The 144,179-nt window shown below is 36.4% G+C and overlaps 6 protein-coding genes across 19 annotated transcripts in view; 4 read left to right on the forward strand and 2 right to left on the reverse strand.

Moving 5' to 3' along the window:
* Window positions 1-9,501: 9,501 nt before the first annotated feature.
* olfml1 (olfactomedin-like 1) lies at window positions 9,502-14,268 on the forward strand. Its single transcript, XM_048159669.1, has 3 exons — window positions 9,502-10,174; window positions 11,742-12,027; window positions 13,081-14,268. Exons 1-3 carry the CDS (start codon window positions 10,064-10,066, stop codon window positions 13,854-13,856), a joined length of 1,173 nt encoding a protein of 390 aa, XP_048015626.1. The 5' UTR covers window positions 9,502-10,063; the 3' UTR covers window positions 13,857-14,268.
* Window positions 14,269-15,569: 1,301 nt separating this feature from the next.
* On the forward strand, window positions 15,570-94,834 carry ppfibp2b (PPFIA binding protein 2b). Of its 13 annotated transcripts, XM_048159656.1 has the most exons (31): window positions 15,570-15,720; window positions 34,539-34,646; window positions 40,459-40,664; window positions 57,061-57,147; window positions 58,154-58,267; window positions 63,596-63,733; window positions 70,142-70,345; window positions 71,257-71,349; window positions 74,170-74,281; window positions 74,807-74,839; window positions 77,700-77,761; window positions 77,886-77,961; window positions 78,095-78,207; window positions 78,428-78,495; window positions 78,721-78,795; window positions 80,500-80,560; window positions 80,788-80,823; window positions 81,157-81,298; window positions 81,743-81,775; window positions 84,592-84,727; window positions 84,863-84,985; window positions 85,066-85,216; window positions 85,621-85,732; window positions 85,950-86,038; window positions 86,132-86,254; window positions 86,358-86,483; window positions 89,521-89,709; window positions 91,104-91,286; window positions 92,393-92,458; window positions 94,345-94,416; window positions 94,693-94,834. In XM_048159656.1, exons 2-31 carry the CDS (start codon window positions 34,583-34,585, stop codon window positions 94,714-94,716), a joined length of 3,111 nt encoding a protein of 1,036 aa, XP_048015613.1. In that variant the 5' UTR covers window positions 15,570-15,720; window positions 34,539-34,582; the 3' UTR covers window positions 94,717-94,834. The 13 variants fall into 13 exon arrangements, with proteins under 13 accessions (XP_048015613.1, XP_048015614.1, XP_048015617.1 ...); XM_048159657.1 differs by lacking the exon at window positions 81,743-81,775; XM_048159660.1 differs by lacking the exon at window positions 80,788-80,823.
* On the forward strand, window positions 94,732-95,863 carry rep15 (RAB15 effector protein). The gene has a single exon (XM_048159671.1). The coding sequence runs from the start codon at window positions 94,732-94,734 to the stop codon at window positions 95,476-95,478; it is 747 nt and encodes a 248-aa protein (XP_048015628.1). The 3' UTR covers window positions 95,479-95,863.
* Window positions 95,864-96,443: 580 nt separating this feature from the next.
* Window positions 96,444-103,127, reverse strand: LOC125247837 (NADH-cytochrome b5 reductase 2). The gene is made up of 9 exons (XM_048159348.1): window positions 102,975-103,127; window positions 101,103-101,261; window positions 100,746-100,818; window positions 100,532-100,638; window positions 100,320-100,449; window positions 100,086-100,169; window positions 99,880-99,965; window positions 97,049-97,148; window positions 96,444-96,960 (listed from the first exon to the last, which is right to left on the reverse strand). The coding sequence occupies exons 1-9, from the start codon at window positions 102,987-102,989 to the stop codon at window positions 96,788-96,790; spliced, it is 927 nt and encodes a 308-aa protein (XP_048015305.1). The 5' UTR covers window positions 102,990-103,127; the 3' UTR covers window positions 96,444-96,787.
* Window positions 103,128-106,989: 3,862 nt separating this feature from the next.
* Window positions 106,990-121,002, reverse strand: LOC125247009 (ovochymase-2-like). Its single transcript, XM_048158174.1, has 18 exons — window positions 120,978-121,002; window positions 120,218-120,332; window positions 119,433-119,570; window positions 119,169-119,341; window positions 118,973-119,068; window positions 118,716-118,867; window positions 118,352-118,547; window positions 118,017-118,131; window positions 117,551-117,684; window positions 117,304-117,447; window positions 112,517-112,647; window positions 112,030-112,123; window positions 111,286-111,417; window positions 110,744-110,884; window positions 110,402-110,585; window positions 109,787-109,841; window positions 107,500-107,744; window positions 106,990-107,411 (listed from the first exon to the last, which is right to left on the reverse strand). The coding sequence occupies exons 1-18, from the start codon at window positions 121,000-121,002 to the stop codon at window positions 107,111-107,113; spliced, it is 2,571 nt and encodes an 856-aa protein (XP_048014131.1). The 3' UTR covers window positions 106,990-107,110.
* Window positions 121,003-122,944: 1,942 nt separating this feature from the next.
* Window positions 122,945-144,179, forward strand: part of far1 (fatty acyl CoA reductase 1) — a 25,636-nt gene continuing 4,401 nt past the window's right edge. Inside the window, exons 1-11 of one of the 2 annotated variants that reach the window (XM_048157724.1) lie at window positions 122,945-123,157; window positions 129,766-129,986; window positions 133,457-133,632; window positions 134,280-134,459; window positions 134,599-134,776; window positions 134,869-134,913; window positions 135,017-135,144; window positions 135,266-135,333; window positions 139,388-139,559; window positions 142,604-142,733; window positions 142,922-143,049. In XM_048157724.1, the coding sequence (XP_048013681.1) occupies window positions 129,798-129,986; window positions 133,457-133,632; window positions 134,280-134,459; window positions 134,599-134,776; window positions 134,869-134,913; window positions 135,017-135,144; window positions 135,266-135,333; window positions 139,388-139,559; window positions 142,604-142,733; window positions 142,922-143,049 (1,394 nt within the window). In that variant the 5' untranslated portion in view covers window positions 122,945-123,157; window positions 129,766-129,797. Of the gene's footprint in view, window positions 123,158-129,765; window positions 129,987-133,456; window positions 133,633-134,279; window positions 134,460-134,598; window positions 134,777-134,868; window positions 134,914-135,016; window positions 135,145-135,265; window positions 135,334-138,994; window positions 139,167-139,387; window positions 139,560-142,603; window positions 142,734-142,921; window positions 143,050-144,179 lie in introns of both variants that reach the window. The other variant, XM_048157723.1, reaches the window with a different exon arrangement.

Raw genomic sequence — 144,179 nt, forward strand, 5'->3', positions numbered from 1 at the left:
ATTTACAGCTTGGAAACCATAGCAATGTTCTGGCTTCTCTTGTGTTTGGTATCCGTTATCGTGACATTAAAGTGACAAAACACTCATTATTTTAAGCAATTTAACTAAACACAGTCACAGTTACACAGTCGACGGAGGCGTCGTGTTTTGTTTATGCTTGTACAGCCAGTTTCACACAGAGCGCGCTCTTTGTGTGTTGCCATGGTTACTCATTATAAGCGTATTTGGGCTTGTAGTTTAAGCTCGTCTCATAAAGCGAATGGGTTTATTGAGTTATTAAAGTGAGCAGACATTAATTGCGATATTTTGGTCTTATTTTAAGCATAAAGCATTTGAATTTATTTAGGTTTATTATGGGCTTATTCTTGTTCGCTGATTTTTCTAGCAAGATCTGGCAACTCGAATGAGAAAAGGCTCGTGCTTTCCCTGTGATTGACCGCACATACAGAAGAGAGACACATCTACGGTGAAGATTAAAAAACGTCATTAACAACTAGGTGTTGAGTTCGGTGCATAGAATTTCTGTAAATGCGGTTGTCACTACCTGTATTTTTCGGGAGTTAATACGGCTGTAGAATGAGGTTGACACCCTCGTATTTTACTGAACTGTGTGTGTACAGAACGCGATTAAACACTAAAAGGTGAACTGACAACCGAATTTAGCTGCAGTGTGTACGTGGCCATTGTGAGGCGTTTTGATCGTGGTAAATTTCTTAGGCTATATAAAAATAAAAGCCACTTGTTTTGATATTTTGTTAAATATTGCAAACACTTTTATATTTCTGGCTAAAGTTTCCAAATACTATTTGGAGGCATTGTGTAGAATGATTACCATGTTTATTCACCATGGTATTACTGTTCAAAAGTTTGGGGTCAGTAAGGTTTTTTGTTGTTGTTGTTTTTGAAAGAAGAAAAATACAGTAAAAACAGTGAGAAATTATTACAATTTAAAATAACTTTTTTTATAATAATTTACAACATAATTTATTCCTGTGATGACAAAACAGAATTTTCAGCATTATTCTTCAGTGTCACATGATCCTAATATGATTCTAATATGCTGATTTGGTGCTCAATAAACATTTCTTATTATTATTAAAGTTTTTTTCTGCTTAATATTTTTGTTAAAAAAAATTTCTTTGATTAATATAAAGTTCAAAAAGCAGCATTTATTTGAAATAGAAATCTTTTGTAAATTTATAAATGAAAAAAAAAAATTAAACTCTAAAACAGTAGAATATGTGATATGGTTTCAAGGTACTTTAAAATACCATGGTAAATGAAAAAAAAGTGTTACTTTTAGTGAATACCTGAGAACACCACAGCAAGAACTTAGGTGAGACAATCACATATAATCAACACAAGCATTAATCACACACTGAGAAAAGTTTTCGCTGAGGTGATTCACCCTGTTCTTATCCTCTGTTGCTAAGTGGTAAATCGGTTAAATTAGCATCTATAATAAACCAATGAACTATACCGAACAATATTGAGTGGGAGAGAAACATTCATATTTTCTGATTATTCTCCACCTACACACCTGTTCAAATACAATTTGGGGAGTCATTCTATATTTGCTTTCATCAGCTATTGGTTGCATTAACAGCAGTGTTATGTAACGCCAGTGTGAGTAACTAATGACTTTTCTTGAGAAGCAACATCTGTCACAGGATCTGGAGGTTTATGAAGATGTAAATGTGACCATTAAATGATGTATTACACCTATCAAATCATTTTTGCTTCATATATTCCTGTTGTGTGATTTGACCTGTCTGTTAGATGTTCAATTAAACGGGTTTAAATGCCAAAGGAGATCTGTAGAAATAGTTGTACTTGGCTTAATCTTCCTAAAATCATCTTCTTAATACCCTGTTCAGTTTTGTCTGATCATCTTAACAGCCTGTTATCTTCATAGGGCTTTTTGAGCTTAAAGGTAGGGTAGGCAATTTCTGAGAGGCTAGCAATAGCAAGCTAGCTTTGAAAGCATAAGATCCCACCCTCCCTTCAGAGCATCTCCAAAGCCACTCCTCCTCTAAAACACATGAACGCACACAACCAAAACAGAGTCTGCAAAGTGTCAAGAGACAGCATTAAATGTCTCAAAGCACATAACATTACAATAATAATGAATGTATACAATATAAAGAGCACTGACCTGTACCACCTGACTGCTGCATCACATGTTGCCATCCTGTTGTTTTGGTTCAGGAGGAACTGTAAAAGGTGGCTGCTGTTTGTTTGTGCCGTTCGGTAACTCTCTAGGGCTTTTCACACTTGAAATAGTTAACCCTGGGTCATTTTAAACCCCAGGTAAATGGAATCCTGGGTTATCTTGCTTCACGTTTCACACTGCTCATAATTTACCCAGGGTTAACAATTAATCATAAGCTGACGTTTCACATTGTACATTCCTAAACCCTGGGTTAACATTCTTATTTGCCTATTTGCGGTGTCAGTGTCATTGTCATTGATTGGATAAACGCAGCATGCGACCCGTTTACATAGGCTAGCTCTAGCATTGCTAATCCTTGTATTGCCGACTGTACTGTTGAGTTTATACTGAATGGACATATCTGATTATAAAGGTAAGAATGAAAGGTTTTCTAAATCAGATTATAGGTTAGACAGACATATGTTGTGTGCTCATATGGCACACTAGTTAATCCGTTTTGCAATTGAAACATCAATGACATCAGGTGCATGTTACTGTGGTCCACTGGAAGTATTATTGATGGTTCATTTAGCCAAGAAAAACCAAGTGCAGAGCAGTTTTGTGGCTACAAGCTTATTTTGATGCAGCATATACACCATGACACCCTTAACTACAGGCCTTTGAGGGGGTTTTTCTCCATCATCCTCATTTTAATCCTCAGAAGCTATATCTCCTCTCTCATTACAGTTCAAAGTTGAATTGCAGCCCATGTGGGCCTCCAGCCTTAAATGGAAGCCAATTAGATGAGCAGCATGATGGTTACATGTCTGATTTGCAGCCCATGGGATTCAGGAAAATTAGGGTTTCACAGTTAGCATGCATCACTTATTTGAAAAGCCCTGTGAATGATTGATCATCCATCTAGATTAATCATCAGGGGGATTCCATGCTCTCACAATTACCCAATAACAGTTTGTTTTTGGCTACTAAGCGCACACTTCATACGCAGAACAATTAAGGCTCCATCCTACGGCTATATCGCTGTCCAAACAATATGGTACACATAATTACATAATAAATATTTATGCATGTTAATATACTTTAATGCACATATTAAACCACAGATAATCAGCTAATGTTGTGCTGAGAACATTTCCTATAAAAATGCCTTGAAATTTGATATAGGAGCATGTATTAAATGACTTAATATGTTTTAGATAGTTTTGAGAATTACTAATACACAGCTGAACCCTAATAGGATATAATTACAATTCATTCTTTAGCATCTTTAACATCAAGTGCAATGTTTATACTGGTGGTTTTCAATTTGTGGACCGTGACTCAAAAAATGGGTCTCAGATTTGTTCCAATGTTTAAAACAATGCTAAATGCAAGCAATAAATTGCAACTAGCCATATAATCATCCATAGTTAGGACAGAGAAGTGAATAGGCTTATGAACCTTTAAATGCAGTAAGGGAAAAACTTCAAATATTTTGTTGAAAGTGATAGGGTGGCTCAGATCAAACTCTGGTAGAAGTTGCATGATCTGCAAGCAAATCTGTGCAAGGTAAAAGTAAATATGATACAGATATTTGTTTACTTATATGCGAGAAATACTTGCAAATGGGCCATTGACAAATACAATTTTTTAAAAGAGTAAACATAATGAAGATATAATTAATTTTGAAGTTTTATTAAGTGTTAACAATTAAGTGTAAACAATGTTTTTATAATCAACTAACACTGCTTTTGTCATTTTTTTACAAGATGGACAAAATTTGTCACCAAATGACACTTTTGGTTATACTGAATGATGATATTTTCAGATATTAACAGACTGATATCTTGCTAGCTAGCAAAAGAACAATCAAAGCGGTTGTAGCGAAATGACTTGATGTTTCGGGACATGCGTATGAGCAAGTGAAAACATGAATTTTTCAAATAGTTAAGAGAGAGTTACTTTGCTCCACAACTATGTGGTCCTTTGGAGACGTCTGAATGATGTCACATCCTGTCACATGATATTGGCCGCATGACTTGATCCAAAATGGTCCCTTTATATTGGTTACTCCGAATGACATCAATGAAATTCATCTTTCCGGACATTCTTTCTCATAACAAAGCAACGATTTCTACACATAATTGCAATACCATTTTGCACTATGTTGATATTTGATGCCAGAATAAAAAATCTATACATTTATTACATTTTAAGATATTTTAATCACAAATGAAATGGCTGTATTGCCTTTGGACGGTTAAACCGAATTAACTTTTGACACCTCAAAGTTTTTAAAATACCTTTATATGTAGCAAAATATAATTAAAACCTTTTGGATTCAATAAAAGAGTTCAAGTTATACTACCTTACATACTTTGGATGTCATATCTTTGTTTTTTGTTATTATTAAGATCTTTGGACAAAAAAAAAAAAAAAAATGACCCGTCACGTCATTGACCCAAATACTAAAAGTGTTGAGTTGCATCCTGATGTGCAATGTAAAATCTGGATCCTAACCTGAACTTAAAGGTCCCGTTCTTCGTGATCCCATGTTTCAAACTTTAGTTAGTGTGTAATGTTGTTGTTAGAGTATAAATAAAATCTGTAAAATTTTAAAGCTCAAAGTTCAATGCCAAGCGAGATATTTTATTTAACAGAAGTCGCCTACATCGAACGGCCAGTTTGGACTACATCCCTCTACTTCCTTCTTTAATGACGTCACTAAAACAGTTTTTTGACTAACCTCCGCCCACAGGAATACACAAGAGTTGCGTTTGTAGAGTGTGTTTGTCGCCATGTCGTCGAAACGCTGTTATTTTCATCCCGCAGTCCAATCACCGGGTCTGATTCCGGCTCAAATTGATAGGGTAAAATTAAAGACATGTTTACAATAACACTGAGCGCGTGCATCTCCACGTTATGGTAAGAGGCGTGACCTTTCCGGGCAAGATGCGCTCAGAGCTGTCGAATCACAACACAGGAACCGCTGGCACAATCAGAACTCGTTACGTATTTCTGAAGGAGGGACTTCATAGAACAAGGAAGTCATCAGCCCGTTTTTATGACAGTGGAAACAGCGTATACAGATAAGTAAATTATGTGAAAAATACTGTGTTTTTTTACACGCGAAACATGAACACATGTTATATTGCACACTATAAACACAATCAAAGCTTCAAAAAAACCACGAAAAACGGGACCTTTAATGTTAAAATGCAAGGGAAGACCTTATCAAACAATTAAAATAACAAGATAATGTTGATTAATAAGATTATGGCAGAATTTGCACAAGTAGCGTGAGTGTGTGTTCTGTTTTTTCCTCTTGTCAGAATCCTGTAATAAGGGTGTCACTATATCTGTCAAATCAATCTGCATAACATGGATCAGGTTTCAGCAAAATCACCAAAGCACTTAAAATATATGATGGTGCATAATATATCAGCATGGGAATGTCACCAGATGTCAGGATGATCCAACTCAACTCATATACTGTACTATTCTCAGATATTTGGGATCCAAAAGTCATAAACCACTAGAAAAAAATGTCATCAAAGTTTCTACATTTACATCAATGTCTTTAAAAATTCCTCAAACTAACTGTTTATTTTCGGATTTTGATTGTGGTTTGAGGCTTTAGGACCCCAATGTATTTTCCCCCAACATGTGTACACAACACACATGTTAGGAGACAGCATGAATATTCAAATCATTGTATACATTAAAAGGGAATAAATAGACTGCTTGAGTCCCAAGGTGGAAGACAAGAAGTTTCAATGGTGATTAATTTTCTTCTGTGCAAGTTCAGAGGAAAGACTTTCAGGTCTCGGTTCTCAACGCATGTTTAATAAATGCTGCAAGGCTAGTGCAATCACCAAAACAAAGATTTCAACAACTAGTCAAAGAAAACCTCAAACAGAAGACATTAGTGACAAGGTCAGTAAATATAAACAACTCTTGTTTCAGACAAAGCAAATAGTTAAATGAGTCATAACAGTAGCCTAATCTTAAAGCAACTGGGTGAATCATTTAACAATTGTGCCACATAATGTGTAAGACTTCAAAGTTATGTTTATAATAGCATGTTCAGTGTCAGCAGGGCAATAGCCATGTGTCCAGAAATCTAAATGACTCTAACATGGGTTTTATCATTTCAAATATCAAAGAATTGCTCTGATAACATTCCCAGGAGGCAGTAAGGCAATAAAGGCTGAATATAACCAGTCCAAGAATAGAGCCTTGAGGGATCCCTAATGTTATAGTTGTTCCGGCTAAGCAATAACCCTTGATTGAACCAAAGAATATCCAGTGCCTGGTTTCTCCTCAAAGTAGACAGGACCCCATCCCTGTGTAACTTCCTTTGAAAATCCAGACATACAGTATCCGTTCACTCAGAACTCTTAATACAATCTTATGCTTGATTTTTTTTATAGATGTTTATTGTTTTATTTGGTAATCAATGTTTAATGTGAAGTAGGTAATTGCAAAGCAACACTATGACTGTTTTCGAACAGGTTTCAGAACACTCAACTAATATGAGTGTTCTTGACTGTGATTGGTCGGAGAGTCAGGTTGTCCCGCCCCCAAACTCAGGCCATTGGACTAGCACTCTGGTCAGGATTCTCAAACAAACAGCAATGTTTGTGATAGAGCAAGACACTTTTGGGGAAAATGAACATAGAAATGGATTAATTACAGCTAAGAAGGTATTTTAACATAAAAATGATAAACTTCACCTATAAATTTAAATATGTTGTCCCGTTTATTTAAGTGCAATGCTGATGTCTTCTTTTTCTGTTTTTCTTGGTTTACTGAAATGTAAAAAAAAAAAAAAAAAGTGAATGTGATTAATAACTCTTTAAATTGTCATTTAAAAAGCCTTTAAAGCACCTTATTTCTTACTAATATATGTAGTTTAAACCATAGAAATGCATATGTCGATCGATGCACTGCTCCAGACACTTTGGTGCGCCCGCCATCTTGTAACGGTCAGGGTGTCGTCACTCACATTAAAAATCAATGATGGCACAACATTGCGCAGCTTCTGGTTGTGAAACCGCCGAGATTTAAATTTCAGAAGAAATGGGATAACCTTTTGCAGGTGAGAATGTGTTGGTTTGTTTTATATGTAATGTTTTAATGATTTTACTTTTACCATGGTAACTTTTTAATGTCGTGTCAGCTGACGCCTTCGTCTTGTATTGTTTAGTTTAGCGAAATTATCCGCTGAAGTCTGTTTCATAGATATTCATACATGTGTCTTAGGCTACTCATGGTCTAACTGCGGTTGCAGATGCTGTCAATGGTCTCGAATGTTCATGGGCCGCTCCAATATGGCCGACGTCTTACGTATAGAGGCCCTTTGAAACGGCCTCTAATGAGGTATCTATGCATATCTATGGTTTAAACAGCATATGCAACATTATATCATATAGTATTTTAGTTTTTATATGCAGGCCTACAGTCTTTTTTTAATATCTGTTCCTGCTTAGGATGCAAATCTATCAGGAATCAGCTTTGAAGTTTCTTGACAAACTCATGAATGTGTTGTTGTGTGTAGTTCTAAACAGCTGGGAGCTGGTAGGGATAACCCTAAAAAAGATGAGAGGAAATTATGGAAGTATGTCAGAGGGTTGGCTCAGTTATGGAGACTGTTTGGGGACCATGCATGCCCTCATTTAGTGGTAAAAGGGATGTTTGGGTCTGTCAGATGTGTCCGAACAGATGTACCTTTTCCTTGTGTATAAAAGTTCAACTGTAGTGATAAACACATTCATTTCTACTGTTGACATTAGTTGGAACTCTCCAGAGCAGAGATGGTTATCAGCCAAAAAAAATATTAATATCAGACATACACATTAGCAAGCTTTTATGGGCTTGAGACAGGGACATGAAGTCATGGGATGTTGTTAAACTCATTCAGCCTTGGAAGAGACGCTATGTTCCACTAATGGAGCTTTTGATGAGGGGTTTTGTCTCACTGTGCTGGATTAGAGTTCAGTCACCAGCCACTTAAACATTGCTATTAATGGAAGTACTTTGGGACAAGGTGTGTTGAAATGATTTTTAATAACGGAAATCTTGTAAATAGAAAAATAGCTTTTTTATATATATTTGCAGCATGCTTTTCTTTAGTAAATCAAGTCCTTGGATTTGCAGAGTTGTGATTGAATTAGGCCACAAAAGTTTCCACATCAAATGTTTCTACATGATTTGAGCCTGTCGCTTCCTTTTGCATTGTTTTCTTTGAGAAAAAGCTCAGTTCCCTTGTGACAAACTCATTTTTAACAATTGCCCGAGTTACATTGTCATTTCTGTTGAAATGAAAAAATAATAATAGGCTATGATAAAAAGCTAATTAATGCATCAAATATAGATTTGATCTGATACTCTAGTTAATGCAGAAGGCTTGTTTTGTGATTTATGTTTAAGATGAGACACAATTTTGAATGATGCCATTATATAACAGCCTAAATAATTGACTAGCAGAATTTGGGCCAGTGGTGTCAGGAGCACAAAATCATCTAAACGGAGTTTTCCAAGTGAAAGTGCTGAATATTGGATCATCACTGATAAACCAGAGATGTTGGAAAATGGATATCTTTAATCTATGGAAACACACTTTGTCTCAGCAAACAAAATCAACAATGGACACTTGTGAATCCTGTTCCCAGAGTTTACATTGTTGTTTTGGTATTAAGGCGCCATCTGATGGACAAACAGAATCACTACATTACAGTTTCTCTGGGAGGTGCAACTCTTAAAAATGAAGTTGAAAGAAGAAATTAGCAATTATTTTCTGTTAAATAATGTTTTAGTAATTAGCTATTTTTAGTAATAAAATGGATTTAGTAATTTTAGTTCTTACTAATACACTAAAAATGCTGGGTTAAAAACAACCCAAGTTGGGTTGAAAATGGACAAACCCAGCGATTGGGTTAAATGTTTGCCCAACGTGCTGGGAAGTTTTATTTAACCAAACTATTGTTTAAAAATTACTATATGGCTGGCTTAAAATGAACCCAAAATAGGTTGGAAATTAAAAATCAGACACAATCAGAATTACTAGAGGCATCAATAATAATCAAAAGGTGAACATTTATTAATAAGCAATGTAATAAATGTTTATTGTTGAAATATTACTCATTAAATTTAAATGTTCATTTATTAAACTTATTAATAAATGTTAATTTCCAACATTTTTGGGGGGTTCATTTTAAGCAAGCAATACAGTCATTTTTAAACAATAGTTGAGTTCAATAAAACTACCAAGAAGGTTAGTCAAACATTTAACCCAACCGCTGGGTTTGCCCATTTTCAACCCAACTTGGGTTGTTTTTTTAGAGTGTAGAAATAAAACCAGTCCATAATCAATTTTTAAATAAGTCCAAGGCTCAAACAACTTCTTCCAGGAATAAATAATTTTTTTTCCTCCCACGTCACTTATTTGGCAGGAAAATATCTGTTTGTGGGCCAAAAATGAAGGTTACGATGGCCAGCCAGACTGACTGAAGTTCCCGAAGGTGTCCTGATGTGTTTCCCGTTCTCAAATTACCAACTTAAACTCTTAAAGGGCTAATGGAGAAATTGAAGGGGAGAGGGGCAAGTACATTATACTGTAAATATGCAGTAATTTGAATCGTATGCTCTGCAGATTTGATTTATCGAGTGAAAGCGTGTCAGGACATCTGGAGATTATTACTATTAAAAAAACAGCTTGTGAAGACCTGCCTTTTCAGCATCTTCCTTCGAATACAGTTCCAGAATTTGAATAACAAACAACCAGTTGCTTCTGGAACTCCACCTGGCTCCATTTTAGCAGACTGACATTAGATAAGAGGGGAGTTTTCTTGGTTTTATTATATAATACAAACTAAAGACGAAAAAGACATCAGAGGTGAAATATACATCATGCCTTTGTCATTGATAACTATGCTTCTTTTGCTTGGAACTGCACAAACTCAAAGGACAACTCCTGATTTTATGATGGAGTATTTTCAGAGACAACTTCAGCAGCTGGAGGTAAGACATTTTTCCTAGGATAGCTTATTTTGTGGCCAAATAAGTTTGTTTTAACAGTAACCAATAAAATATTTGAATGTATTGTACATTTTTAAAGCTTACCATCCACTATATATTCAGATATAACTCTATACTGTTATTTTGCTAAGTACGTGCTCCTGGATCTTTTGTTGGTTCTGGAACAAATTTCAACATAACACCAATCTAACCATAAACTAGTCATAAAACCAGAGAAATTTAACAGTTTGATAATACTGATGTTCAGTTCCTGTTAGCCTAACTTTTTCTGTTTCTCTACAATGTGACTGATAATTTACAATGTTGCTCCAAGACTAAAAAGGATGTTGATCCTTGTCCTACTTGGCCAAATCAGGGGGTCAGGGTTTAGCTGGCCAGCTATGTGAGTTAGTCCCTGCTGGTAGATGATATAACTACACCATTATGGAGACAAAAACGATATTTCTCTAAATTAAATTTCAAGTAAACACAATATAGTACTATACTATACTAGTACTATTAAAATAGTAAAAGTTTTACCTTTTTTTTTAATTTTGAGTTTTAAAGGTGCCCTAGATTCAAAAATTGAATTTACCTCGGCATAGTTAAATAACAAGAGTTCAGTACATGGAAATGACATACAGTGAGTCTCAAACTCCATTGTTTCCTCCTTCTTATATAAATCTCATTTGTTTAAAAGACCTCCGAAGAACAGGCGAATTTCAACATAACACCGACTGTTATGTAATAGTCGGGATCATTAATATGTACGCCCCCAATATTTGCATATGCCAGCCCATGTTCCCAACATTATGAAAGGCATTAGACAAGGGCAGAACGTCTAGATGTGAATCAACAGACTAGGTAAGCAAGCAAGGACAATAGCAAAAAATGGCAGATGGAGCAATAATAACTGACATGATTCATGATAACATAATATTTTTAGTGATATTTGTAAATTGTCTTTCTAAATGTTTCGTTAGCATGTTGCTAATGTACTGTTAAATGTGGTTAAAGTTACCATTGTTTCTTACTGTATTCACGGAGACAAGAGCCGTCGCTATTTTCATTTTTAAACACTTGCAGTCTGTATAATGCATAAACATAACTTCATTCTTTATAAATCTCTCCAACAGTGTAGCATTAGCCGTTAGCCACGGAGCACAGCCTCAAACTCATTCAGAATCAATGTAAACATCAAAATAAACACTGTACTTACGCGATTAGACATGCTGCATGATGAACACTTTGTAAAGATCCATTTTGAGGGTTATATTAGCTGTTTGAACTTTTTTTATGTTGTTTAAGGCAAGCGCGAGCTCTTGGGGTGTGGAGCATGAGATTTAAAGGGCCACACACCCTGAATCGGCTCATTTCTAATTATGCCCCAAAATAGGCAGTTAAAAAAATGAATTAAAAAAAATATATTGGGTATTTTGAGCTGAAACTTCACAGACACATTCAGGGGACACCTTAGACTTATATTACATCTTTTTAAAAAAAGTTATAGGGCACCTTTAAAATATTTTGATCAGTCACGTGGTATTTTTCTGTGCATCCATCTGAACAGGGACGAATGATCAAATGCGAGCAGGATGTCCAGCACTTCAGTCAAAGGATGTATGAAATGTCCAAGGAGATACATGGGCAAACGAGCAAATCGAACGTGTTGAAATCAGAGGTCAAAGGTCACATTGATACCCTCGCTATGCGCTTGGACCGAGTGGAGAGAGATGTGGAATACCTGCAGAATAAGATCCCTGACACCGATCAGGTTGACATTGAAGACTCGCTGCTCGAGAACCAGATGAAAGAAGCCAAGCTAAAAAAGACATCTGTAACCCCTAAAGACAAAGGTAAATAAGAAGTTTAGGCATCTATCATTTTGAATTAAGCCCTAAATTTGTATTTTTCAAGACTTTTTTTTGGTGTTAGCATTAGAGCATTACATGTAAACATGCAGATTAAGAAAATGTAGCTTCTTGAGAAAAGCTGTATAAATAAATAAATTGTGTTTAAGCTGTTTAATTTTTTCAAGTCAATAAGACAATGTGCATATATATATATATGTGTGTCCCGAACCGTCACATTACGGTACATACAGTCAGACGACGAATGCTGTCAGTTACAGGCGAATCAACACTCCAATCCAGAAGGAGGTGCGCGGTAATGCAACACTGTTTGCTAACCTCCACAACAGGAAAAAGCGCAGAAGAAAAAGAACAGTTGATCTATTTGATTATGTTTATGTGTAATCTGTCAAGAGTTTCAACCATGAAAAGATGTCAACAAGACAGCTTGAGAATAATATCTCACATAGCATTACATTTACCTCAGGCAAGTCATTTGGTGTCCACAGCATTTTATTTCACTAGAGAAATGAACTCCAGAGGGGAGCAATTCACTAAATATATGCACTATATTTGCTTATTATGTTTCATTATTTATATATATATATATATATTGTGCATTCCTATAAAAAAAATATGGTAAATAAAGGATGTAATCTACATTACTATATACAGCATAAATATAATAAATATACACTCGAAAAACTGCTGGGTTAAATATGGACAAAACCAGGGATTGGGTTGTTTTCACCCAGTTTTGGATTTATTTTTTTTAGCCAGCAATATAATAATATAGTAAAAGGCATGTTTTTGCTCACCCCCAAATAGGAGCAAATTTGTGGGGTATTTTAAGCTGAAACTTGACCAGACCAGAGACTTCTATTACATCATGTGAAAGAGGGCATAATAGGTGTCTTTTAACCCAACCTGCTGGGTTTGTCCATATTTTACCCAGCTTGGGTTGTTTTTAACCCAGCATTTTTTAGAGTGTATATAATTTTAATAATTTATATAGCTACAGATGCATAAAGTTGATTTTTTTTATCTTGATTCTTTCAGACTGCAGTTCGGAGCTTGTGGGTATCAAGTCCCTCAAAATTGTCAAGAAGGCAGGCGACGCCAATGGATCCTGGATGAAGGATCCGACAAAGGGTTCTGCTAAGATTTACTTTTTTAGCGGCACTCGAAACAGTACAATATTAGCATATACTTCTCTAAAGTCTTTCACCGAAGCAAACTCCACCAAAAAGACGGAAGTTATCCGTCTTCCTTTTCCCTGGCATGGAACCGGCCACATAGTCTACAACGGCTTTGTGTACTACCACAATGCAGACACCAACAATGAAATCCTGAAAGTCCACCTCAGCAACCGCACAGTGGCAGATCGGTTGCTGCTTCCTGGAGCTGGTCGAATGCCAGCTTATTCCCTCAGCCCTCACACACTGCTGGATCTCGCCGTAGATGAAATGGGGCTCTGGTCAATCCATGCGGACCCAGACTTTGGCGGCAATTTGGTGATCACCAAGCTGGACCACAGTAGTCTAGCTGTGGAGCACACTTGGGATACCAATTGCAATAGCCGTGATGCAGAAGCAGCTTTCATAATCTGTGGCACCTTGTATGTGGTCTACAACTCCCACTATGGTGGAAGGTCCAGCATCCGATGCTTGTTTGATATCCATGACACCATCGACGCCAGGAGCATCCCTGTGCTCTTCTTCCCCAAACGTTACACCAGCCACTCCGGTTTGCATTTCCACCCCAAGGATAAGCAGCTGTATGCTTGGGATGATGGTTATCAGACCATCTATAAGTTGGATATCAAGAAGATATAAGATAAGGCAGTTCTACATATATAGAATCAAAAGAGCAGTTACAATAAGGTCCTTTTAACCAGCAGTGCTTTTATTCTTCTTCCCAATCACGTCTGATCTTGCTTGTGATTTAATGGAAAGCACTTTGTAGTGCACTTTGTTGTTGTGCCAGACTGCCATTTCCTGAAAAACAAAGGACTCTTTGGCTTCCTAGGTTCTAGGACCGCTAGTATCGTATCTGCACTCTTTCGATGAATTGAGACAATAAAAGATGTGTATCCAACAGCAGTACAGAAATAAATAGCATTATACAATAAGAATATATATCTCTCAAAGAAAATATTTTGTACACAATTTGTTGGCATTTCAAATTCACAGTACTTCTGAGGTGAACGGAGATAAATATTAAAACTATAACATGCACCATACAAAACACAGTTTGTGTATTCATTATTTTTATGACATATTTTGGCAATACAATAATTGATAATTAATATTTAATAATAAGTATTAATTTAATTAATTTGTTCCACATCAGTTCTTGTTGTTGTCGGCCTGTAATTGCCATGGTTGTCCCTATTAGTCCAGAATGTAGTTTCCATCCTTTTTGACCAATTAACTTATATGACTTTTCCAGCTGTTTTTCATTACTTGTTTAAATATTTTTTATAGGATTTTTTTTTTTAATCAATAAATCATGATTTTAACATATTTCCAGGTTTATATTCATGAGTCATATATACTTTGGTCTCTTTAAAATAATTTTTATTTGATTTTTTTTACATTTTTTTTCAAAACATGCCCTGTTTTTTTTGCTTTTTTTATTGCAATTTTTGAACAGTAGACATCAGGGCAGTAACATATTTTACATTATATATACATCAAATGAAATGTTATGATAAAAGAAAAGAAGAGAAAGTAGCAAAAATTCCACATGTACAAACAAGTATAGACATTACAAATTATTCACAGAATATATTTAAGGCTTTAAAATAATTTCGGCTTTTTTCTGCTTTGTTATTTCTTGTTTCTTTTAATGTATACAAGTAGTGACCTATTTCTATTTTAAAATGAGTAAAATTAGTTTTTTTCCCTCCACATTTACATTTGTGGATAAAGAATTTTCCATATAAAATGAGTAAATTCACAATATACCAAATTTTGAAATTACCAGTATTATCATAAAAAAAAAAACATCTTTTACTTTAAGCTGTAATTCAATATTAGTGCTATTTTTCACAAAAAAAGCAAATAACACCAAAATAAATCATAAAATCATAAAAATAAATGTACAATACTCTCTTAAATTTAGTTTTTAGCTTTCAAGCGTGTACCTGCGCAGAAACACGTAATGCGCATGCGCACTTGTAAATGTTTGCTGTGAACTTGAACTGCCTGAACACTAGATGGCGCTGTTATTCTCCCACAGATTTCCAGCACCACCTGAACATGCGGTCTCTAGTAGGAACAGAGCATATTTCAAGACAAAGGCGACACTACAAACAACGTATTGAAATGATTATTTTATGAGTTTATTTCATACTGTAACAAAACACGTACAGCTAAAGAAAACATTTTCCACTCTTGTGCTTCTTAAAATATCACCCCCTCGTTGTCTATACCAGATTAAAATAGTTCCACTATACTTTTCCCGCATTATTATGAGTGTTATTTAAGTCAGAGCCAGTTTTATTATAATATGAAAAAAGTTTCACGATAAGCCCCGCCCCTCACAGCACATGACAGGTGATTGGTCAGATGAAATGTACATCATGCGGGTTTATTATATGGAGCGACGCAGTTCGACGATAACAGAAGAGCGGGACGCCAACTGACAACAAGAGGGTTTAAAATCAGTCGGGATTGAGAATTAATTACAATACAGGTAAGTTGAATTTTATAACATCTTGTCAACATCTCTTTCTTGCCTACAGAACAACTTTTTTGTCATTTTAAGCAGCTTTAAATAGTCTTGTAATGTCAAGCATAATATCAAGAAAGTTTAGGTGCAGTAACATGGCTCCTCGTCATAAATTTAATTTAAATCACATTAATTGATCATTTTTGCCACTGTATTATTATTATTAATGATACTTTTGTGTGTTGTACAACATATAGGATCAGAATTGTCTTCATATTTTGCATAATATGAATATAAAAATTACATTATAATGTAGTGTTTATGTGAAGTTTAATATCTGTTGCAAATAAGTTGGCTGTATGAATACATGAAAACTTGAAATGGGAGTGAATATAATTATTTACATTAATACACCAGTAAGCTGTCATATGATGACCATATCAAGTCTATTATAATGCAAAAAAAATGTATTTAATGAATACATAACTTAGGTCCCATAGTGAATATAATTCACTCCCATTTAAAGTATTCTTGCATTACATTATATAGTAGTACACCAAAATCACTGACCAGAAACTTAAACTCAAACGTGATTGGTCTGTCAAATCCTGAAGGATCTAGGTAGATAACTGGGTCATTCAGTGTAGGATGAACAGTCTCAGATTAGCCATTATCTGACCGCATATTCACAAAATATTCTGCTATTTGTTCGACACTGAAGCCTATTAGAGTTCTTGTCTCTGCCTGTTACCATTCATTGTCCACGTTTGTTTTACTGCCAGTTTTTATTATAGTGCATAAAGCCTCTTCCTTCAGTACTGACCCCAGTGGGCTCAGTGAGCAGCCACACTCTGTGCTGCAATGGAGATTTCACTTGGTAATGACTGTGGGGTTCAACAAAGCTGTCTGTGAAGATCATGTGCTTAGAGAAAAGGATAAAAAGGCTTTTTTATTTGTCCACTTCCCCTGGCTTCTGAAAACAGCACACAATTGTATTGCTCTTTGATGACACTATACCGTAGAATGTTTGCCAAATTAATTTAGAAATTGCTTGTGAATGAACATTTTAGATGTTACAGAACAGTGTTTGTTTAAACGACCATGTTATAATGTGAAGTCTTGAAATAGTGTACCCTTTAACTTCTTTCTCCGTCCCGCTGACCTTTACCTTTCTGTATTCAGAGAAAGAGATTTTGAGATCGGTTAATATCGCTCACATTAACAGTTCTTAGCATCATGGCAGTTTCTTGTTAGAGCAAATTAAAAGCAAGAAGAAGTTGGTTTCTGATTGATTTGTTTTAATTATTTGTGGTGGCAAGGTTGAACACGAGTAAGTGGTTTATGAAAACAGGTGAAGCAGAGCGTTTATATCATTGTTTTTGAAGAGACACTGAGCCCTCAGGCTCTTCTACTGTGTGATTATCCTGCCCTTATTTCCATAGAGGTGCACACACACGTCCTGACTGACCAGTTTTACCACAACCGTTTCATTCCCAGAATGATAATTTGAAAATTGTACTGATTCTCTCACTGATAACAAGTAGTTAAAGACATAGTTCACACAAAAATAAAAAGTCATTATTTACATGTCATTCCAAACCTGTATGACTTTCTTTTCTTCTGCAAAAGAAGATATTTTGAAGGACATTTTGCACGTACAATGAAAGTTATTGGTCACCAAAACAACTCTTGTTGTGTCTTTTCTTTTTTGCATGCAATACAATTCAAATAAAACTGTTTACTGAAGTTTGGTGCAGTATTATACAGGGATTCAATAAATTCTGCAGCGCACACTTTGGCTGCATCCAAAAACTTAGGCAGCTGACTTGTTGCCTCGCTGCCTTATCAGGCAATGACTTTGCGCACAAAGGTACCATGCAAAAATGATTTTGGACAGACTTCTGAGGCAGCGTAATATTTTAATGATCTACAACTAGGGTTGCAAAATTCCGGGAATTTTCAAAGCTGGAAACTTTCCATGGTAATTAACGGGAATATATGGGAATTAACGGGAATTAATGGGAATAAACAGGGAATTTGTAAAATTACAGGTTAGCCTATAACAGGGTACTTAAATGTAGTTGAAAAGAACATCTTGCAGCATAATTTTAGTTAAAACGACCATATTTAATGCAATTTTAGTTGAATTGTTACCCTGACATTCACACAGCACACTGCTTACTGCAGGGCTATTGAGGCCACACCCCCTGCATGCACTGTGCATTCCCCCAGTCCATAACATGCTCATTTGATCAAAAATACAGAAAAAAGCAGTAATATTGTGAAACATAACTACAATTTAAAATAATGGCTTTCTATTTTAATATACATAAAAATATAATTTATTCCTGTGATCAAAGCTGAATTTTCAGCATCATTTCTCCAGTCTTCAGTGTCACATGATCCTTCAGAAACCATTCTAATATGCTGATTTGATGCTCCGTTATCAATGTTGGAAACAGTTGTGCTGCTTAATTCTTTTATAACCTGTGATACTTTTTTTTAGGATTCTTTGATGAATAAAAATTTAAAGAACAGCATTCATTTAAAATATAAATCTTTTGTAACAATATACACTACCGTTAAAAATTAAGGGGTCAGTAATTTTTTTTGTTTTTTTGAAAGAAGTGAACACTTTTATTCAGCAAGGATGTGTGAAATTGTTACATAAAAATGATATTAAAGTGATATTGTTAGAAAATATTTTTATTTGGAATAAATTCTATTCCTTTTAGCTTTTTATTAATAAGTGAATCCTGAAAATAGTATTACAGGTTCCAAAAAATATTCAGCAGCACAACTTTCCAACAATGATAATAACTGATATCAAATCAGCATATTAGAATGATTTCTGAAGGATCATGTGACACTGAAATAAATAACACATAACAATTGTTGCAATAAAAATATATTTATTTTACTAAATTAGAATTAATTGAATGTGAAAAATAAATAACTGTTATTTTATGTTATGACCAAACAAAATGATTATATTTGTTTTTATATGATACTTTTTATGTAAATATTATACATTTATATAAATTTCCCAAAATTTCCAATTAATTCCCATAAATTCCCATAAATTCCTGTTAAGTTTCCAAATTGGTATATTTGCAAAATTCCCCAGGTTAAGTTCCCGTGGAAAGTTTCCGAAAATTTACCGGAAATTTACCGGAAACTTTCCACCCCTTTGCAACCCTATCTACAACAAAATAGAATGAGCTTTGGTGATAACTAAGCGAATATTTAATGACTACAATAGTAATTTCTCACTCGGAAAACGTTGGTCAAAAATGTTCATTTACACACAAACTGACCACCAACCACAACTTTCAGACACCATCTTTATTTTTTAGCTCAACTGTCACAGGATGGAAAGTAATTACTTAAATAATTTAAAAGTATGAACTGCCTTGATATAACTTTAAGAATACATTTCCCATAATTCTTTAGAGAGAGTGCTGTGAGAAAGAGAACTGAGTGAATGATTCAATGGCTGCGTCCGAAAGCTTAAAGGGATAGTTCACCAAAAATTAAAATTCTGTCATTAATTACTCACCCTCATGTCATTCCAAACCTGTAAGACTTTTGTTCATCTTCGGAACACAAATTAAGATCTTTTTGATGAAATCTGAGAGCTTTCTGTCCTTCCATAGAAAGCTATGCAATTGAAACTTTGACGCTTTAAAAAGTTCCTAAAGAGATCGTAAAACTAATCCATATGAATTGAGCAGTTTAGTCCAAATTTTCTGAAGAGACTCGATTGCGTTTTAAAATGAAAATGATCCTCGTCTACACTGGCAATTCCACAGCATTTCAGAAACGATCTCCGTCTACACTACACGACCGAAAACGCATGTAACATGACCGTTCATGCACACTGGGCATGCGCGTACAAGTGTAAACAGTTGCCTCTTGCGCATGTAGGTAGCTGCAGTATTAAAAAATGCAGAGTTTAGCTACACAATAGCTGCTAAAAATTACAACAAAGCCAATAAAGATTGCAGTTCAGTCTCATGTTATTGTTTACACAGTTGTCAAGGATAAGCATATCATTTTAAAAGTCTCCTTTTTGATCCGTTTACACTGAAACGCAACCCCGGTGTTTTCAAGCTAAAACAGGCTCTGCGGCATTTTAGAAAGTCTCTGTTTTCGAGGGTCGAAAAAGCCAGAGTAGTGTAAACGACAAGCATAACCGTAGCAAAAGTTATGCGTTTTAAAACAAAAACTCAATAGTGTAAACAGGGCCTTACATGATGAACATATTTAATTTAGGCTTTTATTCACATTTAAACATTGATCAGCGAATGTTTATATGTAAATAAAAGCCTAAGTTCAATCTGTTTATCATACAAAGCGATCGTGTTTCTTCAGAAAATTGACTAAACCGCTCAATTCATATGGATTAATTTTATGGTCTCTTTGTGAACTTTTTGAGGCCTCAAAGTGGTGGTCGCGTAGCTATCTATGAAGGGACGGAAATCTTTCAGATTTCATCAAAAAGATCTTCATTTGTGTTCTGAAGATGAACGAAAGTCTTACGGGTTTGGAACAACATGAGGGTGAGTCATTAATGACAGAATTTTCATTTTTGGGTGAACTATCCCTTTAAGCTTTCGGACGCAGTCATTGAATCATTCACTCAGTTCTCTTTCTCACAACACTCTCTCTAAAGAATTATGGGAAATGTATTCTTAAAGCTGAACAGCGTTATATCAAGGCAGTTCATACTTTTAAATTATTTAAGTTTAAACTTTCTGTTATTATTATTCAACACTATTATTAAACATTTATAACTATTATATTCTAATTAACTCAGAACAACCCCAATGACTTTTATTGTATGGACATGAGACATTTCTAAAAATATCTTCTTTTGTATTCCACAGAGTAAAGAAAGTCAAACAGGTTGGGAACAACATAAGGGTGAATAAACAATGTCAGAATTTTAATTTTTAAGTAAACATGTCCCACTCAGTGCAACTCAATCCTCAGTGCGCTTTTGTTTTCTGAGGCCTTCGAGGGCTTGTAAAGTTAAATACAGTTTAATGAGCATCTAAATGTGTCCATCACTCACTTCAGCTGTCACACTTTGAGCTATTTACATGAATTCTCTCGGCACTCTTTGATTTAGATGTGTCCATCCACTAGGTTTAGGAATCAATATCCAATTCCCAGTTGCATTTTGCACAAAATACTGGAACCTAGAGGAGGAAACTAACTTGAACGTCTACAGTTGGCATCTGACTTTCCGTGAACCCCGTACTGTGGACTGAGCTGTGGAGATCCCATGCAATATGCATTGGGCAGTATTGATGTCAGGGACCTGTAGGACAGAGGCGTGACGTTTTGCCCCATGAGCAGGGTTTTCCTGTGCCGAGCGGCTCACTGACATTTTCACGGGCCTTGGTACCACAGTCGAATGCACCTGCTCAGGACTGACATTTCTCTTGTTACTGCGGAGGACTGGAGCATTCAACCCAGCTGCCAGAACGCATCCGCTCCGGTGAGTAGAGCTCTGGATCGGCCAGGGGTTGAGCCCGAATCAAATTTACAACCGCCTACACCGAGTCATGAATCATTCGGCGTACAGCAGTCCAAGTGTGTAGCATCAGAGCTGTTTTGATCTCGTGGACATTCTGACGTTAATATGTGTGGAAGTGTTATGTGAAACTTCTTTATTAATGCTATGAAGCTTCCTCTCAGTCTTCCGCTTGTTGATCACGCTACTCCTCCTGTGGTGTAGTCATAAGGCTCTGCAACTCTATCCCTTTGTTATTTGAACCAGGTTTGTTGTGGATGACTTAACGTGTTTGAAAAGTAACCTGTATTGAGAAAGTAGCTTGTGGCAGAGCATAACCACCTTGTACCATCGCGTTGTCTGAAGCCACACAAAGCGTCCAGATCCCACAACAATGAGGCCTTGTGTCAGCTTGCTGCTTTTAAACTGCGCTTCAGGTCACCTTTCTAACATTATAGTGCGTTTAACCCCAAGGTATGCGCGGAGTCCACGCGATATGTCACTCAGTCAGCTGCTTACTGAACACACACGCGCGCACACACATCAGGATGGTTTAATGCAGAGTGCTGAGTGGGGACGGTTAAGCTGTTTGAGGACTGCTGTCTTTGATGTTCTCATATTAAGCTGTGTTGACGTGCTGGGTTTATTGGTCTGACACCTAATGCTGATGCCACTTCCTCCCCCTGCAGTATTTCTGCCCAAGGCCGCTTACAGTATGTGTGGTTTTTTGGTTTTACTGTAAATAGTGGGAATTGCTAACAGCATGGATGGAAAATATGTATATGGAATGGCTTCCAGGCAAATTAATAACAATTAAAAATTATTATTAACATGGTTTAAGGTTTCAAGTAAGGCCATAGTTGGGACAGCGGATTTATTAACATATTATTATTTAATATACAATTATTATTTTTTTTTTTTTAAGATTTAAGATGTAATGGTTTTGAAAGAAGTCTCTTTTCTCACCAGTGCATTTACTTTATAAAAAATACAGTAAAAATAATGATACTGTGAAATATTAAAATTTTAAATAACTATTTTCTATTTTAATATTTTAAAATGTAATTTATTTCAGTGATGCAAAGCTGAATTTTCAGCATCATTACTCCAGTCTTCAGTGTCACATGATCCTTCAGAAATCATTCTAATATGCTGATTTGATGCTCAAGAAACATTTCTTATTATTATATCAATGTTGAAAACTGCCATTTAACAAAAATATATTTAAAACTGAGCTTTTTTTAAAAAAAAAAAATCAAAATAAGTGAGGATAAAGAAGTCTTTCCTCAAACTTATTGCTTACTTATATTATAAAATGGTATTTAAAAATTGCTATACATACATACAACAAATTTAGAGTTAAATAAGTTCCTAAAGTGATACTAGATAGAAGCTTGTCTGGTTAACTAATTAGGTTTAAGGCCCATTTACACCATTTAACTATAATGGTAACTATATTAGCATCCACACTTTCTGTTTTATTTTAGGTTTTATGCATATGGTAGTGTGATCTTTATGAAAAGCTTTTTTAGTTTTTTCTCAAATTAGATACTCTTTCTAAAAAAGCAAGAAATATCGCAATATATCGCCTTTCTTACAGTATTGCAATATATCATATTGGAACCCCTGTATCGTGATACGTATCGTATCGCCAGATTCTTGGCAGTACACTGCCCTAGTATTCAACTTACGAAGAAAGTGTAATGCCTCTCGCATTTCAAAACGCTTACACTACGTCCTGCGCCTTCTGTATTTAACTTACGAAAAAAGTAAAAAAAAACTTTTGTCCGTAAATTGAATGTGGATATTTTACTTTATAACTTGTTAAATATGGATATTTTTCTTACACAAATGCATTGCTTCACTTCAGGCAGCCTTTATTAACCCCCTGGAGCTGTGTGGAGTATGTTTATGATGGATGGATGCACTTTCTTGAGCTTCATACTCGTTGGTCCCGTTCACTGCCATTATAAAGCTTGAATGCGTCAGGATATTTATTAATATAACTCCGATTGTGTTCATCAGAAAGTCATATACACCTAGGATGGCTTGAGGGTGAGTAAATCTTGGGGTAATTTTCATCTTAAAGTGAACTAATCCTTTAAGCATGCGCTGTCGTCTGTCGCTTTAAATGCTTGAGCTCTTTAAAGCAGGATGGATTCTGATTGGCTGTCAGTGTTTTTATCGTACATCAGCTGTAAAAATTCATTCTGAAAGTGATTCCAATGAAATCGTCCCTCTGTGCTATTATATGTATATAGTTGTGATGTGTGGACTCTGCTATTCTTTTATATTTAGAACGATTTTTAGAACTATATCGTTATGATCATTATAGTTATCGTTCTTGGTTTGAATCAAGCCTTTACTAATGATTACTCAGTCTCATTAGTGCATCTGCTCCAAAGTCCAAACAAGTTCATGGTCACAATTTTCCTGTATTTTAGTAAAGGACAACCTTGGATGAGCCTGTTTATCATTAACTGTAACATAGCTAAAAAAAATACAGGGACTTCCCACAGTAGTTTCTGCTACTCTAAACATCCTGGAGTAAATTAAGGAGAACGGTTATTCTAACACCACAGTTTGCTTTTTGGCACCAGACGCTGGGCTCACATTCTCTTTGAATCAAATGATGAATAGCAGTAGGTTGTTAAAACACAATAAGAGAATTAGTTTGCTTGTTTGGTTTCACAATATATCAAAGGGTTTGGGATCCAAAAGGTCTATAGATTCCTGAGTGCTTGCGAGTGATATCTAGAGCAAATACTTAAGTATTGTCAAAACTTGTCACATGTCGAAGTAAAGCAAACAACACTAGACTAATGTGTTTTGCAAGGTGAATCTCTCGAAAACATGTCCAGGTCTCATTTCACCCCAAATCAAAAAGGAAAAGAAATTATATTTTGAATGAAGAAACCAAAGATTAGTTTATTTTATTTTATTTTATTTATATTTGTTTATATATATATATATATATATATATATATATATATATATCAAATAAGTACATATACAGTGTTGGGTGTAATGCATTACTAAGTAATTAATTACTGTAGTTTAATTGCATTTCCCTTGAAAAAGTAAAGTAAGGGATTACTTTAATTCTTTTGTAATTTAATTAGTTACAGATTTCATTGCATTAAATACTGAATAGACTATAGAACAATTTTATTTAAAACTTATTTGACATCAAAATTAAATGTCTAATGATAAAATATATGTTTTTAATTTAACTTTAACTTTTAAAGTTCACCCAGATATGAAAATTACCCCATGATTTACTCACCCTCAAGCCATCCTATGTGTATATGACTTTCTTCTTTCAGACAAATACAGTCTGAGTTATATTAAATAATGTCCTGGCTCTTCCAGGCTTTATAATGGCAGTAAATAGAGGATAAGATTTTGAAGCCCAAAAAAGTGCAACCATTCATCATAAAAGATATCCACACTGCTCTGGGAAGTTTATAAAGGCCTCCGGATCAAAGCGATGTGTTTGTGTAGGAAAAATATCCATATTTAAAATGCACATCGACTTACGCCAAAAGAGTAACCCCTTTAAATACTTTGTTCAGTTTGAGAAAAAAATATATGTACTTAAAGGATTAGTTCACTTTTAAATAAACTTTTCCTGATAATTTACTCACCCCCATGTCATCCAAGATGTCCATGTCTTTCTTTCTTCAGTCGAAAAGAAATTAAAGTTTTTGATGAAAACATTCCAGGATTTTTCTACTTAATTAGACTTCAATGGGCACCAAACTAATTTTGACCTTCAACTGTTTGGTGCCCATTGAAGTCCACTATAAGGAGAAAAATCCTGGAATGTTTTCATCAAAAACTTTAATTTCTTTTTGACTGAAGAAAGAAGGACATGAACATCTTGGATGACATGGGGGTGAGTAAATTATCAGGAAAAGTTTATTTAAAAGTGGACTAATCCTTTAATATTCATCTAAATACATATAAAGTACTGTTATGATGGTTGTAACAAGATCTTTACATTTTCCAACAGATTACTATGGTATTCAGGGTGGTTGCTTACTGACAAAAGTCTAAATAGCCCAGTAAGTTCTGTGATATCCTGGTCTCTAGATATGACTCTTGTCCTTCCTTCAATGTAAGTCTATGGGAGAGTGAAGATAGTTGGGATCAGGTTCTAACACTTTATTAAAAATCAGTTTCCCCTCTCAAAGCCTCCTCATGAATCACCTGTGGTTTGGATGACCTTGCAATCTCTGTGAGAAACAGTGTGAACGGAAATATTCAGATATGCAGTTGTTGGGTTTGGGCGGAAAGAGCCTTTTTTTTTTGTGTGTAACTCAAGGTCCCGCTGTTTAAAGGTTTCGCTGTTTGTGTTGGCTTATCAGGGTTTTGTAAACACAGAGAATCTAAGCAGCCCGGGGACTTGAATACTGTCCGGCATGTGATGTGTGTGATGCCACCGGTCGTTACTGAGATATCAGCATCAGCGTTCAGTCACTGGTGACTCGGTCACACTCTTGAGTATCAGGAACACTGACGGGAGGGGCTTGTATTGGAATGTGTCAACACTGATAGAAGCAACGCTGACTTACTGGTGAGGAACATTTCAGAAGTTGTGTTATTTTCAGCTGAACAAACATTTGAAAGATTTACTTGAGAAACTTGGTAGCAAGATGCATATGCATTTATAGTACTGACTATTTTACAATAAGAACTGTAAAATAATCAGTACTACTTATTTTTGAAATTTTTGATTTTGGTAATACTTTGTCAATTTACAGGGATGTAAAAATGACTTTAGAAAGATGTCAGCATCATTATTTTATTTTTACTCAGAGATTGGTAAGTCTATTAGTAAAATCTGTTGACTTTAACAATCTTTGTTTCATTGTATGCCAACAGTGACTGTTCAAAAATGGCAAAAAAGCACTTCTTGCCTGTAATTCAAGAAGTATTAAAGATATCTTAAAGCAGAACTAAGTAACTTTTTTTACCTTCATAAATAGTTTTCTAAGTCCTTACGATGGTTAATTGACTTGTAGTGGTGTGTTTAAGGCGAGCACTAACCCCCTCTGGCACGTCTCCGCCAAAAAACAGCACTTGCAAGTTGAGCTGCGCCGACCCGACACAATTTCGCCTCATGTTCACGTTCACGCGAGAGTGACAAAACGCTTTACGGTAATTCAAAAACAATGTATATATTATGACATTATAAGTAGGGGTGTAACGATACGCTCAGGTCACGATACGGTACGTATCTCGATACAGAGTTCACGATACGATACGTATCACGATATTTTGAACAAAATGAAACTGAAATTCAAACTCAAAGATTTATTAAAAAAACATGAACAAATTTCAATAATTTTCCTTGTTGTACATACAAGATCACATTCCAATAAAATAAATAAATAAAAATTTTAATAAAAACCTTCTGTATTCAAATTAACAGTTGAATAGGGCTGTCTGTCACTGAAAATAAATGTTAAATTTAACATGAACTTAGAATTATGAATAGGGGCCGTTCACATATCGCGTCTAAAAACGCGTGGAAGGCGCGGCCGCACCGCTTCTCCTTCTTTCCAAAGCGCTTGCGCTCCTGTGGCGTCGGTCGTTGCTATGCAACCATGAACTGAGCTCTCCAAGAGGATCAGGATGTTTCTGCAAAGGATAAATGATTTCTAGCCCTTGCATTAGTTTTACTACGAGATATATTGATGGAGATAAGATATAAAAACCACCATGAACAGCTATGATCAGCTGTTCGGCTGAGCTTTTGATGTTTTGTTACGGAAAGGCCATAGCTGATCGGTTGATTCTTGTCACACGACCTGCGGTGTGCTTGCGGCATTCTGAGAAGTTGAGAATTGCATGCGCGTCGCGACCGCGTTGATCCCATTATGAGCGCGCCTGCCGCCCGGCTACATTTGAAAATAATAACTGACTTGCACGCGGAAAAGACGCAATATGTGAACGGCCCCTAACTTAAAGCAAAGCATCGCAAGCGTCTTTTGCTTTTCTGTGAGCACAGCTGTTGCTGTGCACTGCGGTGAAAAAAAGCCACGATTTTCTCACGCGACCATGCAAGAGACTGACATGAGAAACGTTTAAACCTGCTTGCAAGATTCAATGTGTGCCCGAAACACTTACTGAACTAGAGAGCTGATTGAGACACACCATCTACGATAAATCGTTACACCCCTAATACTTATAGTAATTTAAAAATGTGGTAGCATTGGATCTGGACAGGAAGGATAACTCTGGGAGTTGGAAGGGGTGTGTCGCGATTCTGCCTTCACAATTTCGAAAATTACCCACCTCCATCGAGATTTCTTTACTGTATTGCAAAACTACCGCGCTGGTGAGCGTTGTAGTCGTTGTAGTCCAGAGCTGCGCTTGGAGTATTTACGACAGTGTGATTCACTGAAGGAACCTGTACGGGGAGCTTCGCAAATCTTACTGAGTTCCGCTTTAATATCCTTCAGATTTTGGTTCTTAACAAACTTTCCTTTTGGTATCTTCATTTTAAAGGCCCTCGATGGTTCAATCCCAGAGATATAGAGATCTTAATGTGGCTCTGTGAGTACATTGGTAAATTGTACACATTTTCAAAAACCAAATGTGGATCACTTTGCATACAGCTGATACTTCTCACTGAAAATGGGTAAAATTCAACAATTTGAACATGGAGCTGCTTTGAGATCCCCATATCTATGAGACTGAACTATAAAGACTATATAGAACCAGAATCTAAAAGGATATTAAAATATCTTCAAAAAATTGCTTTTTGCCATTTTTGAACTGTCACTGTTGGCCCTATAATGAAACAAAGATTGCTAAAGTCAACAGATTTTACTAATCTAAGACCTACCAATCTCCGTGTAAAAATAAAATAATGATGCTGCCATCTTTCTCAAGTCATTTTTACACCCCAGTAAATTGGCTCCAAATCTCAGGTGAAAATGGTCATTTTGACCCATCTCTACAAAATAGTGGATTACTCTGTAAATATACATCTGTGACATTTAAAGGTGCCATTAAATTAAAAATTGAATTTACCTCGGCATAGTTGAATAACAAGAGTTCAGTACATGGAAATGACATACAGTGAGTCTCAAACTCCATTGTTTCCTCCTTCTTATATAAATCTCATTTGTTTAAAAGACCTCCGAAGAACAGGCGAATCTCAACATACGTAACACCAACTGTTACATAACAGTCGGGATCATTAATATGTACGCCCCCAATATTTGCATATGCCAGCTCATGTTCAAAGCATTAGACAAGGGCAGCCAGTATTAACGTCTGGATCTGTGCACAGCTGAATCATCAGACTAGGTAAGCAAGCAAGAACAATAGCGAAAAATGGCAGATGGAGTAATAATAACTGACATGATCCATGATATCATGATATTTTTAGTGATATTTGTAAATTGTCTTTCTAAATGTTTTGTTAGCATGTTGCTAATGTAATGTTAAATGTGGTTAAAGTTATCATAGTTTCTTACTGTATTCACTGAGACAAGAGCCGTCGCTATTTTCATTTTTAAACACTTGCAGTCTGTATAATTCATAAACACAACTTCATTCTTTATAAATCTCTCCAACAGTGTGTAATGTTAGCTTTAGCCACGGAGCACTATCAAACTCATTCAGAATCAAATGTAAACACCCAAATAAATACCATACTTATGCAATTAGACATGCTGCATGACGAACACTTTGTAAAGATCCATTTTGAGGGTTATGTTAGCTGTGTAAACTTTGTTTATGCGATGATAGAGTCGAGAGCCCGGGAGGGGGCGGAGAGCGCGAGCAATTAAAGGGGCCGCAGCATGAATCGGCGCATTTCTAATTATGCCTCAAAATAGGCAGTTAAAAAAATGTATAAAAAAAAAATCTATGGGCTATTTTGAGCTGCAACTTCACAGACACATTCAGGGGACACCTTAGACTTATATTACATCTTGTAAAAAAAACGTTCGATGGCACCTTTAATATTTTGGCTTTCATCACTATTTATGTTTGTCTTTCTACAGAAAACATATTAGCAAAATCAAAAGTTTGAGCCAGGGAAGTTTCCGAAATTTGTTTGATTTGACACGGAATTACCCTATTGATTTTATATCTAAAGGTCAGAAGAATTTGAATGAGTTCAACTTCCTCAGGAGTGTTTAATTTCATAAGGTCTTCAGGATTTTTGTGATCCAGTAAAATTCCTAGCATTCCTTTGGAATGATTGAGGAAATGTGATATTAATGAGGTCTTGGAATTAACTTTGTTATTTGCTTCTCATGCTGTTTCTATAATGTGCTTTAACTGTAGTTGTCTGGCGTTGAACCCAGGTGAAACACACCATACAATACATACGGAGAAAATTATACACAGGTGGAGCGTTTGAATGGAGAACTGTCCACAGTGGAGAAATAAAAAGCTAAACCACAGAAGATGTAATGGGAACAGTCTCTTGAAGTGATTCGTCAGGTCGTAATGGTATGAAGCAGATGACACAGGCGAACTACTGTGGTTAACATTATATTTGTCAGACTGATTTAATTGCCTACACTGAAATTGCTGAGTTTGTGGGTCAGATAAGAGCGCCTGAGTCAGGAATCTAAAAATGGTTGTGATTTCTCATGAATGGCTTAGATATTTGTTAGCACAGAAATGCAGATTATTGGACGTGAAACGAGAAAGAGAATGGTAAAACTTGTTTCGAGAGACGTGTTTAATAAACAACACAGGTATATTTCTTTGCCCTACAAACTGTGCCACCTTGTAATAAGTGAAGAGGGATGAAAATGCCTCATCAGTGTGATCAAATAAGAATTTTTTTTAGGGCAGATAGCACATGACAGAAAGCCTACACACCCTTATCTGCTCGAATAACTGGGGTGTGTGCGAAATGCTTGAGGTTGTACTGGATTTTCCATTTTGCTTGTATTAAAAAGCATGCTATCTATTAATGAACAGCACCAGGCTGTGCTCATCTCTTCTTGTCATTTAACTGAAGGCTTATATTTACATTCTTATCAGGGCCGTGATTACAGCGCTGTTGTGTGTTTCAATTACGTTGTTTCAGCAGGGAAAGATCCCACTGCCCCGAATAGAGTCAAGACTTTCTTGTCGTGTGAGGCTAAATTAAGCTACATAATGAACAGCATTGTGGGCCGTGCACCCTTTTAGCACAGTTGCCCTGGACAGTTGCCTTTTGTGACCCTCCACCCGACTGGCATGCGTCTGTGCTGCCCACTTACAAGATTACAAGTAGGTTAAATGTTCTGTTCACAATGTGGCCTGACATTTATAAAATATAATATCTTTTTGTTGCACGACATCCATCTAATGTAATTCATTACGTTTTTGCTCTCTCACTGTATAATTTAATAAACTAGATTTTATATTTTCTGAAAAGTCACTGTTATTATTCAAGAGGAGTGTTCTGAGGTGTCATTGAGGCGTTGCTATGCTGTTGCTAAGGTGTTCTGGGTGGTTACTATGTGGTTGCTGACTAGTCAAAAGAACCCTCCCCCACTTTTTTCACTTGTATTATAATTCTCCATTAAGTCACAATCACATTATGAAATTTGAAGTTACATATTGACATTTAAAATCGCATTGCGAGTTGCACGAATAATCATTAAAAGATCGCGACCTCGATTCAAACACCCACGCAATCTCATACCTAAATGACATCGATTCGCCTGTGTCTATTAAACCTTTGACAAAATTCAAATCTGTATTGTCGCTGCTGCTGAACCAGAGAAAGCAGTTATCATACAGGCTATGAAACAGCTTCACAAACAGTCTTTTCAACCACAAAGTATTTAATTGTTACAAATATTCAGATTATCATAAAAGTAGAAGATAAAAGTTTATATTTCATAATTCATATATAAACACTGATGTTTATGGTAACAAACAAAATAGGGAAAATCACCTTTTGAAAGTGCTTCAAATAACGATTGTTGGCAGCAAATGACTGTTAAAAATTTATTTGTCATTGAATCGTTCATTCAAGGGATTTGTTCAAAAACGCTGGTTCATCTATTAATGAAACAAGTGAAGTATTTATGAGTAAGTCATTGATTCAAACAGATTTTTAACAAATAATTCTTTCAAATTAATTAAACATTTTTAAATAGACAGCAGCAATTAACATTTTGTCAGTAATTTTCTCTAGTAATAGTTGTAGGGCTGGGACAATACATCGATATTTGCGATACAAAGAATCTGGAGCGATTCTGATATTTTCTGAATGTATCGCAATTCTCTCTCGAATCGATTCTGAGATTTGAACAGCAGATGGCATTTCGTGCTTTAGAAACAGCCGTACTCTGCTTGCTTCCGGTTCCTTTACACACACCACTTAAACCTAAACTAATCATTCATAAAGTTTGAAAAGGTTGAAGCGAATTACAAGGGTGTTCGCAGTGGGCTGTGTTTACATTAATCTCGCGTCATAAAGCATTCTGAGCCAAAGTGCAAGTATATTTAACCACTTACATGACTCAGCCGAACACACGAGCACTCTCCAGCTCTCTTCTTCGTGAGCATTTGAGTATGCGGTTAAAAACTAGCCTAGAGTGCCATCTGCTGTTAAAACTAAGCTCAGAATCGATTCAAGAGAGAAAATATCAGAATCAATGTATTGTCCCAGGCCTAGTAAATTATTACATGTTATTTTGTTTGTCTGTTCAGAATCGTGGGAGAATATGTATTTGAAACAAAAAAATTGTGATTCTCAATTTATCCAGAATCGTGCAGCTCTAATTGTGAGGATAAAGTTAAATTTTGTCTAATGCAAATTTTTGCGCTCTTATACAAATAAAATAATTTAATAAACTAAATTTTTATAGTTTCTGAAGAAGCACATGTGAGAGTTGCCAGCGCTACTATGCTAAAGCGTTCTGCTATGCTAATGTTTTTTTTCCTGCTATGCTGTTGCTAAGGTGCTCTGGGTGGTTGCTAGATGGTTTCTAAGGTGTTTCAAGTGGTTACTTTGTGGTAGCGTTTACACTAGTGCGTTTTCGTTTTAAAGCGGCGTTTTAAAATGAATACGATCCTCATCTACACTGGCGTTTCCACAGCATTTCAGAAACGCGTTTTAAAATGTGCAGAGTTTAACTGCACAATGGCTGCTAAAAATGACAACAAAGCAGCGATTGCAGTTCAGTCTATTGTTTACACAGTCGTCAAGGATGCGCAGAGCAAACGTGGGCAGCCACGCCATAGTTTTCAAAAGTTTCCATTTTGGTCCGTTTACACTGAAATGCAACCCCGGCATTTTCAAACTAAAACGGCTATGCAGCGTTTTCAAAAGTCTCTGTTTTTTAATGTTGAAAATGCCTGAGTAGTGTAAATGACAGGCGTAACTGTAGCAAAAGTTATGCGTTTTAAAACAAAAATGCACTAGTGTGAATGGGGCGGGGCCTAAGTCAAAAGAGCCCTCATCGAAGTGTCAATTTATGTTTTTTGAGGTTTTTTTTACTTGTATTATCATTCTTCATAAAGTAATTGTATAAAATTTAAAGGTGCCATCGAATTGAGAATTGAATTTATCTTGGCATAGTTGAATAACAAGAGTTCAGTACATGGAAATGACATACAGTGAGTCTTAAACTCCATTGTTTCCTCCTTCTTATATAAATCTCATTTGTTTAAAAGACTTCCGAAGAACAGGCGAATCTCAACATAACGTAACAGTCGGGATCATTAATATGTACGCCCCCAATATTTGCATATGCCAGCCCATGATCGAGGCATTACACAAGGGCAGGCAGTATTAACGTCTGGATCTGTGCACAGCTGAATCATCAGACTAGGTAAGCAAGCAAGGACAATAGCGAAAAATGGCAGATGGAGCGATAATACCTGACATGATCCATGATAACATGATATTTTTAGTGATATTTGTAAATTGTCTTTCTAAATGTTTCGTTAGCATGTTGCTAATGTACTGTTAAATGTGGTTAAAGTTACCATCGTTTCTTACTGTATTCACGGAGACAAGAGCCGTCACTATTTTCATTTTTAAACACTTGCAGTCTGTATAATTCATAAACACAACTTCATTCTTTATAAATCTCTCCAACAGTGTGTAATGTTAGCTTTAGCCACGGAGCAAAACCTCAAACTCATTCAGAATCAAATGTAAACATCCAAATAAATACCATACTTACGCGATTAGACATGCTGCATGACGAACATTTTGAGGGTTATATTAGCTGTGTGAACTTTGTTTATGCACTGTTTAAGGCAAGCGTGAGCTCCGTGGGCGGGGAGCGTGAGCATTTAAAGGGGCTGCAGCCTAAATCGGCTCATATTTAATGATGCCCCAAAATAGGCAGTTAAAAAAATTAATAAAAAAAAATCTATGGGGTATTTTGAGCTGAAACTTCACAGACACATTCAGGGGACACCTTAGAGTTATATTACATCTTTTAAAAAGACGTTCTACGGCACCTTTAAAGTTACATATTGATTTTTAAAATCAAATTGCGAGATTTGTGAGAAATAAATTTGTAATCATGAGGAAAATAAGTTGTAATTGTGCAATAAAAGTTGCAAGTACAATAAATTCCTTTTTAATTCCTTTTTACTTCTTTTAAGATGTGGTCACATTAGCATGCAGAAAAAAACTTGAATCAAAATCTGCAAAACTTTTGCCTTTGTGCGTAATTCCTGCTTGTGGATTCCTTTTGAAATGACTGGCCAGGCAATGGTAAATGTGTACCGCACCTTTACTCTGAGGCAGAAACGGGCTTTCATAATTTAGAGAGGCTTAAGTGTGCAGGCCTAAATATATGATGTATGAATGTGCGTATTACACATGCCACAAGGCATGACAATAGGGTGAAACTTGACCCTGACAAGCTTAATTATTCTCAAATTTCCCTCCATCACTGAGGTCCCACAGGGAGAAAGTCAACCTGCCTCGGGATACGTCAAAGCAGAGAGTCAGGGGTTAACTCTTGGGAAAATACCAGCTCCTTAATATGGAGACCATTTTATATTAAAGCTTCAGAAAGCAACATAAAGCATTTTCTAAACACAGACTTGTCATAGTGGACAGTATGATTTGTATTTACATGTTGTTGTATACCACATTTGCTCAAGGGAATTTATGTAATGTCAGGTTACTTTGGCATCATCGTACATTACAGTCTTAGACACACCAAGCTGCTACTTGCCGTCAGATGAGATTCATGGTATTGGTTCACACACAAGATTAATTTTTTTTACTCCACCCTCAATTTCGAAATGCACTTTCCCAGCAACTGTAATTGTGACTTTTATTCATAATGTTGCATAATTATATGACACATTTTTGCAGGTCACTGAGAAGCAAACCAGCAGATGCAGTAGACGGCTGGCGCCATGGCCTCAGATGCGAGTCACATGTTAGAAGCAGCCTTGGAACAAATGGATGATATTATTGCTGGTAAGACTTTAATTTTCCTTCAAGCCAATTTGAAATCCTCCTGATGAACTTGTGCAAGGATCACATCCTTCCTTGTGTTTGTAAAATAACCATGAGCTGGTCCACAATTATGTCCATTGCTTCTTTCCAGAATAACAAACAGGATATTTTAAAATAGCTTCTCAAAAAAAAAATGGGTCAGGTAAAGGTAATCTTGCAGTCTGTTTCTGATTGGCTGCTTTTCAGGAAGCGATCAGATAAGGTTCTGCTCCTATACAAGCCTGTTTTTTTCAACATATCTCTTGATCTATGCATGCTAATTGGATTCCCTCAACGCTACATGTGTGAAGCTTTTTGAAAGAATTACATGGTGTTGGATATTTTGAAAGAAAAGTGCTTGTCAAACAAAGGTAAAGCTAAATGAAAAGCCTTGGATAGTAAAATGTATGGCTTAATGATGGGACGGTCAGTTTAATTTATATTATATTTATATTGTATATATATAATTGATATTATATTAATTTATACTTACTATAGATTATATAATAATTATATGATAGTATTTAAAAATACAAAATAAGTAAAAATATAATATAAATATAAAATCTATAATACATATAATATTTTTAATATATAACATTTTTCATTAAATTATTATATCTCAGAATTCTACTAGTATTAATATTTTGATTTAAATGACTTCAAATGAGTTCAACGTTTTTAAAAGTATGTTTTTATTTATTAATATATTTAATGTATTTAAACATATTAATGTATTGATTTTAATAAATGTGTTGTGTTAATTAATTATAATTTATATATAAATATAAAATTAAATTTATATCTAAGTATAAATACTGTATATATATATATATATATATATATATATATATATATATATTAATATTATATATATAACAATTTTGTATATGTATGTATGCTTGTTATTTTACAGTATATTACAGTAATTAATAATAAATTATTATATCTCAAAACTCAACCAACTAGTAATGTTTTTTTATTTGTTAATGTATTTAAAGTTTTTTTTAACATGTATTAATGTATTGATTTTATTAAATATGTTATATGTTAATTATATATATATATATATATATATATATATATATATATATATATATATATATATATTTTTTTTTTTTTTTTTTTTATATTAATGTATTAATTAATGTATATATAAGTATATAAAAATATTTAGTAATAATATGAGTATATCATTTATTTTATTTATTGGTCGGCAACCCTATGGTATGTACAGTAGATTATGGTATATGTTAAAAACATATTGTATCCATATTAACATATTGACTAGTATTGTAGGGTGTGCAACTTTTCAGCACAACATTTTATAACAAAGCAAGTAACTGGCAGTTTTGGAGGGGAAACTCTTACCAGGGTTGGGTAGGGAGAGGATGTGGGGGCTGTGAAGCCCCTCAAGCATTCTCAGCGATTGCCAACACGATTTAACTAATAGAGGATAAATGTTTAATGTGGGCAGTCAACAAATGAAGGCTGGGGGGAGGGAAGGAAAGGAGCATGCAGTTTGCTGTCTGAGTGAGACAACAAGAGGTACAGTGCAGTGGACTCAGCTAGTCTGGACTGTGACAAAATCTGTGATAAACTGTTTATTTCAGTTTCATAACTACCATTAACATTTAGGCAAAACAATGTTGGCTTTTTTACTTTTAATGTGGAATAAAAATAGCAACATGAATAGTGATCTAAAGACCAAGGGCTCCTATTTTTAATTTGCACATCATATTTTTAAATAAATTAATATTTTAATTGGATGATTTTTTTAAATTGAGCTAGGACTCAATAAGGAAATACTACGTTTATTTAAAATACATGCCATTTTTATTGAATTTACAGCTGAAATATCATGAGATATGTGTAATGTAAAATAATACTCTGATATAAGATGTTGGATTGCATACCACACATAGTCTATTAGCTGAGTAGTCCTGCATGTCATGAGTTATAATTGTACAGAATGTGCCAAATATTACAGATGCAGGACTTCAAATAGCACAGGCTTATAAATCAATTGCTTATGAATTTAAATCATTTAAAACCATTAATGTTTAGTAATCAAATGTCATACCATGAGGCTAAACCTGGATCTAGACTTTAAATGAGTGTCTGTCTGTGTGTGTTAAGAATAGGAGAGTGTGATGGGAGTTGACCACAGGCATGTTGCGTCTCTTTAGTTCTGCTGTGTGAACTGACTCATGACAATGAAGGACTGTTGTTATTAAGAGGTCCTCAAGGTTCTTAAAATGCCTCCACCTGCTGGTGACACTTGGAACATCTCTGATCCAACATTTCCTTTTGTGATTAAGATTTTTTTTTTTTTTTTTTTTTTTTCCAAATTATTTCCAATAGCTTTATTTTATTTTATATTTTAGGTGATTTTTATTTATTCCAGATGTTTTTAAATTTTATGTAGTTTTTTTATTTATTTAAGGTGATTTGATTTTAAGTTATTTTATATTTTATTTTATTTTTATTTTAGGTGATTTGTATTTATTTATTTTTTCATTTTAGGTTATTGAATTTTATTTTACTTTTTTATTTTAGGTGATTTTAAATTTATTTTAGGTGATTTTATATTTTATTTAGTTTTATTTTTTATTTAAGGTGATTTGATATTTTATTTTTATTTTAGGTGATTTTTATATTTAGTTTTATTTTGTTTATTTTAGGTGATTGGAATTTATTTTCTTTTTTATTTTAGGTGATTTTATATTTTATTTAGTTTTATTTTTTATTTAAGATGATTTGATATTTTATTTTATTTTAGGTGATTTTTTTATATTTAGTTTTATTTTGTTTATTTTAGGTGATTTTATTTAATTTTATTTTTTATTTAATTTTATTTTTTATTTTATTTATTCTAGGTGATTTTTATATTTTGATTCTTTTTTGATTTTATTTTATATTTCAGGTGATTTTATATTCTATGTATTTTTATTTTTTTATTTGTGATTTGATTTTAAGTAGGGCTGTAACGATATGCGATATGAAACCGAAATCGCGATACGCAGGTCCACGAACCTGTATCGCGATGTGAGAAGGCAGAATCGCGACACACCCCTTCCAACTCCCAGAGTTATCCTTCCTGTCCAGATCCAATGCTACCACATTTTTAAATTACTATAAGAATTAGGGGTGTAACGATTTATCGTAGATGGTGTGTCTCAATCAGCTCTCTAGTTCAGTAAGTGTTTTGGGCACACATTGAATCTTGCAAGCAGGTTTAAACGTTTCTCATGTCAGTCTCTTGCATGGTCGCGTGAGAAAAGTCGTGGCTTTCTTTCACCGCAGTGCACAGCAACAGCTGTGCTCACAGAAAAGCAAAAGACGCTTGCGATGCTTTGCTTTAAGTTAGGGGCCGTTCACATATTGCGTCTTTTCCGTGTGCAAGTCAGTTTTTATTTTCAAATGTAGCCGGGCGGCAGGCGCGCTCATAATGGGATCAACGCGGTCGCGACGCGCATGCAATTCTCAACTTCTCAGAATGCCGCAAGCGCTCCGCAGGTCGTGTGACAAGAATCAACCGATCAGCTATGGCCTTTCCGTAACAAAACATCAAAAGCTCAGCCGAACAGCTGATCATAGCTGTTCATGGTGGTTTTTATATCTTATCTCCATCAATATATCTCGTAGTAAAACTAATGCAAGGGCTAGAAATCATTTATCCTTTGCAGAAACATCCTGATCCTCTTGGAGAGCTCAGTTCATGGTTGCATAGCAACGACCGACGCCACGGGAGCGCAATCGCTTTGGAAAGAAGGAGAAGCGGTGCGGCCGCGCCTTCCACGCGTTTTTAGACGCGATATGTGAACGGCCCCTATTCATAATTCTAAGTTCATGTTAAATTTAACATTTTTTTTCAGTGACAGACAGCCCTATTCAACTGTTAATTTGAATACAGAAGGTTTTTATTAAAATTTTATATTTATTTATTTTATTGAAATGTGATCTTGTATGTACAACAAGGAAAATTATTGAAATTTGTTCATGTTTTTTTAATAAATCTTGTTTGAATTTCAGTTTCATTTTGTTCAAAATATCGTGATACGTATCGTATCGTGAACTCTGTATCGAGATACGTACCGTATCGTGACCTGAGCGTATCGTTACACCCCTAATTTTAAGTGATTTTATATTTTATTTTATTTTAGGTGATTTTCATATTTAGTTTTGTTTAGTTTATTTTAGGTGAATTTATATTTTATTTTATTTTTTTATTTATTTATTATGATTTTATTCTATGTGACATTCATTTTTGTTATTATTTTATTTATTTATTGTATTTTTATTTTATTTATAAATAATTTCCAGTAGCTTTATTTTATTTTATTTTATTTTATTTTATTATTTATTTATTTTATTTTAAGTAGTTTTGGATTTTGCATTATTAAAACCTAAGGGATGTTTGTGAGCATGAGTAGCAGAGCAAGAATAAATATTCCACTCTGTAAATCAATATTCCAGTCTGTTTTAGTCTGTTTATTTGAAAGCATACTTAATTATTAATACTTATTGTAACATCCTTTTTCCTTACTGCAAATCCACGTTTGTTTCATCATTATATATAATTTTATACCATATCTGTTTTATTGATTTGTCCATAATAGGAATAATTCTCAGAATTCTCCTGGTTCGGCACATTTACTGGCACAGCCCCCACCCCTTCATTAAAGCAACCAATGAGGTCATTTCATGCTCTCAGCCAAGCAAAACACTTGCGCCTGAATGCACAAATTACGCATTTATATAAACAGTTATGTACATTATGTCTCGCATTCTTTGCATGCATGCAGAATCTCTTTGAAAGAACAAATGGAAACGATATAAATCTTATGGTAACGGGACCTGATTTTTTCCCACTTAAACTAATGGAAAATTGTGTAATGTGCTGGCAATTGCATAAGATAAAAATTGACACCGAGGTCCTTATCCAGTTGTCAGCTGTGTCTCTCTTTGTTCTGATTGGTGATTCTGGCGTTAAAAATGGAGCGATGCCGTCATACACATTTAAAGTGTTATAGAATCCTGATGGTTTCCAGATGTTCTGGTGCTTCCTGTAAATTTGTTACGTCTCATTCCATAGTATCCAGATGGGGACAGTTGGAACTGTTGTTGTGTGAGTTGATGGAGGCGACACGTGGTTGCAGCGGTGTGGGTGATGGTTAATATGATGTGATGATATATGACATGGCGTGATGCTGCATCTCTCTTTCCCTCTCAAGTCACTTTTTGCCCTACTTGTACCATATATCACATCTTTTTTCACATATACTGCAAAAATTATTTTATGAAATTGTAATTAAAACAAAGATTATTGGAGTACACTTTACAAAATAATACTATTTAGTGTTATTTTAGTTTTATTATAGTTTTATTAATATTTTGAATTAGCTTTTAGTTTCATATTTTTAGTTTTCATGTTAATTTTAGTTTAATTTTTAGTCATTTCTAATAATTCAACTAATAATTTTTGTTTCAGTTAACGATAATAAACCTGATACTATTTCAGTCTTTCTACTTTAAAACGTCATGTTTAATTCAATGTGTTACTTGCTGTTTTTTGTAATTATTTGTGAAATTTACTAGCAATTTCTGAGTGAAAATTGCCTTTTGGCTGCTTTCATAAAAATAAAAGACATGGTAATAAAAGAAAGAAGGAATGGCATTGTAAAATTTGGTGGATTCAAACCTGTATCACCCATATGAGCGTATGAACACTAACCCATGAGTCTAACCTCTTCTATTTATTATTTAGTCTATCTTATGTTTCTGTCGGCAGGTTCCAAGGCTGCGGTGGAGTTCAGTAATGGGCTGTATGACCTGGGCTCTCCTGTGAGCGTCGGGCCCCTGCAAGTACTCCAGCTGGCTGAGGAGCTGCGATTGGCACTGGAGCTGCAGGCCGGGGAGGAGGACCGCAACTCACTGCGCTCCCAGCTGCCCTGCACCACCGCGCAGAGCCTCATGGAGTGGCTGGAGAAAGGATCGGTAAGGCATATGAAAGTTAAAGCCTTTAAAATGAATGTGGATATTATGTTGGAATAGTAATACAAAGTTATGTCGTGAAACTCTAGATGGCACAGGCTTATGGTTCTTAACTCAGTTTGCTTGCAATTACATAATTCTCCCTGCTGTATCAGTAGCCAATGAGCTCGATACTCATTCTACAAATACTTAATCAGCATTTGCTGTAACAGATGCAGTGTGCTTTCAGAAACCCTCCACCTTCCCCAGCTCCACCTGTATAGATCTGCTATGGGTAATTCATGTATACTATTGTACAGCAGCAGCATGTCTTACTTGCTCACAGCAGCGTGTAGTGTATGTATTAGCAGTAGCAAATCCCATCCTTACTCTGCAGCAGCAGCAGGAATAATCATCATCAGCAGCAGCGTAGCAGATGTATTCCACCAAGACCAAATATATCAACACTGTCATACCCATTACTATGCCAAACACTCAGAGAGCTGTCATGACAGAACTTTTATTCAGCAAACTTCAAATCAGTTATACAAATGTAAATAAAAACAAAAATGCACCTATTCTGATTGAGAACAAAGATCAAGGGCTGTCTGGCCCTTCTGGCGTCCCATACCAACATATCTGATCAGCTGATCAGAGATAGTTCTTTATGTATTTGATGATGTCAGCCTCAGCTGATTCTGGATTTGACTGCTGTACAGCACCTGTATGAAGATGGAACAACTTGTATCACTCATTTTAAGACATTATAAACTACAACATTTATTACAAGATTTTCAGCCACCATCACTCATACTAACATACTGTAGCAATCCACAAAATAATTAAAGTACACATGAAATCAAAATTGACCTTATCTACTTTGTTAGTGCATATTACTAGTCTTGTGGTAAACAATTAATCCGTGCAAGTTAATACACAGAAAAAAATTGTTTTTCGTGGTAATCTTTAATCAAAATATGAAAAGTTACTTCCGGTCTGGAATGGCGTTCCTTCTCTGATAACATCAGTTTGACGACTTGGGTTGAAAACGCGTAAACCACTCCTCTGCAACCGTTAGTCTGCTATGAGCGAGAGATGGAGAGGAGGAGCGCTAAAGTATTCAATATTCTGTTTCACTTGGAAATACGTCACAACACTGGAGAAAAGTCGTTTGCAACTTCCGGTTCACGTGGACTTTAAAGCTCTCCAAACAAGCATGGATAACCACCTAGATCAGTGATCCTCACTATTTCTTCCAAGTTAGGCACTCCAGCAGGATAAAGTCAACAAGCAAGTCGCCACAATAAAAAACACGCGCGGAAATACACATCTGCCTAGTACAATATGCAATGCATTTAGCCACTGCCATTCTAATAATACAAAACTGTTAAGGTGTACAAGTTGCTGATAAGTAGATGGGATAAGTAGATTTTCAAAAATGCTGTTGGACATTGTTGATATCCATTCACTGATGTCAAATTGATGTCGGAAAAGAAAACGTCAAATTGAAGTAAAAAAAAATGTACATCAAATTGACGTCAAATTAACGTCAAAAAAATTGACGTCAAATTGACGTCAAAAAATGATGTCAAATTGACGTCAAAAAAATTGACGCCAAATTGACGTTAAAAAAATGTCAAGTTGACTTCAGAAAAATTTGCGTCAAATTGACGTCAAAAAATGATGTCAAATTGACGTCAAAAAAATTGACGCCAAATTGACTTCAGAAAAATTTGCGTCAAATTGACGTCAATTTTTTGATGTCATTTTGACGTCCACACACTGATGTCCAATTGATGTCGAAAAAACCCATCAAATTGACGTCAATGTTTTTGTCAATTTGACGTCCTCACAGTCCAATTGATGTAAAAAATAAAATAAAATAAAAAAAGTCAAATTGACATCAAAAACTTGACATCCAGTTGACGTCCACACACTGATGTCCAATTGCTGTTGAAAAAAATATCAAATTGACGTAAAAAAAAAAAAAAAAAACCAGGTCAAAAATGCAAATCAAACTGACATCAAAAATTTGACATCCATTTGACATCCACACACTGATATTCTTTCGACCACCAAAATAACGACACAAAAGCAATGCAATGAAAGAAAAATACAAAGTTCTGTCATGAAACTCTAAATGGGCAGGCTAATAGGTCCTTAACTCAACTGCTTGTAATCACTATCTTTATCTATAGGACACAGATGATTGGTTCCTGCTGTATTAGTAGCCAATGAGCTTGCATGCTCAGTCTTAAAATACATGAGTAGCATTTGCCTTAGCAGTGGAGCACGCTTTCAGAATCCCTCCACCTTCCCCAGCTCCACCTGTATAGATCTGCTACGGGTAATTCATGTACACTATATTGTACAGCAGCAGCATGTCTTATTTTTCACAGCAGCGTGTCGTGTATGTATTGGCAGTAACAAATCCCGTACTTGCTCTACAGCAACAGCAATAACAGCAACAGCATAGCAGATCTATTCCACTAAGTCTAGTTATTTAAGAACCATGGTCAGTTATCATACAGGTTGATTTAAGCCTTTGTAAGGGGTAATTCACTTAACAAGTGTCCGTCTTCTAACTCAAGTTAGCACATTAATTTTCTGAGCTTTTCTCTTTAGTCTGGTGCCATTCTCAAATTTTCATAGTTTAAGCTTTTTTGGATAGTGTTTTCTTTACATAAATATTTACACAAAGTGCAGTGATACAGATGTTTTTCAGATTAAATTAACATCTTTCAACATTTGTCATGTTTATGAAACAAAACCTTTTTAATGTAAATGTGGTGACATGATTATAAACAGCAAAAGACCCTGCAAGTATACATACAACAGCAGTTCATAGTGACCATGATTTTCAATAGCAAAGGAAAAAAAAGTTTTATGAAAGTCCATATTTAGTATTATTTATATATTTATATTAAAATAAAATATTCTTTATTAAATTAATATTTCTATATCTTTTATTTGTATGTTTTCTATTCTAGTTTAAATGTTAGTAATTTTGTTAAATATTTCTTCATACATTTCTACTTTAATTTATTTCACTTCAGTTTTAGTTTTAGTAATTTTGGTACTTCAACTTCAACTTATTTTTATTTCAGTTTGTTGCCAAGTAAAAATTTCTACATTAAGTTTTCCCATCTAATAATTATATTTTATTTTAACTTAATTTCCCCAAAAATTTTTATTTATTTTGAAACTTTTCTAAAGCATTAACCAAGAGCTCCATACAACCCTTTTCAACCAAAATGAATAATTCAATTATACAGAGAAATATTGTTGATAATAATAAAAAAAATTAAAATACAAAATAGATAAATACATTCAACATAAATGTACACATTTAAAAAATAATCATATCCATATAAAAGAAAAAATACAGCTTGTGCACTATATTCCTCTGCAGTTATTTGATCACTTTGTGTGAAGAGCAAATTGAAATCATTAATGACGTAGATCTTCCCTTTCAATGAGCTGTTCACTTGGGAACCACTGCAACTGAAGTGAACGATCCTTTTAAGTACAGACTTGTGCCTATTACAGGGTCTTTTCTCACGTGTCCCAGAGGCAGTTTCTGGCCCAGAGTTTTCGTGCGTATGCGTGTATGTTGCTTGGATGTTTTTAAAAGAGTTCGGATCCCCTCTGAGACATTGATAGGGCTGAGCTTCCTGCCTCTCTCCCTCTTTCCCTTCATATTCCTCTCTCCTTTCTCTACACTCTTTTGCACTGCTTTAAAATCTATTCAGTCACTTTTAGCTTGGCTTCATCTCCTTTAGGGTAAGTCTTCAACTGACAGCTCATGCAACTAGATTAGTTTGTTGATCTGTAACCTGGCAATGCATGCATACTTGCTTTCTCAGAATAGTGTTTTTCTTGTTTTGCTGATATTTGTTATTGGCAAAAGCAGTCACAAGATTCATTTAGACAGTTATTTGTGTATCCCAATGGAAAATGCTCACACATGATTCTCATCAGCAGCCTGTGGTGATTTCTTGTTCAATAAACATAGAAAATCTCAGATTTTCTGAGATTTTCCAAGTGCATAAGCAACCTATTGGCGGAGCTCGAGGATCAGTCAAGAGTCGTGTTTTTGCAGGGATCTGACCAAGTTGTGGTCACATTTAACAATTTTTCAAAGGCAAAATCCAGTCATTTCAATAGGAATTCACACAATTGGGAATTCTCAAGATTTGCCTACGCAGATTTCGTAATGGTTTCAAGTTGGTCGTGTGGATCCGCCACGCTTACCAACAGAAAGCTGCTTGGTTTGATAGTGCTTCAGAGATTTTCACTGTGCTTCATCAAAGTCCATTTCAAAGAAAGTCTGTTCACTCGGCGGCCATATTTGCAACGCCTCCGGGCAGCTATTTCAGGAAACCAAGAACAAGTCCTATCTACTTAAATGGGGGAATCTTGAAATCTCAAAACCTACTTGCCACACCAACATTTAAATGAAATATTTTAAATCAACTTCAAAATCTGACATGAACTATCCCATAAATGCTGGTTCTTATGCACAAATAGCATTAAAAAAGCTTGTATTTCAGGCTAGACCAGCCAACGCGCATATGCAGTCCTAAGGCCAATTCACAGAGTGCAGACAGATGGCAACAGACATTTTGTCTGTTTTTTATCGGATCAGTGTGTTACCCCTATCAGAGTTGGTTGGCTCTTCATTTCAGCATGTTGAATTAGCATTTGTGGGGTCTTGGAATGTCTGAGAAATTACGTACTGTAATCCGGTGATTTCATGGTGAATTGGCCTATAAGCGCTCGTCTCAGAACACTAACTGTTTAAATAGCAACTGGAGCAGCAGCTTCAGTGATGCAATGACTTTATTCAGAAGGCGGGACTTATTCCACCATATTGCGTGTTGCACTCGCTCCCATTCATAAGTAATATGAGTGCACAGTCTGTGTCTATCTAAAGTCTTTTTAGGCCCTATTTTAACGATCTAATTGCATGGTCTAAAGCGCACAGTGCAAATGCACTTAGATTGTGTCCGAATCCACTTCTGCTTGTTTAAAGATGGGAAAATTGGTCGGTGCACCTGGTGCATTGTCTAAAAGGGTTGTCCCTATTCTCTTAATGAGTCATGGGTGTGTTTTGGGCGTAACGCGCAATAAACCAACCAGAGTCTCATCTCCCATTCCCTTTAAAAGCCAGTTGCGCTCGCGCCATGGCGTATTCGCTATTTACACGGCGGAATTTGCAAGCGGAATAACTGAACGCGTCTATAGTGAGGAAACGGATCTGCTCGTGCAGTAGGTTAAAGCGTGCGAGCAGACCATCTATGGGAAAAGCCTTACCTTTATGCACGCAATAATAATCTTTTACATTGTAATCCTTTTATTTTTAATTTTTGGCATATTTGTGTGCTGCTGCGCTTCCCTGTGTGTATAATAAGCAGAATGAACGCGCGTTGTGCGCCCATATACAGCCATATATTACTAATGTGCTCTCTTAAATAACAAAACAAATATTGCGCCATTGACTTTAGACCAGGTTTCAGTTGGACAATGGTGCAGTCTATTTCAATTGCCTCAAAATAGTAACGCGCCAACAATGCGGCTGAACACAACGCAGACCAGCACACCCATGGGCGCACAAATGAGCGGAAAATGCATTTTCTATTTAAACAACGAGACGCAGGACGTGAAAATGATAACTGCGTCGAGCTGAAACTAGCAAAAAATACTTGCGTCACACCATTTGCTTCATACATCGGTACACTTTTGATTAGTGTTTGGAAAGTTACTTTTAAAAGTAATGCATTACAAATATTGCGTTACTCCCTAAAAAAGTAACTAATTGCGTTACTTAGTTACTTTTTATGGTAAGTAATGCGTTACATTACTTTTGTGTCTCTTATTTGAAAAAGTAACTCATATATTTTGTTGTAAATTTAAAAGTAATGCGTTACTTTACTAGTTACTTGAAAAAAGTAATCTGATTACATAACTCAAGTTACTTGTAATGCGTTACCCCAACACTGCTATTGATGATAGACTGGACCTTTTTACCCACAAACATTTCTCTATAAAACCCAAGTATACTTAGTTTATACAGTATACATGCCTTTCAAAGTATACTCATAGTGTGCGTGAACACAGGTGTCTGACATTTGCACACTAGAAAGATTCATGCTTATCCGGTCTGCACTATTTCTCTCCAAAAGTTATGAGCAATTAAAAAATATCTTGGTTTGTACTTATTTAAACTAGAGTTATGAGTATCTCTTGATCTCTTCACACAAGAACTCGTCAACGTAGGTGTCTATTGTCGTTGCCATCTTCAGTAGTTTGTCTTCTGTCTCAGTTTCTTTTTTCAACTGTGTTGCCACCTTGTGGACAAACTAATTAGTGCAAAAAATATCAAAGCGCATATGCGAGTTGAAAATATCCAGTTGGGTGTTCATTCATTATGTGCATACTGTGCTGATGATGGAATTCACATCAAAAGCACAGTACGCATACCCTAGCACACACATAAAATCGGAAGTACACTTTGGGCTTAAGTCCACGGGGTCCTTCTACAACACAGCAGTCCTCTAAGTGTCTCTAAGAGGGATCAAGTACTCATGCTCCCTAATTACAGCCGGTAAAAACAGTGCAGGAAATGCGATCAAGTCCTGATAGTGAGACGTTCGCATTAGAGGGGCCGCATTACGCTTTGTTCTTACACGCCGTATCTGGCTCATGTTTACATGCACATGATGAGGAATGTTTGTGGCAGCTGCAGAAAAGAGATAAGAGAGGTTGTTCATCTCATAACCTGATCTGAGACCTAAGGTAAAGCGTGTCTGTTTGATAGTATTAAAATATGTCTACTCTTGTTTATGTATGCTTGCGCATGTGTGTCTGGTGTGTCTCCAGCTCCGCAGCTGTCAGGATCAGAGACTTTGCCAGGTGCAGCTGAACTCCTAAAGCTCTGGATAAGTTGTGTGTTACGCTAATAAGACCCAATCGTCCCTGCTTGATCTCAGGGTGGAACTTCTAATAATGCTTGATAGCTGACATAATCGCAGCCTACCTTGCTTAGAAGAATATGTTTTTGTCTTAGAATGGAAAAAGCAATGCAAGAAAACAATGCAAAATACAGTGTTTCTCTACGCAAAATAGTTAAAGTGTCATTTCTTGACTCCAGCTGTATTCATTTAATGTTTTTGTGCATGTTCCTCTGTGCATTAAACTAAACGCCCCATGACGCAAACAGGAAACGCTCTGAGTGAGGCGATGCTAGAAGAGGGTGTAATGGCTAAAACTCAGGGTTGGTGACCTGCCCATAATAAATGTTTCAGCATTTTGTATTATTATTTGAGTGGAAAATATGTTGATATTTAACCATTTACTCACCCTTATGTCGTTCCAAACCTGTATAAATCTGTGGAACACAAAAAGTGAATGTTTGAAGTATATCATGAGCCGCTGTTTTCAGTGGGGCTGTCAAGTTCTAAAATGACAAAAATATAATATCAGAAAAGTGCTCTGTATGATTTGTGCACTATATTTTCAGCTTTGTGTCAAATTTAACTCTTTACTGTCACAGAAAAGTCTTCCCTAGCTCTTATTGGTGCGTTCATAAGAGAGGTAATGATTTCTGATTTGTGAGCGGATAATTTTTTATTCAGATCTTTTTAATGAATCAGTCGATCCATTTCCCCGGACCTGCCTGAATGATTCATTCATGAATTGGTCTGAATACTGAGTACAGCTCACTAGAGAGGAACATTTTAGTGAATAATGACTTAAGTCTTTCAGTCTTTTGCTCAGACAAAGCTATCATATGACTTAGGCCACGTTCACACAGCAGCAGAAAAAGGTTGTCAGTCCTGTATTTGAGTCCTTAAAGGTCCCGTTCTTCGTGATCCCATGTTTTAAACTTTAGTTAGTGTGTAATGTTGTTGTTAGAGTATAAATAAAATCTGTTAAATTTTAAAGCTCAAAGTTCAATGCCAAGCGAGATATTTTATTTAACAGAAGTCGCCTACATCGAACGGCCAGTTTGGACTACATCCCTCTACTTCCTTCTTTAATGACGTCACTAAACAGTTTTTTGACTAACCTCCACCCACAGGAATACACAAGAGTTGCGTTTGTAGAGTGTGTTTGTCGTCATGTCGTCGAAACGCTGTTATTTTCATCCCGCAGTCCAATCACCGGGTCTGATTCCGGCTCAGATTGATAGGGTAAAATTAAAGACATGTTTACAACAACACTGAGCGCGTGCATCTCCACGTTATGGTAAGAGGCGTGACCTTTCCGGGCAAGGAGCGCTAAGCTGCTGTCGAATCACAACACAGGAACCGCTGGCACAATCAGAACTCGTTACGTATTTCTGAAGGAGGGACTTCATAGAACAAGGAAGTCATCAGCCCGTTTTTATGACAGTGGAAACAGCGGTATACAGATAAGTAAATTATGTGAAAAATACTGTGTTTTTTTACACGCGAAACATGAACACATGTTATATTGCACACTATAAACACAATCAAAGCTTCAAAAAACCACGAAAAACGGGACCTTTAATACGGTTAAGTTCACACACAGTACGGTTATTTACGGGAGTGACAACCGCATTCTATAACCGAACCCTCACCCGTAAATTTTCATTTTTTTTTTTTTTTTAAATAGCCAATAGCGTTTCGTTTATATCACAGCTCGGCCAGAGCCGTTAAACTTAATAAAACCTCCTTTTAATATCTAACCGTTTCTCCTCCTAATCCAATATTATCTGCCTGCAATACCGGAGGCTGCACTTTAAGGACCGCAGCAGTTTCAGGACTGCATTTCTAGGACCCTAGTTTTTGTGACAGCACCATCTAGTTTAAATAATTAAACAGGGATACCAATGGGTAGGTTTAGGGCTAGGGGCTGGTTAGGACAATATATCAATTGAAGTTAATTAAACAACTAAATCATTGCTAGGGTCCTAGAAATGCGGTCCTGAAAATCCAGTCTCTGGTATTGCAGGCAGATGCTACTCTCCTAATCTCCTCTATATCACTTTAAAGTATAGCATTCTGTGCAGAATTTAAATGGGTCCGATACCTTTGGTGGTCTGCGCCGACTCGCGGATATGATCCGCTCTGTGCTCTCTTGTCCCTGGGCCAGAGCAGACTGTGCTCGCATTGTGGCGGTTCACGTGATACTAACGCGAAAACGGACTTCATTCGCGTCAAAGGAAAGCATATTTACACTGTCTGAATCGTTCTCTATTCTCTATATAGTGCACTATGTGGAAACTAGTAAATGTGTGAGCAAATGACCGAAGTGAGACTGTAAGTTTTGAATGCTTATATCTCCTAAATGCGAATTTTGTCACACCAGCTTATTCATAACATAAGGCTAACATATTCATACTAAAAGCTAAAAAACTTAAGTTTTGATTTCAGGGGGACTTTAAATAACATATATTGTAACAAAAAACACCCAAATATACATTACTGACAACAAAAATGAGAACAAAATATTATATAAAATATAGCCATATGTGATGATGTCACGCAGGGACTTCTGAATATGTCCTTTTACTGTTGTTCACTGTAAATTATACAGTAATTCATCATTTTTACTGGCAAAGAAATTGACAGTATTTTACAGTCAAATTACATATAATGCGATGTTAAACCACAGTTTTTCTTTGTATATCGTAAGGTAACTTAGTTAACTAATTAACAAGTTTTTACTGCTTTTAAAAATACAAAATTTTTACTGTGTACTTTTACATTTTTGTGGTTTTAAAGGTGCCCTAGAACCAGTTTTTACAAGATGTAATATAAGTCTAAGGTGTCCCCTGAATGTGTCTGTGAAGTTTCAGCTCAAAATACCCCATAGATTTTTTTTAATACATTTTTTTAACTGCCTATTTTGGGGCATCATTAACTATGCACCGATTCAGGGGCTGCTGGCCCTTTAAATCTCATGCTCCCTGCCCATCGAGCTCGCGACTCTATAATACAGTGCATTTACAAAGTTCACACAGCTAATATAACCCTCAAATGGATCTTTATAAGATGTTCATCATGCATACTGCATGCATGCGTCAGATCATGTGAGTATAGTATTTATTTGGATGCATTACATTTGATTCTGAATGAGTTTGAGGCTATGCTCTGTGGCTAAAGCTAACATTACACACTGTTGGAGAGATTTATAAAGAATGAAGTTGTTTATGCATTATACAGACTGCAAGTGTTTAAAAATGAAAATAGCGATGGCTCTCTTGTCTCCGTGAATACAGTAAGAAACGATGGTAACTTTAACCACATTTAACAGTACATTAGTAACATGCTAACAAAACATTTAGAAAGACAATTTACAAATATCACTAAAAATATCATGATATCATGCATCATGTCAGTTATTATTGCTCCATCTGCCATTTTTCGCTATTGTTCTTGCTTGCTTACCTAGTCTGATGATTCAGCTGTGCACAGATCCAGACGTTAATACTGGCTGCCCTTGTCTAATGCCTTGAACATGGGCTGGCATATGCAAATATTGGGGTCATACATATTAATGATCCCAACTGTTACGTAACAGTCGGTGTTATGTTGAGATTCACCTGTTCTTCGGAGGTCTTTTAAACAAATGAGATTTACACAAGAAGGAGGAAACAATGGAGTTTGAGACTCACTGTATGTCATTTCCATGAACTAAACTCTTGTTATTCAACTATGCCAAGGTAAATTCAACTTTTGATTCTAGGGCACCTTTAAAGCTTCAGCCCCCATTTATCATAATCTTAGCGATCAGTACATTTTTAAAATTTCTGTCATCTGTGTGAACGGTGCTTCATACATCGCTACACTATGGACATTGGACTTTTTTTTTGCACATGGATTTTTTTTAGTGGCATGTTAAGCTAAAGACCTGACAAGATCAAAAGGTTATTATGTTGTTATCTATTACTAAACAGGCTAGTTTGTGCTTTTCATTCCCTTCACAGCCTCTGCCTCAGCTGTGTTTGTCTATGAAGGAGACAACTGGACAGCAGGGTTGCTTGTAAAAGTAAAAAAACACATAGAAATGGATGGATGTCTTCCACAGGAAACAGGGTCTTTGGGTTGTAGCCTTGAGTAAAAACAGATGGGAGAGCACTGGAAGGCAGTGTGCCTTTAAATGTCCCCCCTTCTCTCGCTGTGTTTCTTGTGCTTACAGAGACACTGGCTTGTTTCGGTTCAGACTTGCATTGGAACTTAATTAAAGCCACTGTCTCACACTTAGAAAAGAAAAAGGCTGAAAGAAAGGGAGGGGAAGATTACAAATATAGAGGCTTTCACATGTGAACAAGAAAGTTGGTGTGTTGTAGTATGTAACATCAGGGAGTGGAAGTTGTGGATTGATGTTTTGCATCTGACACACACACATTGAACTTCTAAGTGTCTGGCTGGGCAGCAGACGTAGGGGGTCTCGGACAGACGTCTGGCTTTAGAAAAGAGGTTTGTACAGTTGCTTCAGCATGTTAGGAACTCCTGTCTTCAGCAGCCAATATGAGGAGGAGGAGGAGTAGGCGACTCTGTAAAACAGGCGGACAGAGTCACTGAAACCCAGAGCTCAGATCTCAGCCTGCCGCTGCAGACGCTCCCTTATCATAACGGGTCGAGATGGGCCTTCAGCATGGAAGAGGAAATTGACTTTTATAAGCATTTCACTTGGCTTAAAAAGGTAGGTGGAAATGTCTGCTTTTCTACTCTAAGTTATCCACATTTTATGGATATTTCCATTCAGTTTTTTTTTTACTGTTTTCATGCACAGTCAAGCAGTCATTATTGCAATATATATTATGAAATTTTGATTTGAGTTTATTTTATAATCTTATCTATATATTATCTTAGAGCTTCTGCTAAGAAAAAAAAAATAGTCCATTAAAATGACAATAGCTAAGATGGACAAAAGATGGACAATGTTATTTTAGTATCACTGAAATACTAGTTTTTATTCATATTTTGAATTAGTTTTCATTTTTATGGTGTACATATTTAGTAATTTTGTTGCATGTTTATCATTTTTATTAGATTTTATTTTATTTCTATATACTTTTTATTTAATTTTTATTTCAGTTTCCATTTTCCATGATACGAGAGACGTAAAAATAGCGCCGATTTCTGTTGCCCGGATGAGCAGACTGATGTAGAGTGGTTGGATTTGTGTAGAACTGTTTGTTGTTGTTCAAAACGTCAGGCTGCATTGTGCTGGTGTGTATGTGTGCCAGGAGCTTGTGATTTGCAATAGTACAAAAGCGCTTTTTATCCTGTCCAGCTTCAATGATTCTGAGCTCATGCCCTTGAACACAAACAAAAATGCATTCACTGACACAACACTTGATACTTAGTAGTAGTAAATCAAGCAGTAAAATTCAATTTAAAGGTGGGGGTATGAACACCAGCGTGCACACCTGTTCTTAAAGTGCAAGAGGCGATGAAACGCTTGGTTGATGTGGTTTACAAGGTATTGCGGTAAGCCAGATAGGGGGAAGGTATGTGTAACATTGCAGGAAAGCACACAATGTAAAACTTAACTAACCATTACATTTCAAAGTAAGAAAGAAGTTACAGTAATTATGCCTCACGAGAAAAAAAAACTGTAAAAAATGCCGGTTTAGAAGAGGAATGGACTCTATTACAGGGAGGGGTTGTGCCATAAATTGTCATACATTCTTGGACAGTGGGGTAATAATGCTCACTGTAGTTTCTTTTGAGCTCTTCTGAAGCCATTTCAGGACTTTACAGTTATGCGAACAGGCAGCGGGACATGAAAAGGGGGAAATTCCGGGGCTTGTGGGTTGTCTTGCTTATAAACATCTCTCTTGTGTGGTAATAAATTGAATCGGTGCTCTAGAGAGCATCATGAATCTCTCTGTTTGAACACAGTTCTAAAGGTTAAATTGGCTGTAGATCATGCATGTGGTGGACTTCTGAAACAATGAGGCAAAGTTGCTTTCTCTGGGTTTGGGTTTTTTAGTTAAATGTAAATTCTTTTAATGTTTTACGGTTATGGTTTCCAGGTTAAAAGTGTGATTTATGAACAACTAGTGCCACTGAACGGCAACAGTCAGTTTATTGAAGTAGATTCCCATTCATTTTCTCCATATAAGGGCAATTGATTTTTAATGATAAATTAAGAACCATGAAAGACAGAAAAATTATTTTATTTTTAACAGCGACATTCTTGGTGAAAAAACTACATTACCCATGATTCTGCAGAGAATCTCCAACAACCAGAGAATTGCAATTGACAAATTACACCAAAAGAACATTTTAGCGCCCGCCCCCATGAAGCACTGTGTTTGACGTAATTTTAGTCTCCGTACGCTCTCAAACGTCTAAATATATACATAATCAACATTTTTAAATTAATTGTTTTATACAGGTGCTGGTCATATAATTAGAATATCATCAAAAAGTTCATTTTTTTTATTGTAAATTATTTTTAAAAATGAAACTTTCATATATTCTAGATTCCCTACATGTAAAGTAAAACATTTCAAAAGTTTTTTTTTTTTTTTTTTTTAATTTTGATGATTAGAGCGTACAGCTCATGAAAGTCCAAAATCCAGTATCTCAGAATATTAGAATATTTCCTAAGATCAATCAAAAAATTGATTTTTAAAACAGAAAAGTCGGCAGCACATAATACAAAATTTCTTGTTCTAGCACAAATTACAGCATCAGTGAGTGTGGCATGGAAGTGATCCCTGTGGCAGCTGAGGCACTAAGCCTTCATCATCTGTATATTGTTGGATCGACTTTTCTCATCTTTCTCTTGAAAATATCCCATAGTTGGGGTCAGGCATTTGGCTGGCCAATAAAGCACAGTTATCAGATCAAACCACTTGTGGTTTTTGCACTTGGCAGGTGCTAAAGTCCTTTTCCTGCTTGTCAGCAGATGGAAGCATAAAGCGCTCCAAAGTCTCCTGGAAGATGGCTGCATTGACTTTGCACTCTAAAACACAATGGACCAACACCAGCAGACCTCACGGCTCCCCAAATCATTACTGACTACAGAAACTTCACACTAGACTTCAAGCAGCTTGGATTCTGTGCCTCTCCAGTCTTCCTTCAGACTCTGGGACCATGATTTAAACATGAAATGCAAAATTTACTTTTATCTGAAAAGAGGACTTTCGACCACTGTTCACTGTCCAGTTCTTTTTCTCCTTAGCCCAGGTAAGATGCTTCTGACGTTGTTTCTGTTTCAGAAGTGGCTTGGTAGTCCTTTTCCTGAAGATGTCTGAGTGTGGTGACTCTTGATGCACTGATCCGGCTTCATTCGACTCATTGTGAAGCTTCCCAAGTGTTTGAATCGGCTTTACTTGACAGTATTCTCAAGCTTGCTGTCATCCCTGTTGCTTGTGCACCTTTGCCTACCCAATTTCTTCCTTCTAGTCAACTTTGCATTTAATATGCTTTGATACATCACTCTGTAAACAGCCACCACATTCAGTAATGACCTTCTGTGACTTACTCTCTTTGTGGAGGGTGTCAATGATTGTCTCCTGGACCATTGCCAAGTCAGCAGTCTTCCCCATTAGTGTGGTTTCAAAGAACAAGAGATACCCGGAATTTATACTGTAGGGATGGTCATCTAATAAAACTCAAATATAAATATTCTAATATTTTGAGATACTGGATTTTGGACTTTCATGAGCTGTACGCTCTAATCAACAATTTAAAAAAAAAAAAAGAAATGTTTTACTTTACATGTAGGGAATCTAGAATAAATGAAAGTTTCATTTTTTAAAATCATTTATAATAAAAAAAATGAACTTTTTAACGATATTCTAATTATATGACCAGCACCTGTATATATCCATTGTTTTTTGGGTTTTTTTGTAATTCTTCCCAGGATTTTCGTATACTTTTTTTTGCTTTAAATCAAAGTATGTTATGTTGTGAATCACATTGTAGCTGGTTCGTTTGATTTATGGCTTATAACTCTTTATTGAAGACTTTTTAAAAAAAAAGTCTCTATGGGAGAAATGAATGGGGAAAATGCAAGGCTGCCGAAAAAGTGGGAACAAACAAATTGACCTGTCACAAACTTATGCCACATTAGTTTTATAGTTATATAGTTTCCTCATATTAAGCCGGGATAGGAAAAAGTATAGTTTTGGAGGTTGTCAGCTGGGTACTAACTGGTACTACTGTAACTAACCAGGCCAATGTTGACCTGGTTAGGACTGGTATGCCAGCCTTGCTAAGCTAGTGTGGACCTGCTTGAGCTGGTTAACCATGTTCCAGAACACAAGTTGAGCTTGAACACCTCAATCTTTTAGTTAGTGTTAAAGAATTTGAAAATTTTGTTGGCATAACGGCAAGACAAGTCTATAATAAACAGTTTTATGAAGTAAAATACACATTTATCACAATAATATGTTCATATTTACTCACTTCAAGAATGAAAGATTCATAACTTTTCATAATTTCTTGACATAAATACAAAATTATATCACATAAAACTCTATCTTCTTTCTACCTGTTTCCCAAGAAAGAAAGAAATTTGCTGTGAACTGCAATTACTATGCAGCGAAAGCCTCATGTGTGAGGACTAAGCATTGCCTTTAGACAGGCTTAACCCTGTAACTCCTCCAGGCAGCCGGCCCCGTAAACCCTGAGTAGACAGCTTTATTGTGGTGCTCAGAAGGAATTGACAGCCCTGGACACAGCAGAAGCTTTTAAAAGAAAGAGATTATCTGTGTGGCAAGTGCTAGCTTAGCGCTGACAAGTGACAGTGTCCCATCTTGCATGCTGTGTATTTACTGTCGTGTTTTCTGCTGATATACTCTAAAGACTGGACAGATTTATTTAATCTTTTTTTTTTTTGACATATGAAAATTTATGCTAAATTGGTATATTCCATCCATCCATCCATCCATCCATCCAAAACAACCCTGGGGCACATCAACATGTTTCTTTTTCCATTTTTATTGTGACCCTCAACATTTATGCAAATGGCCTCATTAATTTGTAATGAGCTCCTTTATTGCGTTCTCATTGAAGGGGTATCAAACCTGTCAGTTCATTTTTGGCGCCAACATGTCATTTAACACCTTTACAACTCTCAAATGTATTTGGTTCACTTGTATACTACTCTTTGTTTAAAGTTTATTCTGTCATTGACAGTGAGCCTTTCATTCTCAAAAAACTGGATAAGCAGGTTAGCTCCTCCTCTTGCACACCTCTCTGTTGACTTTCAGTTTCTGTGAGTGTGCGTGTGTGCGGTTCAGGGTTTGCTATTTGAGCTGAATGTCCCCACAAAGAAAGTATAACTTGAAACAACCTACATTAAGGGGACATTTAGGAAGCCCTCGTGAGGAAAACAGCCACTTAAAGTGATAAAGTTACAAGTTCATTTACAGTCCAGAAGACTTCTCTGATGTAAAAATACACGTGCACGTGTGTCTCCACAGGTTAACGTCCAGTCCTCGAGCAACAATGAGACCTATCAAGAACGGCTGGCGAGATTAGAAGGGGACAAAGAGTCTCTGGTTCTTCAGGTGAGATATTTCACTCACGCCTCCAAGGCATTTCAGCTCAGCATAATAGTCACAATGTCAACACAATGAGAAGACAACTAGCCAACATGCTTGTAAAACCTCACAGGGTCAAGCCAGGGGACTCTGTGAATGAGAAGACATGTGACACTGCCTAGGGTGACACAACTGTCCCGTCTAATGCACAATGGGATGGCCAATGATCACATAGCTATGGGACAATCTGTTGAAAGCTTACTGTTACTCAACATGTTACTAAGCCACCGCAGTGTGAGTTTAGCCGTTATCAGCTCAAACCTGTTCTTTTTGAATTGGTAGTGTTTACAGTAAACTAGCAAGCTTGTTCGTGTTCATTTAACAGAGACTGTTCAAAAGCAGAAAAGGACAGATTGCTTAGAAAATACGATATAAAGTTGCTGCTCAAACAAACAAAGCAATGTTTTGAAACCACCACAGAGCCACAAGTCAACCTATAAATAACTTACTTGTCATTGTCTCTGCACATTAAACAGGGGTAGAGGAATATATTTTACCATTAAAAAATGACACACTTCACCTTTAAGAAGGTAGGTTGTCTAACTCTACAACAAGTGTCAAAAGTTGTCCATTTCCATAAGCCCGCCCTTCTTGCTCTCTGATTGGTGGATTGTCTTGAGTTCTGAAACACTGATGAACATGATTGGCTCCTAATGCCCTCAAGGTGTTGTTCTTCTCCTTTTACCTGTCTTGCTGGTTGGCAGACCTTCAGTTGGTGTTGAACAAAAGGACACTTTCAAAACAATTGAAACTCAAGCAGGCTCACATGTTAGCTTGGAAGTGTGTCAAGGCTAAGAGATGGTCGTTTTTAACCCATATGTACACATTTGAAGGATTCCATTCCTCTGCTGTTTAGACTTTGGAGTTGCATGTGTGTTGCAATCGTCATTAGCATACCTGTAGGAGGGGCCGACAGAGAAACACTGGCCAGGTTTCAAGGTTAGCCTGAGTGAACGTTGTCTGTTGCTTTTAGGTGAGTGTCCTCACTGACCAGGTTGAAGCTCAAGGAGAAAAGATCAGAGATTTGGAAAGTTCCCTGGAAGAACACCACCACAAACTCATTTCCACTGAGGAAATGCTCCAGCAGGTAAGACTACATGCTTTCTGTAATGTATCAGGATTTATGTTCAGTTTTAAGCAGAAATATATAAGGAAGGGAAGTTTTGAATCTTTTACCTGTTGGTTTTTCTTGACAAACTGTGAACACTTTGTTTGCCACCTTGAATTTGAGCAATTTGTGGTTTTGCAATAGTTTCAGTTGTAATTGTGTAGACCTGACTCAGATTAAATGCTCAGACTTGGTTCATATTTTCATAGTGCTTGATTTATACATGCGGTTTACCAGTGCTTTGCTCAGTCCTGGCATAATGACTCCTTCAGACCTTCATATCCAAGAGTGTCTCTGTGGAATTAGTTGTTCGTACAGTGTGATAGATTTACATGTTTTTGTGCAGTGTTTACTGTATAATTAACCGGCTCAAACTGGTAGGTTTGTAATCGCACTTGTTTAGCCACTGTGTTTAGTAGCTGTTTGTTGGCAACTGTTCCTTTTGATTTGCGTAGAATTGTTTCCAAAGTACTGTTTTTGAAACGGCTATGTTCCTTTAGCATTGCCAAGAGGGACCGCAGAAATAAACGCTTATTTGTGGGTTTCTGTTGAAGGATTTTAATATTTTTAGTATCTGTTGAAGAAAAAAATTCAACGGAACTGATTTGAGTCATTGTGACAATGTTTACAAAAGGTTAAATGATTAATGCGTGCAGTTTCTTTGCACTTTAGCCGCAATTCTGCCTATACATTTTTATTAATTAATTAAATATTATTTTAAGTTATTATAAATAATTTACATCATAATGTAAACAGTAACAATTTTGTAGCTATTGTTATTTAAATACATGGAGAAAAATAAAAGAAATTATTTAGAAATCATATAATTGGAATGACAACCAAATCAATTTCATACCAATTTAAAGTTATATTAGTGAGAATTGCCCACTTTCCCTGGGATCACGTTCAGGATTTCATAACAGGACTGCTTTACCATCAATCATATCAAGAATGGAATGTCAGAGATGGAGAGATAAAGACAGCCCTCATGTTTTTCTTGCTTGATAGGGCCAGTAAACTCACAGCCTAGACATGACCGTTTTCTTTAATTTGAAGTTAAGATATACAGAATTTGTAATGTTCCTTCCAACATTGTGGATACAGCTGTTTTCTAGTTGATTTGTTGTGATTGTTTTTTTTTTGTGTGTTTAGGCCAAGGTTTTCCCAACGGAAGTTTTGAGAACCCTTATTTGTGAAGGAACTTTAGGAGATTCAAGGAAATGGCAATGCTTTAAGGATTAGTTCACTATAAAATGAAAATTACCCCAAGCTTTACTCACCCTCAAGCCATCCTAGATGTATTTGACTTTGTTCTTTCTGATGAACACAATCGGAGTTGTATTAATAAATATCCTGACGCATCCAAGCTTTATAATGGCAGTGAACGGGACCAACGAGTATGAAGGTCAAGAAAGTGACTTGGGTAAAGTTGGTTTTATATTCGCACATTCGGACTTCTGATGAAATTCAGACTTTCCAATAAATGTGCAATAAATTAATGTTTGCGAATTTTAAGCAGCGACATGATATTGACAACCAACGATTGTCAACTTACAACATTTTTCACAGTCGATCAAAATAGGCAAGTATTGTTTTAATGGCATATTTACTTGTGAATGTCCACTGAATGTCCAATGTAGTGTGATTAACAAGGCTATTGAATACGGATATCCGAATGTGCGAATATAAAACCAACTTTACCGAAGTAAGAAAGTGCATCCATCCATCATGAACACTCCAGGGGGTTAATAAAGGCCTTCTGAAGCAAAGCGATGTGTTTCTGTAAGAAAAATATCCATATTTAACAAGTTATAAAGTTAAATATATAGCTTCCACCAGACCGCCTTCCATATTAAACTTATGAAAAAAGCATAACTGATGTTGCATAAGTTGAATAGGAAAGGTGTAGGACGCAGCGTAAGCATTTTGAACTGCGAGAGTTTTACACTTTCTTCATAAGTTGAATACGGAAGGCGGTCTTATTTAATTTTATATTTTTTATGTATTCAATTTTATTTATTACAATGTATTATATATATATATATATATATATATATATATATATGTAAATACAGATTAGTCTATTCCAGTGGTTTTCACACTCCTAAGGGGCCGTTCACACAGAACGCATTTTTCTATTCCAGTGCGCTACTTTCCCATTGTTTTTCTATGTAAACACACGCTTGACGGATGTGCATGACCGTTACACTCGCGTCTTGCGTCTTTTGCAGTGCCTCACACATGAGCGCCGCGTTTTTAAGACGCTGTGTCAAGTTAAAAGTTGAAAGACGCCGTGTCAAGTTACTCGCAGCGCCGCTCATCAATGTCAGTTCCAAAACAGTGGACCAATCAGAAGAACTTGAAGGCGGGGCAAGCGTTGCGAGTTGGCATGACAACTGTTTTATATAATGGCAACATGGCGGAGGAGGCGCTCATTATTATATTATTTTCTTTTTTTCTGTGTCAAAACTTGAATCTGTCAATTCTGCTATTTGCCTATTTCTATTATTTCCGTTATTGTCGTTATTGCCTCACGTCTCAAAAGCGCGTCTCGAGACCCTCGCGTTCTACGCTGCGTTTTTAGACGCAAAGACGCGTTCTGTGTGAACGGCCCCAAAGAGGGCCTTAAAGGGATAGTTCGCCCAAAAATGAAAATTTGATGTTTATCCCCAGGGCATCCAAGATGTAGGTGTCTTTGTTTCTTCAGTAGAACACAAATGATGATTTTTAACCCCAACCGCTGCCGCCTGTCAGTGGTATAATTCAAGTCAGCGGGAACTTGGACTATAAAAGTAAATAAAACACGACAGACAAATCCAAATTAAACCCTGTGGCTCGTGACAACACATTGATGTCCTAAGACACGAAACGATTGGTTTGTGTGAGAAACCGAACAGTATTTATATCATTTTTTAACCTCTTAATACACCACTATGTCCAACCGGCATTCATCACTCGATTCGTTTGGTCTGATCGCGCTCTGACAACGGCAGTGATGTCTCGGCTCTCATTGAAGTATATGCGCGAGACATCACTGCCGCTATCAGAGCGCGATCAGACCAAACGAATCGAGTGATGAATGCAGTTGGACATAGTGGTGTATTAGAGGTAAAAAATGATATAAATACTGTTCGGTTTCTCGCACAAACCGATCGTTTCGTGTCTTAAGACATCAATGTGTCGTCACGAGCCGCAGGGTTTAATTTGGATTTGTCTGTCGTGTTTTATTTACTCTTATAGTCCAAGTTCCCGCTGACTTGCATTATACCACTGACAGACGGCAGCGGTTGCAGTTAAAAATCATCATTTGTGTTCTACTGAAGAAATAAAGACACCTACATCTTGGATGCTCTGGGGGTAAGCAGATAAACATAAAATTTTCATTTTTGGGTGAACTATCCCTTTAAGATGACCAATAAGTTTTGAACAACCACTGTCTTGAAAAACATTGATAAATGAGGTAGCCTGTATAAAAGTGTGAATTTATTTATTTATTTATTTAGACCTGTAAAAGTCATGTAAATTAATAATCTTATAACTCCATGGACGTTTTTGAACTTTTTATGAATATACATTTTAGAAATTGTGAAATGTACATTTTTAGAAACTCCTTAACCACTAAATCAAAAACAACTGGAAAACCCGATATACAAAGGCCTTATTATATATTGTTGTGGACAATGAGAGTCCTTGGAGTCAAAAAGGTTGAAAAATGAAAAATAGCACACACTGTATAAAGGTCCTAGATCATGCAATTTTCGCAACTCACAACTTTTTTTTGGAGTTTCTTCCCCCCAGAAAGACTGAAAGAGTTTCGTCAGCTGAGCAATCAGTATGTCAAACAAGAGTACAATCCATTGAACGCACTGTATTCTATCCCTCACAGCCTCATTTTCATTCCTGTCAAAAATTAAATATTGATATAGATAGAGTGTGTTGCTGGTGAGTGACTGTGACTCAGATCCACTGTATTTCACAGAACTAAGAGATCATCAGTCTACCAGGGATTTATGCGTTGCATTCAGTGGATTTCATCACTATGCTTGGGTTGGAACTCGCTTGCCATACACACTTCTACTAAATTAAACTATTTAAGAGAATATGGATTTCAGAACTATAGATTAAGGGGCCGTTTACACAACACCGTTTTGAACTAAAAACAAACTTTTTATGCGTTTTTGGGCGTTCATTTACACGACAACGGCGTTTTGGGGGCCTGAGAATGCAACAAATTTTGAAAACAGGTTTCAAAGTGCAAGTTTTTGATAACGATACCATTATCCATGTCAACTACAAAAATGTGAATTTGTGAAAATGGTGACATCATCCGTGTGTGTATTGCGTGTTCAGTCTATAGGCGCGTAGTGTTTCTTTACAAAGTAACATCGCCAACTACTGGCCTGGCATCAATAACTCAGCGTTTTTAGTCATTTTCATGGATCGCTTTGACAATGGTGTCATCTGTACATGAAAAATGCAAAGGAAAAACTTTCCCATTTTTAGTACATCGTTGTCGTGTAAACGTACCCTTAGAGACATGAGCACACCATATGTGGTCTATTGTAACTGTCTGAGCTTTCTGATAGTTAAAAGAATGACATGAAACTTTGTATTCTGGTTTGGAAACTAGAAAGGGGAAGTTGTGCTGTGAAAGAGGAAGCAATAGTGCAGTTTTTAAAAGTTAGTGTGTTTGAGGGTAGTTCTGGTTAATGTACGAGGCAAAATCTGCAGATTTTTTTCCAAACTATTTAATAAACAAACATACAAGAGGTGGACCATTTGTACATGATGCCATTGTAATACCGTGTTGTTGTTGTTTTTTACATGTATGAATATATTGTAATCATTCAGTACCATGGCATATATTATCATAGTACCACGGTATAACCATCTAATACCATAATTGTATCACCGCAATGCTTTTTATGAGGGCTATTATGTGCATAAAACAATTTGTGACCTTTTTGGCTTTTTAAACACTGGTTAGCAAAGTTTCTCAGAGCCCTGCTGAATTTAGCCCATAGTATCAGGAATGCTGAGAAACAAAGTTTCCCTCTTTTGGCCCTCCTGACTTTCTCACATACAGGCACCGGAGAGGGAGAGGGTGAGGAAGTAAAAATAACGTTCATTGCTTGAGTATATTTAGCGGTGCTTAACTTTGGCCCAAGCGTTACTGTGAAAGAACTTGGCCAGTGGAGCAGCAAGGAACCGACTGTGTGCCGTGTGATTGTTACTGTATACAGTACAACTGTGTGGGTGTGTTTGTGTGTCACCATGTGTTCGCTAACGTCTGTGCGTGTGCTTTAGGAGCTCCTCAGCCGAACCTCACTGGAGACGCAGAAACTGGAACTGATGGATGAAGTTTCCTATCTGAAACTCAAGCTTGTCGGCATGGAGGAGGAACACAACCACATAGATGAAGAGGACAAACATCATAAAGCCGAGGTACTGTATCAAACTCGTAGAGGGCAACGGGTTCATCCATTATAGGATGTTACTTGAATAATGTTATATTAACGTAGGTCTTTAAATGAATAGTGAAATAGTTGTTTACTTCCTCTGTCTTGTAGAGATGTCACAATACAAGTACTCGATACCAACACATGCATTAATTTCACGATTCTCTATACCAATTTTATTATCAAAGCAAAAACGAATGTACCTACAGTACGATTTTTATTATTCTTGTTAATATACTATCTTATTTATTAATAATTTTGTATATATATATATATATATATATTTTTTTTTTTTTTTTTTTTTTTTTCCAAAAGTTTTAGTAATGTTATTATATGCTTTTGTCATTTTTATTTATTTATTTATTTTCAGTATTATAGGAAAATCTGGTAGTTGTTCCATCTTTTATAATATACTGGTTTGACACCTCTACTATCTGGAATTATCTGACAGATTAATCTTTTTTCCTCATATAATAATACTGATGAATATTTCTATTTGCATATGTAATACTGGTTTAGATTTAAGAGAATTGTTGACTAGGAGTCATTTTGGTAGACTGAATGATCTTATGTACATCTTTTTCATTGTATCTGTGTCTTTGTTATTCACCTGTTGTTGGCTTTAATTCAATTGAAACCACACACACAGAAAGCAGCCATGTCAGTGTTGTCAGGTTTAATACGTTTAGAGATATATTAAAAGAAAAGTGTGTGTTGGATAGAAGAGAATCTGATTTCAGACATATTGTGGTTATGAAGAGCACCATCTTGAAATACAAGAGCAGTAACCATGCCCAAAATGTGAGCTGATATTTAATCCGATGTTTCCATACGGCACATGGAAACATAACTAGGGGACAGGGAAGTCATGGTGGCATGTTTATGTTGTAGTGTGTATATATGTGGATCCTGTAGATTTATCGCCTCTTAACACCTAATTACTTATAGGACTCTCAGTGGTACACTGTGTATAGACAACAGACTAAACAGAGACTACCATTGCACTTTAAAAGAGCATCTGTTCTGAGCTTTATTTTTCTTGAAGAGACTAAATCTCTGGCTTGCTGACTAAAAATGGGAAGGTTCCTTTTTCAAAGCATTTTCCCAAACAGCAAGTAGACAGGTTTCCCGCAGCAATGAGGAAAACCCGGAAATATCAGGGAAAATTACAGTTGTGATTTCCGAATCCTGGAAGTGGCTACAAGAGTTACAATGGTAACTCTGCATGGTATTGGACAAGTCATTAAAAACTGGCTTTTCAATTTTTCAATTCCTTTGTGAGCATTTTCCTGGTGTTATATTTCAGGTAGGTACAGTATACCATGTACTCAAAGAGACAAAAATCCAGAAAGAACTGTGAGCCCATAGGTGTCTCATTGTTATGTCTTCGTCAATCGTTTGAGCTGGGCTATCACACAGACTCAGCCTTTCCACACTGACAGTGTGCTTACAGAAACATGATTTAACGATATGTACACACACACACACAGACAATTACACATACACACTCAAAACCCATGTCCCACAAATGCTCCCAGTGCCAAAAAGGCAATGCGCTGATAAGGGAAGATGTTAATCGGTAGAGACACAAAAGCATGCTGTGGGCCTGAATGGGAGACCGTGACAGGCAGTTTTATGAACGTGAAATGACAGACGCCAGAAGTGCTCAGTGCTTGTCTTGATGAGAATTCAGCTGCACGCATCAAACACGTGGTTTTTAACACATCTGCAGTCATTCACCTTTATAAATGAAGCGAAACGCAAAGAAAAGGCTGCTAATGGCCGTTCGGTGAAATGCATGTACAGTACAGTCCAAAAGTTTGGAACCACTAAGATTTTTAATGTTTTTAAAAGAAGTTTCGTCTGCTCACCAAGGCTACATTTATTTAATTAAAAATACAGTAAAAAACAGTAATATTGTGAAATATTATTACAATTTAAAATAACTGTGTCCTATTTAAATATATTTGACAAAGTAATTTATTCCTGTGATGCAAAGCTGAATTTTCAGCATCATTACTCCAGTCTTCAGTGTCACATGATCCTTCAGAAATCATTCTAATATGCTGATTTAGAATGACAGCATTTATCTGAAATACAAAGCTTCTGTAGCATTATACACTACCGTTCATAACCGTAAGAATTTTTATTTTTATTTTTTTGAAAAGAAATTAAAGAAATGAATACTTTTATTCAGCAAGGATGCATTAAATCAATCAAAAGTGGCAGTAAAGACATTTATAATGTTACAAAAGATTAGATTTCAGATAAACACTGTTCTTTTGAACTTTCTATTCATCAAATAATCCTGAAAAAAATATTGTACACAAATATTTTGTACAATTGTACACATTAAATGTTTCTTGAGCAGCAGATCAGCATATTAGAATGATTTCTGAAGGATCATGTGACACTGAAGACTGGAGTAATGATGCTGAAAATTCAGCTTTGCCATCACAGGAATAAATTACTTTGTGAAATATATTCAAATAGAAAACAGTTATTTTAAATTGTAATAATATTTCACAATATTACTGTTTTTTACTGTATTTTTAATTAAATAAATGTAGCCTTGGTGAGCAGACGAAACTTCTTTAAAAACATTAAAAATCTTAGTGGTTCCAAACTTTTGGACGTACTGTTTATGGCACCGTACGACTACATTTATACGTTTTGAAATGGCTGTCATTCAGTAGGTCAACTAATCTGTCTTAAAGAGGTGGTTGATTACGATTTCACTTTTTAACTTTAGTTAGTTTGTAATGTTGCTGTTTGAGCATAAACATCTGTAAAGTTACAATGCTCAAAGTTCAATGCAAACGTAGACATTTTCTTTTAGTGCTGTTTAAGGACACAACAAATCACTACAACGAGCTTCCTTAAAATTTAAAATTTACATAAACCCTGACCCCGGGAAGTGCTAGTCGATGAGTTGAATCAACTCCACAGCAACTACATAAATTTATCCACTAATCCGTTCAGAAACGTCCAGATGCGTTTCTAAAAGTTGTAACTTCTTCCTGAATCTCTCCATTAGTGTCCGACTCCGGTTTGAACAATGTAAGGCTGAACACCGTTACTGACAATCCTCATTTTTGGCTGCGTGAGATTGTCCTGCTTTGTTGTCGTTGAGCAACTGAAGCGTGAGCTGTTAAAGCTCCGCCCTCTTCTGGAAAGGAGGCAGGGAGCAGCAGCTCATTTGCATTTAAAGGGACACGCGCAAAAAGGTGTGTGTTTTTGCTCACACCCAAATAGGGCCAAATTTGACAAGCTATAATAAATGATCTGTGGGGTATTTTGAGCTCAAACTTCACAGACACATTCTGAGGACACCAGAGACTTGTATTACATCTTGTAAAAGGGGCATTATAGGTCCCCTTTAAGGAAGCCCACATAATTAGGTTGGTTATGTGTTTTATATTGTACAAAATACGCAACAATTGTCGCAAAAGTTTAAAATTAAAAAAAAAAACAAAGATATGCATACGATGTGAAAAAAAAAAAACTTAGATAACCTAGTAAAAATTTTTTTTTTTTTTTTTTCATTACCACCTATACCTAGTTTTGAGTAGGCAATGTTTTACCTAAAAAAAAAAAAATTTACAGCAAGTGCACAAATCTTGCTTATTACAAAAGTTTGTGCATATTCTGTGACTGGTTAATGAAATTTCTATGTTTAATGACTCCGCTTTTTTGAAGCATCACCTCACACTCTTTGTGCTGGGGTAACTGAGCTCTCCTTGCATTTGTTGCATCAACAAACACTGGCCTCAAAGGTGACAGCTGCGAGGCTCCATTCAACGGGACGGAATGGCAGAAATTCACTTTGAGCATACCACAGGCACAAACACTTTCACCACAGACATCTCCCCCACTCACAAACCTTTAGCACAGAGCTAAATATAAGCGTGGAACTTGTGCCTTATCATCCGCTTTAGCATCAATTGGGGAATATCATATGAAACTTCCTCTGGCTGACTGCATTTGCATTTCTGTCATTATAGCCAAGATTAGTCTGACTAATCATTCACTTGTTCACAAGTGAAAAACAAACCGAAACATTAACACGCTCGTTGTTAAAATCAGATCTCGTAATCAGTGCATAGTAGTGTCATACATCTCAGTTTTGATTAAGTATTACAGATTTACTCCCCATGTGTCCCACAAGCATCTGCATTTTATCCTATGAAATATAATATCTTGGGTACCAGAAAAGCTTGCACTCATAGACCCTTCTGTAAAATTAGTAGGTCAGTAACTTGTTTACTCTGGCCAAATAGTTGGTCACAATGCAGGTCCCATCATCACCTTTACCATTTATACAAAAGGGCATTGTTTTGAGCATAAAACATAAAAAGGTTTACAAAAATGTACCAGGGGTTCAATTGGGAAATCTTTGATCATGTCTTTATTATTTTTGTTACTTTTTGAATGCATTTATGTAGGGCTGGGCGATATATCGCATGCAATTGTCACGCGCATTTCGTCGATTTAGCGGCAATCAGGGAACCGGCTTTACTGACGAAATGCACGTGACAATCGCATGCGATATATCGCCCAGCCCTACTTTAATGTATTAACTTTATTGTTTTAGGTAAAAAATAAATAAATAAAAAAGTCATTTTCATCACTCAGTGCTATTAAATACATAGTTTGAGATGTGATGAAAATGACACTTTAAATGTACTTTCATAAATTAAATAAATGACAATTCTCCAGTGATGTGTATATATACACTTGTCTGGCTATCACCAGACCAAGCTCAATTTAAAATTGAACATTGGTCTGGAGAGTCTGTATGTATTTTCTACTGCACAAGAGGCGTGATCAACGAGCATTATTCACGCAATTGGATAGTCCTTCAACCAATCAGATCAACGATCCGTGTGACGTACTTTGCAAAGCGACGCGAAAACTCCAGACAGGTTTAAGCTGCGTTCCATTCAACAGGGTCCCTACGCAGTGTTCATTGCTCCCAACTCCCTGAGCACAGTATATCCGTTGAAGTGGACTTCGCTGACAATAATCACTCATTTGGAACACTACAAACGTCATCAAAGAAAGTCAACGACGGTGTCGCGCAGATTATGATATAACAAATAAATAGATATTATAATTTACTTTCAAATTTAAAACAGATTGACAGATTTGAAGCTGTAGCCTCTCATGCCATATGAAAATAAATTCTCATTTTGGTTAACTGTATAAATGTATTCTTAATCCACCGTCTGGGTCTCATCTTGTGCGCTTTCTTTTCCACGCGCAGCCACATAGTAAACACTTCTGAGGTAAATAAAGTAAAATAAAAATGACAGAGCCTCAGCTGCTGTTCAACACTTTTACTTTGTCATGCCTCATCGCCATAACCATTCATAATTTCGTTCATATAATAATAACAAAATTTATGAATACTCAAAATTCAAACGTAAATTCCTCCATTGGAGAGCCGTTAAAAAACTCTTTCAACGGCTCTGCTCCATCGTAGTTCTGACTGGTGACGCGGTGCGCAATGACAGTTGGGTGATTTTACATCTCTTCTTCCTGTGAAGTGATGTATCGATGTTCCCTTATTCCCTATGCCGTTCACAGTGCCCTTCGAACTGAACATGTTCGCTCCCTTCGGAATGAAATCTCACTTAAGATGGCGAAATACCCTGTGAAGTCCACTTCGCAGTCCACTTGCGGTCGAATGGAACGCACCTTTAGTTTGTATTGGTTTGTAGCATTGATCAGCGGTTTGCAGAAGCAGCAATGGCATCAAGCGATTTTTGCAGGTTGTGCAAAAAAGCATGAAAGTGAGTGGTATTTACCCCCACTCGAGCGATTTGTTTGCTAAACTAAAGAAGTCATTCAGCATCTTCGAGAGGTTAAAAGGAATTGGATTTGACGGTCGTGCTTGCCGTCGCTTCTCTATCGTCATCGTGTTATACCCGCCAATAGCAAGCAAAGTGGATAAGCCAGTCTGTGATTGGTTCCCGCAAAAGTGTAACAGAAGCAGTAGAAATGAATGTATGGGTTTCCAGACTGAGATGCCGGGCGAAATCAAATCGCCAGCAGATCAGGCTGGGTTTACCCAGTCTATATATACACTGTTTGCCATTTGTAGTGGACAAATTAACTGTCACAGTTTGAAATTTGTGCTTTTAAGATTTTAAAATTTTATTTTAAAATTTATTTTCTAAAAGTTCAAAAAACCTGAACCTGGAAATACTTCTCTTCAATGGACATGTGACTTATTAGATACTAAAACTGACAAGTCCACAAAGCCAAAGAATGAATATGCCTTTTCAGACAACCCCAATTAATTACAAATCTATTCTGTCTATTCATAATTGTGTTTCCAAATCTGATCAACGTTTTCCTTTTTCTGGTTTTCTTGTTTTTACTCTCTCAGAGTGTGGTTAATCTAATTAGTGAACTACAGGAGCAGATGTGTAAATTCCAGGAGGAAATCAGCAATCGCATTCAGGAGCAGCGGGCCCTCGAGAGCCTGAGGGATAGTGGCACACGCGAGGCTCTCGACCAGAGCCCTGATGTGGGCCTTGGTGGCTCGGATGCTGAGGAATGCAGCTGCCGCTGTAGAAGCGGAGGAGAGAATGTAGGCAGATCCTCCATTACGTGGTGGATTTACTTCAAGACCCCTTTTTACCTCTTTGCTCTACCCTAAAACATAACCATTCCCCCATCTCACTTTTGGACACTCCAACAGGAATTACTACTAACTGCCTCTTCCTACAGTGAATCCAATGTGTCTGCGGGCTCCACTGTGGGAATCTCATGGTTATTGGTGTTTGTAGTGTGTTCTGATGAAAGAATGTAATTTATTTTGGGTGTAAACCTGCATGATGGAAGCTCACTAACGCTAACGGTTGCTGAGTAGTTCCAGAGAGCTTCCAGAAGGGTTGTGGGCTTAGTGGTGACCCTATTAGATGTTTCCTCCTTGATCAATTCTGCCAGTTTTTGAGGAGCCAAGGCATCTTTTTTAGAAACTAATTGGGTTTCCCAGGAATCTCCAGAAGCTTTCTTGTATTTAACTGCACGGTGTGTGGGTTTCATGGGTCAATCCAAACACTTTCTTCTGAATTTTCTTTGAATTGATCTAAATCAGGGATGGGTAACATTGGTCCTGGAAGGTCACTGTCCTGCAGAGTTTAGCTCCGACCCTGATAAAAATCTCACTTGCCTGTAGTCTTAGTAATCAGGTGTGTTTGATTAGGGTTGGGCTAAACTCTGCAGGCCCTTCAGGACTGATGTTGCCTATCCCTGATCTAAATGATCTTAGTGCAGAGCCCCTAAAGTGAAATTCGTATGGGAAAAAGCCCTGGAACTTTCGAGTGTGCACAAGAACGTTTTTCCACATGCACAAGTAAATCTCTGGGTTTTATTTTTCCAGCAATGTCAGTTTAGGGGCTCCTTACCTTAGATAGCTGTTGCCAGGATGGTAGGATACCACTCAACCACTGTAAGGCAATGTGTAATTTTTCTTCTTTGTTTTTGTTTATTCATCAGGCATTGCTACAAGAGCTTCGCCTTCTTAAGAGCAAAGTTGAAGAACTGGAGGGGGAGAAATCGCAATATGAGAGGAAGCTCAAAGCCACAAAGGTAATGTATATTTAACCTGGACTCCTGTTAGTCTTCAGTCTACTAATTGGTGCTCTTGCAGTTTTGATTTGTTCATCATGAACTTTAACTACCACATCAGCATTTACTAACAGTCTCTTTAGCCATATTGGCTTAACCCCAAATGCAAACTCTCAATGTAACTTCTTGCTTTGATCTTGTAACTGTTCTATACATACTAATCGGACTCTTTATTCTATAGTTCATTGCACTCTCACAAATTCATAAGCTCTCAGCATAATGAACATTCCTCTGGCTTTCTCTTCTTCCAGCTTTCTATCACCTATTCCCTTCATGTCTGTTACCAGTCGCTCATGACCAAACTTTCTACCCTGAAGCTCACGGTCGAGCACACTCAGGTAGAACGACAGCATTGGGAGGAGCGCTGTCGGACAGCTCAGGTGCTTAACCCCACTCCCACTCCTTATTATCCCTTGCCATCCTCCCTGAGGAGTATGACACAAAGGAGAGAGTGATGATGGCCCTGTCCCAAAATGGCACCCTCAGTCCTTGCGTACACAGTTTAATAATGTAATGTTGCTGGATAACACCACTAAAAAATCCTATAGAGACAGCTGTAGAGTCCTTCATGGTCAATTGACGACACCCTTTTGAATCATAAAATGGGACACCCTAAAGTCTTGTGGACCACAGGGACACCAAAAAATGAAAGCTGCAAGTTTGCATCAAAAAGTGCCATTTTGTTCAGGGTCGATTTCATAACACTTCCACCTCTAATCAGGTCTTGGAGGTCTACATTTTCAACCAAGCTTTGTTATAGTTCCTTGAAAATGTCCACTCCTTTGGTTGTTATGCCTCTCTGAGCTCCCAGTCTGAACCCCATGCTCCTTGTGTCTCTTGAACCCTCTTCCATCTAGATTATTTCAACATCCTGCAGAGTTTAGCTACAACCCCATATACTTTAAACACACCTGAACCAGCTAATCAGAGTCTTTAGGATCTTCAGGAACTTTCAGGCAGATGTGTTGGAGCTAAACTTTGCAGGAAGGTTACCCTCCTGTAGCAAGATTGGACACCCTTGATTTATGAAATTGGTCGGCACTCGGTCAGTTGTTGACAAGCTTTTAACATGCACTGTGTAGTTTTGTGCAATAATCTTGCAGCTTCCTGATCCTCAGTTCTTGATGCTGACCTGTTTAGACAGCTCACAATTGCTCTCAAGAGCATGAGCGAATAATAGAGCTCTACATGGTCCAGCGGCAATCTTTTAAACCACGTTATGTGTGGAAGCAAGCAATGTAGGGAAACCGTATGAGTGGATGGGCTACTAGAGATCATCCATCTGTGTTTGCCTCGTGCTCATTGATAGAAGAAGCATGTGTATGTTTGTGTAAGGATTTGCATATTAGTTCAGGTATGCATGACTACATCCTCCAGCAGATTGTAGGGTCTCTCCATCTTGGGGAATAAGGGTTGAGCAATTCAACATGGGGATATAAACAGATACACACACCATATCTGTACATGCATCCTTTCTGTAGACTTCATTATGTCTGGTTGATTTTCTGTAGCCTGTAATGAACTACTACAAATGCATTTTCCCAAATTTAGTCATATTTTCCTGTTACTGCCCACTCAACTTTCTCATGTTTTACTAACAGCGGCAGATGGGTGGGGGTGGGGATGTTTATTTGTTGTGCCATTGGTGGCACGGAAATTATAGAAGGGTCATGTGTGATGCTATGTGCTAACATTTGAGCATTTACAAGGTCAGGATGCTCTGAGTCTGCTGCCAAAGAGTTTTTAGCCAATAACAAATAAGTTCTGATGGGGATGACGTACATGTAATCTCTTCAAGCTGATGTAAATCGAGTCGAAAATCTGTTGATTTAGCTTGTTAGGATGCTGCATTGTGGAAAGAGTTGTCATAAATGTTAATTTAGCTCAAAATAAATCATTTTCTGGGAAATCATATCAGAGAGGTGTGCTAGCATTTTGGTGGTGGTGGTACGTGAATGGTAGCAATATGCTACAAACACAGAAAATGTTTGCTTGTGTGGGGTATCGTAACTTTTCTTCCTGTTTTGTGACAACTTAGTTGGTGCTATGTGTGAAATGCTGTTAGTCGCCCCCAAAACGGTGAACCCTGTCAAAGACTATAGAATAACACGAGACGTGTCACTCTTTTGTTTTGAATGGGAGAAAGTGTAACGCGCAATATGGCGGAATAAGTCCCGCCTTCTAAATAAGAGCCAATCGCCGACTGGTAAAGTCATTGCGTCACTGCAGCGGCCGTAAGAAGCTCCGGTTCCTATAGAAACAGTCAGACGCGCGCCTCCGAAATGAGGCGCAAGAGACGCGCATTTAGGTCTGCGCATGCGCATTAGCTTGATCCAGCATAAAAATACAGTTTTTGTTGTCATGATTCGAGCGTTTGGAAAAAAAATTATGAGACAGTTGTTGTCAGATTTCATTGGTGATTTCAAATATGAAATTTAATCGAAAGCTTGGCAAACAGCTTTGGAGCTGCATGATGCCCAGGATGCCCGAGAGGCGTTTCAAAGATGGCCGCCGAGTGAAATGACTTGTCTTAAAGGGACTTTGACCCTGTTGTGCCTGACTGTCACATTTGTGTTGTCAGTGTTGAATTCTTCTGTTCTCCCAAAAAGCATTAATGTGATCAAGTCCATTTTGAAGATCCACCATGATGTTGTGTAAAATGTGTGCCTTGTTGTCTTCTTTCTTACATAAAAATGGATTAAAAAAATCATGGTTTAAGCTGAAGATGTTTTCCCCATATTTTGAAAGGTGCTAATCTGCTAAAGTGTTTCTTTTTGTTAGACTGAGATTGCCAAACTCCAGCAGCTGCTTGTTACGAAAGATGCGGAAATCGAGTGTCTACAGAATCAGCTTCTTTCTCGAGGAACTGTCAACAATGACATCACAGAGAGAGGTACATCTAAGAAGATTAAATCCTAACGGGTTGTTGAAGTGCTACAAAATGCTATCAAGGCCTTAGCCCAGAATAATTTAGCATTACATTAATAAATGGCACTTTCCATAAATAGGCTACAAAACCAGTCCTGAAATTTAAGTTATTTTTCTTTTTAAACAAATGATCAATGAAAAAGATGCTTAACCTGAAAAATATTGATCGTCAACCTCATGTGGTTATACTAAATTTTATATGTTGTTACTTTTATGAGGTTTGCAATTTAACCCTAACACTAACTAAGTTAGGAATGTGTCTAAATATATTTTAAAGCTATTTTGTTTGATTTACTGTTGTTTTATACAATAAAAATCAAATGGTTAGGTCATTCAAAGACGTTCCCTGTTTGTGGAAAGTACCAAATACTAGCTGCATGGGAGTGACGGTGTATGTGATGGAAAATGTTCATGTGAGTGTTGAAATTACTAACATGTGGCTTTTTTGGTAATCACTGTGGCCTCTTGTCTTGGACGCTCCCTGTTGTAGAGGAAGTGTATAAGAAAAAGCTGAGAGACAAACGTAAGCGCACATTTCAAATCAACATCTCAGATTCTCCCATGCTGTACCCCAGCTTGATTCAACTGCCCCTCAGCGTCTCTCTGTCAATCTGGCTAATGTACGCTGGCATGCTGGCAAGCCTGTCACACACATCCCCTCAGTGGCTACCTGTGCGTGTGTGTGTGTGTGTGTGTGTGTGGAGGGGGTGTTATGTGTCTGATTCATGCTTGTCGTCACACCCTGCAGCCACTCATTGCTTTCCCATGGGTCTGTGAGCTCAAACTCATTCTTTACTATTAATGTAGGGCTAGGGCCAAGGCCAGTTCAGAGAAAAGAAATAATGAATCAACTAACACAGCTACTAAATGTTGCTGAACTTCATTCTTCATTGTAGCACTAAGCAGATAATCTCATAATTTGTGGAATTTTAACAACTCATTAGTAAATGTATTTTATTGACTGAAGTCTTAGTCAACATAGTGTGTGAAAAGACTGACTTTATATGTAATCCTTTTTATGTTATGTTAAATATACTACATATTAATTGTAAAATATTTATTAATATTATAAAAAATAATATACAAAAGCATATGAAGTACAGTACAGTCCAAAAGTTTGGAACCACTAAGATTTTTAATGTTTTTAAAAGAAGTTTCGTCTGCTCACCAAGGCTACATTTATTTAATTAAAAATACAGTAAAAAACAGTAATATTGTGAAATATTATTACAATTTAAAATAACTGTGTACTATTTAAATATATTTGACAAAGTAATTTATTCCTGTGATGCAAAGCTGAATTTTCAGCATCGTTACTCCAGTCTTCAGTGTCACATGATCCTTCAGAAATCGTTCTAATATGCTGATCTGCTGCTCAAGAAACATTTATGATTATTTTCAATGTTGAAAACAGTTGTGTACTTTTTTTTCAGGATTCCTTGATGAATAGAAAGTTCAAAAGAGCAGCATTTATCTGAAATACAAAGCTTCTGTAGCATTATACACTACCGTTCAAAAGTTTGGGGTCAGTAAGAATGTTTATTTTTATTTTTTTGAAAAGAAATTAAAGAAATGAATACTTTCATTCAGCAAGGATGCATTAAATCAAGCAAAAGTGGCAGTAAAGACATTTATAATGTTACAAAAGATTAGATTTCAGATAAACACTGTTCTTTTGAACTTTCTATTCATCAAATAATCCTGAAAAAAATATTGTACACAAATATTTTGTACAATTGTACACATTAAATGTTTCTTGAGCAGCAGATCAGCATATTAGGATGATTTCTGAAGGATCATGTGACACTGAAGACTGGAGTAATGATGCTGAAAATTCAGCTTTGCCATCACAGGAATAAATTACTTTGTGAAATATATTCAAATAGAAAACAGTTATTTTAAATTGTAATAATATTTCACAATATTACTGTTTTTTACTGTATTTTTAATTAAATAAATGTAGCCTTGGTGAGCAGACGAAACTTCTTTTAAAAACATTAAAAATCTTAGTGGTTCCAAACTTTTGGACTGTACTGTATGTATATTTTTTGTAATCCTTTATATGTGAAGTTAAATATATATTTTTATGAATAATATTTTCTAATTATGTAATAAACTATAAAATATAATATATTAAAAAATATATAAAGTACATTGGTCCTTATTAAAATATAGTTGACTGATTTTATTTGTAATCTTTTTATTAGGTCAAATATATAGTATTATATCATTATAAAAATAAATATATATATATATATATATATATATATATATATATATATATATATACTGTATATACTTTGGCCACATTATATTATAAATTACATTATAAAATATGATTAATATTATAATTAATAGAATAATATATTAGATTTACTAAAATGTATACTGTATGTGTGATTGTGTGTTATGAATGATTATCTAATAATAATACTAAAACAGTGTGAAGGAAGGTTTTCCTACTGGAAATACTAGGGATACTAGGGAAATACATTAAGGAATTTTTTTTTTTTTTTTTTTTTTTGAACATGGTAGCTGGTTAGCTGATTTAGCTGAGGTGGTCAGCCAGCTCTAACAAGGTTAATGTTGCAGGATGAGGTTGTTGACTATCATGTCAGTTTGTCTGAGCATGAGGTTCTGCTATGAAGTCTTGGAGTAAATCAAAGCTTGGCTAAAAAGCATGCGTCAAACCTGGACAAGCATGTACACACTTAAAGAGAATGTTGTTTTAAAGAGTGTTTCACCTGCCATCGTATATCTTTCTTCTGACAAACCTTCAGAAAGACCAGCATGTCTTTCTGAGCTTTTCTGGACTGACACTTGACCAAGGAGGCTGTTTTTTTTTTTTTTTTCCTCCTAGAGGGCTGGTTTACCTCAACATCATCTATCTGTGTGTTTTTTAAATGGAGTATGTCACCATAATGCAGTGTTGGGGAGCAACTAACTAAAAGTAGCAACATTTTTCATTTAGCTTGACTGTAGCTCAGGAAGATTTGGTTAATTCTAGTGAATCGAAGTTTGATTCTATTGAATCGATTTGTACTAAATGTGTAGTGGAATATTCCGTTAAATCTATTGCACATTACAATGTTTTTGTATGGTAAATCAGGGTGCATTTTATTTTATTTTTTGTATTTAGTGTAAATTTACCTATTCAAATTTGATGCTGTCAGCTTAGAGATCATTGTTTGTTTGTTCAAAAACTTGCATTGTTTCTACTTTCTGAATTATGAAAGATATCATTTAAGTTTATACAATGTAGCTTGCTTCTAGTTTAACTACATTAAAACTGTAATGCTACTCATAATTTAAAGTAGCTTCCCCAACACTGCCATAATGATGTAATGGTGCATATGAACTGAGTTCTGCTCTTTATGTTCCAGATCAAGAGTTACAGAGGTTAAAAACGGGAATGGAGACGCTGATAGCTGCCAATAATGAAAAGGTAAGTCAGCATCTGTGCACTTGGAATTTAACAGGTCCAAAATTTGCAAGAAGCAACATGCGTCTTGTAACATTTAGAGTGGTTTACTGATGGACTGAACATCTACTTCATTTTGTTTCTGTAGGATCGCCACATAGAGGAACTCAATGTTCTGTTGGGCCAGTACAGAAAATTGAAGGATGGCTTGGCCCATTGTCAAGGTACATGGTTATTTATTTGATAAACCTTTGCCTTAAACTCCATCTTGCTTCTTCAATGTTTTAGTCTTCGCTTTGCTAGATGAGTTTGTCCCACAACATAGCTGAAGCTGGTTTTGATTCTCTCTCCCTTCAGTGACCAATGATACATTGCTGTGTGGCAGCAGTGAAGAGGATCTTAGTGGCAACCGAAAAATAAAAGCCCTGACCCATAGAGCGTACTCGGACATCATCAGATCAGAACTACAGGTACAGTTTCAAAGGGTCATATCATGAAAAACTACATTATGATTGTTTTTAGTGCACCTTGACTAATATTATAAGTAGACTTCTGGGGAATCATAAAATGCCAAAATACAAAAAAGCAAAGATTATGTCCCATTTGGCTCCATATTTCTATTCAACTTCAGTTTTATGTTAAGTTCCTGTTGTTCCCAATGACAATTTGTGTTTATTTTCCTTTCCACAGATGTCTTCCCGAGGCCCGTCACCACTCCTGGTCTCTCCTCCATGTCTACAGAGGGAACTGGACTCCAGGTGAGCGAGAGGTTGTATTATTAACAGTACACTGATGATAGCAGAGTCTCAGAGTCCCCAGTGGGCCGCTCTTCTTAAAGGCATTAGGGATCAGAAGGCATTTATGGGAGAAGGACCATTTTGCTGCAAATCCGCTGTCCCAATCGTTCACCCAAGCTAATGTGATTTTGTCACCTCTATTTCTCTTCCTTGCACTCCATCCAAATCTATCCTTCTCTGGCCCAGCTGTCGCAGTATACAGCCCTCCATGGAGACCTCGATGGTATCCATTGGCGATTTGGGCTTTTACAGCAGACAATGGCAAGTGGAGTGTGTGTGTGTTTGTGCTTGTTTAAAAGGCTTTCCAATGCAGCATTGGCTTTTTGTTGTGATGTCATTAGCAGGGTTTCCATCCAAATGTGAAGCAAATCTTTTCAAAGTTCACGAAAAAAGAAAAAAAAAAAGCGAATTAGGTGCGTTTCCATTAAGTTGTGTGAGCGGATGACAGTGGTATTGGTCATAGACGCTGCCGAGCACCCACGGAAAAACACAAGATATTCTCCATTCATTTGATCAATAAAACCCTCAAAATCCACCGGAGTTTTTGTTCAGTGCTAACTTAAACACCTCTGATTGGCCATTGAGTTCAAGAAATCAACAGATATCTTTGTGATTGCCTACATTGGTCAATGCTGCAAAACACGTTGTAAATAGAAACCTTACGCATTGGATCATTTGCCAAACCAATATGCTATTATTATTACAGAGAAAACTGATCCTAGACCAGCAGTTATGGGTAGCTTTTCCCCCTAAAAACAATCAGATGCAGCAGCAGGCAGTGGTTTGAGTGAGAAAATTCTGCGCTAGTCTCAATGTATTTGCAGTCCTTGTTTTTCTCTTCGCGAGACTCGAATAACTTTTGTGTAATGAAATCCCCAGGCACACGGAGAGAAAGACACAACGATGTGTCGGCAACAAAGACTATAGAATAACACAAGACGCGTCACTCGTATTGTTTTGAATGGGAGAAAGTGTAACGCGCAATATGGCGGAATAAGTCCCGCCTTCTAAATAAAAGCCAATCGCCGACTGGTAAAGTCATCGCGTCACTTCAGTGGCCGTTAGAATCACCGGTTTCTATAGAAACAGTCAGACTCGCGCCTCCGAAGAGACGCGCATTTCGGTCTGCGCATGCGCATTAGCTTGATCCAGCCTGAAAAATCCATTTTTTTTTTTTCATGATTCGAGCGTTTAGAAACTAAATTTATGAGCCGGTTGTTGTTAGATTTCATTGGTGATTTCAAATATGAAATTTAATCGTAAGGTTGGCGAACAGTTTTGGAGAATTTGATGTTTCCCCATTCAAAGAGATTGCATGATGCCCAGGATGCCCGAGAGGCGTTTCAAAGATGGCCGCCGAGTGAAATGACTTGTCTTAAAGGGACTTTGTTTGGTGTTACTTGGCCGTCGGCTGTTTAGCGTCGGTTGGTCGGCAACCACTGGCAAAAACATAAATTGGCGCCCATGGTATTGGTAGCCTAGTAACCAACAGTAAATAAAACGCCATCAGCGGAAACAGCCGATTAGTAACGTGGGTTTAGTGTTCGCTACGTCAGAATTTATTCTGCAAATGCATTTCCATCTATCGTTATTCACATTTACTCTTTTTCGCACAAGTCAAAAACCACCTCGAGCGAGCGTAAAACTTTTTTGCGACTTTAAGGGATTTTTTTCTCGAAATTTGCCGTTTCCATCACTCATTTCTAATGCAATACTTCAAAATGCGCATAAAAACAGTGTAATGGAAGCAAATCATTGATCTAGTCAAGGATGCCTAAGGATTTCTTGTGATATTCCGATTGGACCTCTGGTTCTAATTTCAGTCATCTTTTGTTTTTAACCATGTGTGCTGTATGTGTAGACATTTGTTAGTCCATGACGTAACCTGAGCCAGTGAGATGCTCTTAGTCCGCAACAACGTAAGCAGAGCTTGTTTAATATAATTGTTCATGATTTTATTTTCAGGTCAATGCAACGGATGCTGTCCACCAGCTTGGAAGATCTCCAAAGTGGAAGCTTACAGATGGTACGAACACCTGAATCATTTTGGTCTAAATAAATGTGACTCTTCAGCTTCTTGTGGCCAACTAACTCATCAACTAACAAAATGCTTTGAGTATGAATGTCTCAGCTCAACTCAAATCTCTTTAATACTAGATTTACATTAACAATAGTGCTTTGTTGTATGTTTTAACATACGACGTGACTAACTGAGTGTATTTTTGTGTGTTTATACTGTTGGTTTTTCTTAAGCATGTAGTGGGCCAACCAGTAGAGGCTGTTTTAGAGGTACTACCAGCTAACATAAACCAATAAAATAAAGCAAACACAACACCATAACCACAACAATAGCCTTTGCTGTGTGCACATGCATTAATTAACATCGCATATGCTTTGCTTTTTGTTTGCCTGGCTTATTTGAACAAAAAATGCTTATTAACAAGAAAACACATACACCTGATATTAGTGTTCATTCTAGTCATTCTAATAAAATGTGTATTTATATATAATTTTCCTTATATTCTAAAGCTGTTTGTAATTATTATTAATTCATATGGTTAATATACTCATTATATCGTAGCAACATAAAAGATAATTAAGATAAATGCATTTCTTGTGCAGAACCGATATATTCAGGAAAATAACAAATACCAGACGCTCCCAGGCAAGTTTAGTCGTCCAGAGCAGAACGGAGTGAGACTGCCTTCGTCTTCCCCACTACAGTTGTCCCCTGATGAAAGTGAAGACAGTGAATTCAACCTAAGTAAGCAATCATCTCATAGCACCCATAATTCCTTGTGTCAAAATCATGTCACATGGGCTGTGTCTGAAAACAGTATATTTAGAGTGTACAATAATTATTTCTTGCTAGAATACAATATATTAAATGATATATATATAAATAATTATCTTCATATACTGCCTGCATTTCTCAACTTTCAGACACACCCATAATTTCTGTTTTATACTATGACCTTTGACCTTATTAACACTATTATGACTGTGCTTGTTTGCTCTTCTATTTCCTGAGCTCAACAGACTATTCTTACTACTTTTGCTTTTTGACCATAACAGCTTTTTTTAACACTACAGTGTCTTTGCATGGGCTTCTGTGTATCTTCCCTTTACTCTTTCTCTCTGACTAATCCATCTCTCGGGCTGTGTGGCTGTCTCTGCACGCGTTTCCCCTCTCTCACTCCGTGCGAAGATCGCTGCCGAAGCGCCAGCGCTCCAGCTTTAGGTATTGTCCTCTCAATCTCACGTTAGCATACGACCACAGAGCACACTCTTGCTGTGTCATATTGGATTTAACCTAAGCTCTCCTATCCTGATTCTTTAAAGCTGAAAGCAGAGAGTTTTTTCTCTCTCTCTCTTTCTCCTCTCAGAGATTAGACTTAGTTTATATGAGCCTTGCTGCTTTGCTTTGAGTTTAAACTGGTGCCATGTGATGCAAATATTAATGTACTGTATATGGAGGGGAAAAAAAGGAATAAGGAAAAATCCATTTATGCTTCATATATAGAAGTCTCATGCTAAAAGCGGAAATGTTTGAGCATTTACCCTGCTTTAGTTTGGTTATTATTCAAAGTCTTGATTTATTCTAGAGTAGGACTCTCAAACTCAAATACCTCCATCGAGCAGTTTTTCATAAAATGTGGTTTTACAACTGGCATATCTATAATCAAATCATTGAAATTTGCGCCTATTTGGATGTGAGCAAAAACATGCCGTTTTTGTGTGTCCCTTTAAATGCAAATGAGCTGCTGCTCCTGGCCCGCTTTCCAGAAGAGGGTAGAGCTTTAACAGCTCATGCTTCGGTTGCTCAACAACAACAAAGCAGGAAAATCTCACGCAGCCAAAATGACGATTGTTAGTAGCAGTGTTCAGCCTTACATTGTCAGACACTAATGGAGAGACTTCAAGAAGAAGTTACAACGTTTAGAATGCAACTGGATGTTTCTGAATGGTTAGTGGATAAATTTATGTAGTTGCTGTGGAGTTGATTCAACTCATCGACTAGCATGTGCCGTCATGTTAACCTTTTGTGTGAATCCAGCGTTGAGTTGACCCTCGTTTGTGAAGCGGCGTAAAATGACAGCATGGTAACAACACTCTACTACTACAACTCTTCCTCTTCTCTAAAGCAGCCCAACATGGCCTCGCCCCCTTTGTTGCGTGTTCTCAGGGGCAGGGTTTATGTAAATTTAAGGGTTAGTGATGTCACTAACCCAGGAAGAAACGACTGTAGTCCCTACCAGCCGTTTGTATTGTCACCAAAAAGAGAGAATTCTTTAAAAGGAAATATCTCCCTTTTCATTCAAACTTTGAGCGTCGTAACTTTGCAGATGTTGTTCATGCTCAAACAGCAACATTACACACTAACTAAAGTTAGAAAAGTGAAATCATAATCATAATCAACCACCCCTTAATAAATGATATTATAAAAGGTTAAATATTTTTGATTATTTTCTTGAAATGTCTCTAGGGACTTAAAATAAGTAGTAGTAGTAGTAGTAGTAGTAGTAGACACTCATTCTTTATCATATATTGAATTGACCTGCTTTAAATTAAATTAGACTGGTTATCAGAAATGTTATTAATTGGTAAGGGTGTGACGAGATCTCGTCACGAGATCTCGCGAGACTAAAATGTGATGAGATTTCTCATCGAGGCGAAAAGTAGTCTCGTGATATTGACAGAGTGTTAGGATGATTAGGAAAGAATATGCCACTGCTACCTTTACATTACGCCTCCACTGTCCTTTTGCTTTGTATTTAAATAAAAAACATTTAATTCAGTTGGATAACGGTCGCCGCCGCTCCATATTTACAGAGTGCACGCGATCGTGAAAGTGAAAGTAAACTCAAGCACGCATTCAAACGCAATTTCAATACCCCGCATTTTAAAAGCGGCTTCCTGATGAATGCAAATATCTCTCAGTATGAAAGCTATTTTAGGCTGGCAGTGTAGTTGTAACCATCTCTTAGCTCCGTATCAAAGAAAAATTTGGTCTTATTTGCACTTTGAATATTGAGAGAGTGCGATTATGGTTGCACTTATTGTAAAGCGTTACCATACAAATGTTTTCTCTTAATCTTATTAAGCACAAACAGTAAGGTTTCATTTGTTAACATTAGTTAATGCACTGTGAACTATCATGAACTAACAATGAATGACTATTTTTATTAACTAACATAAACAAAGATTAATAAATACTGTAGCAAATATATTGCTCATTGTTAGTTGATGTTGGTTAATTAATGTTAATAAATGAGACCTTATTGTAAAGTGTTACCATTTTTATTTATACTGTTTTTATTTCTATGATCAGTTTGTGGAAAGGAGTTCAGTTAGGAGGTCAAAAGTTGTAGAAGCTCATAAATCATGTACAGTAAGGTCTGAAGAGACTGAAATCATACAGGAAAGAAGTCAGTCAGTTGAGTTAGATGCAAAACCTTTTACAGTACTTGAGTATTGTTGTCTTTTACTGCATATGATAATTCATACTCAGAAAGTAGAACTGAAATGACATTCATTACAAGATGATTAGTTAAAACATTTCAAATACACCTGCAGAATATTTTTTCTATGTATTTCGCCATTGAGGATTTCTTAAAAATAGTGTGTAAAAATCTTGTCTCGTCTCATGAGATACCCGTCTCGTCACACCCCTATTAATTGGCATATTTAAAATGTTATATTCTCTATTTCATCTGCAGCAAAGGCTATTTTATAAAATGATTATTCTTCATTTTTGGATTTTGAGCTTTTATGCATATCTACTTGTGCAGTTATCAGTTTGCAAAATTATGGAATTGTTTGTGTTTTGATATCCATAGAAGAAAACATTCAACACACCATTGTCACATTAGTCTTTGCTTTGTTTTCCTCTGCTTCCTTGCATGGCTAATATATGGCTCAGGGTCACGGGGGAAAGCATGATCAGTTGGTGGTTGGTGGGTACAGATAGAATGTGTATTCGGTCCAATAGTGAACCTATAAAAACATAGAAACACATAAATCTATCAAAACAAGTGGATTACTTCCTGTTCACAGGAAAGACAGAGAAGGCAGATGACTCGACTTTGTCTGACCTTTCGCCAATGTCGTCTGGAGTAGAATCGGGTCAGCAGTCGCCTGTTTCACCAGAGCACAAGAAGAACCAGAAAGGCATCCGAAAACTGTGGGGAAAGTGAGTATTTGTTGGTTGTTGTTTTCAAAAACAGCATCTGAAAAGCATTTATGATATATTTTTAAGTGGAACAAAATATTTTTTGAAATTAGTGTAGGACAAAAGTAGATTTTACCCATTTACTCTATTTCACAGGATCAGGAGAACACAGTCAGGCAGTCTTCCTGCTGACGGTTCTGATTCCGACTTCAAGAGAGGGGGTTTCAGAGCCACGGCCGGCCCTCGACTCGCCTGCCTGGGCATTGGTTCTTCAGCACGGTATCCCAGCTTCTATACTTCAGAGACATACGCAAGCACCTTCATTCCTGTTTCTCATTTTCTACATTTGTTTTCTGCAGCGACATGAACGCCCCCTTCTCGAAATGGTCATGTGATCAGGTGTGTGCATGGATGGAGGACTTTGGCCTGGGTCAGTACGTGCAAATGGCCAGACAGTGGGTGACTAGCGGTCAGACTCTACTCTCTGCCTCCTCGCAGGACATGGAGAAGGTGAGAGATACAAGATTCATACAAGATTTCAGCACATGTTTGAAAGACTTTGGGATGAAGAAATGACAAATTCACATCCATGTTTTAACAATCTGATGTCCTCATGCAACACCTGGCGGCTCCTGTTAAAATGATTTGGCTATGCCTCTCGCTTCAGATCGTTGTGGTGCCACTCAAATTCTGGTTTGGTTCTACCTGCCAGGGCAGCTTTAACCTCTGTTCCACGCCAGTTACGCTGCGTGACTTAGTAATTTGTTTTGCCGTCAAACACACTCAATTAAATGTTCGGCTTTGCAAGACTTTACACTTCAATGAACACTTCCTTGATATTGATAGACGCCATTACCAAAGAAACAATATGCTGTCGCAACTGTCTTGATTTCTGAATTGGTTTTCACATTTAGGAGCTGGGAATTAAACATCCACTACACAAGAAGAAGCTCCAGCTGGCTCTGCGCTCCTTCAGCACCAAACTTACAGAGAAATGCTCTGAACTCGACCACATCTGGGTCACACGTATGTACCTTCAGTGCTCGTTGAACAGATCTGGTAGTAACTTTTCTTGCATTTAAGTTTGGCCAAGTAACAGTTCTTTTCTTCTACTGGTAACCCAAAATAATACTGGCTAGACATAGTTTTAACTTGCTTGCTAATGTAAATTTATTTAGCTTGTTATCAGGAATAATCTACTCTAGAGGGACTCCGTTGTTGAAACCATGTTATTTGTACACAGGATGGCTGGATGATATCGGATTACCGCAGTACAAAGACCAGTTTAATGAAGGACGTGTCGATGGTAGAATGCTGCAGTACTTGACAGTGGTAAATATCTTTGGTTAACAATCAAATTAGAGGACTGAAATTAATGTACAGTATCAAATGAGATTAATATTGGGGCTTTCGTTTCATTTTCAGAATGATCTGCTGTTCCTGAAAGTCACCAGTCAGCTGCATCATCTCAGCATCAAGTGTGCTATCCACGTCCTACATGTAAACAAGTTCAACCCCAACTGCCTCAAAAGACGACCTGGAGATGAGGTGTGAATTAAATAAACAGAAACAAAGAGAGGGCTGTCTACTTCAACACTTTCAGGACTGATAATGCACATTATGGATATGCTAATTCATGTTGTTTTGGCAGAATAAGACATCCCCTTCTGAGGTTGTCCAGTGGTCCAATCACCGTGTGATGGAGTGGCTCAGATCGGTTGACCTGGCAGAATACGCCCCCAACCTGAGAGGCAGCGGAGTGCATGGAGGACTCATAGTGAGTAACTCAAGTCAAACTTTGTCCTGCTACTTCTTAAAGGTGAAGTATGCAGTTTCTGCGGCACTAGTGGCACCTAGCGGAATTACAAAAATACAGCATATTTTGCAAACTCTATATTGGGCACTTTGTGCTTTTTTTTTTTTTTTTTTTTTATAACCTCAATAAGACCAGAGATTGTTCATTAATGATTCTATATAAAGAGGCAAGAGCAGGGACACGTTTGTGTGCATTTTGTTAATGATTTCGCCAGAAAGAATAGAGAGTTGCCACAACACCTTTAGCGAATAGATTGACGCGCTCGTCTGTGTGAAGACGAGCCACAAGAGAATGTTCCACCACTGATAACAACGGCATAATTTAAAGGTGCCAATATTGAATTTATATTGGCATAGTTGAATAACAAGAGTTCAGTACATGGAAAAGACATAAATGGAGTTTCAAACTCCATTGTTTCGCCCTTCTTATGTAAATCTCATTTGTTTAAAAGACGTCCGAAGAACAGGCGAATCTTAACATAACACCGACTGTTACGTAACAGTCGGGGTGTACGCCCCCAATATTTGCATATGCCAGCCCATGATCGAGGCATTACACAAGGGCAGCCAGTATTAACGTCTGGATCTGTGCACAGCTGAATCATCAGACTAGGTAAGCAAGCAAGAACAATAGCAAAAAATGGCAGATGGAGCAATAATAACTGACATGATCCATGATTACATGATATTTTTAGAGATAATTGTAAATTGTCTTTCTTAATGTTTCGTTAGCATGTTGCTAATGTACTGTTAAATGTGGTTAAAGTTACCATCGTTTATTACTGTATTCACGGAGACAAGAGAGCCGTCGCTATTTTCATTTTTAAACACTTGCAGTCTGTATAATTCATAAACACAACTTCATTCTTTATAAATCTCTCCAACAGTGTGTAATGTTAGCTTTAGCCATGCAAGCACAGCCTCAAACTCAATTCAGAATCAAATGTAATGCATCCAAATAAATACTATACTTACATGATCCGATGTATGCAAGCAGCATGCATGACGAACATCTTGTAAAGATCCATTTTGAGGGTTATATTAGCTGTGCAAACTGTTTTATGCTGTTCAAGGCAAGCGCGAGCTCCAGGGGGAGGGGAGCACGAGAATTAAAGGGGCCGCAACCTATATATCGGTGCATAGTTAATGATGCCCCAAAATAGGCAGTTAAAAAAATGAATTAAAAAAAATCTATGGGGTATTTTGAGCTGAAACTTCACAGACACATTCAGGGGACACTTTAGACTTATATTACATCTTTTAAAAAGAAGTTCAAGGGCACCTTTAAAAGACAACACATTCCAGCACCAGATCGCTTCTTATTTAACACAAATTAACATCAACTGGATGTTTAATTTGCATTATAGGCTATTTGTGCAGCAAAATGTTTCAAACAATGTGGTGGGGACATGTCCCACCCGCAAATACCCCCAAATTATGTTATCAACCAAACAAAAGCACATTCTTTCCAACCAAACAAAAGCACATTCTTTCTATGAGTGTTGTCGCGAGTCTCGCTCTCACTGATATCTGCGCGCGTCCAGTTGAGTGCGAGAGTGAAGGAAATCCCCCTGCGGGCTGAAAGATTTGTGTTCACGCATTACTTGGATGCGCTCTCAACATTTTTCATTAAAATAACGCAATAGAAACCGCCTCGAAATAAACTATAAAAAGGTGAAGATAATCATGTCTGAAAGCTTCAATCGATTTTTCATTGGTTAAATCAATGGAGAATATGCTCGAACACCCACGGGATCGGCGCCTATGGTGGACAGTCATTATTTGGTGCAGCACCATGAACAATAAATTGGGTTGAGAGAATGTATTTTAAAGGTGCCATCGAACGTTTTCAGTGCACAAGATGTAATATAAGTCTAAGGTGTCCACTGAATGTGTCTGTGAAGTTTCAGCTCAAAATACCCCATAGATTTTTTTAATTCATTTTTTTAACTGCCTATTTTGGGGCATCATTAAATATGAGCCAATTTATGCTGTGCGGCCCCTTTAAATCTCGTGCTCTCCGCCCACGGAGCTCGCGCTTGCCTTAAACAGTGCCTAAACAAAGTTCACACAGCTAATATAATCCTCAAATGGATCTTTACAAAGTGTTCGGCATGCATGCGTCGGATTATGTGAGTATTGTATACTGTTATATTGTTTACATTTGATTCTGAATGAGTTTGAGGCTATGCTCTGTGGCTAACGGCTAATGCTACACTTTTGGAGAGATTTATAAAGAATGAAGTTGTGTTTATGAATTATACAGACTGCAAGTGTTTAATAATGAAAATAGTGACGGCTCTTGTCTCCGTGAATACAGTAAGAAACGATGGTAACTTTAACCACATTTAACAGAACATTAACAACATGCTAACAAAACATTTAGAAAGACAATTCACAAATATCACTAAAAATATCATGATATCATGGATCATGTCAGTTATTATCGCTCCATCTGCCATTTTCGCTGTTGTTGTCCTTGCTTGCTTACCTAGTCTGATGATTCAGCTGTGCACATCCAGACGTTTATACTGGCTGCCCTTGTCTAATGCCTTTCATAATGTTGGGAACATGGGCTGGCATATGCAAATATTGGGGCCGTACATATTAATGATCCCCGACTGTTACGTAACAGTCGGTGTTATGTTGAGATTTGCCTGTTCTTCGGAGGTCTTTTAAACAAATGAGATTTATATAAGAAGGAGGAAACAATGAAGTTTGAGACTCACTGTATGTCTTTTCCATGTACTGAACTCTTGTTATTCAACTATGCCAAGATAAATTCAATTTTTCATTCGAGGGCACCTTTAACATAAAAAAAAAAAATCTTACTTCACCTTTATTGAAAGGTTATGGGCTCTTTTCACTTGGGCTGGTAAACAACCACTCAGAACACCCTAGCAAAATACTGAAAACCACAAAATATGTTTCATGTATTTCTTGCTTCAGATTATGATCTTAATAAAAATCCTAAATAGCTCAATCTTTTTTTTTTCCAGATCTTGGAACCTCGTTTTAACTCGGACACCCTTGCGATGCTCCTGAACATCCCCCCACAGAAGACTCTCTTGAGGAGGCACCTGGCCACTAATTTCAACACGCTGGTGGGCTCTCAGGCTCAGCAAGAGAAACAAGAGTTCCTGGAATCATCAAACTACACGCCGCTGACCACCACAGCAAAAGTCCGGGTAAGAAAACGCAAATCTGTCCTCAGTTCACATTTGCTGACCACATCTTTTGTAACACCTTAATCTCAGAAAGAAGATAGAAGCCCTTACACGTGTAAAATACAGACACCTGCTTCGGCAGCCTGATTCATATTTAAGCTCAGCTGATGCAGCACATGTGTTTTGACACTTAGATTTTGCTTAGGCCATCTATATGGAATATGCTGAGCGAATGGTCCTACAGTATGTTACATACTTACTAAGCACAATGAAGCTTTAGAGGAAACATTTAGTTGTCATCTTTTAGTCAGTTAAGCCAACCATTCATTTTTCATGATGAGAGGAAGAGTGTTTTTAAGATAAATTATTTCCAGTAAGGACAACAAATGGCATTAAAAGGTCTCTTATTGTTGTTCTAGTGCCTCAACTGATACTATTTTGAGTCTTTTACTAAATATTAAAACTGATCCTAGAGATTCATGAACTGGGTTTGTCAAAATTTGGCACCATTTCTGATTATGATAATTTGATGAATCGCAGTGTATCAAATCAAGACGTGTATCCTTATAAGTTAGATCCTATTATCCAGCCCAATTGATTAATTATGGAATTATTATTATTATTATTGTTATTATTATTATTATTATTATTACTATTATTATTATTATTATTAATAAGCTATCCAGCCCAATTAAATTAATTATGGAATTTAATCATGAATTAATGAAAAGTTGGTGGGAAAATTTGTATGATTTTATTTTTATTAACAACAACAACAATAATAAAACTATCTTTTCCATTAAATTTAATTCATAATAATAAAATATGTGTTACAATCATCATTTGTTAACAATAGGTAATGCATTAATTAACATTAAATAAAAATGAGCAATATATTTTGCAACTTTTGATCATAATAAATCTTAACAAGATTAAATGTTCATGATTTAAGAAGATTAATGAATGCTGAAGTATTACTAATTTTTAGCTATAATTTTTACTAAATTTGATCAATTCTCATGTTAACATATAAAAACAAATAAAGCAGTTTCATACATTTTCCAGTAACTTATATTATACTTTTGTCTAAATAAAAAATGTAAAAAATCTAACATTTTACATTATACAAGTGAATTTGGGCATCATAACAATATGAAAATGGATATTCATTTTGAGATTTAAGATTAATCTTTAAAAACTTAATAAAGTTAAGTGAGCATTAGATGATGGCACAATTTAAAAGTAAAAATAAAGGAAGTGTTTATGCATGAATAAATATGAAATATCAGCTGATATAATGAAATAATAATAAATAATGAAAAAATCTTCTGATATCGGCAGATAGGTACCGATTAATCCCTGTTATACTATACTACTATAATCCCTTTTTTTTTTTTTTTTTTTTTGTTCCTCAGCCACGTAAAATAGGTTTCACCAGTTTTGGCCACCGTAAGAAGCGCGGTGACGACTCCACGGACTACATCTGCCCTCTGGATGCATCCCAAGCCCAGGCCCTGCTCAACGGGGCCAACCGGCCCTACAGCGGCTTCAGGGGCCTGAGCCCCATCTTCGACAGGGACCCAGAGAGGCGGGAGCAGGTGGGAGCTCTACAGATCTGACGCTTGCAGCCAATAACCCTCCACCCATATCCCACAAAACCACGGCAACCTCCCAACGACACCCTGGTTCTGTTCAGTGCCATTTATAACACCCCAGCATCCTTCATTGACGGACACGAGACGGCAATATGGACACTGCAAAAAGACTTGGATCCTAGGGTTTAGTACATCATCTCACAAGGGAAACAGGGTTTAGTTTTTCCCAGAATAGTGCCACTTCACCTGTGATGGACAGTCAGCTACTTTTGACTATATCTATTTTTGTGAATCATAAGAAAAATGTATTATGAGATTTATCTGAAAGGTATTCCATTTTTGTAACCCAACACCTACTGTTTCAAAAGACAGTGTGTACTATCTTGTGCAATATTTGCATATTTTAGAGAGTTATTTAATGGTATATTTATGGTGAATTTTTAAGAGGCATACCGACTACTACGTAAATGCTCAGCAGCAGCAGCACATTTTGACTAATCTAATGGTTATTTTCATACAATAAAATGCACAAGAGTATTTTTATAGCTAGATATCTTGCCTCTTCAGTTGAAGATAGACTATAACGATAGATATAACCCAAAATATTGTAACATAATCAATAAACCTCCTTGATCACCGTGATATTGTGTTTTTTTTTTTGTTTTTTTTCAGCACATTTCCCTTTATTTTGTTTTCATTACCCTTTATTTTATAATTTTCTTTTAAGCAAAAATAATGTTCCTTAATGAATATGTTTTCTTGGCTTCATACAATTTCAAAACTCAATCATCTTAATGACAAACTTTGCCAAAAGACATTGACACACATGATTTACAAACATTAAGCATTAACCTGCTATCATCCATGCATCTGGTTACCAACAAATGGCCATTTTCACAATGTGGAGAAGTGCATGCTGCGAAAGGATTTTTATGCACTTGTGCAGGTACATTCTAATATACATTTCTCTCTATTCACATTATTTGCACTTCATTACCACCCATTGCTTCTGCTTAATATTTCATCTCTTAATAAAAATATCTTTTTTTACTTGCGTAAGATGATTTAGGATGATGTATTTGATGGATATCTTTTGATGGGCATTTCAGATTCTGTGTGCTAAAGGATCAGGGATGCAGATCGAAGCCTTATCCAGGGGAATTAACAACCTCACAGTAAGTTGATATCAAAACCTTTCTTTTTCCTTATATTTTTTAACACTGCCAAGACACAAATTGCGAAACTAATCTAATGATTTGCTTAAAGACCAAATGAATGTAAATCTATATTTTAATATTAACATTTCTTAACTCTTTCCCTGCTATTGACGGAATTTTTCGACAATGTGTTTTCACTGTTATACGGTAGGGGGCGCTATTACACATCTTCAGAATCTCTGATCAAAACACAGGCAAAGAAGCAGCAGAAACAACAAACATTGGCTTCATCTGAAATCGCGTACTCTCTCTAGTAATAAGTAATTACTTCATGACTGCTAAAAAAGTATGTTCTATATATAGTATGTCATCTGAACGTTCTACATTTGCCATGCTGCGATTATATCACGTGACCTACCAGCATCAGTTGTGTCGCTGCCATTAACAAATCCTCTCCCGTGGCCTCATGGGATAGTAAAGTGTACATCCTATGCCGGAAGTAGTACTTTTTGCCTATTCTAATTCAGGCAATCTTCTTTTGTCGCATACTATATAGTAGGGAAGTATGCGATTTCGGGTGCATAACTTGCTTATGCACAAGTAAAATAACGCGATCATCAAATTTCAAACTGCACATAAATCAAAACCGCCTAACATTAGTGGTCTACTCCATCTATGTTTTGATCTATCCGGAGGTAGTCTTTGACAAAAATGTGATTTTTCTCCGCTTTTTGTTCAAAATGTTGCTTTTTTGTAAAACTTACCCACACTCGAGTGTTGATTTAAAAAAAAAAAAAAAAATGTATGAAGAATTTCATAGAATTTTTCATAAAGCAGAGGCTCTGTTATTTCTTTTGATATGTTCAGATATTCATACAACAAAATATTCTGCACCGTAAAAAGAATTGTTGGTTTAACTTAAAAAAAAAAAAAAAAAAGTAAGTTACCTTTTTGCCTTAATTTTGAGTTCATTGAAATACAATAAAGGCGACTGGTTTAATCAACAGAAATGTATTACTGTATGTTATCTGAAGTACATCAATTATGTAAGCTGATTTGACAAAAGAAAAAATGTTATGATAACAAATCAGATCATGGGTGCCATGAAAGTTTTCTGAAAATGATCAAAGATGATGGGGAAAGAGTTGATATTATTTTGCTAAATCATAGAAGTGAATATTCAATATATCAACCAGCCTTAGTGTCACATATTGCAAACTGTTATTGAAAAGTTTTGGTTTAAGTCTGCTTAACGAGGTTTAACTTGTGGAGCGCTTCGCACTAATCCTGGCATCATCACCTCCTCTCACTTACAGTACTTACTCAGCCGAGACGAGCTGCTGAGAGGAATGAGACGCAGCCAGACCGCAATAGCGTGATCGGACTGTGCCACATTAACTCCTGCTGAGAGCGTACCTCAACCTAACCCACCTCACCCTCAAACCTTCAGGACTAGAGCTGTGAAACACAATCTCACCTCTTCACCATCCAGCTCAAGACACGTCTACTATTTTGTCATTGTATTACTATTTAAAACTTTTTGTGTAATATGCGATTTATGTCAGTAGATCTACCTCTACCTTTTGTTTTTCATATGATATTGTATTCTTGTAGCCAATGGAACTGGATGAGTAAATCCTTCTGTTTGCCCAGCAGTTTGTCATTTTCTTAGGCTTAATCTTTTCTCAAATCTATATAATATGTTAAAAGCCATTTGTTTTGTCAAGCAGAAATGGTTGTTTGCTTGCTATACCTCTGTTAAATCCATCTCAAGAGTTAAAAGGGGTTTGTTGTTGTTGGGGACTTCAGTGTCCAACGTGTCCCATGACCCAAATGGCAAACATTATATTTGGGAGGTCCTTATCTGATGGTTGAGCCTTAAATGCGCACACTTATTTTAATAGGACTCCAGACAAGAGAAGAAAGATCCAACTGCAGGTTCACTCTCACCCAGAACTAAGGAAAGAATAATATTGGTGAGTTACGTTATCTGGTGACATTTAACGTGCGTCTATTAAAGTAACGACATGTTACCTATTTTTATTAATTATATAAATATTTATTTTTGTATATAAATGTTAATTTGTAATAATAGAACTTAATATATATTTTTTTTTTTATTTGATTTTTTTTTTTTTTCTGTTAATTTTCAGTTGACTCGTCCTGCAATTTGTCTTAGCTTAAAACAAAATTTGAAGAATGGTGAATGGAAAATGCAATAAAGAAATGTAATTCTATGTCAATATTTCCAGTGTATAAGGGAAACAACACTTTGAGCTGGACCAGCTGGAATGAACCTAAAAGATCTCCCGTATGAAGCCAAAACCAGCATTTTCAGAAACTTATGGGCTAAGCCCAACAGAACCGCCACGGCGGACCCCGTCCACCTCTTTAGCGACTGCATCCGAGCGGCTTCATCCAGAACAAAGGAGTATCTGCTCTTCAGGGACCCGGAAAACAAGTTCCACCCAAGTCCTTCAACCCTAAGCGAGATCTTTCTGATGACTTACATCCAGCACAGCAGCCTGCTGAATCTCACCGACACGTTTAACTGCACGGCCATGACCCAAGAACAGAGGATCCTATTGGGTGCCCACTGGGTCTGGGCCGTGCTGGATCAGCCGAGCAAGAACCCCCGAATCCAGATCGCAGTCCAGGTTTTTCATCTGCCAGAAAGAACAGAGGAGAACATGGAGGAACTCTCTTTAGATATCTACAGTGACATCATGCGCATGGCCGGGATGGATGTGGTGGAGAGAACCCAAGCTGAGAGGATGGTGGAGTTCTGCTCCTCCATCGGCAGAGACTGTTACGCGCTTTTCCTCTTCTTTGGTCGGCAAAACGACGAGGGGAACATTTACGGGCTGCTAAGCAACAATCTGCAAGCAGCAGTGGGGAAGTGTGTGAGGATTGATCAGGTTTTTATCGATCACTTCTTCAAAGGTGCGAAATGCTTCGGCACTCCAAGTGGGATGTTGCAAGCGCTGGTTGGTAAGGAGGGTGACGATCCTCTGACCATGCTTGTTAAGTTCACCTAACAGCTGAGCTGTTCTTACTCCATTTATTACCATTTTTGTGGGTTTCTTCTAATGAGCAGCTCACTGCTTGGAAACAGATGCTTTGAATGCAGCACTGGGTCTGTATGTTGATGTTTTTCCAAGACTTTCCAGCCTTATGTCTGATGTCTCTCTGCCTCCAGCAATACTTAACTGTTACTTGATGCAATTAAAATGCAAAATAATGTGCAGAAATAAATATTTTTGCTTACAAGTTTTGTACTTTGTGTGTTTCTAACCCATATTTAAATAAACAAAATGCTATGTGAGAGATTTTTTTACTCTACAGTATCTATTAACCAATTATTGTTCTAAAAGATTGTTAATTTAGTAGTCAAATGGGAATGGGCAACATAACTTTAATATATATATATATATATATATATATATATATATATATATATATATATATATATATATATATATATATATATTAGAGAAAGAGAGAGAGATGTTTTGAACATTTAATATGTATTTTGATTTCTATATTTTAAAAATCATTTAAATTCTATTTAATTAAAAGGTTTTTTTTAATTGTTTTTTTATATATATACTGTATATATATATATAAATATATATATATATATATATATGTATATATATATATATATATATATATATATATATATAAAAGCACTAATTCAAAGATATTTTTTTTTTATCATTATTTGTGTCATTAAATTACATAAGATACTAAGTCTTGTATCAGGCGAGACTGGTTTTCCTCTTGGAAAACTGCAACAATTAGTATCCTCAATTCCCAAATGATTAAAAAGCCTAATTAAAAGGAAAGGTGATGTGACACAGTGGTAAAATTGTCTCTGCCGCAACTTGTGACGCAGCCATCGAAATCTGTTTATATTTACAAAATACACTTTAGTTTGTCAGTGAAAACACTGAAAATCTCTGTACTTTTGTCAGTTAAATAAAGGTTAAAGAGAATTAACAAATCACAGATTCATTATTTTATTGCATTTTACAAAATGTCCCAACTTTTCTGGAAATGGGACTGTGTGTGTATATATAAATGTACTCCATTTTAAAAATGCTTCAATATTTATCCTTCAAAACAACAAAAAATACAGATATAAAAGGTTTTTCACTATTACTGGCCTAAACTGGAATTGGACTTTTTTTCTCTGAGATAATTCACCACAAACAAAACCAAATGGATTCAACAAAAGATCTATTTTTAAAACTACGCCTGGCATTGATTTTCCATGTTTCGCAAGCTGTAAACCATCTATTGCAAAGCATATTTTGCACAATAAACTAATCAGTTGCGGAAGACTTAGTATGCAAAAGTGTTCTCAGTTTTGTAGCCCAGCTTGTCGAGGTTTGGCAGGCACGCATACTGGATCATGGGGGGTGGACCGCACATCACGATGAGCACATCATTGGCCGGAGGCGGGAGATGGTCTTTTATCATGTCAGCATCAACAAACCCTTTGCTGTACTTCCACCCTGTCACAAGAACATAGACAGAAAATCTTCACAGTCGTCTCTACTGTTGATCACTACAATTAAGCATTCATCTAGAATTGAATTGTACCTTCAGAGGGTTTGTCCAGTGTGTACCAGAGGTTGAGTTTATCAGGGTGATTTTTATGAACTTCATCCAGCTCTTTACGTAACAATATGTCCTTCTCAGTCTGTGAGAGTGAAACACGCTTTAGATCACAGCTAACAAACATTAAATAAGGTGTACTTATGTTAAGACAAATATATGTGTTAACACTCACTTGGAATATATAATTCAAAATAAGAGTTTGGAAATATTCAGTTTCAAAGGAATTAATTATTACAATGTGGCCACAAATTAGTAAATCAAGGGAACTCATTTTTATATCGTGCACGCAATTTACTAAAAACGGGGGAATGAATTGGTAAAACGTGCGTGCTGACATATTATTATATGTATTCCATAAAAATATCAACCTTAAAACAAGATACATTTTTTGAGAAGCAACACTGAGATACTATTATACGTCCCTTCAACTCCATTCACAAATCCTCTCCCGTGGCCTCATGGGATAGTAAAGTGTCCATCGTATGCGCACTTCAGAATCTCGCCGGAAGTAGTAAGTCATCTGGGTAATTTTCGTCTACTGTTTTTCGAATACTATGAATTCGGACATACTACTCTGTTCGCATACTGTTTTTCGCGTACTAGAGAAGTATTCGATTTCGGATACACTGTAAAAAGCAATACACTATCTACTCAATAAAATTGTGGCAACAGATTAGAAGCAATTTTGTTAAATTCAGCATATAAGAATTGAGTTAGAATGAATCAAATTAATTCCTTAAAAGTCAACCATTTAAAATGTGTAAAATTAGCAAACACCATTACAAAAGCCACAAACTGACATAAAAAGCAAAGAGTCAAACTGCCCAACTAAAAGAAACACCGATCACCATAATGGTGATCAAACATTTTCAAAAAAATCAACAGCAACATCTAAACCTCTGTTAATTCTTGGCTTTCTCTTTCCTTCAGTGATTCCTGCTTGTTATCATTAGGTGTCTTCAATGTTGGCGATAAAAAATAAAGAGTTCTTAATTTATTTTTGACGTCTGTCTATTCAGATATTTTTGTTTAAATTTTACTCGTTTTAAATGGTTGACATTTAAGGAATTAATTCAATTAATTCTAACTCAATTCTAATTGTTGAATTTAATTAATAATATTGCTTGTAATCTGTTGCCAAAATTTTATTGAGTAGATATAGCAATTACTTTTTACAGTGTACATTTTGAAGCCTAAATAAAGTCGTCAGATATAAAAAGCTAAGAGTAGGTTATAAATGGACTACAGCACACCATGGTCACGGATCAACGTCACCACCACCACCTTCCTCAAACTTTATTTAGAAAACAACTTTATTTAAAAACATGCTCGTTGATTATGATCTGCGCTGTGTATGAGTACTTATACACTTTTTTTTTCATGAGAAATGCTGTCCAAATGTCCCGTTTTTAATGATGACGTCTAAAGTCCCCGCCAAAGGAAGTAGTCCCTTTTAGCAACTTGTTAGCAACCGCCGTTTTTAAGACACAGTAAAAGTTTAAAAAATAACAAGCGAGTTATAACTGGTGTGTTTTATGTCATAGATCAAAATGCGAAAATATTTAGATGCTTTGTTAACCACAGGTCTACCTTACTTCAGGCGATTTAGCAAAAACCCATTCAAAAAACCCATAGACTTTAGGGCGATGGAACCGGAAGTCCTAAAATGCTAACTCGCTTCCGGGTTTTGCATACAAAAACAATACTACATCCGCCATGTTGTTACTGTCTCATTACCAACCAGCGTCAGAAATGTTGTGTTTAACTTGTAAAGATTATCTTGATAGACAAAACGTGTAAGTGTCATAACCCTTTGTTAAACACAGAGCTTATTTATTGCGATTTTCCAAAAGTCTATGGGAAAAATGCATAGGCTTTCGATCGAGGGAACCTGTGTGCCACTAACTTCCGGGTTACAAAAACACGTCATCTCTGAGGTACTCTATACATTCATACTACACGCATTTGTACTATATAGAATGAATTTTTTCCAACTGTCATGAAGTAAATTTAAATGTAGTACGTACTCAACAGTACGCGATTTCGGACGCAGCTTAAGTCTTATTTTTAGAGAATACATCTCTAAAAAGAAATGTTTAAGAACATTTCCAATTGAGAATATAAACATATAACATAATTATTATTGCTACTAAACTGAATTAATCGACTTTTATAAAAGAACTTAATGCCATTTCTCAAATTTGATTGGTCAATTGTGTTGTAGCAGTTCACTGTTGTGCAGTATCACTCTTGTGAAGCTTGGCGTTTCAGTCTATAGTCAAGAATATGAGAGCAATTATGTAATTTGTCTTGAAAAATTAGTATTTTCTCTCGCGTATGGAAGCAGAGTTGTGTGAGTAACGAGTTTTTAAAATGAAAACTCAGAACGTCGACGCATCGCTCCACTCGAAGCGGGAAGAGTGAAAATAGAAAACACGGAGTGGACCTCGAGCGGACGGAGTAGGCTATATCTCTACGGAGATATCTCTGTCACTCCGTTCCACCCACTCCGTAGTTTCAGTCCGACTCTCGGCCTGTACGTGTAAAGCTCGACGCCTTGACTACCTTTGGAACTATTTTCTTTGGCGGAGAAAATATGGGTAATGTATATTTATCACTTAACTGAGGATGTTTCGATATTGTTTCAGGGAAGCAACACTAAAAACGTACTAAGAAAAAGTTTTTATTAAATAGCATGTCGAATTTCATTGTCAAAAACATGTTTTTTTGTAATTAGTTTAATCTCCAAACGCATATTGAGCTCCATTTACAGTGTTACATTGCTTATTTATTTATTCACTTATGTGACTGACCTGGTTGGCAAATATAAGGGAGCACTTGGTGTTGTCAGCAGGATCTGCGGTTATACTCCTGATCAGCTGCAGCATTGGAGTGATGCCTGAAAGAATGAACTTGTCATCTTTAATTAATACATATTTAGATGAATTGTCTTGGCAGCAATTCCAGGAAACCGACTAAGAATACAGTGGAGCCAATTTCAAAATATGTCCATCATTACCTGTTCCACCAGCAATCATGCCCACGTGTCTAAACTTCCGCAGTTTAGGTTCAGATTTTTTATCAGGCCGAATACCAAACTGCCCTGTAAATGTCAGAAAGGAAATATATGCAGCATTTGAATATTTTAAAATGCATTTTGTACACAGGGGTCATGCATTTGGTAATCTTAAAACAAGAAGACATCGCCCTCTAGTGGCTAAATGCATTGCATGATACAAAACAAAAGTAGTACCATTTCCATTGTAAACCAGTAATCCATTTGGACCCCTAAAGTCAATAGTGTCTCCAATCTTCATATCATTCAAGTACTGAGACATCTTGCCTCCATCAGGATAGTTTGGGTGAGTATTTTTAAAGTAGACCTGATGTGAGATGTTGAAGAAAATGATTTTTAAAACACTATAAAACAGTCATTTTGCAAATACAAAATGTATTGCATCGCACCTTTACAACTAGATCAACGTATCCCTGTTCTTCATCGCTGGACACAGGTGTGTATGCTCGAATTACCAGATTCCCATTCACCTTTGCAGACAGGTAAACATGCTGACCTGTGACCCAGAACACAAGATCCGTCTTAGAAAACGAGTGAAACCCAGCTGATATTATACGTAAGGTCAGGTGATTCTGCTGATGTGATAGAAGTCCAATGTCGTACCAATAGGGAGACCAAGAACATGCGACGAGGATGGAAGACCAAACCGGAATTTTTTAGTGTCATGAGTGATCTCCTGTTTCAAAGCAAATTAAAGTAGTTAAATTGGGCTGCAACTATATTCTTACTTTTTTCTTTTGCAGTAGAAAACATACTTAAAGGGATAGTTCACCTTTTTTTTCCACACTATGGAAGACAAATGGGGTCCATCTACTGTTTGGTTACCCATATTCTTCAAAATATCTTCTTGAAAAAGATATTCATACAGGTTTGTAACAACCTGAGGGTGAGTAAATGATGACAGAATTTTCATTTTTGGGTGAACTGTCCCTTTAAGTACACATTTAAATTCTGACTGACCTCTATCTCTATGAGTGGCAGTGGGTATTTCACATTGGGATCCTGCAAGGTTTTTGGAAACTTGCTCTGCTTTCGACCTCCATTGGAGCCTCCTGGTTTTAGGACGAGGAAGAGGACCGTGATCACCACTACAGATATCCCAATTAGCACAGGTACTGTCTGCAACATACACATTAAACACGTTATTGGCACAATTGACTGAATTTATGTTTCAGACTTTTTAAGCTAGAGGTTTATGCATGAAATGAGTCTTTGTAGGCAAATATAAATCACATTTTAATAAAAAAATATATAGGTAAACATTTATATTTACGTTATAAATGTAAATTAAATATTTAATAATATTCGTAATTTTAAAAATATAAGCAAATTAAAAATATTTATTGTTTAATTTTATTAAATATTTAAATAATAAATGCATATTAAAATGTATATCTGTTTACTTTAATTATTTAAATATTTAATTTTAAAAATTCAGCATAATTTAACAAATTCAGCATTTTGACTCTACATAATTACCATACTTGCATTGTTTCAGTGACTTCACTGTTATTCTATATTCTAAATATAGTTTTGTAGACAAAAATAAAATATAATTTTATGAAAATAAAAGTAAATTATACATATACACTACCAGTCAAAAGTTTAGAAACATTACTATTTGTAATGTTTTTGAACAAAGTCTCTTATGTTCACCAAGCCTGCATTTATTTCATAATAAATACAGAAAAAACAATAATATTGTGAAATATTATTACAATTTAAAATTATGGTTTTCTATTTTAATATACTTTAAAATATAATTTATTTCTGTGATGCAAAGCTGAATTTTCAGCATCATTACTCCAGTCTTCAGTGTCACATGATCCTTCAGAAATCATTCTGATATGCTGATTTGATACTTTGAAGAGTTGTGTTGCTTAATATTTTTTTAGGAACCTGTGATACTTTTTTCAGGATTCATTGATGAATAAATAGTCAAAAAGAACAGCATTTATTCAAAATATAATATTTTCTTACAATATAAATCTTTACTATCACTTTTTATCAATTTAACACATCCGTGCTGAATAAAAGTATTAATTTCTTTCAAAAAAAAATAAAAAATACTGACCCCAAACTTTTGAACAGTAGTGTATATTGTTAAAACAGATTTCTATTTTAAATAAATGCTGATATTTTTTAACTTTTTATTCATTAAAGAATCCTGAAAAAGTATCACAGGTTATAAAATAATATTAAGCAGCACAACTGTTTCCAACATTGATAATAAATCAGCATATTAGAATGATTTCTGAAGGATCATGTGACACTGAAGACTGGAGTAATGATGCTGAAAATTCAGCTTTGCATCACAGAAATAAATTATATTTTAAAGTATATTAAAATAGAAAAACATAATTTTAAATTGTAATAATATTTCACAATATTATTGTTTTTTCTGTATTTATTATGAAATAAATGCAGCCTTAATGAGCATAAGAGACTTCGTTCAAAAACATTAAAAATAGAATTAAAAAAATAAATGACTCCACACAATTCCCATACTTGCATTTATGACTTAACTATTATTCTAAAATGTGAAATGCATTCATAATAAGAATATTAGAGTAGGAGTATTTGACAATAAACAGAGCAACTAACACTATAAACTACTGGAATATTGTGTTACATTCAACATTGAGTTGATAACCTGCACACGTCTGTAATTACCTCTCACCTTCTTTCCACCGCTGTCATTCTAACCAGAATAAAATCAACAGATAAGTGTGAAACTGACATGGAGGAAAAGCAAGGTGCTAATTGCTTTTTGCAAGGCAGAGTGAGGAAGAAAGCAGGGAATATATGACTGTAAAGAGAAAAAATACTCACTAGAACTTGATCCATGCTGCAGTCTTATTCCTGTACTGTACTGTATCAGTGGTGCTCAGGGTTCACTGTATGTGAGGTAGACGTTGTTCATGGTTCATCTATTTCCCGTATTGCAACCTTTGCACCAAGGCCAGTTAATAGTAGAAGAGTAGGGAGTTAATGAAATGCAGCCAACTGGAGTGGGCCCCTCAGTGGCCTCAGCCAATAGGAATAGAATATGCAAATGAGCAGAGCATTGCCTATGGTTCTTCATGTGTGTTTGTGAGTGGTGTGGGATCACCCCACTGCCTGATAACACATCCAGAGGGATGGGTCAAGGAATCCTCTCAAGTACAGCACATTAGGCTAAGGCTGTTTGACTAAGAACAGAAATGCCTGACATTTTTGAAGTTTTAAAACTTTTTTATTCAAGTTAGCCAAGGTTGTCTTGGTTCAAAACATGTTTAAAGCATTTTGTGAGTACTTCAAAACACAATAATACACAAAATGATACTGAATTCTGCTAACAGAAGTATTCAGTATTTTCAGAAATCAGTACTACTTATGCTAGTAAGTAAACAACAAATCTATACAGCACAACTGACATTTATGTCAAGTGGTTGCTATATGTGGGGGTTTTCATTCGGTGTTCAAATGCTTTGAGATCCAGTGCATGGTACTGAAGAATAGACGGCAAGCTTCTGGATCCCACCACAAGGTTCTCTCCAACTCTTCAAACCCATCAGAACAACCCCAGATGTGTTTGTCTGACAAACAAGAGGTCGCCAAAACTGTTCAGCTACCAACATTCTTCAAAATATCTTTATATGGACTACTTTGATTGTGCTTTTTGAAGTTTTGCCACTATGTTGTCTGTCAACATCTCCTTTTATTGTTAAACTGAAGAAAGTACAAGGCTGCAACCAGAATAACATACTCTTTCAGGAGGTACTTCTTTTAGTAATTGCTTTGCAACGGTTAAAAAAGTATGTTCGATATAGTTGGAATGTGTGAAGTATGAAATCTGTGATGTTGTCATTGTCATGTGATTCTCTGCCATTCACAAGTCCTCTCCTATGGCCTTATCGGATAAGGTCCATTGGATGCACACTTCAGAATCTCACTGAAATAGCAGGTCATTCGGGTACTTTGTGGCTTTTTGGAGAAGTGTCTCACTGCAGCCTGTGGTGGACATCCAACCCGGCTCACATCCAAGTGTGAAGTCAGAAGCCACGCCCGTGCCGCCCTGCAGCCGATTCTTAAGATTTTATTGGTCATGTCAATCATAGTACTGATTGCCTATACCCAACACTGATCCCTAAACCTTCCCAGAGCCATAGAGGCTATGGCTCTGAACCTACCCATCACTGTAACCAATGAAATCACCTGCAGGGCGGGATTTCTGGTGAAGTGGTTTAGTGGGGAGTCACGAGGGCATGGGCGTGGCTTCTGACGTCACACTTTGATGTCCAAGGGCTACTTTGCTTTTTGCAGCACAGTTTTATGAATACTGTGAATTATACTCTACTCACATACTGTTTTTTTTGTTTTCATTTTTTTTGGAATCTTGTTTCCAGCACTAAATATCACGTAATTCTGACTTTATAACTCGCAATTCTGACTATAACTCACAATTCTGACTATAACTTGCAATTCTGACTATAACTCGGTCAATTCTGACTTTATAACTCACAATTCTGACTTTATATCATGCAATTCTGACTTTATAACTCACAATTCTGACTTTATATCTCATAATTCTGACTTTATAACTCACAATTCTGACTTTATATCTCACAATTCTGACTTTATAACTTGGAATTCTGACTTTATAACTCACAATTCTGACTTTATAACTCGCAATTCTGACTTTATAACTCACAATTCTGACTTTATATCTCACAATTCTGACTTTATAACTCGCAATTCTGACTTTATAACTCACAATTCTGACTTTATATCACAATTCTGACTTTATATCATGCAATTCTGACTATATCTCACAATTCTGACTTTATAACTTGGAATTCTGACTTTATAACTCGCAATTCTGACTTTATAACTCACAATTCTGACTTTATATCGCAATTCTGACTTTATATCATGCAATTTTTACTTTATAACTCACAATTCTGACTTTATATCTCACAATTCTGACTTTATAACTTGGAATTCTGACTATAACTCACAATTCTGACTTTATATCATGCAATTCTGACTTTATATCTCACAATTCTGACTTTATAACTTGGAATTCTGACTTTATAACTCACAATTCTGACTTTATAACTCACAATTCTGACTTTATATCACAATTCTGACTTTATATCATGCAATTTTTACTTTATAACTCACAATTCTGACTTTATATCTCATAATTCTGACTTTATAACTCGCAATTCTGACTTTATAACTCAAAATTCTGACTTTATATCTCACAATTCTGACTTTATAACTTGGAATTCTGACTATAACTCACAATTCTGACTTTATATCATGCAATTCTGACTTTATATCTCACAATTCTGACTTTATAACGCAATTCTGACTTTATATCTCACAATTCTGACTTTATAACGCAATTCTGACTTTATAACTCGCAATTCTGACTTAATAACACAATTCTGACTTTATAACTCACAATTCTGATATATATCTCACAATTCTGACTTTATAACGCAATTCTGACCTTATATCTCACAATTCTGACTTTATAACGCAATTCTGACTTTATATCTCACAATTCTGACTTTATAACACAATTCTGACTTTATAACGCAATTATGACTTTATAACTCAAAATTCTGACTTTATATCTCACAATTCTGACTTTATAACTTGGAATTCTGACTATAACTCACAATTCTGACTTTATATCTCACAATTCTGACTTTATATCTCACAATTCTGACTTTATATCTCACAATTCTGACTTTATAACACAATTCTGACTTTATAACTCACAATTCTGATATATATCTCACAATTCTGACTTTATAACGCAATTCTGACTTTATATCTCACAATTCTGACTTTATAACACAATTCTGACTTTATAACTCACAATTCTGACTTTATATCTCACAATTCTGACTTTATATCTCACAATTCTGACTTTATAACGCAATTCTGACTTTATAACGCAATTCTGACTTTATAACACAATTCTGACTTTATAACTCGCAATTCTGACTTAATAACACAATTCTGACTTTATAACTCACAATTCTGATATATATCTCACAATTCTGACTTTATAACGCAATTCTGACTTTATATCTCACAATTCTGACTTTATAACACAATTCTGACTTTATAACGCAATTCTGACTTTATAACTCACAATTCTGACTTTATAACTTGGAATTCTGACTTAATAACACAATTCTGACTTAATAACACAATTCTGACTTTATAACTCACAATTCTGACTTTATAACTTGGAATTCTGACTATAACTCACAATTCTGACTTTATATCATGCAATTCTGACTTAATAACACAATTCTGACTTAATAACACAATTCTGACTTTATAACTCACAATTCTGACTTTATAACTTGGAATTCTGACTATAACTCACAATTCTGACTTTATATCATGCAATTCTGACTTAATAACACAATTCTGACTTAATAACACAATTCTGACTTTATAACTCACAATTCTGACTTTATATCACGCAATTCTGATATATATCTCACAATTCTGACTTTATAACGCAAATTTTGACTTTATAACTCGCAATTCCGACTTTATAACTCAGAATTCTGACTTTATATCTCACAATTCTGACTTTATAATGCAATTTTGACTTTATAACTCAGAATTCTGACTTTATATCACAATTCTGACTTTATATCACAATTCTGACTTTATAACGCAATTCTGACTTTATATCTTGCAATTCTGAGAAAAAAGCCAGAACTGTGAGATATAAACTCGCAATTGTAAGAAAAAAAAGTATTCAATAGTTTTTCACCTATTATATTGTAGGGAAGTATGCATATTCAGAGCCACAGTCTCTACCAAATACCGCCCTCATTGATCACCTCTGCATACAAATCCACAAGTACACATCAAGCATTGTTTGGGACAGAGCTCATCAAAGCATATAGCCTCATTGCTGAACTTACCCACTAGGGGTCAGTATTTCTTCAATTACATTCCCTAGTAGTAAACAGTAAGTGTTCAGTGTAGTTTACAGTACAGCTCCTCACCATGCATGATTCTCCACTGCTCAGTCCAGCACACAGTAAAGTAGGTGTCAACCTAGTTCTGTGTTGTTGTTCACACACCGCTTGTTCCAGCACAGATATTTTTAGCCTTACAGGTCTGTACTGCCCATGTCCTGCTAAAAAAAGTGCATAATATTCACCTAAAGATCCACAGAGAGCAAAATGTGCAACAGAGAATATGATGTCATTCAAGTGACATTCAAGTTCTGAAAGTTCAACTCTAGGTCAACAAGTAGTCATGAAATGTCATGTTTGCTTATGATAGGTGCATACACACATATCAAAATCCTCCAGGACTATTGTGTAACATCACAATGGTCAACACGTGAAGGAAGACAGGTGACATACAACATTTGGCTGGCCCACGCCGGAGCCCAGCAGCAGAGGGAGGGTGTCCAGCAGAGGGTAGACAGACAGGATGTGCGCTTTCACTGAGATTTAACAGAGAGCTCAACTGAAGCAAAGCCACATTATATTCAGGAGAGGATGGGTTGTAATAAGGGTTTATGTGCACTCTGATCACATCACAGGTCTGAAAAGAGATCTCATTTACTAAGAACAATTTTCATTTTCAGGTGAACTCCCAGCCAACAATTTTTCCCAGAATGTTCTTTTTTAAGGTTTGTTTTTGGTTAGCCTGGAAAGTTTTCTTAACGGAAAAAGAGCATTAGTTTTTGGTTTGTAGACCGTTATCCTAACGTTATTCTAACATTCCCCTAACGCTATTCTAACGTTATCCTAATGTTCCCCTAATGTTATTTTAACATAACATTTTTCTAACATTCCCCTAACGCTATTCTAACGTTATTTTAACATTCCCTAACGTTATTCTAATGTTCCCCTAATATTATTCTAACATTATTTTAACATTCCTCTAACGTTATTCTAACATTCCCTTAACGTTATTTTAACATTCCCTAACGTTATCCTAAAGTTCCTCTAATGTTATTCTAACGTTATTCTAATGTTCCCCTAACGTTATTCTGTTATTTGAACGTTCCTCTAACGTTATTCTAACATTCCCCTAACATTATTCTAATGTTATTTTAACATTCTCCTAACGTTTCTCTAATGTTATTCTAACGTTTCCCTAACGTTATTTTAACATTCCCTTAACGTTATTCTAACATTCCCCTAACGTTATTCTAACATTATTTTAACGTTCCCCTAATGTTATTCTAATGGTATTTTAATATTCCTCTAACGTTCCCTTAACGTTATTTTAACATTCCCTAACGTTATTCTAACTTTCCCCTAATATTATTCTAAAGTTATCTTAACATTCCTCTAACGTTATTCTAACGTTCCCTTAACGTTATTTTAACGTTTCTCAAACATTATTTTAAAATTCCCCAACGTTATCCTAAAGTTCCCTTAATGTTATTTTAACGTTCCCCTAACGTTATTCTAATGTTATTTTAACATTCTTCTAACATTCCTCTAATGTTATTCTAACGTTTCCCTAACGTTATTTTAACATTCCCCTAACGTTATTCTAATGTTCCCCTAATGTTATTCTAACATTATTCTAATATTATTCGAACGTTATCCTAAAGTTCCCCTAATTTTATTTTAACATTCCTCTAATGTTATTCTAACGTTCCCCTAACGTTATTCTAAAGATATTTCAGCGTTCCCCTAACATTATTTTAACATTCCCCAAACGTTATTCTAAAGTTCCCTTAATGTTATTTTAACATTCCTCTAACGTTTTTCTAAAGTTTTTTTAACATTCCCCTAATGTTATTCTAACGTTATTTTAACATTTCACCTAACGTTATCCTAAAGTTCCCCTAATGTTATTTTGACGTTCCTCTAACGGTATATTAAGGTTCCCCTAATGTTATTCTAAGGTTCCCCCTAACATTATTCTAGTGTTATTTTAACATTATCCTGACATTATACTAAAGTTCCCCTTAATGTAATTTTAACGTTCCCCTAATGTTATTCTAATGTTCCCCTAATGTTATTCTAATGTTATTTTTACATTCGCCTAACGTTATCCTAAAGTTCCCCTAACGTTATTCTAACATTCCCAGAACGTTACCCTAACCTCTTTACTCCGATATCATTACCCTGCTGTACATCAGTAATCATCCAGCACACCTGCGACTCAGTATAGTATAAGCGGTATAGAAAATGGATGTATGGAGGCCTATAATCAGTATACAAACCATATCTTGTTTTTATTTATTGTTTAATTAATAAAAAATATTCTGAGCACATCAACCATTAATAGGTTAGGATTTACTATATATTTCATGGGGTACCCAGATTTTCTCCAGCAGCAAATAAAAATTGGACTTTTGAATTCAACACAATTTATGTTTTTTAAAATATGAAATTTATTCACAGAAATAAAAATAATCATTAGGGAACGTTCTGTATAAGCTATTTTTTAGGTTATTTAAAAATAACCTCCCTGTAACGTTTTGGGAACGTTATTTTAATGTTAGGGGAGCATTCTGTGTTTGCTGGGCTGCCCCTTTAAAGACACAAGATGAATGAATTTGCAAAATCAACATCTTTAGTTCGTGGAACAACATTCCTGCCAATGTCCTGTTTTGGGGATGTTGATATAGGCCTACTTCTCACCTGTTTCTTTGAGCCTCCTATCTTCACTGATAAAATTCTTAGAAGTCTTTCTTCCCTACAAAGAAATCAACATAAAAAAAGTACTTTCAGTATAGTACCTTCATAAAAAGGTACTATACTGTGTATTGATAAGTTTTAATGTCTTTTTCAAAGTTAATACGCTCAGCTCTAGAAACTATGGAGCCCCTAAAGGTGTGATCACATTTACCCTTGCTTGTTAAAATTTCACAGGCGAAATCCAGTCATTATAGTTTGTGCACGCCAAAAGCGAATTTAATTATTTGCGCAAGTAGATTACATACAAAGTCAATACAAAGACACGTATATGTCTTGCGAAGATGTCTCGCAATCAGCGAAGGGCTTATTGACACGTCCGGTTGTATCAGAAAATGGAGGGCAGCATTATTGTAGCCTTCTGCGGGCACCCCATTCATACAGAGACCGGACAAAAAAGGAGATAGCTTGGAGAGTAAGTGAAAACGGTGGACTGGTAAGTGTTGAAAATAAATAAACACAATGGGAGGGAAAATAATAATTTTATGTTTTTGCATTCGCAAAACTTTTGCATTCTCTTGCAAGCGGGTGCAATTTTTCTTGAGGAAACAGAAAAATTACAGATCATTGACACAGTGTGCATCAGTAAGAATCCATTGTGACTGGATGAGCGCCCCACTGCAGTCATGGCCTTCACCCAGACCAATGCTCACGTGCCACAGCCATGGCAGTTTCCCATCATCCTCTTCTCTCCTCAGGGTCTCCAGTCCACAGGCAGCAAAGATATCAGGCATTCCACACAGAGCTGAGAAGTCAGTGGAACACAAGCATGAATACTTGATGTAAAACCAAATGCACCCACACAATCTGTTCAGAGATAAATGCAGTCCCATTTGTGACTCAATTGGTGTATTTTCCCTTATTTTACACATTTTTTGGCTCCAGCTGGATTCCACGCATTCTAAAGTCCCTCTGAGACAAGGAGCCTCTTTTGAAGCACTGTGGAGAGCACAAAGGACAAACCAGCCTGCGAATGTGGCGTGATAACTTCGCTGTCATCATCTGCTTCCTCCCCCTGATCTTCATACGCTGTATTTTGGAGATCTGTGAGGAAATGTAACATTCAAGGTCTTATCATTTTTTTTTTTTCATCATTTCAAGTCTGTGGTTATGAACTCTGCGGTGTCAAAGAAAGACTTGGTAAGATGTATAAGCAGTATTCAATGTGTCTTTGTTGCATCATGGGTTTTTATACGTATAGGCCTATAATATGTCTTATAAAGTAGCCTGAAGTTAAATATAGTACATTTTCTGTATAAATGCATCTATAGACTGCAAAGTCAACTTTACTGTTGACCTTTTGAGGTCATGTAAATATTTTAAGTTAGCTAGTGTGTTTATACTGTGGCATACTATTTGGACATGTGGTCATATGTGGGTCAGGTTTGGTAGGGTGAAATTTGAACGCCTGCAGTGAACGTTTCTTTGCTCATGTTGACTCTAACCTTTTTCGCTGATAAAGGAAAGGGTGGCGTTGAAACCACGGGCGGAGATGGTGTTATCTGTGCTGAACTGCAGAAGCATTATGCGGTTGTGGCTGAGAACAGCTGGAGGGACGCTCCTGCCACATACAACCACTTAAAAACACAAACATTATAATAGCAGAACATTTGAAAACTACATTTCCCATAATGCCGCAGTGCAAAAATATTGCTGTTTAACTGATAGCAGTGTGACACTGAACATTAAACTTTCGACTCTAATGTTTACATTGTTAATGATAAAATAAAACTGAATAGTTTTATTGTAAAATATACAAAAAAATTCAAATGTTTGGGGAGAGTATTTATACTTTTAATACTTTTGTTCATTAAGGATGCATTAAATTAATCAAAAGTGACTGTAAAGATATTTTTAATGTTACAAGTTTTCTATTTCTAAATGCTGTTTTTTAACTATCAAAAAACACTGAAAAAAGTTTCCACAGAAATATTAAACAGCACAACTGTTTTCAACATTGATAATAATAAGAAATATTTCTTGAGTTACAAGTATATTCAAACAGAAAAAGATTATTTTGAATTGCAATAACTTATCATGATATTACTGTTTTACTGTATTTTTAATTAAATGAATGGAGCCTTGGAGAGCATCAAAACTTCTTTCAAAAACATTAGAAATCTTACCAATGGCAAACGTTTCAATTTTAAAATATCAAATACTCTTTTAATAAACTTTTTGTACTTTACCTATTTCATCTTTGCCATCAACGTCTCCGAACACTGTGAGTGAATCATATTTGCAGTTTTCAGACTCCTCAAGGTCAAAGTCTTCAAAGTCAAGCTTCAAGGCACATAGTAAAATTACTCCATTGCAATTAGCATGTTAGCATATAGCAAACAGAGTCAGATGATTATGAACACAGAATGGCCCAGTCAGGTTTTTCTGGCACTGTAGATGCCAAAAAAAAAAGTTATGAATGTTTCAAATTAAGAACCTATCTACATAGCATTTTGTAAACAGCAGGTAACAACCAGCGTTACATGACTGCAGTGACGTCATAACGTCGCTCTTTGGAGTCTAATTGAGTATCACATTCTCTTTTGCAGTGAAACTGATCAGATCCTCCAATCTCACTGCATGCATGCATTCATGACCGGACAGACAGGTCATGACTGGACAGAGGAGACACCAGGCGCTGACTGGGCCATCACAAGGCTACAGGGTTGTTTTTACCTTGACTATGTGGCCTTCTGGGGCATAGATGACCCAGCGGCAAAGGGTGTTGTTGCTGTAGGCTTGCGGGTAGGCGGGGCTCTGCACAGCCCCCTTGGGCTGTAACAGCACCACTGTTCCACATTCATCCCCTGCACAAACACAAAAGGAGAAACTGGCGGAATAGAGCCCAGCCATTGACGTTGCAGCATGGTGTCACATTTCTGTCTGGCAAGGGTCATACCGAGGGGAGCAGGGTGGTGATTTGAACCTAGCTCTTACCTTCTCCGAACTTACCACTGGTAGATGGCCCCCCTGGCAGACATGTAACTATAGTAACGGTCCTATTGAGATAAGCTCTGTGCTCTCTGAGGAGCCTATCTAGTGTGAAAACACTATTCTACTGGGGAAAGTTATTTTGCCTCTCAACCTGACTGGGGAACTGAACACACTTTGCAGACCAGGTGATGAAACTAACAGATCAGTTGGGCACAACCTGTGCTGCTAAGGAGAGTACATCTTCCTGTTCGTCGGAGTGATGAGATAGTTAGCAGGTTATCATCACTCAATGGCTGGCTGTCTAAGTGGTGTCCGCAGAATAATATAGGTTTCATAGACAATTGGAAAAGCTTTTGGGGCAGACCTGATCTGTTGAAAAGAGATGGTATTCATCCCTCCCGGGATGGTGCTGCTCTTCTATCTAGAAATTTGGCAAATAGTCTTAGAGCTAAACCATGACAAACCAGGGCCCAGATCAGGACGCAGACAAACTGGCTAAACCGACCGTCTGCTAGCTGCCTCACGTCACAGAACTCAAATAATTCACAGCACATAGAAACTCTTTCACCTAGATATTATCACATAGAGACTGTGTCTGTACCTCGAACTAGTAAATACAAAAAACTTCCGAAACCTTTTAAGGGTAAAAATTTAATTGATGTTCAAAAAATGAAAATCACAGATAAATTAGATAAACAAATGATAAAGCTTGGGCTACTGAATATTAGATCTATTTCTTCAAAAGCACTTATTGTAAATGAAATTATCACAGAAAATAAACTAGACTTGCTGTGTTTGACAGAAACCTGGCTAAAACCAGACGATTACATTATTTTAAATGAGTCTAGTCCTCAAGGTTATGACTATCGACACAATCCTCGACAGAAAGGCAAAGGGGGAGGTGTTGCTGTAATTTATAGTAATATATTCAGAATCATTCAAAAGAATTTCAAATATAACTCCTTTGAAGTGATGGTGCTTTATGTAACATTATGTAAGTTGACATTTGTGCTGGCTACTGTATACAGGCCACCAGGGCACCATACTGACTATCAAAGAATTTGCTGATTTTCTATCAGAGTTAGTACTGGCTGCGGATAAAGTCCTTGTTGTTGGTGATTTTAATATCCATGTAGATAATAATAAAGACGCATTTGGATTGGCATTTGCAGACATTTTAAACTCTATTGGAGTTAGACAACACGTGTCAGGACCCACTCATTGTCGTAATCATACCTTAGATCTAATACTGTCGCATGGAATTGATATTGATGCTGTTGAAATTCTACAGCAGAGCGATGATATATCAGATCATTATTTAGTGTCGTGTATAATACAGTTAGCCAAGGCTACAAAACCACCACCCAGCCATAAATATGGTAGAACCATCACTTCTACCACTAAAGATTGCTTTATAAATAATCTCCCCGAGCAGTTTCATCGCCTTAGTACACCTGACAACTTAGAAGAACTCGATGCTGCAACAGAAACTATTGGCTCTCTCTTTTCCAGCACATTAGATGCAGTCGCTCCTTTACGTCTAAAGAAGATTAAGGAAACTAATCCAACGCCGTGGTATGATGAGCACACTCGGGCTCTAAAACGAGCTGTGAGAAAAGCTGAACGTAGTTGGAAGAAAACAAAACTAGAAGTTTTTCGCCTTTCGTGGAAAGAAAAAATGATTGAGTACAGAACGGCTATAAGAAATGCTAGATCTACTTATTTTTCAAATCTCTTAATAGAAAACAAACATAATCCTAGGTACTTATTTGACACAGTGGCTAAATTAACTAGAAACAGAGATTCAACTGCTGACGTTTCCAAAGAGCACAGCAGTAATGACTTTATGAACTTCTTTACTTGCAAGATTGACAATATTAGAGAGAAAATTATAAACATGCAACCGTCTACAGTTTCGCTTCAGACAGTGCACTGTAGTGTCCCTGAGGTAAAACTAGAATCATTCGCCGCTATAGGAGAGGAAGAATTATCTAAACTTATCAAATCATCAAAATCAACAACATGTATGTTAGACCCAATGCCGACTAAACTACTGAAAGAAATGCTTCCAGAGGTCGTAGGTCCACTTCTTGATATAATTAATTCATCGTTAACACTAGGATACGTGCCAAAAACTTTTAAGCAGGCTATTATTAAACCTCTTATTAAAAAACCTCAACTAGATCCGAGAGATTTAGTAAATTACAGGCCAATCTCGAATCTACCTTTTCTGTCAAAGATACTAGAAAAGGCAGTTTCAACACAACTGTGCTCCTTCTTAGAAAGAAATGGAATCTGTGAGGATTTCCAGTCAGGATTTAGACCATACCATAGTACTGAGACTGCTCTCGTTAGAGTTACAAACGATCTACTCTTATCATCCGATCGTGGCTGTATTTCTCTATTAGTGTTATTAGATCTCAGTGCTGCTTTTGACACTATCGATCACAACATTCTTTTAAAAAGACTTGAAAACTATATTGGCATTAGTGGAATTGCTTTGGCATGGTTCAAATCTTACTTATCTGACCGTTATCAGTCTGTAGTAGTTAATGAAGAGATGTCGTATCGATCACAAGTTCAATATGGAGTACCACAAGGCTCAGTACTAGGACCGTTGCTTTTCACTCTGTACATGCTGCCCTTAGGAGAGATAATTAGGAAGCATGGTGTTAGTTTTCACTGCTACGCTGACGATACTCAGCTCTATATTTCCTCGCGCCCTGGCGAAACCTACAAATTCACAAAACTAACAGAATGCATAGCTGACATTAAAAACTGGATGACAAGAAATTTCTTATTATTAAATTCAGAAAAAACTGATATCCTAATCTTTGGACCAAAAACTTCCTCACGAAAAAACCTTGAATACTCTCTAACACTTGACGGGTGCTCCATTAAATCTTCGTCCTCAGTTAGGAACCTGGGTGTGCTCTTTGATACCAATCTTTCATTTGAAAGTCATGTTTCTAGTATCTGTAAAACCGCCTTCTTCCATCTAAAAAATATATCTAAATTACGACATATGCTCTCAATGACAAATGCGGAACAGTTGGTTCATGCATTCATGACCTCAAGACTAGATTACTGTAACGCTCTACTGGGTGGTTGTTCTGCTCGGCTTTTAAACAGACTACAGTTGGTCCAAAATGCGGCAGCTAGAGTTCTTACTAGAACCAGAAAGTATGACCATATTAGCCCAGTTCTGTCAACATTACATTGGCTCCCTATTAAACATCGTATAGACTTTAAAATCTTGCTACTTACTTATAAAGCTCTAAATGGTTTAGTTCCCCAATATCTAAGCGAGCTCTTGGTGCATTATAGTCCTTCACGTCTATTGCGATCTCAGAATTCAGGCCAGTTGATAATACCCAGAATATCAAAATCAACTGAAGGCGGCAGATCCTTTTCCTATTTAGCACCTAAACTCTGGAACAATCTTCCTAGCATTGTTCGGGAAGCAGACACACTCTGTCAGTTTAAATCTAGACTAAAAACACATCTCTTTGCTCTTGCATACACATAACACATTATCAATACATTAACATTTTTCAAATCCGTTAAAGGATTGTTACGCTGCAATAATTAGGTCGGCCGGAACCGAGAACATTTCCTATAACACTAGATATACCTGTACATCAGAATAAGAATGGCATCTACGCTAATATCTGTCTCTCTGCTTATCCTGAGGTTTTCCGGGTGCTGGATCCAGGCCGTATCCAGATCAGATGGAGAACCTGTGTCTGGACCTGACTACAACGTAGCCCAGGAGACAATGGGCCTACAGATCCAGTTCTGGCTGCATCTATAATTCAGATTTTTAAATCTCCGTATCCGCTTACATATATTTATATATAATCTATTTTTAATCTCTATAATAAAAATGTATAATTCAGATTTTGATCTCCATATCCATTTACATATATTATATATATCTTCCAAGGGGTTTTTTCCCTCCTAGGACTTTTTTCCCAGTGCTAGCACGCTGGGTTTTTCTCCTAGGGGGTTTTTTCCACCCCTGGGAGTCAGCCGACATTGGCTTAATGTAGCACCATCTTGTATATGTTACATATTACCACGCTTGCTTGTACAGCTTATTTTTAACCATTTCTCTTTTTTCTGTGCTCCTAATATGTAAAGCTGCTTTGAAACAATTACAAATTGTAAAAAGCGCTATATAAATAAATTTGACTTGACTTGACTTGACATTAGAGTGAAACATTTTTTAATAACAGAAATGTATGGATACACAGACATGTAAATGAGACAATGCTCAAAAACAACATCTTCAGGCATGTGCAAGCATGCTAATCAAGTACACAGTAAGCAAGCAAGCATGTTGTTCCAAGCATCCATGCAATGTATGGTGTTCGCCAACTACTGCAACTGCACAAGTCATTCTGTTTTGTCATTGGACTGTCACCAAACAGGCTTGAGATTTCCTTGAGCATTGTTTTGCCCCTTTCAAGTAACTTTTTTTTACTTTTTTTAGAGCAAGAGAAACCAGTCAGACAGATTCAGCTCACCAAAACTGTAGTCCTCGCCAACACCACTGATCTGGATGGCAAATCCTGCACCTGTTCTGCTCACATCAGATACAAATTGCACTGTGACACTATGGGAACCTCCAATAAGAATCGGAGATGGAGATTGACTGCCACAGAATTGCCCTGGTAAGCAAGGTCACAAGGTGAAACATGCAACCTCACAACCACTTGCAGAAGGTAAAAGAACAGCAAAGTCATAGTTTTTGTTACTGTTTCTCCCCCTCACCTATTCGCCTGTCTTCATCCACATACACCGTCAGATGATCACTTTGGCACTCTGTGTCATTCTCCAGGTCAAACTCTAGGAACTCCAGAAGAATATGTTCACCAGCAGCAACTCGAATGGACCACAAACACATTCTGCACCAGAAAATAAAACATAAAGTGCTGTGAAAGTTTCAGATTATGCCTTTTGGTTGCAAATATATGTAACGGAAGCAAGACCGGTTTCATTTGGTGCCGTGACCCGGATGGGAGTGAGGTTTAGGGGGGCGTGTAATGGAGGCCAGCTAGTACAGGTAAACCTCACTCCCCTGATCTTAAGAGGTGCACTAGCGACTGACATTAGAGACTGTGGTCTTTAGCGTCCTTGTTAGCACACCCCCTCCCATGTCGGAGATGCCGGTTCGAGTCCTGCAGGGCAAGTAGAACTGGTGGAATTACATATACAAGATACTTCAGATGTAACTCACTCATTGTGGTTGTAGCTTTGCCCTGAATGAGCTGGATTTCTGATGATGCCTTCATTTCCAGGTACAACTCCATCAGGTACACTGCACAGGGACCTATCCACACCTACATCGAGTTCTGTAAGCAAGTAGTAATTTATTTAAAGTGAGTTGCAGTACACTTACTGAAACTTGGGGTTAGCCGGCCCCCAATTTTATTGCGGCCCACCAGGAAAACTCCAGATGGCCAGTCCGCCCCTTGTTCGAGAGCTCGAGAGTAAAATGGTGATTGATCAGCTCTTGCATAACCTACATTGTTTCAGTTACTAGTCTAGGACCAACTCAACAACAATACCCACCTTTCCTTAGATTTGACTTGATCCATGGCAGAAACATTAAGACATCAGTGAATACTCCAGGTGAGCCTCTTCTGGATGATGGTTTGTTCTTGTTGTCATTCCAGCTTCGACCACAGCCCTTACCCCATGACGTGACCCCCACAGCCACCCAGCTTCCATCTGCTCTGGAGCAAAGGAGAGGACCCCCAGAATCCCCCTGGAGCACAGGAGGACAAATAGGAACTCAAAAAAGAGAGTTGCAAGAGCTTAAACCATCTCTGCCAACCTGAATCAATGGAGTCTCATACTGTAGGTGTAATATTCAGGATGTTTATTCTGTAAATTCAATGTCAGTGTTAGGGAAACAACTTTAGTGTCAACTTACTTGGCAGGCATCTCTCCGACCTGTCTCTGGGCCAGCACACAGGACTGTGAAGGTCTTCTGCCCAGGTCTAAGTGTTTGCAGGACATGTTTGCACTTGCTTTGCTCTAACAGGTCCAGATGCACCTCTTGAAGAACTGATGGAAGTGGCCCTCCTAAAGAGAGGATAAACCTTTTCATTATAGTAAGGGTTTGAGATATTTGCTATCTTTCTCTCAGGCATTAATTGCTATTTCAGTGTTGTTCAAATGACTTCTCACTCTCAGTAATACGACCCCATCCACCAACAACACACATGGTCTTGGGTGGAAACCTCTCACCAGGATGAGGCAGACAAACAGGCTTAATGAAATCACCTGTCAAGAAAATGCATATTATGTTAATATCTGAAAATAACTGTCAAATTCTATAGCTGATATATTGCATAAGTTGTGTTAATCTCATAGAGCGACTTGCCAAAGTGAATGCGTCCACTGATCTCAATCAAAGCGATGTCGTAGCTCATGGGAGAGGTGCGTTGATATTTTTCATGGAACATTACAGTCCTTACGTGGAAGTTCTGCTCCCCTCTGTCAACTTTTCTTTGGTTGAATTCACCTGCCACAGCCTCAATCTTGTGCAGGAAGTCCCTAGGGCAAGCAGTTATATTCAAAGGTAAGTCATTTAAGTGTTGACAGGGTCAAAAGTTACGATTAGTCATGGGTAAATGAGTGGACCTACGTGGATACACTTGCAAAGCAGTGAGCAGCAGTCAAAAGCCAGTGGTCTGTCAAGATGGCTGCAGCACAGAAATGCGATCCTCTGATCCTAAGAGACACCTGTAGAGGATTTTTGCACACTGATATAGCCACACCAACACTTTAATGCCTTTTGGAAAGAAAATTAAAGGTGCAGTAGGTGATATAGCCACAGAAACACTTTAATGCCTTTTGGAAAGAAAATTAAAGGTGTAGTAGGTGATCTGGGAAATGCTAACATTAGCCTGCTAGCATTGAAAGCATACGATCCCACCCTCCCTGCAAATCACCAACCTAAGCCATGCCTCCTCCAAAACACATGAACACGCACACACAGCTGCTCTCTCCAAAGTGTCACAAGAGACAGCGTTAAACAATAATAATGACTGTAAACAACTTAGAGAGCTTGTAGCTGACTGCTGCAGATTCATTTTGGTGTTGATACTGTTGACATGTAAAGTTGAAATTCCAAGTCTGACTGAACAGCTCCTGGTATAATGTCACAGGTTGCCATCTATGCCGTGAATGCAGCATAAGCTTGTTTTGATTCGGTTGGAAGTGTAAAAGGTGGCTGCTGTTTGTTTGCGGTGCTCCGTGACTGACGGTCTGTACCAAGGTTGCCAGGTTTTGACAACAAAATCCCGCCCAGTTGCCAATATTTCAAAACTAGCCCAATCATATTCCGGGGGGTAAAATCCGCTTTTTGGCGGGGTTCCCCTAGTAAAATTTGCATTCCAGGGGCTAAATATCATAAATAATATAACTCACTCATTGTGGTTGTAGCTTTGCCCTGAATGAGCTGGATTTCTGATGATGCCTTCATTTCCAGGTACAACTCCATCAGGTACACTGCACAGGGACCTATCCACACCTACATCGAGTTCTGTAAGCAAGTAGTAATTTATTTAAAGTGAGTTGCAGTACACTTACTGAAACTTGGGGTTAGCCGGCCCACATTTTATTGCGGCCCACCAGGAAAACTCAGGATGGCCAGTCCGCCCCTTGTTCGAGCGCTCGAGAGTAAAATGGTGATTGATCAGCTCTTGCATAACCTACATTGTTTCAGTTACTAATCTAGGACCAACTAGACTTTTTGGCTGGGTTCCCCTAGTAAAATTTGCATTCCAGGGGCTAAATATCATTTTATGGACTTTTTATGGTCCTACACATTCCACAGATGATATACATTTATAAAAATTCATTTAGATCATTTAACATCGTGATTGCTATCAGGATATAAGGAGACTTTCACCCAGTATAACAAAAAAAAAATGTTTTTGTAGAGAATCACCTATTGCACCTTTAAGTATTGCATTGATTCCTCATGCAATTTTTAAAGATGAACAGTTACGTGCCAGCCAAGGATGGGAACCTCGTCTAGCCTCTGACCCTCCAATTATTCTCAAAGAACGGTCAAGGATGCCTCTTGATTTAGTAGATCCACACTTTGCTTCTGCATATCAAGCAACAAAAGTTTGTCATTAATCTGTGGCTTTGGAAAATACAATTGAATTAAACATTTTCTTACCACCGAGATGAACAGCATAAGTCATTTCGAGACAACCCAACAAGCCGAGAAAGCCAACAAAGGTCCTGTAGGATAGTTCATACATTGTGTCTTTTGCTGTCAAAGACTAAGATTGGGGTATTTATAGAAGTGATGGAGGGGTGGTCTTTTTGTCAAATGGGGCACTGTGGTTACCCATTAAGCTTACACAGGAAATGGACATGTTGAACAGAAGATTGCATGGTGAGTAGCTCTATATCTAACCCAAATGAACTCTATATATACTCCTAGATACAAGGATAACAGTCTGCTGATATTAAGAATCTAAATCCAACTTAAATATTTTGTGCATGCGTGTGTCTCATTAATCTACTGTTTCCTGCAGGATACAAGGAGCTTCCACAGAAAAAGGTTTTACAACTACTTGTGATTCAGCTGAAGGAGAAAAACTCCTGACAATGATGTTTCCCTCAAGGACCAGAATGACCTTTTAAACTAAAGGTTTATTGGAAGTTGTTGGATTTTGACACTCTCAGAGTCTATACTTAAAATTGACATGCACAACAAATATACAATTAATAACCAAAATTAAGCTACTTATTATTTATTTACACTATATATTTTAAGAAGATTCTTTGTATAGATTCTTGAAATGAATGAAGAGGACAATCTCACCAATTCTAGACGTTAATGAAGTGAAATGGATATTTTTTGTTGTATTCCGTTTTATCTATGAGTTTAATGTGTGTATTTATGTCTGCCTATTGTTATTCCACCACATGAACTACAGGGACTTTATGTTAATGCATCAATTCCTTTCATCTAGACACTTTCAAATGAAAGAATTGTGAATTCATGTATTAGATGCAGTTGAAAAGACAGAAATGCCGATTCACTTTGTCTTGCATGTGTCAGAGAATTTACACAAACCAGAGGTCTAGTAAACAGTAGGGAAGCTGTTCTTGATACAAAAGACAATTGTTGCAAGATGATGGTGGGAAGCTCACCAATGGCACTGACGACACCAAACCAAACAAGTGCGAGTGTCGTGTCATAAAATTGTCAACATATTTGTGCTTTTGTCTGCGGAGAACAAACGCTTAAGGCAGTTAAGTAATTCTTCTTGCAACTACCAACCAACTTGTCAGGTTCAGTCTATTCAAACATGGCCACAAATCACCACAAAGGCAAGCTGAGGGAGAGAGAAAAAATCATTCATATGCTATTCGAACATAACAGCCAATCGCTCCATGCAAATTTACTCTGCAGAACAGTTTTGGAAGTAAAATATAATGCTCTTTTGTTCAGTGATATCCCAGGGAATCATTTGAGCCATGTTACCTGGCAACCACAGTAAACCACAGGACAGCAGAAGCCAGAAAAACCTGAAATTCCTTGTTTTATGGAGATTCCTCATACATTTTCTGTTGAGAACTCACTAACCTCAGTCCCAGTATTTGCCAGTAACTTGATTTGCTCACTATATTATGTAGTTACTAAAAAGCTTCTAAGAGCTTAAAATGAAATAAGATACACTTCAGTAAAAGCCAGTGTAATTGAGTAACTGCTGATTCATTTTGTTCTTGAAGTCACTTGAAAATGGTTCAGACTGACAAGAAAATGTGAAATGTAACTGATAAATCAGATTTCGCTCATTTTTGGGGAATTGCCATATATATAGGCTATGCTATTTTTGACGCGTCTTTGCAAATATTGCAGACTATAATACTTTTAGCTGCATTGTGGGTTATATGTAGGCTAGGCTATAGCCTGTAGCCTTTAAGGAATGACCTATATGCCTATAAATGCTTAATGCTATAGGATTTTACAGTAATATTGGAGAGGAACTATACTCCCTTGAGGGATTATGGAAAATACCCTACAATCCTACTCTGAGGGAGACACTCCATTATACACTGTGTGATATCTTCCCAGAACCTTTCAAACTCTCACCAGCGAATATACATTGAATATGAATAATGCTAAAATTATTTTTTACACATACGACGTCATTCCTCGCGTGTGGTGGGTTGTGACGTCGGTCCTCATCTGAAACGCATCATCTGGCAACCCATCACAGTTCCTCTCCAGCGAAGCTAAGCTACATCACTACTGCGTTTCCCATCACTGCTGGATAGAGCACTAGAACCCTTGGATCAACGCGCAAAAATAGTGCGGGGAAAATATATTAAACATCTCAGGTAAGCGTTCGCGTGCTTTACGGTTAATTTTTTTGCTCCCTCTTTTTTCCTGAACCCAAAATTGAGTTTGCACGTTTTTAGAGAGTGAATGCTAGCCGTTAGCACACTTTCGCATGCTGGGTTTTTAGCGCCGGTGTGTAGGAAATCTTCCCCTAAAGACGCACCGCTGGAAAACAATACTTAAGCGGTATTTTGTTTAAATGCAGAAATTGTATCGAGAAATAGCACTTTGTTTTCTTTTCAAATTGGTGACCATGAAGAGTTTTTTCGTATAAAGAGTTTCGCATAGAGAGTGGGTAGCCTATATAAAGAAAAATAAGGGGATGTCTGTTGAAACTTATTGGACTTTTATTGCAGTGTGTATTCTTTATGAATAATGTATATTTATTAAATATGCATATTTAATTCCACTATTAATTGTCTGAAATTCGGCCTATGTAATAATATTCAATGGCATTTCCCCATATGGTTTCAAATCACTTTAAGCATATGGAAGGAAACGCTACAATTTGTGCGATCAGTGAGGTTAAATTTTAGGAGGCGCGTGAGCTTCTTATGAAATGTGACGCATGTGTCATTTTGGCTCGCGCTCAAGGCTCAGTAGTGGGCAAGATTGTGATTCATCCCAGAGAATCGAATCTTTTGATTCTGCTCTCCAAAAGAATTGTTCAGCCGTTTCGTTCATTCACTCTTTCTGCACTTTACGGCTTTATGCCTGTAGGTGGCGACAAAAGCGTCTCCTTTTGTGTGTTTTGAGCGAGTCATTGAGTCATTTACTCAACTGATTTGATTTGTTAAAGGGTTAGTTCACCCAAAAATGAAAATAATGTCATTTATTACTCAACGTCATGTCGTTCCACACCCCTAAGACCTTTGTTAATCTTCGGAACGCAAATTAAGATATTTTTGATGAAATCCGATGGCTCAGTGAGGCCTGCATAGCCAGCAATGACATTTCCTCTCTCAAGATCCATTAATGTACTAAAACCATATTTAAATCAGTTCATGTGAGTACAGTGGTTCAATATTAATATTATAAAGCGGTGAGAATATTTTTGGTGCGCAAAAAAAATAACGACTTGCGTAGTGATTGCCGATTTCATAACACTGCTTCATGAAGCTTCGGAGCGTTATGAATCTTTTGTGTTGAATCAGCGGTTCGGAGCGACCAAAGTCACGTGATTTCGGCAGTTTGACATGTGATCCGAATCATGATTTGATACACTGATTCATAACGCTCTGAAGCTTCATGAAGCAGTGTTTTGAAATCGGCCATCACTATATAAGTCGTTATTTTGTTTTTTTGGCGCATATTCTCGTCACTTTATAATATTAATATTGAGTCACTGTACTCACATGAACTGATTTAAATATGTTTTTATTACATTAATGGATTTTGAGAGAGGAAATGTCATTGCTGGCTATGCAGGCCTCACTGAGCCATCGGATTTCAACAAAAATATCTTAATTTGTGTTACAAAGATTAACGAAGGTCTTACGGGTGTGGAACGACATGAGGTTGAGTAATAAATGACAATATTTAAATTTTTGGGTGAACTAACCCTTTAAAACATTCATTCATGTACGAAACAAATCCTTTATTATAATTTGCATGTCTGCAAAACTAATAAGAGACTCCAAAATATAGTATAAATAAAGTAGTTTTATCATTTTCTTGCATTTTATCAACTCTACACATAATTCTTTGAGTCAATCTGATGAACTCTCAAGATAAACTGAATGACTTAAATACCCTGCCCTTTTCTCACTGTTTAGTCATTTTCTTTTTCACGAATGTGATTTGTCAATTACACCAGTTCTGCCTTTCTCATACATAGTCACTCTGAGTCAGACTAAAAACACTGACTTGTTCAGTAAAGGTGTATTCATTCAACAAATCCAGCCAATGAACTGCTCTTTCCCTTACTCAAGTGTTATATATATGTTTTGTAGTCTTATAAGAGAGAGGACGCAGTCATGCGCTTCAAACCGAGCGAGAGTAAGTGGAAAATATGAGTTCTTGGAAGTAAACAAGAATAATTTGTTCATTTAAAAGATTTGTTTTGATTCGGAACTCCATACTGCTTCAAACCTGCTTCAAACTGACAAAAATGACACGTTTACATTATCTCTTTTTATAAATTAAACTTTGATAACAATTTTGTTATAACAAGTGTTTAGAAACTTTGTTATAGCAGTGCTTATTGTCTACTTTTTTGAATATATTCAAAAACAGCGAGTCAGGAACTAAAATAACTGCCTGACAGGGTTTATTTGAACAATTCCTGTCTGTATCCCTGATCATTGCGTATTTCAGTAACATATTTCTGTCATTTCATTTGGATGAACATCCCCACTGTTGTTTTAATGAGGATCACAAGACTCAAAGGCAGTGCAGTCTTGTGACAACACCAATTTATTGACTGTCACTGTATCTTTGATTCTGTACTTCAGTACCAAGGTCTATTGGTGTAATGTTTTACTGTGCATACGATATTCTATCCCATTAGCCTTGAGTACTTTTATTTATGCTCTTAATGGAAAGCTTTTATGCTAAAGCACTCCTGACCACAGTCATTCTGTTGATACAGTATTGCATTGGTATTTGTTTACATACATCTTACTTGTTACAGTAGTTCAATTCCTCAGGTGCCCGCGTGCACGGCAGTTGCCCATGTGACGCATGAATTATTCAAACTGAGGATGTGGGATCTAGGATCAATTTGCATCTGGTGTACTTGAAAGGGACTTGATCATGTCAGATGTTTCCATATAGGATATAGGATATTGGTTTCTCAAAAGCATTGCAAGTTCCATTGAACTATATTGGTGACGACAGAACTTGCGACCATAGTTGACCCCAGATTGGTGTTGTCAAAAGTACTGACTTTGGTACTGAAAGTCGGTACTGAAATTTAAAAAATGTGATGATACCAGTATTTTGACTGCTGTGGATTCTTAAACACTTCTGATTGGCCATTGTGTTCATGCGCTCAACAGATATGTCTGTGATTGGCTGCAATGAACAACTCTTCAAAAACTTGTTGTAAATAGACATCTTTGAAGTTTTTTGAGTGCTTACATAGATACACACGGGAGCGTTTGAAAGCAGGCGGATATATTTGGGATCCCTATATTATATATCCCTAATATATCTGCTGATAGACGCCTGCTTTCAAATGCTCCCGTATGTAATTGTGTAAGGGGCCGTTCACACAGAACGCGTCTTTGCGTCTAAACGCGAGACGCAGCGCTCAGGAGTGGTTTTTTAAAAAAAGCGCAGCATAGAACGCGAGAGTCTCGAGACGCGCCTTTGAGACGTGATGCAATAACGACAATAACGGAAATAATAGAAATAGGCAAACTGCAGAATTTACAGATACAAGTTTTGACATGGAAAAAAAGAAAATAAGATAATAATGAGCGCCTCCGCCGCCATGTTGCCATTATATAAAACAGTTGTCATGCCAACTCGCAACGCTTGCCCCGCCTCCAAGTTCTTCTGATTGGTCCACTGTTTTGGAACTGACATTGATGAGCGGCGCTGCGTGTAAAAGTTGAAATTCTTTTAACTTGACACGGCGTCTTAAAAACGCGGCGCTCATGTGTGAGGCGCTGCAAAAGACGCGAGACGCGAGCGTAACGGTCATGCACGTCCGTCAAGCGTGTGTTAGCGCATTGGAATAGAGAAACGTGTCAAGTTAAAAGAATTTCAACTTTTGCACGCAGCGCCACTCATCAATGTCAGTTTCAAAACAGTGGACCAATCAGAAGAACTCGGAGGCGGGGCAAGCGTTGCGAGCTTCTGTTTACAGTAGCAAGTTGGCATGACAACTGTTTTATATGACGGCAACATGGAGGAGTTGGCGCTCATTATCATCTAATTTTCTTTTTTTCTTTGTCAAAACTTGTATCTGTCAATTCTTCTGTTTGCCTATTTCTATTATTTCCGTTATTGTCGTTATTGCCTCACGTCTCAAAAGCGCGTCTCGAGACCCTCGCGTTCTACGCTGCGCTTTTTTTAAAAACCACTCCTGAGCGCCGCGTCTCGCGTTTTTAGACGCAAAGACGCAAAGACGCATTCTGTGTGAACGGCCCCTAAGATGTCTATTTAAAACATGTTTTTGAAGCGTTGACAATCACAGACGTATCTGTTGAGCTCATGAACACAATGGCCAATCAGAGGTGGTTTATTTTTATTTTTTTAAACAATTATTTTATTATTATTTTTTATTTCAGTACCGACTTGGTACCGAAGTCTGTACTTTAGACAACACTACCCCAAATCGGTTCTTTTGCGCTCTTTCTCAGGTGAGCGATCAGCTTTCGGGGTTAGAAAATGCCAGCCTCTCTATAGGGACTGATGTCTTTTGCCCACTGTCTCAGAACTCCCTTTTTAGCTTTGCTCCCTGGACTAGTTGGACGCTGTTTAATGCCAGTGTCACTGCAGAGGCAGCTTTCGGTCCTTAGTTACAGAAGTGCTGAGTGGCTCTTGGAAAGAAATCGCACTGCACAACGTCTTGTCTCGCCTTCTGGAATAATCCACCTGACCCCTACAATTAAACCGGCATTCGTCAGTTCTAGATTGGCTGCTTGCCCTTAAGGCAAGTGCGTCGAAATAACCCATGCACTTCGCTAAAAGATTTTAAGAGACTTTTTGATGCAGATTTTACCCTGCAAGTCTGGAAACAGCCCAGGATTTGCTGCCATGCAGTGTCAGACTCTGGGGTGCATGCAGCTGTGGAACTTGGCACCAGTGTTATGCAGCAAACAAAACAGCACATGGCCAGCGTTCCCACAAGTCAGCGGGAACTTGTTATACTGAGTGGCCTGATAAGTTTACGGAAAGGATCATATGATGTGGCTGGATGCATCAGCAAGAAAGTGGCAGGCTGAGATTGAAACATAATATATTGGGATGAACGTGTGTAAATTATGTTAAAGTGAGCCTTGAAATTGTTCTGATCAAACGCTGAGTGAGATTAGATCACATCCTGTATTTTTTTGAACATTTACATGCGTATTTAGGCTTGGCAATTTTTTTTAAACTTGTCAGCTAGATTAAATGATCTAAACTGCAATACAATTTAATCTTCTATGCCATCATTTTCCAGTGTTTATGAATTTAGTTTTTTTTTTTTATGTAATTACTAAATTATATGCGTGGAAAATGTATTTTAAAGTTGCATATATTAAATAATAAATGTTTTATAAATGTAAAAAATTTTTTTTGTCCAAAGGCCTTAATAATAATAATAATAAAAAACAAAGATATGACATCTAAAGTATGTAGTACACATCTAGATCTCTTTTATTGAATCCAAAAGGTTTTAATAATATTTTTCTACATATAAAGGTATTTTAAAGATTTTGAAGTGTCAAAAAGTCATTCGGTTTAACCGTCCAAAAGCCAATACAGTCATTTCATTTGTGATTAAAATGTAATAAATGTATATATTTTTTATTCTGGCATGATTTTATAACATCATATATCAACATAGTGCAAAATGGTATTACAATTATGTGTAGAAGTCATTGCTTTGTTATGAGAAAGAATGTCCGGAAAAATGAATTTCATTGATGTCATTCGGAGTAAGCAAAATAAAGAGACCATTTTGGATCAAGTCATCTTGTGACAGGATGTGACATCATTCAGACACCTGCAAAGGACCACATAGTTGTGAAGCAAAGTAACTAACTCTCTTGTAACTATTTGAAAAATTCATATTTTCACTTGCTCATAGGCATGTCCCGAAACATGTCATTCAGTACAGCCGCTATAAAACATGGAAAATGTAGTAATATTTTAAAAACTTGTACTAAATATAAAATGTTTGATTGTCCTTATGTTAGCTAGCTAGATATCAGCCTGTTAGCATTTTTTGAAAATATTGTTGTTCGGTACAACCAAAAGTGCCATTCGGTAACCAAAATTTTGGTTAAACCGAATGACTTTTTTGGTGACAACTTTTTTTTTTTTTTCTTCCTATTTTAAAATAAAAATGATAAAAATCTTTATAAAAATTCCCACTGACAACAAATTTCTGAACAGTAGTGCATGTGAATACTAACAGGCAAGTGGAAATCTGAAGTAGAGAGAATCTCTACTGTTATTTGATTACATATTAACCCAGTATCTGCTGCGGATGAACTGTATTGGCTTGTTATCAGTGGACAACAGATAAGAATAGATAAGGATAATAAAACTGTGCATTTTTTTGTGATTTTATTACGCCATTAAAGTAGTCCAATCAATTAGTGATATGTAAAACATTTTCCGTCGATGCACGTAAAGGCCATTTAGAAGCACTTTTATTGACCCAGCTGCGGTCTGGGATAGTAATACAACACCGCCTCTCAAGTGCATTACACATTTTTCAAAAGTCTCAGGCATTTAAGACTTAAATGTCATGCAGTAATCGTGGACTGAGATCTTGTCAGGATAGGAAGGAAGTAACCTCCATGAAATATAAACCGCAGACTGACGAAACTGCACGATTTCTGAAGCAACGGCTTTGAGCTTCTTTACAGTTCTCTATTTGGGTGAGATCCCTTGTGAAATGTGTGCATATTTGCAGTGTGGCAATGTTTCTCTTGGTCTTTTTCAGGGGTGTAACAGAGGAGGGAAGGTGCACTCAGGATGGTCACCATTCCAGAGTACTACGAGGGGAAAAATGTTCTCATCACAGGGGCCACAGGCTTTATGGGGAAAGTACTTCTGGAGAAGCTGCTACGCTCCTGTCCCGGTGTCAAAGCTGTCTATGTGCTTGTCCGGCCCAAAGCAGGACAGGCACCCGATGCCCGTATCGCTGACATGATCAACTGCAAGGTGAGTAAGTGCAGGCCTGGAAGATTGTTGGAGACCTTGGTTTCGTTTCTCAATTCGGTTTAGTCTTTTTAATTTTAGTTTTCTGAGTTATACATTTGGCATAAAGCAAGGTGATGTAGAAAATAAAAGCCTGTATTTTTTTCAGCATTTGAACTGATTTTTTTTTTTTTTTTTTAATCAAGTGAACAGTCATTTCAAGTTGTAATCAAAATGTTTAATTCAAAAAAGTAAACTTGTTAAATCTATTACAATTCTACTGCTCCTATTTTTAATAAAAATATATAAGGAGTTATGCAAGCAATTTTTTCATGGATAATGAATAAATAATGAGTCTTCTTTACAAATACAATTATTTGCTGTGTTATTTTAGTATTATTTATATATTATACACTGTAAAAACAAATCCCAGTAAAATTTACGGTAAAAAAACGGCAGCTGTGGTTGCCAGAATTTTACCGTAAAAAATACGGTAGCAACGTAAAAAAAAATCTGTTAAATTTACGGTAAAATAACATATTTCAATAACTGATATTAATGTTAATTTACCAACCTAATGAAGTACTAATATCTGTTTTGCACCTTTATAATACACTGACAGTCACCAAACACAGTGGTGATGAGAGTCACATGATTAATCAAAGTTCATCACAAGCTGAGAAAGACAGCACTAACATATAGAAGGTGCACACAGTGTCATTCACACACACACTAAACACCATCATGGTAACACACATGAAATTTTAAAAATGCAATAAACATTAATTTAACAACATTAGATGTAACATAAAACCATAATGTACATAACTGATTAGAAAAAAAATGAGAAAAACTAAGAAGAAACAGAGTTATTTCAACAAAAATATATAAAATGTAAAATGTCACGCAAGGAATTATGGGAATGTCAATTTACGGTTTTTCACTGTAAATTTTTACAATGAATTGTTATTTTCACTTCCAAAAACTGTGAATTTAACGGTATTTTACCGTAAAATTACATTAAATGTACCGTTAGATCTATTACAGTTATTCACCGTATATAGTACGGAAACTTTCTGTAAACCAATTGACAGTTTTTCACCGCAGCATTTTTACAGTATTTTACTGTTAAAATCACGGTCATTTTTTACAGTATTCATTAATATTTTGAATTAGCCTATTTTATATTTTCAGTTTTCATTTTTATTTTAGTAATTTTGTGCTTTTATATCATTTTAATATTTTAATAGTTATTATTGTTCTATTTAGCTTATAATTGTTGTTATTTTAGCTTCAGTTTTAGTACTTCAAATTTTTATTTTTTAAAGTTTTCATCTAATATTTGTATATTTCAGCTTTATTTCGATTACTAAAAATTATTTTATTAATTTTAAGTTTTAGTTAACAATAACTGCACTGATTATTTGTTATGCTGACAAACTGGATTGTATTTTTTGTTGTGATTTTTTTTTTTTTATTTATTTTTTTTTTTTTTTTTTCGCATCACTAAATTATTGTAAAGCATAGTAATTTTTTTTTTTTAAGATATTGCAGGGCTCAACGCTAAGGATTTTTTCTACTGGCCCGGTTGGGCCAGTGGTTAAAATTTTTACTTGCCCCTCCAAAGTTTTCACTTGCCCCACAGCAAAAAAATAATAAAATTAAAAGACAAGAAAATGGGCCTATAAAATAAGCATAGTTTTTGTTGTCTGTTACATTTGACCTCAATAAATAGGGGTATGACACCAAAAGCTACTAGATTAACTCATATTTTAAATATTGTTAGACAAATAAACAGTAAGTAATAAAATAGTAACAAATAATCAAATTACGAGTAATAGCACAAATGAATACAAAAGAACAAACATATAAATGAAATGAATGGTGCTTTTCAAATGTTTCATGTAGGTTTAAACAGGAAATGTTCAGGTACAGAAATTGTAATCTAATGTAGAACTGTAACTATAGAATAGATTAAACTTTATTGAAATTAATCAGTCAAGAGCAGTTACAGATGCATAAATAATGTTGAAAATATAAAACGTTAAATACTGTTATTTGAAATCATTATAAAAAAAAAAATTATGTGAAATTAAACACGCCAGCAGGTGGCAGTGAATCACTGTTAATGAGCGAATCATTGCGATTCAACCGATTCATTCAAACGGCTGATTCATTCAGGAAGTGTTGCTCAGAGACGCAAAACAATTCTGTGGACTTTGTTTGGAACTATTTTCATTGGCGAAATACAGCGAAACAGACGATTTGGTTTCTAAAATGTAAGTCATTAAGTTCTTGTTCATTAAACTGTACGCTGAATAAAATAAATTTCACATTTGTATTCATGCTAATATTTGGAGAAAAACGGCGCTCGTTGTTTAATATTGATTAACTATATTAAATTATATAAATTTAAAAAATATATACGGGGCATATTTGCCCCTTATCTTGAATTCTGGGTCATTCTAAAGGCATTAATAGACTAAAATCACGCAGTGAAAGCGTACACTAAATATGCTCGCGCACTAGTCTAACCTACTAGACTACGTCAAGTGCATGCGTGCACTCAATGGTTGTGTTTTTGTTTGGTTTTTGTAAAGTGAGGGACATACTCGATTATATTAGATCGTTAAATCAACAATTACGATGTCATAGACGATATATAACGCACACCCTACAGTACTGGCCCGATCGGGCAAGTGACTGTTCCGTCTACTGTCCCGAGTGTCGTTCACACTGGCCCCGGGCCATCGGGCAGTCCTTATTGTCGAGCCCTGCATTGATGTTCAGTATCGATGTCCATATACATCATATTTGTATGTTAAAAAGACATGGTAGCATGTCTGTCAATTTTTTGAAGTTTGATAAATGGCAATTTTTTTAAGACAAGGAGGGATCGTGAAATTAGTCATGCTATTAACAATGACGTTAGTTCGCTTAATAGGCACATAAAAAGACCATTAATATTTGTAATTTACATTATTATTTAATTGCCTTTTTATTGTGAATATAGCATATTTAGTATATTGTCCTAATTTAGTATTATTACATATATTTAGTATAAGTCCTAATTATGGGTAGTTGTTTTATAGTTATTTATAGGTTTCCTCTAGGGAAAATAAAAGTCTGATGAGATGCAGCATAAAAAGATCTTTTTAAGGAGTTTTCAGCTTCTGGATTCTCTTAATGCAGTTGAAATCATCTTAATATTTAAAAGCAGGGATTAATGACTAAGCCACAGATGCAATATTTAGATCACATCAGTGTGACATCAGAGCATGTAGATTTGCAGTGACTCTCAGGAAGCTTTGAACGCTGTAGATTGCTCTGATAAGTCTTGTTTGCTCTTTACACAAAGTTATTATAAGTACACCTGGCCATATCTAGGTAATGTTGATAACATTGTTTCACAGGTTGTGCGTGACAGAAATTCATATCACTGACTGTGATATGTGATGATGGTGAAAGTAATCTTGAGCCTTTGGATGTTTCAGCTTTTTGACAGGCTGCGGGAGGAGCAGCCCGATTTTGCAGAGAAGATCGTGGCAGTCAATAGCGACCTGACGCAGCCAGATCTGGATCTGAGCACGAAAGACCAGGAGACCCTCTCGGGCTGCGTTAACATGGTGTTTCATTGCGCTGCCACTATCCGCTTCAACGAGCCTCTGAAGTAAGCCATAATCTCCACCCACAGGACGGCACAAATCTACAGCTACAAGTTTAGATGCTTCTGATTATTTAGGTGTTTACATCACAGGAAGCAACTGAGGGACCGTTTACACAACACTAAAAACTGAAAAGTTTTTATGCATTTTGGCCAATTGTTTACACGACAATGGCATTTTGGGGGCCTGAAAACGCAAACTTTCAAAAATGGGTTTAAAAAGTGCAAGTTTTAGAAAACAATGCCAATGTTTTCTCCATGAAAACTACAAAAACTCGAATTTGTGATGTCACGCACATGCATATTACATGCAATAATTACATTTTTACCACTCATTGTCCAAATCGGTCCAAATATGTCATGGGATTTTTTTAAATAACGTAAATCTTAAATTACATATTTCAGTAAGAGACATCATTTACATTATATTAAGCCATACAAGTCTTAACACCAGGGGTTTCCTTTAACATTGACTTATTTGAATGACTCAGTAAGACTGAAACTAAAGTTATTGCAAATTATCATGCTAAGATAACATTTTTCGGTCAGGTGGTTTACAGAAATCGCAGCAGGTTTATCGTCACATCAGTATAGTCAGATCCTCTGCGTCTGCAGTGTCACCGCAGTGTTTTTTTCTGTCCCCTTCGCTGCAGAGATGCCATGCAGTTGAATGTGCTGGCAACGCAGAAGATGGTTAGCTTGGCTCACAGAATGAAGCATTTGGAGGTGTTCATCCACGTCTCCACAGCCTACGCCCACTGTGACCGAGAGCTCATCGAAGAGGTGGTCTATCCACCTCCTGTCGATTACAAGAAGCTTATAGACACACTTGAGTAAGTCTTTCCAAAAGCTCTTCTTGTCTTTGGATCCTCAAACAAAAAAAATAATGTTGCTAGCTGTTTCAAGGAGGATTAACTAGTGCAAACCTTTTTTGCTTTCCCTCAACTTCCTGTATTTGTACGACGCTGACAGGTGGATGGACGACAAACTTGTCTCTTTAATAACACCAAAGCTGTTAGGTGAGCGGCCTAACACATATACGTACACTAAAGCCTTGGCAGAGCACCTCGTCCAGCAGGAGTGTGGAAACCTCAATATCGCCATCGTCAGGCCCTCTATAGTCGGAGCCAGCTGGAAGGAACCGTTTCCCGTAAATATGCTCATTTCCATTCTCCCAACGTAATTAAAAAAAAATCTTGCATGGGTTTTGAACTCCACTCTTTCTTTTCCACTCTGTCAAAGGGCTGGATTGATAATTTCAATGGCCCTAGCGGGATATTCATCGCTGTGAGTACCCACTTTGATTGTTTACTTTTTACTGCATTTGTATGAATGTTTTTTGGTACTTGATGTTAAAAGCTGTTTTTTTTTTTTTTTTTTGGTTGTACAGGCAGGGAAGGGGATTCTACGAACAATGAGGGCTTCAAATAGCGCTGTCGCTGACCTCGTGCCAGTCGACGTGGTCATAAACACCACTTTGGCCGCTGCCTGGTATTCCGGTTCCCAGAGGCACGCTAGGTCGGACAAACACTCAAACACCAACAGGCACACTAAATCCCTCATGCACAGATCACTGGAAAATAAAGTCATGGAATAGATTCTGCTAGTTTTCTGACAGTGTCGTTTGTCTCCATTGCAGGCCGAGAAATATGTTGGTGTACAACTGCACAACAGGCGGGATCAATCCTTTTCACTGGGGTGAAGTTGGTATGAATCACTTTTTTTAAACAAATCGCTGCATGACTCAAATGTCCACATTGGCCTTCAGTGCTTTATTTTCCCATTTCATTTTTGCTCTCGACTACAAATCGAAGAACTTGTCAGGTTAAATAAATGAGCTTGTCATGTTTGAACATGCGTACATGTATATTATGGGCGTTAGCTGGCTCATTCTTTTGCTCTGTATTTTATGGGAACGGATTTAACTTGGATTTCAAAATTGAGACTTAAGCAAGTTTTCAGGTTTCCACTAAAATGAAGTAGGGTGGGGAGGAATGAGTTATGATAACCATTAGTAGATGAATTATGATTGGTGTAGTGGTATTGTTTTATGAGCAATAATTTTTATTTTTTCCTTTCATCACTTTATGGAAAAAGTGACATGGAAACAAAGTAAATCTGGATCCATTATTTTATTATATTATATTATATTATATTATATTATATTATTACGGAAGAGGATTAGGGCCAAGCAATAATAAAAAAATAAAACCATCTCGAGATTAAAGTTGTTAAATTTCGAGAAAAAAGTCGAGATAAAATGTTGAGAATAAACTCGTTAAATTACGAGAAAAAACTCGTTAAATTTTGAGAAAAAAGTCGAGATAAAATGTTGAGAATAAAGTCATTAAATTACGAGAAAAAAGTCGTTAAATTACGAGAACAAATTCATTAAATTATGAGAAAAATGTTAAATTTCGAGAAAAAAGTCAAGATAAAATGTTGAGAATAAACTCATTAAATTATGAGAAAAATGTTAAGTTACGAGAAAAAAGTTGAGATAAAATTTTGAGAATAAACTCTTTAAATTATGAGGAAAAAAGTCATAATTTAACGAATTTGTTCTCGTAATTTAACGACTTTTTTCTCATTTAAAGTGTTTATTCTCAACATTTTATCTTGACTTTTTTCTTGAAATTTAACAACATTTTTCTCATAATTTAACAAATTTGTTCTCGTAATTTAACGACTTTTTTCTCGTAATTTAATGACTTTATTCTCAACATTTTATCTCAACATTTTTCTCGAAATTTAACGAGTTTTTTCTCGTAATTTAACGAGTTTATTCTCAACATTTTATTTCGACTTTTTTTCTCGAAATTTAACGAGTTTTTTCTCGAAATTTAACAACTTTAATCTCGAGATGGTTTTATTTTTTTATTATTGCTTGGCCCTAATCCTCTTCCGTACATTATATTATATTATATTATATTATATTATTTAGGGCTGTCAAATCGATTAATCGTGATTAATTGCATCTAACATACCACAAAATGTGCCGTATATGTTTTTTCTTTTTTGTATGAATATATAAAATGAGAGAACACTTAGTGTCTGATTTGTTTACCATGTGTAGGGCGAGTGACGCAACTCCCTTTTAACTAAGCTTTTGTTGGAATACGTGTCAATGTCATTGTTACTGTTTGCACAACAAACATGTCTCTAGTGAACTCTTAAAACAGGTCTGACTCAGTCTATCACTGTGATGAGTGACTGACATTCAGTGAGACTGAAAATATTTATATCTATTTACAGATATAAATAGATATTAGAGACATTAGATGAACCATGGTACAAGAGTGTACTGAACCATATTGTTCACATTTTCTACTGGAACCATTTCATCCCTGATTAATTAGTTAATATACAAATGTATGTTTAGTTATAATCAGCATTGGGTTGCAGTTGGAGCAATCCAAAGGACTCAGCAATACGGATTTCTTTCTTTTTTCCGTTTTTTTCCCCCTGCTAGCTCAGTCAGACTAGTTCACATTTTCATATATATAATATATACATACCAAATTGTTGTAACTGTTTAATAAGTATTATCTTGATTTATGAAATATACAAAAACAATTCTGTCTGATACATAATAAATTATATATATATATATATATATATATATATAATAAAGTAAAAATGATAAAGTAAAAAAAAAAAATAAAGTAGTCGACATTTGAAGTGGATCAAAAAAAGTTCATCAAAGTTAGGATGACCAGACATCCTGTTTTTCCCAGGACAGTCCTGCATTTCAGCTCTATTTTTAGTGTCCAGACTAAAATCATGTTTTGTCCCATATTTCATCTTTCCTAAAATTTCATTACAACTGGGTATTCATAGAACGAGTAGTAGTAGTAGTGTTCTGTTACGCAAGAACAGCCCAATCAATTCGTCATACAACAAAATTACCTTCCAATCACAATTCGTTAAAGATTAGTGAAGGCGGGATAGGCGAAATCGTGCTCAATGACATAGACCAGAAGCACGCTATCCCAGTTCTCTCAGACAGTGCGCAATCAGTTCTTGCGGCTCAATGGTCAAATGCACACATAATGTCCATCATGTGGAGTATCTCACGTAAATGCAGTTGGTTAAGGCTTAAGTGGATGTAAACAGGAAGGATATATTACATCCATGGGTTCAGTCTTAAAGGGACAGTAGCCTAATTAAATATTTATCTGTCATGAATGTTAATAAAACAACATGTTCACAACATTATTTCATGCCGTGAAATAAAATTTCTCATATCATGGTCATATTGCCCACTTGTCCCGTATTCCACTATGAGAAATCTGGTCACCCTAATCAAAGTTGTCCTAAGTTTTAGGACAAAGAAGAAGGTTTTAGGACAACTTTGATGCAAGGTTTTGATCCACTTCAAATGTTGACTACTAATAAATATATATATATATAGATATAGATAGATATAGATATATAATGTATATTAGTATTTAGTATATTTTTTTGTAATAATTTTTACTTTTTTTTTTAATTAATTTAAAATGAATTACAGTTCTATTAACTAGACCAAAAAACTCTCGTCATCGTCATTGTTGAGCCCTGGCTAATTACTAAGATGAATTTTACAATATGAATGGGATGATGCTTTAAACATGATCCTAAAGGCCCCGATATATTTCAAATGAAATCGAAGAACGAACTGATGTGACATAATTTTGAACAATATCAGGCCGAAACAAAGTTCGTTTGAGTTTGTTTTGGAAGTTCGAAACAGCTTGCCAATCTGGAATTTCTGGAAAAGTTTGCTTCGGCTGGTAAACACCTTCGTGCTACCGTTGGTCCATGGCCATTACGTAAGGTAGGTGTGCGCTGAGGCTCTGCCTTCTTTCACTCTGAAAATCTTTTCCAGTTCATTTCTCCTCTCAAGTCCGTATAAGTCAGACGTCCGTGAGTGAAAACATGAACGCTGGAACATAAAGTTGTACTTCTGATGAAATGAGAGACTGTTTAATACAGTAAAGCTGCTTGATTTTAAGCAATCTCTTTTATATTAAAAAATCCTTGCTAGTTTCATAATTTTGTTGTTTATTTTGTTACTCAGAGGAAAGCGCGCAACATTTTTACATATTCGTCCAACCGTCGCTCTCAGCAGTGTGGGCGGCGTCAGATGTTCGATTACAGTATATCTCTGCTCATGTATTTCGAACTTCGTTTTACCCCTCAACGAAGAACAAGAAAGAACTTCGCTTGAAGTATATCGGGGCCTTAATGCAATGCTAATTAAATAACCGTGATGTTTAAGAATAGAAGAAAAACCCCAGAAAAGGTCAAAATGTTTCTTTTTTAACCCTGAACCAAGTCATGCGCACCTGTGCCGTTTACTGTTGAACCCGTTTTTGTCTCTTAGAGTACCATGTTACATCTACTTTCAAGAGGAACCCCCTCGAGCAGGCCTTCAGGCGGCCAAATGTAAATCTCACAACCAATCACCTTATCAATCAGTACTGGATTGCTGTAAGCCACAAGGCGCCAGCATTCCTATATGATCTCTTCCTCAGGATGTCAGGAAGAGAGCCCAGGTAAATCCAACCGCTTCGTCCCGCTTCCTCCCCCACGCTTCCTGCTCCACGCTCGGTCTAGCCATCACGTGTCGTTCTCCGTGTCTTGGGCAAGGATGCATAACCCACTCGGAGACTGGGTTCTGCACGCTTCCCGTCCACGTGTGTGCTTAGCCGTGTGTGTGTGTAGCTCTGTGTTTAAAATGCTCTCGTATGTTGTATGCCTGTATTCCTTTTCGCAGAGTACTGCATAAACATGACGTTCAAGACCAACCCCTTAGAACAGGCTTTCAGACGCCCCAATGTTAACCTGCGATCCAACCCTTTTACCAATCAGTACTGGACCACAGTGAGTCACACCCTTCCTGCCCTGCTGTATGACGGGTTTCTCATGTTGACGGGTCAGAAGCCCCGGTAAGGTCTTCAGTACCCCTTTATCCTCCCCCTTCCCCTCCCTCACCTCCACCACTGGGTGTTGGGTGCGTGGTGTGGCATGGCCAGCCGGCCGGCGGGCTGGGAAAGAAAACGCCCAGCCTGGCTGTCTGCTCGACTTCATGGCATTGGACAAACGCTGCTGGCAGGCTACCGCTAAAGTGCATGGAGTCCTGCACGTTTTTTTTTTTTTTTTTTTTTGGAAACGGAGATGGATCCATCCCATAATTCCATCTTTATCTTATGTTGGTTTTCTTCTTCTGAGCCATGCCATTAAGTCTTCAAGAGAGGTCTTTTGGTCTGCTCTTGTAGCACATGAAAACATAGTGGAAGCTGGGAATGATGGTTTGATCAACACAGCCTGTACTCACCAAGCAAGTCGGAGTGCTCCGCTCAGATCAGATACGGATGGTTCACGCTAGAGTTTTCTGTCAAAAAAGCCAAACTGATCAGAGAACAGCACTCATAAGTAAGCAATGGGGCCAGGTACCAAACTCCCTGCTCTAGGAATTGGTTTAAGATGGGGGTTTTCAAATTGGGGTCCTAGACGCCTGCAAGAAAATTGGACTTTTTACTTTTTTTAAGAAGTTTCAAGGATAACTTTTAACCATACACAAATTTTATAATGATATTTTTTTTTTAGTACATTTAAAAAATAAATATATTTTAATTATTATATAATATATATTTAAATATTTTATCAATAGCTATATATTTTTAAAATAATTTATATTTTTTTTAATTATACATTTTAAAAAAAATCACAAAAAGGTAAAATGTCAAAAAAAAAAAAATTTTATATTATGATTTAATTTTAATTCTAAGATTTTTAATCTGTTGAATTAAAAATGTTTATCTTTATCTAACTTTCCTCTAATAGTGGGTAGAAAAAAGACTGTCAACGTAATACAAAATACATATTTTCCAGAGAATATTTGATGCTTATTTAATTATTAATTCATGTCTAATTGTTTGTTTTAATATTTTTTCACACAATATAAATGCTTCTTTGAACATAAAATATACAGCTGCCTGCATCTATTAAAACGCTGGTCCTTCGCAAAGGGGTCATATTTGGGGACCTTGGCAATAAAAGTTTTGAAAGCCCCCAGTTTAATCCACTAAAATAAAATTACAAGGATCTGTCCTTCTAATTTTACATAAAAAAAATAAGATGCAAGCATAAGTTTGATATTTGATTCATTCATGCAAAAATGCTTTTAATTGCAGGGAGTAGGTGTGTTTGGTATCTGGAGAAGGTTTGAAATTGATTTTTAAAAGGAGTTGTTCTAATACGATGCATGTAGTCATCCCCTATCCAACCGATCTTGATGGGAAACTGGGCGTTTCTGGATATTTTCATTCAACTTCAACAGTGCTTTGTTATATAAGGCCTGATAAAATTTGGTCTACATCTGGTACAGTTTATAGATGTACACAAAGAAACAAACAGTAAGAATCAAGAATCTCAAGTACGCAAATGCGCCCAGGTGCCCTCCAAGATCCTTCAGTGTCTTTTAACCGTGTGAACTTTGCTCAACCAAACCATAATGGGAATCCACAGTTGTGTTTGCCAAAGGTTTGTGGTTCAGTGCTGCAGTGGGATCTAACCTGAATCAAATTAACTACAGGATGAATGGGTTGAAGAAATTGACTAATTGAGAAGTATTTATTTATTTTATGGAACCCATAAAGCAGGGGTGTCCAAACTCGGTCCTGGAGGGCCACTGTCCTGCAGAGTTTAGCTCCAACCTGCCTCAACACACCTTTCTGGAAGTTTCCTTGATCAGCTGGTTCAGGTGTGTTTAATTGGGGTTGGAGCTAAACTCTGCAGGACAGTGGCCCTAAAGGAGCAGGATTGGACACCCCTTCCCTAAAGGGACCTTTGCAAAAATATACAGACTTGCGTGCACACACAAATGTTTTACTGTATCCAAAGTTGTACTTTTATGAACCCGTACATGTAGCGTATAGGACAATGCACACTGAGCCTCCTATTGCTCCATCAGCCTATTTCACAATGTGGTTTCTCGGCCACCACAGGGTTAAATTTAAGCGGGCGTAAGGCCTTGAAATTAGAGGTACTGCTCTAATGAAAGCCAAATTTTGAGCACTTTTCATTGTACCAGTTTTTTTTTTATGGCCTCAAACTTGGCAAATAGGACAATGCACACAGCCCTATTGCGGTATCAGCCCATTTCTTGGCGCAGTTTCTTGGCTGGCACAGAGGATGCGTTAAAGAGAACATAAAGCCTTGATATTAGAGTTACTTCCCTAATGAAAGTCAAATTTTGAACAAATAGATCTCTATTAATTAATGCACATCCATGCTCTCATTTTCTTCAAAGATGGCAGTGACGCACAAAGGAAATAGGTTATAGTAACCTATACATAAATCGGAAACGCATAAAAGTCTGTGTGTAATAAATATATATATTTATTTTTTCTTTTTTTCTTTTTTTTTGCAAAGGTCGCTTTAGGGGCTTCATAGTTTTTATTTATTTTATTTTTTTTTTACTTTATTTACTCTATTTGGAAAAGCTAACCAATGGAAGCCTGTTTTTTCCTCATAGTAAAAAAAAAGATGCAACTTTTTCTCGTACTTATTACTTTAATGTCTGACAATGTGAATTGACATTTTATAATTGCAACTTTAATTGTGACTTTTTATCTAACCATGTGAATATTTCAAATTTAAACTTGATCTGACTGTTACCCATTTTATTTTTACTCTGAGGGCAGAAATGGGCTTCTTTAATAACCTATTTTTTTTATTATTTAATAAAACATGGCATAGAATTAAATGTTATGCTATTATCCCCAAAGTCATTTACAAGCTGTGGTTTCTTAAAACTACTTTTGTAGTCTGTCACCATCTGCTCTCATTAAACCGTATGCCCTTTCAGGGATTAAATGAGAAAAAAAATGCATGAACTCCACTTCCAGCCCCCTTCAATGCTCATCTGATGCTATGTGTCTCTACTTTTCTCCCGCTTACTCCCTGCGTTGTTTCCGTGGCGACGCAGGATGATGAAGACAATTACTCGGTTGCACAAGGCCATGATGGTGCTGGAGTACTTCACTAGCCACTCGTGGGTGTGGAACACGGACAACGTCACCATGCTCATGAACCAGATGGGAGCTGAGGACAAGAAGGTGTGTGTGTATATGTACTATTAATACACTCACAGTCTGCCGTTGGCACAGTTAAATCAGTCGCATCTGTGACTGAAAATTGTGTCAGTACAGTTTGAAAATCTGAGGTTCAAAATTCATTCATTCAAATTCACCTCTGACTTTTATCAATGCTTGAACTCAAGAGTCGAATGTCCTTTTCTGCTCAGGTATTTAACTTTGACGTCAGGCAGTTACACTGGGCAGAATACATGGAGAATTACTGCATGGGCACTAAGAAGTATGTTCTCAACGAAGAGTTGTCAGGACTCCCAGCGGCACGCAAACACTTGAACAAGTAAGTATTGAAGTTCTCTCGGTTAACAGAGTTAGTTACTTTTTTAGAGGGGGCCGTATTGGTTACTGGCCAATATTAGAGATTTTTTTCAAATTTATTTTTATCAGTTGATATTGCATATCTAATTTTTCATCATCTGAGGCTATGTTCAGACTCCTGGCAAATTGGATTTTTTTCTCAAATCAGGTATTTTTAGGCAAACTGTCTGCACTATTAATTGCAAGATTCTTTTGAAGAGGTTTTTAACCAAGTAAATCCAAATTTAGTTTTAAGGTTTTTAGAAAAAAATAATTTTAAACATCTTTTTATTTTTATTTTACTAAACCTCTCTTGCCATGAATATAGCCATAGAAGCTGGCATGGCGTTAAGAAAAGAAAAGAAAAGAAAAGAAAAAGAAAAAAGAAAAAAAATTGCAAGATTGCAAATAAGATTTGTGCATCCAGACATAATCGAACTATATGCATGGATTGCTTTGGTAACGGCATAAGCGTTCCCACGTATGTGACGAGGCTTTCAAAACAGATGCAGGAAAAATGGAGGTGCATCATCTCACTCTTCAAATAAGCGCCCTGTTGAGTTGCAATGCAAAACTTATGGAAATTCGTTTCCGCCACGGAATAAAAAAGAAAAAGATAATTGCAACTTTTTTTCTCACAATTCTGACTTTATATCACATAATTCTGACTTTATATCACACAATTCTGACTTTATCTCACAATTCTGACTTTATATCTCACAATTCTGACTTTATATCACAATTCTGACTTTATATCTCACAATTCTGACTTTATATCACACAATTCTGACTTTATATCACACAATTCTGACTTTATCTCACACAATTCTGACTTTATATCTCACAATTCTGACTTTATATCACACAATTCTGACTTTATAACACAATTCTGACTTTATATCACACAATTCTGACTTTATCTCACAATTCTGACTTTATAACACAATTCTGACTTTATATCACACAATTCTGACTTTATCTCACACAATTCTGACTTTATCTCACAATTCTGACTTTATCTCACAATTCTGACTTTATATCTCACAATTCTGACTTTATATCACACAATTCTGACTTTATCTCACACAATTCTGACTTTATCTCACAATTCTG

The sequence above is a fragment of the Megalobrama amblycephala genome, linkage group LG15, assembly GCF_018812025.1.
Source record: "Megalobrama amblycephala isolate DHTTF-2021 linkage group LG15, ASM1881202v1, whole genome shotgun sequence".
NCBI lineage: Eukaryota > Metazoa > Chordata > Actinopteri > Cypriniformes > Xenocyprididae > Megalobrama > Megalobrama amblycephala.

What these genes read in the sequence shown, in the direction of transcription:
- olfml1 (XM_048159669.1), top strand. Translation starts at nt 10,064, where the DNA reads ATGCCTTTGTCATTGATAACTATGCTTCTTTTGCTTGGAACTGCACAA. An exon ending in GACAACTTCAGCAGCTGGAG is followed by an intron (nt 10,175 to 11,741) that starts GTAAGACATTTT and finishes CCATCTGAACAG; the next exon opens with GGACGAATGATCAAATGCGA. An exon ending in TGTAACCCCTAAAGACAAAG is followed by an intron (nt 12,028 to 13,080) that starts GTAAATAAGAAG and finishes TGATTCTTTCAG; the next exon opens with ACTGCAGTTCGGAGCTTGTG.
- LOC125247009 (XM_048158174.1), bottom strand. Translation starts at nt 121,002, where the DNA reads ATGACTTATGCTGTTCATCTCGGTG. An exon ending in GCACACTGTGTCAATGATCT is followed by an intron (nt 109,842 to 110,401) that starts GTAATTTTTCTG and finishes ATTTCTTTGTAG; the next exon opens with GGAAGAAAGACTTCTAAGAA. An exon ending in CACGTGTTGACCATTGTGAT is followed by an intron (nt 107,412 to 107,499) that starts GTTACACAATAG and finishes TTGTTGACCTAG; the next exon opens with AGTTGAACTTTCAGAACTTG.
- ppfibp2b (XM_048159656.1), top strand. Translation starts at nt 34,583, where the DNA reads ATGGCCTCAGATGCGAGTCACATGTTAGAAGCAGCCTTGGAACAAATG. An exon ending in GTAGAAGCGGAGGAGAGAAT is followed by an intron (nt 70,346 to 71,256) that starts GTAGGCAGATCC and finishes TTTATTCATCAG; the next exon opens with GCATTGCTACAAGAGCTTCG. An exon ending in CGCCAGCGCTCCAGCTTTAG is followed by an intron (nt 81,776 to 84,591) that starts GTATTGTCCTCT and finishes TCCTGTTCACAG; the next exon opens with GAAAGACAGAGAAGGCAGAT.
- rep15 (XM_048159671.1), top strand. Translation starts at nt 94,732, where the DNA reads ATGAACCTAAAAGATCTCCCGTATGAAGCCAAAACCAGCATTTTCAGA.
- LOC125247837 (XM_048159348.1), bottom strand. An exon ending in ACTGGTTTACAATGGAAATG is followed by an intron (nt 100,170 to 100,319) that starts GTACTACTTTTG and finishes TGACATTTACAG; the next exon opens with GGCAGTTTGGTATTCGGCCT. An exon ending in ACTGGACAAACCCTCTGAAG is followed by an intron (nt 96,961 to 97,048) that starts GTACAATTCAAT and finishes TTCTTGTGACAG; the next exon opens with GGTGGAAGTACAGCAAAGGG.